Raw genomic sequence first — 131673 nt, 5'->3', positions numbered from 1 at the left:
TCTCCACGTGTCGGAGTCGATGACGGCATGTGGTAGGTCACCTCATCAGCAGTTATCCACTTGTGGGCAAAAAGTACATAAATCTGTTAAAAATTTATTTTGGTTGGATCTGAACTCCGAGTCTTAACCTATTGTGATTAATCTTCTTCCTTGTGAAAGAGTAAAACCGAAAACCCGTCAGAGAAGGAAAGCTCAAGTACTCTAAAACTAAATCGACTAAAACGAACGACAGGAAAGCAGTAAGACGGCGCCCTGTCAGAAGCGGAGAACTTTTGAGACCTGGAAAGACAAGGCAGTCCCGCTGAGCTCTGGCTCTCACAGATTTCACTCTACGTATATTTTTAACAGCCGACTTAATTTCTTAGAAGAGTTTTGTGCTTTCTTTTGTATAAATTTTCAGCCAGAAAGCTCACAGCTATTAAATGCTGAAATTTCCACGGAGCTTTTTGGGAGTGGCAATAACTTGGATGCTCAATCACTGTTTGAAAACACGTGGTCATCTATTCATAAAGCCAGCTGCTAAAGGGAGTTAACATTCAAAAAATTAATCCCTACTTTTATTAACCCTTTAACATTGCACTTTCCTTTTATGGGAAATGTTTTAATCTGTCCTCTTAACCAGCGTTTTCACTCTGATGTAACCACAAGTCTGGGGTGGGGGTGACACGTGCATGCACCATTTCAGCTTGTTTAAACCAGAGTTGCTGTGTATGTGTGCATGCGTGTGTGAGTGTGTGTGTGTGTGTGTAGAGAGAGACAAAGACAGAGAGAAAGAGACCTCGTGTTAGGAGAATTAGCTAGTCATTTGGGAAAAAAAATAAAGTTAGATCCCCAAGACAAATCCCAGATGGATTAATCATAAAAAAATCATTAAAAAACCCCATAAAGCTATTACAAATAGATAAAGGGGAGTATATTTATGATGTTAAACAGGAACAGCAAAAACAAATAATAAAAGCAAGAATAGATGTAAGCACTTGAAAATAGAAACATCCTAAACAAAGATATAAAGGACGATTGACAGCTTTGGAGAAAATGTTTGCCACAGATGGCAGAGGAGGGGTATCCAGGATCAGTCATGTCAAGAAGATAAGCTTGACATAGAGAAATACTGAGGATGTAAAAATGCAGTTTGCAGAAGATAAAACACAAACGGCTGGCAAACATGAAAAATGCTTAGCCTCACTTGTGATCAGAGAAATACAAATGAAAAATGATAAAGACTGAAAATGTGAAATGTGTCAAAGGGGCTGGGAAATGGCACTGTTGTACACTGCTGTTGAGAATGCAAATGAGTGCAACCTTTTTGGAGGGCAATCTGACAGTTCTGTTAACATGTGGAGCCCTGGTGGCGCAGTGGTTGAGAGCTAGGGCTGCTAACCAAAAGGTCAGCAGTTTGAATCCACTAGCCACTCCTTGGAAACCCTATGCGGCAGTTCTACTCTGTCCTATAGGGCTGCTATGCATTGGAATCAACGTGACGGTAATGGGTTTGTTTTTGTTTTTTTAACACTTAGCATTTTGAATGTGCAGACCCTATGGCCCAGTAGTTCTGAACCTTATAGTAGCATTTTCACTTAATACTGTTTATAATAGCAAAATATTGAGGAGAGTTTAAATGTCCATCAGTAGGGACATAGCTGATATATGGAAAACCATACAACAGGTTGAATAAGCTGGGACTTACAGACCCACTCCAGTCTTCCATGAAATGGAAATAAATACCTTCCATAGTTTAGACATAGGCATTCTCAAACATCGGAGTAACACAGGCAACAAGAAATAAAGATATTAGCCGGCATCCAATAGACCTTCTGCCTCCTTTTTTTCTAACCTGATGATAATTAATGAGTACTTTATGGGTCCTCTCTTATTGGACATCAGGTTTTCTCCTTTTTTTTTTTTTTGTGAAGGAGAGAAAAAAAAAAAAAAACCCATGAGAAAGATGTGAAGGAAAAGTAGGAGATGGGGTGTCCATCAGCTGGGTCCCTAAGTGCAAACATAAAAAGATGGCCAAGCCACAATGGTAGGTGAATATTGCACATTGCAAATGGATATGACCCGATGCAACTTTTGGAAAACAAAAAACAGCACAAAGCACAGCATTTTTTGTGTGTAAAGATTTAGAAAAAAAGAACTAGAAGGATATCCCTTAATTCATAATTGTGGTTATTCCTTTCCTGGGAGGAGGGGCAGCATGGTTATTGGGGGGTGGAGAACCAAGGGGTTCTTTACTTGATCTTCATTACTTGACTGTTAAAACAATGAGGATGTGTTCATGTGGAACTTGTATATGTCATTTATTAATTCATTCATTCAGCAGGCTTTATTGAGTACCTACTCTTTGTCGGAGTCCTGGTGGCACCGTGGTTAAAGAGCTTGGCTGCTAACCAAAAGACCAGTGGTCTGAATCCACCAGCTGCACCTTGGAAACCCGATAGGGCAGTTCTACTCTGTCCTGTAGGGTCACTATGAGTCAGAATTGACTCAATGACAACAGGTTTGGTTTTTTGATTTGGCTCTTTGTCAAGTACTGCGCTTGGCGCTGAGGATACAGAAGTGAACGAAACAAAAACCTTTGCCATCTGTAGAGGTTAAATGCTAATTTGTGGTGACAATCAACAAATACAAATAAATAAAATGCCTAGTATGTCAAGTAGAGCCCTGTTGGCGCAGTGGTTAAGAGCTCAGTTGCTACTCAAAAGGTCAGCAGTTTGAATCCACCGGCCGCTCCTTGGAAATCCTATGGGGCAGTTCTACTCTGTGCTGTAGGGTCACTATGAGTCAGAATTGACTCGACAGCAACAGGCTTGCTTTTGGTAGTATGTCAAATGATGGTAAATGCTACGGAAGAAAACTATATTGGGGAGGGGAGAGGTAGTACTAGGAGAGATTATTTTCGTTTTACTTTGAGTGGCCAAAGAAGCTTTCACAAAATAAATAAATAAACCACTTACCGCGGGGTAGATTCCAACTTATGGTAATGCCGTGTGTGTCAAGAGTAGAACGGTGCTCCACAGTGTTTTCAGTGGCTGATTTTTTGGAAGTACATTGCCAGCCCTTTCTTCCAAGGTGTCTCTGGGTGGACTGAAACCTCCAAGCTTTCGGTTAGCAGCAGAGCATGTTAACTGTTTGCACACACCACCTCTCCCCCGCCCCACGCACACAAAACAAAACCGGTTGCTGTTGAGTCAATTCCAACTCATGGCAACCCCATCTGTGTCAGTGTAGAATGGTGATTCATAGGGTTTTCAATGGCTGATTTTTTTAGAAGTAGATCTCCAGGCCTTTATTCCGAGGTGCCTCTGGGTGAACTTGAACCTCCAAACTTTTGGTTAGTAGCTGAGCACATTAACCCTTTGCAATACCCAGGGATTCCAGGCTTCGAAGAGAGTGTGACATTTGAGTCAAACTCAGAGGGAAGAGGGAAGCCGCGTAGACACCTGGAGGAAAGCCTCACAAGCAGAGGGGACAGCAAGTACACAAAAATTTCAAAACATATAAACCAAACCCAGTGCCGTCGAGTTGATTCCGACTCATAGTGACCCTGTAGGACAGAGTAGAACTGCCCCATAGAGTTTCCAAGAAGCGCCTGGTGGATTCGAATGACCGACCCTTTGGTGAGCAGCCGTAGCACTTAACCACTACACCACCAGGGTTTCCCAAAACATATAAGCAAGACTATATTCGAGTTTTTAAGCGTCCTTCTTCCAGCGGCGCCGGAACTGTTTCTCATCCACGCTCTCACGCTTCCCCACCTCTCAGGACTGGCCCCAGTTGGACACGTTATAGGTGGGTGAGTGAGTGGGCAGATGTTAAAGTTTTCACCAGGTGAGTGGTTAGCCTCAGCTGAAACGACATGTTTGGACCTGCTCCTTACCGAGGGAGCTTTTTTGGCTCCAAACGGCTTTGTATTCGGAAATGCAGTTCATTCTTCCTCAAGCTTTCTTCTTCGAAGTTAGATGATAATCCAGGATAGTATATAGTCACGTGACAAGAGGTTCCCAAAGTCTTACAGGGAACGAGGATGACGTGTTTCATGGGCCGCAGACCATGATTAACCCAACTTCCTGCCCCTGGGCTACAAGAGGAAATCAGAAGCCATCCCAAGGAGGCAGCAGACGGCAAAGGTCAGGGGGCTTTCCTTCTCAGAAGGGACAGCTCGTTATCAGAGACCAGGATTTTAGTGTCAAAAAAACCAGCAATATTTCCCATTGTGTGTTAAGCCATCCCTTTCCAGAACAATTGTTTGAGGAATATAAATAGTATTAAAGTATTATTTGCATCATCTCCCGCTTTTTCTTCATTTCTTTCTCATGCCATTTTTCTCCCTTGCAGAGCAAAAGAGAGAACATCTGCTGTCATGAGATGAAAGTGGAGCCAGAGAGTAAAGTAAAAAACACACTAGTTATTACCAGGTTAAAAAAAAAAAGAAGAAAAAAGGAAAGAATCAAAGTGTCTTTTGGGTGCCTCTGCCCATTTTAATGTTTAAGAATGCCTTTTTCCTCTAAGGTATGGAAATGATCTATTTCCATATTCATGATGGAATGCTGAATAGAATTCAGACTATAGGATACTGACCAGGGCTTTACTTAGATGAGAGAGCTCATACAAGGAAGGAAAAAGGTATCCAAACTTTCTCTTATCCTTATTCTGCTTGGTATATCCCTAAATCCACGGCTACCGTTGATTCCCTTGTTAAACCATGTTGGGTTTTTAAACTTCCCCAATCTTCGTGTGTTTTCCCCCTGTGTGGCCCATAGCATTCTGTTGAGCTTACTGGAGTCTTAAGTAACTAGGTTAAATAGCTCGTCAGAATGAAACTAGGTCTTTAAGCACACGACAAATGCCTGGGAATCCTTTTTAGTGGACAAATTACTTACCACTACATTCAACTACTTTGTCCCAGCTGATCCTTCCATATGATTCCCACGGTGCTCTACATGCTGCTGAAGGCAGCATGTCTTAGGCCGGGTTCTCTAGAAAAGCAAAACCAGTGAAATGTATAAAATCAAAACCAAACCCGTTGCTGTCAAGTTGATTCCAACTCATAGAGACCCTACAGGACAGAGTAGAACTGCCCCATAGGGTTTCCAAGGAACAGCCCGTGGATTTGAACTACTGGCTTTTTGGTTAACAGCCAAATGCTTAAACACTGTGCCACCAGGGCCCCAGTGAAGTGTATGGATATGCATATATAGAGAGAGAGATTTGTATCAAGGAAATGGCTCACGTGGTTGTAGAGGCTGGAAAGTTCCAAGCCCATGAGTCGGAATGGAGGCTTCTCCTGATTCGTGTAGCTACAGGCACTGGTGAACCCAAGAATGGCAGGTAAGACAGCAGGCCTCTGTCTCACAGACTGACAGACTGTGGAGGCTGACAGATCCCAAGATGGGCAGGTAAGCTACTGGCTCAAGTCCCAAGACCGGGAGGTCAGATGAACAAGGAATCAGCTGCAGGATCCAGAGGAAGCAAAAGCTGATGAGCTTTGCCAGAAAGTCCGCCTATATTGGATTCAGGCCACACCCCCAAAGAAACTTCCTGTCAACTGATTGGTTGCTCATAACAGATCTCATCATGGAGGTGATTACATTATATCAGGTCCCGTCATGGAGGCGATTACATCAACACATAGCTACCAAACTACATTATAACTGCCCAGGCAAATTGACACACAACCTCAACCATCAGAGAGCATAAGCCTAGCTAGGTAGATCAGGTGTTTCTTTGGCTGCTGTCACAAATGACCACAAACCTGGTGGCTTGCTTCAACAGAAATTTGTCATCTCACAGCTCTGGATGCTAGAAGTCTGAAGCCAAGGTGTCAGGAGGGCTGCGCTCTCGCCAAAGGTTCTAGGGGAAGATGCTTCGTTGCCTCTTCAGGCTTTGGTGGCTCCAGGTGTTCCTTGTCTTTCGGCTGCATCTCTTTAATCTCTGCTTCTATCTTCCCATGGACAACTCTTTCCCCTGTGTCTGTGTCTTCTCCTCTTCTATCTCTTATAAGGACACTTTTCATTGAAATTAGCCCACTTGAATAATCCAAGATGATCTCATCCTGAGATCCCTAACTGAAGTACCTCCTCAAGGCACTTTTTTCAAATGAGATCACATTCACAGGTTCTGGGGATTAGGGCATAGACAAATCTTTTGGGAGGCCATCATTCAATCCACTAATAGGACTTCTCCTCTCTGCATCGATCAATTGAAATGCATCAACGAGCACCCTCTCTCCTCCATGAAGGAACTTCTACCATTAAATTCTATCAAGAAACTGCATAATTGGCTTCCTTTCTTCTTCTACACAAGACTAACTATATGGCCAAGGAACACAAAGGGAAGGACCTTCCAGGACTGCCAACACTAGCTGTTGCTCATTTAGACTTCAGGGAAGTTCACCTGTTACTGGAAAAAACAGACCTGTGTTCGCGGGTCAAGTCCAGTGGGCAAATGCTTGTAAATGAACTTTCGGACTCTGCATGTTTCTCACATGGTATAAACACCCTCTTCTCCGCTAATGGAGGCCCCGGCCAGCTGGAAGGCCCTGTGGCTGGCTTCTCTAATTCCCCTGTGTTATCTTCACATCTGACCAATGAGAAACACTGTGAAATTGGAAACCATCAGCATGAAGCAAAGACTTCAGGGTTTCTAGGACAAATGAAAAAGAAACATACAGGTGTACATTGCCACAGGTGTTATCTGTGACTTGACATTGCATGTGTTTGGAACTTAATTCCCGAGGACAGGAGCAGCATTGCTACCCATGGCCATCTGTCCGGAGTGGATGGCCCGCTGTTTTTGGCATTGTCCTGGAATCCTGTGTTCAACTATGCCCAAGGCTGACTGAGGGATAAATGGAGCATTTAGTAATAGTTGTCCTTTCTGTTTAAGCGTTGTGCTACAGCCAAGAGTCGGGTGGTTGCCAGTGACTCTTCGCTTCAGAAACTTTAAAGGCTGGTGAAAAATCATGTCCTGGAGGGAAAAAGCTAGAGCAACACGGATAGAGGTTTTGACCTGCTGAACCATTGTGAAGAGCTAAGAAAATAAAACCCACTCTTTGGGTGAGAAAGGTAACGATCTTAGTTTCCTGGTCCTGCTATAACAGAAATTGCACAGTACTATAGTTTCTGGGGAAACCCTGGAGGCGTAGTGGTTAAGTGCTACGGCTGCTAACCAAAGGGTTGACAGTTCAAATCTGCTAGGTGCTCCTTGGAAACTCTATGGGGCAGTTCTACTCTGTCCTATAGGGTCGCTATGAGCTGGAATCGACTCGACGGCACTGGGTTTTTTTTCATATAGTTTCTGGGAGCCCTGGTGGTGCAGTGATTAAGAGCTCGGCTGCGAATCAAAAGGTCAGCAGTTGAAATCCACCAGCTGCTCCTTGGAAACCTTATGGGGCAGTTCTACTGTGTCCTATAGGGTCACTATGAGTCAGAATTGGCTTGATGGCAGAGGGCTTGATTTAGTTCTTGACAATGTAGCACAAAAAGAAGACATTACTGTTTCTACTTGGGGACTGAAGCACAGTGTACTTACAGTATTTCCCTAAGGACACACAGCTAACTCATGTTTTGTTCTTCCATTGTATAAAGGATTAGTAATTCATACCTCATACGATTGCTGTGAAGGAGCCCTGGTAGCACAATGGTTAAGTGCTCGGCAGCTAATCAAAAGGTTAGTGGTTAGAGCCCACGAGTCACTCCAAGGGTGAAAAGACCTGGCAGTCTTCTTCCTGTATAGATTACAGCCTAGGAAACACCTGTGAGTCAGTTCTGCTCTGTTATGAAGGGTCGCTAATAGAATCGATTTGATAGCACACAACAGCATGGTTTTTGTGAGGAGTGAATGAAGTTAAATCAACCCTGTATGCAAAATGCTGGGTGCAGTGGTTCTCAATACTGATGTCTTAGTTTCCAAGTGCTGCTGTAACACAAATACTACAGGTGGTGGCTTTGAAGAACAGAAATTTATTGTCTCGCAGTTCTGGAGGCTCAAAGTCTAAATCAGCATATCAGCCTTATTATTTCTTTCTTGTCAGTAGCCTTGGCTTTCCTAGGGTCATTGGTTTGTAGCTGATCCTCACATGACATCTAACTCCTTCCATGTGATGTGTCTCTGTGTCTAATGTGCTTTTTTTTATAACTAAGAAGTGATTAGATTTAGAGTCCACTGCCTTAGTCATCTAGTGCTGCTACAACAGAAATACCACAAGTGGATGGCTTTGACAAACAGAAATTTATTCTCTCACAGTCTAGGAGGCTAGAAGTCCAATTCAGGGCACCAGCTCCAGGGGAAGGTTTTCTGTCTGTCAGTTCTTGGGGAAGGTCCTTGTCATCATTCTTGCCCTGGTCTAGGAGCTTCTCAGCACAGGGCCCCAATGTCCAAAGGGTATTCTCCACTCCCACTTCTTTCTTGGTGGCATGAGATCCCTATTTCTCTTCTCACTTCTCTCTCCTTTTATTTCTTGTTAGATAAAAGGTGACAGATCATACCCAAGGAAAATTCATCTTACTTTGGATCAGGGCTATGGCCTGAGTAAACTTGTTGCATCGCACATAATCCTCTTTAACATAACCTAATCTTGCCTCATTACCCACAGGCAGAGATTAGGATTTACAACACATAGGAACTTTACATCAGGTCACAAAATGAAGGACAACCACCCAATACTGGGAATCATGGCTTAGCCAAGTTAACACACATTTTTGGGGGACACAATTCAATCCACAATACCCACCCTAATTAACATAACAAAGAAAACCCTGTTTCCAAACAGGGTTACTTCCATGGGTGTAGGGGTTAGGATTCCAACACATATTTGAAGGGGGACACAATTCAGTGTATAACAGTAACCTACTCAATTCTGAGTGGCTTTGGGAGGAAAGTGTTTTCTTGGTTAATCTGGGCATTGATGCATTCCTACACAACCACAGGCCTACTGGGTATCCCACATGACCCCAAGCACCAGCTGGAGGCAGTTCTGTGGCTAACTCCTCTGCCCCTTAGGTCCCTCGTGGGATGAGAGAGACACACTCACAAGCCTGTCCTCTGCTACTCCTTTGAGAATTCTGCAGGCTTTGATAAAAGGACCTCTTTTTCTGCTTCTTTCCCAATCTGAAGTTTTCAAAGCAGTTTTGCTGATTTCTGTTTACAATATGATAAGATTTACAATGTCATATTTTAAGAAGAGTATCGCTGGCTTTTTGGCTCATTCACTCTGTAGGTTCAACCCAGGTTGTTGTTAGCTGCCGCCAAGCTAGCCCCAACTCATGGTGACCCCATGCATGATGAAACAAAACACTACTGGGTCATGTACCATCTCCGTGACAGGTTATGGATCAGGCCATTGTGATCCATAAGGCTTTCATCGGTTGACTTTGGGAAGTAGATCACCAGCTCTTTCGTCCTAGTCCATAAGCTCCACTGAAACCTGTTCAGCGTCATAGCAACACATAAGCCCCCACGGACAGACAAGTGGTGGCCGCACATGAGGGACATTCACCTGGAATTGAACCTGGATCTCCTACATAGAAGGAAAGAATTCTATCACTAAACCGCCCCTGCCCTCAAAACTTTTCCTGAGGAATTCTAAAAAGTTAAAACTTTGTAATTTACCAAAATCACCATCCAGTTCTGTTAACCATGCTCACAATCCAATCCTAACGGGTAGCCAGGGTCTTGGATGTAAAAAAATACAACAAAAAAGTTTTGCGATTTTGTTATGAGGTTTAAATAGTTTGTGAGGTGAGATAAAATGCTGTAGTCCAAATGTCAAGTGTAGATAATTACAGATAAATTTTCACTGACAATCATGGACCCCCCACGTTGACATGACCTTAACCATCATGGGCAGCATTCCTTTCGTCTCCCACCTCAGTGTTCATTACTGCATACACGTCATTAATGTGCAAAACAGTCAGTTAAAAGAAAAGAAAAAAAAAAAAACAGTTACTAGGTTTTTTTACTATTCTAATAAATGTGAAATCATCAAGTAGATTCAGACTCATAGCGACCCTATAGGACAGAGCGACTGGTGGATTTGAACTGCCATCATTTTGGTTAGCAGCTGTATCACTTAACTACTGCACCACCAAAAAATACGGTAACAACTGTTCTGATGACTTTTGACAACTGTGTTAACCCTTTTAATGTACTGGCTTTCTTAAACATATACACATAAACTATGACAAAGACAAGGAAGAGAAACAGTTTTCTGAACAGAAGGCAATGATAGACAGCTGACAGTCGAGCTTGACCTTTGCCCTATCGCTTTCAAAGGAAAAGTGGCAGGGGGTCAAATATAGTTTAGTAGTCCTTTCTCAGCTATAAAACCAAAACAAACCAGGTGTTGTTGAGTCGATTCCAACTCATGGTGACCCTATGTGTTATGGAGTAGAACTACCCTACGGTTTTCTTGGCTGTAGTCTTTACAGGAGATTGCAAGGCCTTTCTTCCACAGCACCGCTGAGTGGGTTCCAACTGTGAGCCTTTAGGTTAGTAGCTGAGAGAACACTGTGTGCACCACCCCAGGACCTCTTACTGCACACTGTACACCAGTTCCTCTTTGTTCAGCTGCAGTCTCTGCTCAGCCCTGTTAATATTCCAGGTTTTGCTTCTTGTTTTAGAGGACTTCTTGTTCTTGTTGTTAGGTGCCATCGAGTCAGTTCTGACCCTACATACAACAGAACGAAACACTGCCCGATCCTGCACCATCCTCACAATCGTTATGTTTGAGTCCATTGTTGCAGCCACTGTGTCAATCCATCTCATAGAGAGGCTTCCTCTTTTCACTTTCCTAAGCATGATGGCCTTCTCCAGAGACCGAGCCATCCTGGTAACACGTCCAAAGTACGTGAGATGAAGTCTCGCCATCCTCGCTTCTAAGGAGCATTCTGGCTGTACTTCTTCCAAGACAGATTTGTTTGTTCTTCTGTCAGTCCGTGGTATATTTGGTATTCTTCACCAACACCCAAATTTGAAGGCGTCAATTCTTCTTCGGTCTTCCTTATTCATTGTTCAGCTTTTGCGTGTATATGAGATGACTGAAAATACCATGTCTTGGGTTAGTCCTCAAAGTGAGATCTTTGCTTTTTAACACTTGAAAGAGGTCTTTTGTACCAGATTTGCTCAATGCAATTCGTGGTTTGATTTCTTAACTGCTGCTTCCATAGATAGTGATTGTGGGTCCAAGTCAAATGAAACCCTTGGCAACTTCAATCCTTTCTTTGTTTATCATGATGTTGCTTATTGGGTAGAGAGACTTAGAGTATCTTGAAGATCAAAGAATTTTAGAATTACCGGCAAATTGGAGGTCCCCCAATTTACTTATCCTCTTGTGCAAAGCAGGGGTTCCCTCCATTATATCTACAAGCAAATTCTTACTTCTTAGTAGCTGGAGGAAACAAATGCCAATTAGGATAAATGCAAGCCACTTCCTATGATCATCCCCCCCTGACCTGCAGCAATAAACACCTCCGTTCACCAGAAGACAAACCATTCCCACCTAGATACTGAGTCTTCTTGTCTGGGTTCCTTCAAGTACCCTTTCTAAAATGGAGCTCCTAGGCCTGAACACAGAATTACAGACATGGTGCTGTGAACTAGGTATTAAATTCACTATCTCTTCCTTTGTGGAGCCCTTTATTGCAAACTTTTGTAGTGCTCTCAACATGCTGTTACTCATATTGAAATTATTTGTAACCAAACACCAAGATTTTCAAACACTATGCTATCCAACCATATCTCCTTCATCCTGTACTTTATACCCTCACTCAAAATGTATTGAGTAGACAAGACAAGAGCTTGCTGGGCCATCTTGATAGGTTAGAAAAACACAAACAGCAGACCATGTTCTAAGTGTGGCAGGAGTCCAAGGGGGTGAGGTGGGGATGATGGGGGGAGGGGGAAGGACAGGTGTGGAGGAGAGGGAGGGATAATGGAGCGGGAAAGATACATCAAGCAGAAAGTCCACCAACTTGTCAGCTGCTTAGGAAGCAGGGCTTGCTGGAAGGAACAAGAAAATTTCTAAATCACTGGGGTCTTGCTGTTAAAGAAGAAAGAGACTTTAAACAGGTTAGGAAGGTGGGCCTTCATCTGTCTTTCTTACTGACCTCTCTGATACATTGCTGTTCCCTTGCCATGGAGTAGATTCCAACTCATGGTGACCCCATGTGTTCAAGAGGAGAACTACTCTACAGGGTTTTCCTGGTTGTAATCTTCAGTAGCAGTTGCTAGGCCTTTCTTCCACAGAGATGCTGGGTGTGTTCCAACTGCCAACCTTCAGGTTAGCAGCCGATTGCAAACTGCTTGTGCCACCCAGGCTCCCTGTGATATAACCCAAAACAAACCCACTGCCATAGAGTCGATTCCGACTCATAGCGACCTTCTGATATACTAGGGAGAAAAAAATCAGGAAATGTGCACCAAAGCTTTTGGCTACAAAGCATGGACATTGAAGCTGAAAGACAGCACCGGGCAGAGCTCAGGACTGGAGGGAAGGTAGCTGCTTAACTAAGGCAGTTTTGATTGGCAGCAAGCCCTCACCTTCTCTGGACCCTGCTTCCTGATTTAGGGAATAGAGGCCACACTTGCCCACCTCCCAGGACAGTGGAGAGGACCAAGCACCTCCTTGCCCAGGTGGCTTTCTTTCTTCTGCCAGATTAGCACGTGTGAAATCCCAAAATTCATCTGAGGTGATGCACGCTCAGGGAAGCCATTCTGGACCCCCAGGGTAGGTCAAGTCCCCCCATTTTTGCCCTGATTGTCCCCTGTGCTCCCTCTCTAAAGCCCTCATCACGATTGCTCATAGATTTGTGTGATTGTTTGATTTGCTGTCTCCCCATGGGAATGTAAGCTCCACTAGGGAGGGACCACGACTATTTGTTTCACTCCCGTGTCCCCAGCACCCAGCATGGCGCTGCCATGTAGAAGATGCCTAATAAATAACTTGTTGGATGAATAAATATTAAAAGAAAAATAAGAACTTTCAATATATGAACGATGGCAGCTTTGAAATGGAGTACTGGAGAAAAGAGACCATGGAGCAGCAGTTGGTAATAGTTTTACTTATTAGCTTATTTAAAAATAGAAATGATCATGAACACTCACGAAATTCAGTGTTTAAAGTGAAGCAATTTAGGATATTTTCATGGATTGAACTGTGTTCCTGAAAAATATTTGTCACCTTGGCTAGGTCATGATTCCCAGTATTAGGTGATTGTCCACCATTTTGTCATCTGATGTGATTTTCCTATGTGTTGTAAATCCTATCTCTATGATCTTAATGAGATGGGATTAACAGCAGTTATGTAGACTCAATCTACAAGATTAATCTACAATTTAAGCCAATCTCTTTTGAGATAAAAAAGAGAGACAGCGGGACCTCATACCACCAGGAAGGCAGTGCCAGGAGAAGAGCTGTCTAGTGGACCAAGAGTCCCTGTGCTGAGGAATCTCCTAGACCAGTGGAAGATTGATGCTAAGAACCTTCTTCTAGAGCTGACAGAGAAAGAAAGCCTTCCCCTGGAGGTGACACCCTGGATTTGGACCTCTAGCCTACTAGACTGTGAGAGAATAAGATTCTGTTTGTTGAGGCCATCCACCTGTGGTATTTCTGTTATAGCTGCACTAGATAACTAAGACAGATATGTATATATATATATTCTAGTGCTTTTTTTTTTTTTTAGTGCTTAGCCTCAAACACTACTAATATTTCTTCATTTTACAATCCAAGAATTTTTTTCCTTTCTTTTTCAGACTTGTATATCAGTCAAAGGAGAAATGAGTTTCAAATGTTAAAAAACACAGCCAATTTGGAATTTTATAGGCAAAATGCACAAGTGTGTCTTATTAACATCAACTCTTTCTTTAACCATAAAATGTTGGCACAGACAGGGCCATACTTGCATTCATCGTTGTTGTTAGTTGCCATCAAGTTGGCTCTGACTCATGGCAACCTTATTATATATAACAGAATGAAATGTTGTCTGATCCTGTACCATGCATAAGATTTATAAATATAACATGTGATGGTTGTCTTTGTTATCTAATGCTGCTATAACAGAAATACCACCAGTGGATGGCACCCTACGTCCAAAGGACACGCTCTTCTCCTGGCATTACTTTCTTGCTGGTGACATGGACACCGGCCTTGGAGAAAGGGAAAGTAAGTTTATTGCAAGGCACAGAGCAAGAAACCAGGAGGAAGTTCCACAGATCCGACTTCTCGAGCTAGGGGGAAGCAGGGCTTATACGTGATTTGGGCAGCAAGGTGGTGGCCTCACAAGCTAACTGGGTAGGGAAAATTCTAGATGGCAACCAGGAAACAGGACGTGACGTGGTTCTTGTCCGACCTTTCACTTCAGAATAGGGTCTGGTTGATGATTTTCCTTCTGATTCGTTCCACCAATTAATGGTCACAGCTGGCCCTTCTGCGACTACAGTGTGGGCCAGATCTGCCATGGGCTAATTTAAGAACTAATGGAAATTGACCGGCCTTCATAGGTTCAGGTTACAATTTCCCCTTGAGATGTTACAATTCCTTAATCTTAAGGGATACGGGTCAGTGAACATATGACTGGAAGCATAATGGTTAATAGTTTTCAGAATCACCTATAGTGTCCTCAGATACCCGGAAACACTAAGTTCCTGGACTGCTTGAGGGTCATCTGAAGTACTACATCCCCAGGCTGCCTTAAGGAAAGGTCTCCCACATAGCATTTCATAGAGGCTCAATTGGAGCCTGCTTCTAGGGGCCACCTGGACTCTCAATAGGGCAATGTGTAGTAGTTTGATCCAGGGCAGCTTGGTCTCTTGGCAGAACTTAGCTAATGTCTTCTTTAAGGTGTGATTCATCTTCTCTATTTTTCCAGTTGACTGTGGCCTCCAGAAAGCATGTAATTTCTACCAGATTCCTAAATGCCCTGAAACTTCTTAGGTACCCTTGGATACAAAAGCTCCTCCATTATCACTTTGCATTGAATAAGGTAGGGCTAATCTAGGAATAATTTCATCAGGAAGAGATTTGCTTACCTCTGATACCTTTTCCATTTGGCAGGGGAAGCCTTCTACCCATCCGGTAAAATTGTCTACAAACACTTAAGAGATATTTGAAACCTCCTGTAGCTGTTGGCATAACAGTGAAGTCTACTTGCCGGTTCTGTACAGGTCGGTCCCATGGGCTTGTACCCCTGGCATAGGAGGTGGTGGGCCTGTTTTTGGATTGTTCTTCACACAGGTGACACATTGTTGTACTACTTTCTGAATAGTCTTTTGTAGATGAGGCCCTTTAATCAGTTTGGCTAGCTAGGGAAACACAGCATCCTGACCGTAATGTGTGCTCTCATGAGCTGCCTTTATTATGGGGTGCATCAGGTGTTCTGGTATTAACACCTGTCCTTAGAAATTGTACAACCACCTGTCTTCTGCTCTGTTATTAAGGTCAAAGCCCCTGTTCATAAGCTCTGTTTATATCACCTTCATTTTAAGGGCTCATGGAAATTTACTGGCATTTGTAGTGTCAGGTTGCACTGGGCATCATGGACTAGCCAAGTGTGATGCACATTTTTTGGGGGATGCAACTCAATCCATAACAATGATGACTGAAATATACATGCTGTTATAAATGGGGTTTCTGAGTCCCTGGGTGAAGCAAACAGGTAATACACTTGGCTGCTAACCAAAAGGTTGGAGGTTCAAGTCTGCCCAGAGGCACCTCAGAAAAAGGTTTGATGATCTACTTCTGAAAAATCACCCACTGAAAACGCTATGGAGCACAGTGAGTTGGAATTAACTCAATGGCAACTGGTGATTCCCTCCTCTAAGAAGATTCTCAAGGGTCATAGCTACACACTGCACAAATAAATCCCTCTCCCATACTTTGCTGGATCATTTGCTTCCTTTGCAATTTAACTAGGATGAGAAACTATGAAGATACCTGGGATAGAGGTGGGGCCAAGATGGCGGAGTAGTCAGATGCTTCCGGTGAACCCTTTTACAAAAAAGACCCCCCCAAAAAAGTGAAACAATTACATTTATGACAAGCTAGAAGCCCTGAACATCAAAGGCAAAGTTAGAAAATGGACTGAGTGGCAGGGGAAGGGAGAGACAGTTCAGAAGCAGAGTTGCCGGACCTGAATCACCAGGATCCCTCAGGCACCATTCCCAGGAGCGGTGCTCTCTGCAAAAGCTAAGTTACTTGCGTATATTGTACCACGCCCCCAGCCCCAAAGCTGGCTTCAGAGGCTGTAGATTTCCTTGGACCTGAGATAGGCCCTGTTGCGTGTCCTGAGCCATTCTTCCATCCTTGGAGAAGGAATAAATTCACAACTGGGGAAAAGATAATCTGCCAGATCCACTAACCTCGGGAGCGCAGGACAGAAGCAGTTCCTGTCCAGGCATAAATGGTCTGTGGACTTTAAATACCTTTCCCATCTACGTGGACATGTGTGGGCCTATTGCAGGAGAATAGGCCCTTGTTGGCAGACTACAACCATTTCAGCTGTGCGGTGGAGAGGTGGGTGCTTGATGTTTGACACCACTTTGCCTACTACAAGGGTCCTTACCTACCCACATCAGGGGCGTAAAGACTGGTGGCTCTACTCAGGTCACCCAGCCACCCATGACAGGGGTCCAAGGATAACTGGTACCTCCCTGTCCTTACAACTAAAAGCATTGAGTGCCCAAGGTCCGTCTTCAGAACCCACTCACCTGTACGCTCTATGGAACAGGGGCACAATTTCCTCACAGACACTTGGCGGGTGGTTGTCAGGTCCTGCCTTATTCAGAGCATGATCCCCTGCTGCAACCAGATACTGGTACCTACACCAATCCCCCCAGCCCCTTAAGACTGTAGGACATAGCCTGTATCGCACACTTGATGAGCAGCTACCTGGACACCTGAGCTGAATCCATATAAGAAACATGAATGGGCTCTTAGGCTCATATACCTGGTAACAGATCTAGCCATCTGGTGACAGGATGTTAGAGCTTCAAAAGTGAAAATAATCAAGCTAGCTCACCCAAGCAATCTATTTGGATGTGTCAAAACAAAACAAAGCAAGAAGCTAGGATATAGTAAGGAGACATAAAATAAACTAATGCAATAACTTATAGATGGCACAGAGACAGCAGTCAATATCAAATCACATAAAGAAGTAGACCATGATCACTTCAACAAGCTCTCAAAACAAAGAATCAAAGGATCTTCTGGATGAAGGTTCCTTCCTGAAACTAGCAGATGCAGAATACAAAAGATTAATATACAGAACTCTTCAAGATATCAGGAAGGAGATCAGGCAATACACAGAACAAGCCAAGGAATACACAGACAAAGCAGTTGAAGAAATTAAAAAGGTTATTCAAGAACATAATGAAAAATTTAATAAGAATCCATAGAGAGACAGCAATCACAAACTCAGAGGATTAATAAAGTTACAGAATTAGACAACTTGATAGAAAGTCAGAGGAGCAGAATGGAGCAAGTGGAAGGCAGAATTGTTGAGACTTAAGATAAAGCACTTGGTACCAATATATTTGAAGAAAAATCAGATAAAAGAATTAAAAAAAATGAAGACACCTTAAGAATCATGTGGGCCTCTATCAAGAGAAATAACCTTAGAGTGATTGGAGTACCAGAACAGGGAGGGAAAACAGAAAATACAGAGAGAATTGTTGAAGATTTGTTGGCAGAAAACTTCCCTGATATCATGAAAGATGAGAAGATATCTATCCCAGATGCTCATCAAACCCCACATAAGGTAGATGTTAAAAGAAAGTCACCAAGACATATTATAATCAAACTTGCCAAAACCAAAGATAAAGAGAGAATTTTAAGAGCAGCTAGGGATAAATGAAAAGTCACCTATAAAGGAGAGTCAAAAAGAATAAGCTCAGACTACTCGGCAGAAAGCACGCAGGCAAGAAGGTAGTGAGATGGCTTATATAAAGCATTGAAGGATAAAAATTGCCATCCAAGAATCTTATATCCAGCAAAACTGTCTCTCAGATATGAAGGTGAAATCAGGACATTTCCAGATAAACAGAAGTTTAGGGAGTTCATAAAAACCAAACCAAAACTATAAGAAATATTACAGGGAGTTCTTTAGTTAGAAAATCAATAATACCAGATATAAACCCAAGACTAGAACACTGGACAGAGCAATCAGATGTCAACCCAGGCAGGGAAATCTCAAAAATAAATTAGGATAAAAAACAAAACCTCTAAAAACAGGAAAATAGTGATATTATTATGTAAAAGAAGACATTAAAACAATAAAGAGGGACTAAGAAATGTAGTCATAGATCTTTCATATGGAGAGGAAGACAAGGTGACATAAAGAGAAAAAATTTAGGTGTAAACCTAGAAAAATGGGGTAAATCTAAGGTAACCACAAAGGAGACTAACAATCCTGCTCATCAAAATAAAATACAAGAAAAAAATAGAGACTCAGCAGAAACAAAATCAAATACAACAAATATAAGGAAAAGACAATAGAAAAAGATAAGCTACTCAGCACAAAAAATTAAGTGGGAAAAAGAAACTGTCAACAACACACACAAAAAGACATTAAAATGACAGCACTAAACTCATACCTATCCATAATTACGCTGAATGTAAATGGACTAAATGCACCAATAAAGAGAAAAAGAGTGGGACAATGGATTAAAAAACACGATCTGTCTATATGCTGCCTATAAGAGACACATCCTAGACTTAAAGACACAAGCAAACTAAAACTCAAAGGATGGAAAAAAATATATCAAGCAAACAACAATCAAAAAAGACCAAGAGTGGCAATATTAATTTCTGACACAAGAGACTTTTAAGTTAAATCCACCACAAAGGATAAGGAAGGACAAGGTATAATGATCAAAGGGACAATATACCAGGAGGATATAACCAGGTCAAATATTTATGCACCCATAAATATAAGATACATAAAAGAAACTCTAACAGCATTGAAAAGTGAGATAGACAGCTCCACAATTATAGTAGGAGACTTCAACACACCACTTTTGGTGAAGGACAGAATATCCGGAAAGAAGCTCAATAAAGACACGGAAGATCTAAATGCCACAATCAACCAACTTGACCTCATAGACATATACAGAACGCGCCACCCAACAGCAGCCAAGTATACTTTCTTTTCCAATGCACATGGAACATTCTCTAGAATAGATCACATATTAGGTCATAAAGCAAGCCTTAGCCGAATCCAAAACATCAAAATAGTACAAAACATCTTCTCTGACCATAAGGCCATAAAAGTAGAAATCAATAACAGAAAAGGCAGGGAAAAGAAATCAAACACTTGGAAACTGAACAATACCCTGCTCAAAAAAGACTGGGTTATAGAAGACATTAAGGAGGGAATAAAGAAATTCATAGAATCCAATGAGAATGAAAGCACTTGCTATCAGAACCTTTGGGACACAGCGAAGCAGTGCTCAGAGATCAATTTATGTCAATAAATGCACACATCCAAAACGAAGAAAGGGCCAAAATCAAAGAACTGTCCCTACAACTTGAATACATAGAAAGGGAGCAACAAAAGAAACCCTCAGGCACCAGAAGAAAGCAAATAATAAAAATTAGAGCAGAATTAAATGAATTAGAGAACAGAAAAACAATTGATAGAGTTAACAAGACCAAAAGCTGGTTCTTTGAAAAAATTAACAAAATTGATAAACCATTGGCCAAACTGACAAAAGAAAAACAGGAGAGGAAGCAAATAATGCAAATAAGAAATGAGATGGGCAATATCACAACAAATCCAACTGAAATTAAAAGAATCATATCAGATTACTATGAAAAATTGTACTCTAATGAATTTGAAAACCTGGAAGAAATGGATGAATTTCTAGAAACACACTACCTACCTAAACTAACACAAACAGAGGTAGAACAACTAAATAAACCCACAACAAAAGATGAGATTGAAAAGGTAATTCAAAAACTCCCAACAAAAAAAAAGCCCTGGCCGTAATGGCTTCACTGCAGAGTTCTACCAAACTTTCAGAGAAGAGTTAACACCACTACTACTAAAGGTATTTTAGAGGATAGAAAAGGATGGAATACTCCCAAACTCATTCTATGAAGCCAGCATATCCCTGATACCAGAAGCAGGTAAAAACACCACAAAAAAAGAAAATTACACACCTATATTCCTCATGAGGAATCCCTGGTGGAGTAGTGGTTAAGTGCTACAGCTGCTAACCAAATGGTCGGCAGTTCAAATCCACCAGGCGCTCCTTGGAAACTCTATGGGGCAGTTCTACTCTGTCCTACAGGGTCCTATGAGTTGGAATCGACTTGAAGGCAATGGATTTGGTTTTGGTTTTGGTTATCCCTCATGAACTTAGATGCAAAAATCCTCAACAAAATTCTAGCCAATAGAATTCAACAGCATATAAAAACTCGCCATGACCGAGTGAGATTCATACCAGGTATGCAAGGATGGTTCAACATCAGAAAAACAAATAATATAATCCATCGTATAAATAAAACAAAAGACAAGAAACTCATGATCTTATCAATTGATGCAGAAAAGGCATTTCACAAAGTTCAACACCCATTCATGATAAAAACTCTCAGCAAAATAGGAGTAGAAGGAAAATTCCACAGCGTAATAAAGGGCATTTATACAAAGCCAACAGACATCATCCTAAATGGAGAAAGTCTAAAAGCATTCCCCTTGAGATCCGGAACCAGACAATGATACCCTTTATCACCCCTCTTATTCAACATTGTGCTGGAGGTCCTAGCCAGAGCAATTAGGCTAGATAAAGAAATAAAGGGCATCCAGATTGGTAAGGAAGAAGTAGAAGTATCTCTATTTGCAGATGACATGATCTTATACACAGAAAACCCTAAGGAGTCCTCAAGAAAACTACTGAAACTGATAGAAAAGTTCAGCAGAGTATCAGGATACAAGATAAACATAAAAAATCACTTGGATTCCTCTACACCAACAAAAAGAACATCGAAGAGGAAATCATCGAATCGATACCATTCACAGTAGCCCCCAAGAAGATAAAACACTTAGGAATAAATCTTACCAGACATATACAAAGAAAACTACAAGACACTACTGCAAGAAACCAAAGGAGACCTACATAAGAGGAAAAATACACCTTGCTCATGGATAGGAAGGCTTAACATTGTAAAAATGTCTATTCTACCAAAAGCCATATATAGATACAATGCAATTCTGATCCAAATTCCAAATCACCAACTTCATATGGAAGGGAAAGAGGCCCCGGATAAGTAAAGCACTACTGAAAAAGAAGAACAGAGTGCGAGGCCTCACTCTACCTGATTTTAGAACCTATTATACCACCACAGTAGTCAAAATAGCCTGGTACTGATACAAAAACAGATACACAGACCAATGGAACAAAATTGAGAATCTAGGCATAAATCCATCCACATATGAGCCGGTGGTATTTGACAAAGGCCCAAAGTCAGTTAAATGGGGAAATAGACAGTCTCTTTAACAAATGGTGCTGGAATAACTGGATATCCATCTGCAAAAAAAATGAAACAAGACCCATACCTCCCACCATGCACAAAAACTAACTCAAAATGGATCAAAGACCTAAATATAAAAACTAAAACGATAAAGATCATGGAAGAAAAATAGGGACAATGCTAGGAGCCCTAATACATGGCATAAACAGTATACAAAACAGTACTCACAATGCAGAAGAAAAACTAGATAACTGGGAGCTTCTAAAAATCGAATACTTATACTCATCCAAAGACTACAAAAAAAGAATAAAAAGGTTACCCACAGACTGGGAAAAAGTTCTTAGCTATGACATTTCCAATCAGCGTCTGATCTCTAAAATCTACATGATACTGCAAAATCTCAACAACCAAAAGACAACCCAATTAAAAACCAGGCAAAGGATATGAACAGGCACTTCACTAAAGAAGAAATTCGGGTAGCTAACAGATAGATGAGGAAATGCTCACAATCATTAGCCATTAGAGAAATCCAAATCAAAACTACAGTGAGATTCCATCTCACTCCAACAAAACGCAAAACCCAAACCCACTGCCATCGAGTCGATTCTGACTCATAGTGACTCTACAGGACAGAGTAAAACTGCCCCATAGAGTTTCCAAGGAGCGCCTGGCGGATCTGAACTGCTGACCTCTTGATTAGCAGCCATAGCACTAGACCACTAGTCTCCAGGGTTTCCCACTCCAACAAGGCTGACATTAAACCAAAAAACACAAAATAACCAATGTTGGAGAGGTTGTGGAGAGACTGGAACACTTCTACGCTGCTGGTGGGAATGTAAAATGGTACACTTTGGAAATCAATTTGGCGCTTCCTTAAAAAGCTAGAAATAGAACTACCATACGATCCAGCAGTCCCACTCTTGGAATATATCCTAGAGAAATAAGAGCCTTTACACAAACAGGTATATGCACATCCATGTTCATTGCAGCACTGTTTACAATAGCAAAAAGATGGAAGCAACCAAGGTACCCTTCGATGGATGAATGGATAAATAAATTATGGTATATTCACACAATGGAACACTACATATCAGTAAAGAACAATGATGAATCTGTGAAACATTTCATAACATGGAGGAATCTGAAGGCATTATGCTGAGTGAAATTAGTGAATTTCAAAAGGACAAATACTGTATTAGAGCACTATTTTAAGAACTCGAGAAATAGTTTAAACAAAGAAGAAAATATTCTTTGATGGTTAAGAGAGTGGGGAGGGAGGGAGAGGGCTTTTCACTAATTAGATAGTAGATAAGAACAATTTTAGGTGAAGGGAAAGACACCACACAGTACAGGCGAGCTCAGCACAGCTGGACTAAACCAAAAGCAAAGAAGTTTCCTGAGTAAACTGAATGCTTCGAAGTCCAGTGTAGCAGGGGCGGGGGTTTGGGGACCATGGTTTCAGGGGACATCTAAGTCAATTGGCATAATAAAATCTGTAAAGAAAGCATTCTGCATCCCACCTTGGAGAGTGGCGTCTGAGGTCTTAAACGATGGTGAACGGCCATCTAAGATGCATCGATGGGTCTCAACCCACCTGGAGTAAAGGAGAATGAAGAACACCAAAGACACAAGGAAATTATGAGCCCAAGAGACCGAAAGGGCCACATAAACCAGAGACTACATCAGTCTGAGACCAGAAGAACTACATGGTGCCTGACTACAACTGATGACTGCCCTGACAGGGCCACAAAAGAGAACCCCTGAGAGAGCAGGAGAGCAGTGGGATGCAGACCTCGAATTCTCATAAAAAGCCAGACTTAATGGTCTGACTGAGACTAGAGGGACCCTGGAGGTCAGGGTCCTCAGGCCTTCTGTTGGCCCAAGACAAGGACCATTCCCAAAGCCAACTCTTCAGATAGGGATTTGACTAGACTATGGGATAGAAGGAAGCTCTGGTGGCGTTGGCAGTTTGAATCCACTAGGTGGTCCTTGGAAACTCTATGGGGCAGTTCTACTCCGTCCTGTAGGGTCGCTATGAGTCGGAATAGACTTGACGGCAGTGGGTTTTTTTTTTTTTTTTTTGGATGAGATAGAAAATGATACTGGTGAAGAGTGAGCATCTTTCATCAAGTAGACACATGAGACTATGTGGGCAGCTCCTGTCTGGAAGAGAGATGAGAGGGCAGAGAGGGTCAGAAGCTGGCCGAATGGACAGGAAAACAGAGAGTGGAGGGAAGGAGTGTGCTGTCTCATTAAAAAAGAGAGAGAGAAACTAAGAGTACATAAAAAACCAAAAACCAAACCCTCTGCAGCTGAGTCGATTCCGACTCAAAGTGACCCTATAGGGCAGAGAAGAACTGCCCCATAGTTTCCGAGAAACACCTACTGGATTTGAACTGCTGACCTTTTGGTTAGCAGCCACAGCACTTAACCACTACGCCACCAGGGTTTCCAAGGAGCATATAGCAAGGTGTATATAAGTTTCTGTATGAAAGACTGACTTGGTTTGTAAACTTTCACTTAAAGCACAATTAAAAAAAAGATGCCTGGGACAGAGGAGATGATGCTTCAGATGAGATATTTCTGCTAATTTTTTTCAGCACTATTTATTTCATGTTTATTTAGCTATTTCTTTAAAAAAGCTTTTAGAGAAGAGATGCAGTTTGTAACATTTACAAGTTAAATAAATGTCTTTGAAAGTTACACGAATCTCAAATGTCTGTATAATAGTTTAGACGTCTGAGGGGTCTTGACAGTTTCGTTCAATTCAGCACCTACAAGTTTCCTTGGAGTCTCGGGCTGCAGTTCCAGGATTCTGTGGACAGCACTCTGAGCTGCCCTGCTGTGGCGAAGAAAGATGTGTCACAAAGGAGTTCCTTCTTGGATAAAGTTCCAAGTCTGAATGTGGCCGATTTTATCTTCTGAAGATGGCCACGATGGTATCTTCCATCCCACGTGTTGTTCTACAATGTGGCCTTGCCACTCCCCAATCAAGAGGGAGTCTAAGTCCCTCCCCTTAAACTTGACTATCCTTGGTGACTTGCCTGCCCAATAGAACTCAGCAGCAGACGTTTCATTTTTGGACTAAACCTAAACAGAAAAAAAAAAAAACACATACCCATTGCCCTTGAGTCAATTCCTGGTCCTAATGATCCTACAGGACAAAGAACTGCCCCATGGAGTTTCCAAGGCTGTAATCTTTACAGAAGTTGACTATCACATCTTTCTCCCTAGGAGTCTCTGGTGGGTTTGAACTGCCAAAATTTGGTTAGCAGCCCAGTGCTTCAACCAGTGCGCCTCCTAAGGTTAGATCATAAAAGGTCCTGCAGTTGTCCCTGAGGCCTCTTAGTACTTTTCTTATGCTGGATTTGTTCCCTTTTGGAACCCAGCTTTTACGCCGAGAGAAGACCATGCCATTTAAGGCCACATGTTGGTGACCTGGTCGACCACCTGAGCTGAACTTGTAACCAACACCAACATCTACGACCAGTCATGTGCAAAGCTCTTGGATGTCCAGCTGAAGTCAAGAAATGTGAGAGATAATGTTTTTTTTTTGGGAACTGCTCAATTTTAGGGTAGTGTATTTTACACAACAGATAACCAGGACGGTCATTCCCCCTGCCATCCTCAATGTTCTCCCTGTGTCCTAAAAGCCCATCTCTGGATCCAGCCCCATCTAAATCTCAACTCGTTACTTGTACAGTTTCTCCAAACACAAAGTCTCATCCCTGCTCCGACTTGCCAGTCTCTACTAAGACGTCCCTTTATCCTTATGGACTGGCTCCTTCTCTGGCAACACCATTGATGTCAGAGTAGAAATGTGTTCTGCAGTTTTTAAGGCCGACCTTTGAGAAGCAGATCACCAGGTTCTTTCTTCCAAGATGCCTCTGGGTAGGTTCAGTAGTTGACGGACTTTTAAGGATTAAGTAGCAAGGTCTAATTTAGTTTCTGACTTTCATTCTTGTCCTTCTCACCTTCTTCCACCTTTAGCCAGAGTAGTTTTTGAATCCCAGCCCACATGTGGGAGCTTATCTTCTTCCCTTATAAACCTTAAACCTACTTCTCCAGCCATTACCAGCAATGACCAAATGGCCCTAGCAACCCACTGGTGTCTGCTCCTTACTCAACTGCAATGTAACCGCATGGTCTTTACCAGCAATTCGGAAGATGCTCCAGAAACCGACTGTGACTTTGGTCGTGTAACCTGACTGGGTTATGATTATCCTGGGCCAGATGAAGACGATCTCTAAGGCTGTTTTCTAGTCTCTGAATCACAGATATGTCCATTCCAACTAAATTTTTAATTTCCAATTAATTTTCTATTTTCTTTTTCTTTGGTCCTTCAATTTAGCTTGGTCCTTCTAGATCATTTATGAAAATTTTTTCCACTCAAGAGTTAGATCAGACAGAGCAAATAAGGAGCTAAAAAAGTCTGCCTATTCATAACTAGAAATGAGCCCACCCAGCGTCTTCCTCCCTGTGTGCCATTGGCACACTCAGTTACGTCTTCATAGCCCAGTGACATTTCCCCTACATGAAAAGTTAAGGCATAAAAACAAAGAAACACACCTCTACACGTGAAATGTAAGTTTTATTTAAAAAGGTAAGACTTTATATACATTTTTTTAATGAAAATTCAAAAGTCTTTAAGCAACCAGTCAATATTACAAAACTGTTTACAGCAGTAATTACAGTAGTGGTAATATTTTACCAGTGTAAAAATGTCACAGAATTCATATCACAACTTGGATCCTCAAGGATTCAAGTGTTTTATCCCAGACAATAAGGGCTGGTCAGTTTTAAGACGAAAATCCATTATTTGGAAAGGCCGTCCTGGATCCTTCATTGTCCAGGCGCATCAGGTCACACCGTGGGGTAGCTGGCTGCCGTGGCGATTCCACAGTGGTTGTTCCGGTCTTTTGCCATCTTTATATACCCATCTGTGCCCCAACCTGTGCCCCAGCTGAAAGAACAGTAGGACTTCCTTGTTTATACAAAGAATCAAGTACATTTTGGTTTTATTAACAATAACACCTAATATTTAGTATGTCAGAAGCCACTGGTTTCCTGGGATGTTCTGGAAAATCTTTCTGATTTAGAGAATCAGGAGGCAGGTGTCCATTCTGTATAAGTTCTTGGGTCCTAAACCTGCACTGGAGTCCCCGGACATCACAAACAGTTAAGTGCTCAGCAGCCAACGAAAAGGATGGTCGTTCAAACCTGCCCAGGGTAATCACTTCCAGAAAATCAGCCTTTGAAAGCCCTATGAAGCAGTTCTACTATGACACAGGTGGGGTCACTATGAGTCGGAATCGACTCAATGGCAACTGTGTTTATTTTTTTGGTTTCAAACCTGCATGTAATTTCTATATCCCAACCTCAAATACTGACCTTTCACAGAACTGCAACTTAGAGACAAAGCGAAAACCCTTAGGGCAGGTGCTTTTCAGGATTAGTTTTTCAGAATTCAGAAATGTAATGTTATATTAATACTGTCATAAGCTAGGGACAGGATCTCATAATCAGACACTAATATGTCTCTGCTCACCCTAAGTGGAAGGAAGAGTCCTAGATTTTGGAATTGTGCTTAATGGCTTGTGGACTTGTATCCCAATACTGGTTCCAAACAAGAATTCCCTTTTCAATTTCAAATGTAAGCATTATAATATCTGGCATTTGTTACCTGTTCTTGACAAGCCAATATCTATTGTTAGCCGAGTCTGTTCCTTCAAAGCCATAGCCAACCACCAGAACACCGTGGTCCAGATCCTTGCTGCTGCAGTTTGAATCGTAATAAATTCCTGGAAGAGAAATCAGCGCTGGGGTAGGAAGCTCCAAGTGATCATGGCAGTAACCCACCCTATCAACTCATTAAGGGAGGCATCTCAAAGTTCGGGGAAATGTCAGAATTCCACATGAGGCATAATGAGATTTATTTTTATTAAGGTTATGTGGATTCAGGCCCTTGTCTACTATAGCACAAATACTAATTAGCATAATCCTTTCTGCAAATATCTAAAAAAACTAATCTTTAAACCTTGTCATTCTACATCTAGAATGCCATTCTAATGAAACTGCACAAAAAAACAAAAACACCCCGTTGTCCTCTAGTTGATTCTGACTCACGACAAATTTATATATTACCAGTAAAACTGCTCCATTGTGGTTTTTTGGCTGGAATCTTTACAGAAGCAGATTACCAGACCTTTTTTCCACAACCACTGGGTGGGTTCCAACCATCAACCTTTAAGGTTAGCAGTCCAGCACAATCCATTTGCACCACCCAGACCAAAAACCAAAACCCACTGCCATCAAGTTGATTCTGACTCATAGCGACCCTATAAGACAGAGTAGAACTGCCCCACAGGGTTTCCAAGGCTGTAAATCTTTACAGAAGCAGACTGCAAAATCTTTCTCCCATGGAATGCCTGGTGGGTTTGAACTGCTGACCTTCCGGCTAGCAGCCGAGCATTTCACCACTGTGCCACCAGGGCTCCTTGTACCACCCAGGGAACTTGAAAAAACAGAGAACACAAAAATACTTGAGCCAAAGGGTTTTCAGTTTTAATCACAGAAGTAAAAATCTTAGGAAAAACCTTAAAGGTCCAAAAACTGGAGAAAAAGTAAATGAAGCTATACCTATAAAATTATTTGGCCATTAAAAAAATATTTATGAACTGCTAATTATTACGGAACTATGCTTAAGATAATTTCGAGTGGAAACATCAGATGCAAAAATAGCCCATACCGAATATTAAATACACACCCAAAATTATACATTGAATTTTATATACCAAAGAGTCACACTGGTACAAGATGATGGTTCTCCAAATGCTCTGCCTAATTTCTAGAATAAAAAGAAAGCTGCCTACCTGATTTGTAGAACTGGAAGGACTCATGGCCTGCGTCAATAGCAACAGAGATGGGGCCCACTGTTGCCACTGCCTTCATCAGTGCCTTCTCCTGTGGAGGGATGTCCACGAAGCCAGTGTCATTGGCAGCCGAATACTTGGGATTGTAGCGACAGTCCTGCTTGTCCTTTTATAGGTAAAGGGGAGAGAGAGGCAATTACTACCACCCATCTCTGGGTGAGGATGAGCTGTAGGACCTGAAAACTCAGCAGTCTGCAGCTTAATGATTTCCAAGTCAAACTTGTTATAAAGTAGCCTCTGCAGCTTAATGATTTCCAAGTCAATTTTGTTATAAAATAGCCATTGGCTGGTTTGAAACCGAAAATTCACCTGGTGTCTCCTCAATGACATCCCTTTAGAAAGGAATTAGTGAAAGGGGAGGTGTGCATTACCCTAAGTCCAACCTGGCCCCCAAATATTGCTGTTGTTCTCCCTATGGAGAAATTTATTTTCCATGGTGGCGCAGTGGCTAAAAGCTCAGCTGCTAATCAAAAGGTTGGCAGTTTGGATCCACCAGCTGGTCCTTGGAAACCTATGAGGAAGTTCTACTTTTCCTCATAAGTCAGAATCAACTCAACGCAATGGATTTGGTTTGCCCTTTCTCTTTTTTTTGTTTATGTTACACAGAAGAACTGCTAGCTATAGGTTAACTGTCTCATCAGAGAACTATGCAAAGGCTAATAATTTATGGTGACAGTCCTGACAGCTGCAGATACAGATTCTACCATCTAAAATGTGAATGCTGAATACGGCGTCTTATCCTTGAAAGTGTTCAACTTTCCAAAGAGCTGGGATGACAAACAGACAAGGAGTTTCATGTACCATTGCAGTATATGGATAGGATTCCTCTGAATCAAGGCCTCCGTTGTCTTTAATGTACTGGAAAGCATTATCCATCAGGCCACCATTGCAGCCTTCATTGCCTTCACGTCGAGAGCAGTCCACCAGGTTCTGCTCACTGAGTGAGACAAGTCTGCCAGTTTTCCGGAACATCTGTCCTTCCAAGGCACCAGTTGCACTAAAAGCCCAACAAGAACCACACTGACCCTGAAAAGGTAATTTTAAAAGTTGTCAGTTTGTGAGACAAACAGAAAGACTGACAACATCCCATACATTTGAACACTCTCTCAAGAAAAAAAAGTGAACTGTATGTCTCTCCGCTGAGTAGCAAAGAGGTCATTTCCTTTTTGGCTTTTCTATTCGAGATAGATCTGAGTCTGAATCATGACATACCTGATCCTTCACAGGAGTCACATAGCCTTTCTGAGTCCAATCCACAGATTTGGGGATATGACCAAAGACAGGTTCATATAACAGCTTCCCCTGGATACGTTTCTGGTTTTGAAAGCCATTCATCACCTGCCTGAATTCTTCATTGGTCTTCAAAGAAAAGTAAATGAAATGTTGAAAAAGAAAGAGAGTTATTTTGCTAAAGTGCTGAGGAGATAAAGTGCAGAATTAAAAAAAAAAAGCAGAATTAAGCAATCAATAAATGCCACACTCACCATGTCCCCAAAGGCATTCATGGTCATGGTGAAGCCATGTTTTCCTTGGCTGTACTCCTGATTGTGCTGTTCAATCATCTTCATATTCTTCTCCCATACTGCTCTCCTCCAGTCTTCTTCATTCTAGAGGCAAACATAACAGATTGTCTTTAATTCCCCTTAAAACCCAACCCTCCTCACCAAGTGGATCAGCAGATGGAAGAGAAACCACGGCCAAAGACAGATCTGTGCCTCTGAGTGCTGTCCTCCCTGCTGGGACACAGCAGGGACCTGTCCATGCCGCGCTACACTCAGGAATGGGCACATGAAGTTCAGCCTTGGAAGAGCTGGCCCCTAGAAGCTCCCATCTGGCTCCCAACTCCCAACAAGCAGGGACCATTGTCTCTGGGGTTCCTTTGGACAGTTTCAGATGATACCAACCGCAGCATATGGTTTCTTGTACATTGACTTCCACTGGTACCATTGCTCATCTAAACTTTCATCATGTTTTTGAGCAGCTGAGGCAATTCCCAAGCAAAGGGTAGTGAGAAAGAGTGAAGGATTCATGTTTCAGAAACCTAAGAAGGGAAAAGAAATGAGTATCTGATTAACCAACAATTTTTAAAAGCCATCTTATTCCCTCCCGAGAAGTTACAGCCACCATGAAGGAGTGAAAACGTTTAAATTATCTTCCCAAGTATTTATGAAAAGGTTGTGGAAGAAGGGTAAGGACCTGGGTGGAGAAAAATACATGCCAAGGACTTAACAGTGGAAGTGTCTGATTCAGCCCCCAAATGAACAGGAGACAGATAACTCAAACAGACTGAACTGTGACAGCTGCAGCCTCCCTTCTCAAACAAACCTTTCTGTAGTGCTTTCCCAAAAAGTGGGGAAAGGGTGCCCCCACTGCTCCCGCCATTCCCACACTGGGGTCTGTGCCGCCCAAGCGCCCGGCCAAGCGGGGGGAGTCCGGGCTCAGAGCCCAAGCCCCGGGCCGGGCCCCACACCACGCGTCGCGGGCTGGGGAGGGGCCGTGCCAGGCCTGCCCCCGCCCCTCCGCTTCTTCCCAGAAGATGTCGACGGCGCCGCAGGAAGCGCCGGCCCCTCACCCGGAGCGCGGGGTCAAGCGGCTCAGTCCTGCCCGGCCCGGGCACAGCGCGGCCCGGCTGCGGGACCCTGCTCGCTCTGGGACCCGCCCAGGTGGTCTTGGCCGCCCCGGGCCCCCGAGCCAGGGCCGGCAGCGCTGGCGGGCAGTCCGAACCCGACCTCGCCAGCGCCGGGCGGACGCTCTCGTCCCGGGGTCCCGCCGGCCGCCTCGCCGGAGTCCCCGCAGGGGCCCCTCCTCCAGGCCGAGCCACGACCCCGCCGGGGCGCTCACCTGTAGAGGCCGCGGCTGGCGCAGGCGCAGTCAGCACCAGCAGGTATGGGAATCGCTGATAACCGCGGCTGTTGTCGGGGGCAGTGGGCTCAGCCTTTAAAGCTCGGGGTTATGGCCCGGGCGGCCCCGCCCACACCGCCTTCGCGCCCCGCGACTGGCTGCACCGGCCTCTGGGCGGGGCCGCCGGGCTCCGTGACTCCCTGGCGCGTGACTCTGCTCAGTCCCGGCTTTGGAGCTGGAAGTCCGCTCACCAGGGAGGTGGGGTCGGGCGCCTTCTCGGTGGGCTCAGGTGAACTAATGACCAATAAATGCGCTCGGCGAGTTATTGAAAGAAATGTCAGCAACACATCCGTGTCTTTTTGCTCTAGAGTGTGATTTATATGTTTTTACCACGATAAAACAAACAATTCTAGAGGGCTGAGAAAGAGTAAACTCTGTTCATTCTTGTTTGATTCAAAGCAAAGATGAATCCGGATGGAAGTATGCAGAGCCCGCGGGCAGTCGCCTTTCCTCGCAATTTCAGGGTGGGATGCAGCTGGGCTTTAGAAAAATCTGGGCAGAAGGTCAAGTCAGTCTCCTAAACGTGATCAGTTGTCAAGACCCAAATCCCGGGAAGAAAATGGGACTGGACTGGGTGGGTGCCGACTGGTTGGCATTTTGTGATGCGTCTTTTCCTGTCTTCTCTAGTTCAGGGGTTCTGTTTCTTCACCAGCCTTTGTCAAAACCACCAGAAACGAGTTATTTACAGGGGATAAAAAAGGTTTAATAAAATGGAGAAAAACGTGTGAGAACGGTGGAAACTGCTATTCTCCATTCCGCTTCTGGGTTATTGTCTTCCTCCGTATACAAAGGGTGCATGTTTTGAGATTTAATTTAAGAAATTTTCTTTAATGACATTTAATGCCTGGATTTAAGTTCCAGAGTTTGGGAAAATGTTGTAGGTAGAGAAAATATATACAAAATTAAGGATTTCAGAAACAACGCGAAAACGTTCTAAAAGTTTGTCTTTTGTTTATTACATAAGAAACATAGTGGCAGAAAATACATTTTAGGAAAAAAAAGCATCAATACCTTATAACTGCTCACCATTAATCCTTTTCTATGCATACGTTGACTTTTGTTTTTTACAAAAATTGAGTCATAATGTATGTCCCTTTGTAAACTATTTTTTTTTACTTAAGGTTAAATTGATATACCTTCTAGAAGCTCAGTCAGACCAATAAATATTTTAAAAGTCTGTTTATTGAAATTTTCATTTTATGATCTTTGAAGTAGAAAGTCCTTCTCAAACACTGCTAAAGGCTGAAGCTCTCAGGTGGTTACAAAGCATATTGTACTGAAATGCCTACTTTTCAACAATGGGTTCTTAGACATGACTCCATAAGCAGGAATAACAAATGACAAAGTAGATAAATTGGATTTTATCAAGAATAAAAACTTTTATGCCACAGAGTATTTTATCAGTGAAGAGACAACGTAAAGAATGGGAGAAAATATTTGCGAACCATTTAAATGATAAGATTTTAATATCCAGAATATGAGGAGCCTGGATGGCAAAAGCAGTTTGCAATCAACTGCTAACCTGACGTTTGGTGATTTGAACCCACCCAGCCACTCAAGGAAGAAGGGCCTGGCAAACTGCTTCCTTGAACCTTAAGACAACAACAGAAAAACTGTATGGAGCAATTCTGCTCTGTAAGACATGGGGTCACCATGAGTCAGGGGTTGACTTGATGGCAGCTAACAACAACAATATCCAGAGTATATAAAGAAGTTCTACGAATTAATAACAGAACATAAACTGGCCAATCAAAAATGAGCAAAGGACTTGAATAGGCATTTCACCAAAGAGGATATACAAATGGCCAACAAGCACTTGAAAAGATCCTCAACTTATTAGTCATTAAAAAAAAAAAAAAAAAATTTTTTTTTTTTTGTATAAAGACCACAATGACTAATTGTGGTCTTTATACAAATAAAGACCACAATGAGATAGTACTTCACCCCTACTAGGATGACTTTAGAAGTCCCTGGGTGGCTCTGGACTACTTGTCAAGAGGTTGGCAGTTCAAACCCACTCAGAGGCACCTTGGAAGAACAGCCTGGTGATGTGCTTCCGGAAGGTCACAGCCTTGAAAACCTTATGGGGCAGTTCTACTCTGCGTGCATGGGGTTGCAACAACTCGGAATCTACTCAAAACGAATGAACAGCAACAAAAGGATGGCTATGATTTTACAACAAACAAGATTTTAAAACAAACAAACGAAAACAGAAAACAACAGATAGTAGCCAAGATATGGAGGAATTGGAATCCTTACTCGTTGCTGGTGGAAATGCAAAATGGTACAGCCTCTGTGAAAAACAGTTTGACAGTTTCTCACGAGATAAAATATAGAATTACTATAAAAAACCAAAAACCTAACCCATTGCTGTGATTCAATTCTGACTCATAGTGACCCTATAGGACAGAGTAGAATTGCCCCATAGGGTTTCCAAGGAGCGACTGGTGGATTCAAACTGCCAACCTTTTGGTTAGCAGCTGAGCTCTTAACCACTGTACCACCAGGGCTCCAGAAGTACTATATGAGCCAGCAATTCCACTCCTAGGTCTACACCCAAAAGAACTGAAAGCAGGGACTCAAACAGTTACTTGTACACCAATGTTAATGGCATAATAATTATTATAAAATGATTGTTATTTTTTATTGTGGTAAAAATATATATAACAAAACATTTGCCGTTTCAATATTTTTAGAAAATGACTAATTCAGTGACATTAATCATATTCATCATGTTGTACAACCATTGCCACTATCTGTTTTCAAATTTTTCTATCACTCTTAACAAAAACTCAGTGCCTCCTAGGCAATGACTCCCCCCTTTCCTTCTCTTTCCTGTCCCTGGTAACTATTAATGAAATCTGATCTCTATATATTTGCCTACTTTAAATATTTTACGTAAATGGAATCATACAATATTTGTCCTTTTGTGACTGACTTACTTCACTCAGTATAATGTTTTCAGGGTTCATCCATGTGGTACCATGTGTCAGGACTTCATTTTTCTTTATGGCAGAGTGATACTCACTTCTCTGGTTAAATTTATTCCTAGGTATTTTATTCTTTTAAATGCTATTACAAATAGATTTATTTCCTTAATTTACAATTACATTGTTAGAAACCCAACTGATTTTTGTGTGTTGATCTTATACCCTACTACTTTGCTGGATTCATTTATTAGCTCTTGTTGTTTTCTTGTGGAATTTTTGGGGTTTTCTATATATAGGATCATGTCATCTGAAAAAACAGTTTATTTCTTCCTTCCCCATTTGAATACCTTTTATTTGTTTTTCTTGCATAATTACGCTGGCTAGGACTTCCAGTACAATATTGAACAGCAGTGGTGACAGCGGGCATCCTTGTCTTGTTTCCAGGGATGGATTACTCAATAAACAAGGTAAGCATGGCTTAGGGCGTCAACAAAACAGGAGCACCAGTTGTCCAAAGCAAAGACCCATGGATGCCAAATAAATAGGACTCAAGGAAAAGTGAGCATCGCAGTGGAAGGGAACTGGCAGGGCACTAAGTGAAACCAACACCAGCTCCGGTGCGCGAGAATGTGCCGGCGGAAAGAAAGTTCATGCAGGGTCACAAGGGTGCCAAACGCACAAGGTCGTTTAAGCTATGAGGCACCTACCACTTCAATACCTTCACTGACATCTGTCTCCTATGGTCCCCTCCCATGTAATTGGAACTCCTTATCTTAGAGGGTCTCTTGGGAGTATACTTTTTCTTTCTAATAAACAAGAGGTGGGGGCGAGCTGTGGAGTCTAACTCTTGCTGTATTTACCCAACATACAACTGGATCCAGCATGAATGGTCACTGGGCAAGGACGGATTATATTAATAGATAACAGGCCTCTCCGTCAGTTGGTTCTGTATATCTATTCAGTCCCAAATCATATAATTCTCGATTTGCTACAGGGGAATTTAGCGATTGGCACAATTCAAATATGATTAATAAACATGAAAACAGTTCAATTCACAGAGATCGTATGTTGTCATATATAAACCAAAGAATGGTCTGCATAGGACAAATCTGCTGCAAAAGACCTCTTTAAAGTGCTAAAAAGCAAACATGTCTTCTTGAAGGCTAAGGTGCACCTGACCAAAGCCACGGTGTTTTCAATCATCTCATATGCATGCGAAAGCTGGACAATGAATAAGGAAGACCAAAGAAGAACTGACAACTTTGAGTTATGGTATTGGTGAAGAATATCAAATGTACCAGGGACTGCTAAAAGAATGAACAAATCTGTCTTGGAGGAAGTACAGCCAGAATGCTCCTTAGAAGTGAGGATAGCAAGACTATGTCTCACATACTTTGGACACGTTATCAGGAGGGACCAGTTCCTGGAGAAGGACATGCTGCTTGGTAAAGTAGTGGGTCATTGAAAAAGAGGAATACCCTCAACAAGATGGATTGACACAGTGACTGCAACAATGGACTCAAGCATAACAACGATTGTGAGGATGGCGCATGTCCAGCCAGTGTTTCGTTCTGTTGTACGTGGGTTCTCTATGAGTTAGAACTGACTTGATGTCACCTAACAACATCAATCACAGCATTGTGTGTGGAAGTAGATATTGTTCAGCAGCTTAATTGTGATGAAATCATTGAAGAATTTGTAAGAGCAAAGACTAGAAAGAAGTATTTTTAATTGTAACATAGAAATGAAAGATCTATCTAAAAATAAAATACAGTGATTTTTTTTGTAATTTTGTTTTTTGATCATTAAATTTTCCTTTATGACAGATTTTCATTTGTTCATTTATAATTGTAGGATTTATTACAAAACAAGCATCGACACTGAAGTATAAGCTGTTTGAAGCAAAATGGTGAAAGTCCATTTTTCGTTGTGGAAGATCAGCAGAACTTTACATTATTGTTGAAGCAACTAAGTTCACTGACTCATTTTCTTTGTCGTAGACTACGTGGAATATTATTTTTTTTTGGAAAATGCGGTGTATAGTAAAAATCTTAGTACCCTGAACCCACTAAAAATTTTGTAAGCCAGTTCATCTCATTCTACTAAAACTGCATATACCACTTTTGGGCTCAATTGTTAATATAGTGGTATTTAAAAAGAAATTACATCACGGCTAGGTAAAACACACACAATATATATATATACTTCTATGTATATAACTCACATATCTGGTTTGAATGCATGTGTAAGCAAAGGAGAGGGCACCACAGATTCAGTGCTTAGGGCCTTCACATGCCTTAATCCAGCCTTGTTTGTCCCTGATGTTAAGGGGAAAGCTCTCTGTCGTTTTCCATTGAGTATGATATTAGCTGTGGGTTTACCACAAATCCTCTTTATCATATTGAGGATTTCTCCACTTTTTCCTTGCTTGTTGAGTGTTTTTGTCATGAAAGGGTGTTGAATTTTATCAAATGCCTTTTTCTGCATTGATTGAGACGATCATGTGGCTTTTTTCCTTTATCCTATTAATGTATAATATGGTGTATTAATTACATTGATTGATTTTCTAATGTTGAACCACCCTTGCATTCCTGGAACAAGTTCCACCTGACCATAGTGTATAATCCTTTTAATATATTTTTGGGTTTGGTTTGCCAGGACTTTGTCAAGGATTTTTTGCATCTATATGTATAAGGGATATTGGTCTGCAGATTTTTTTTTTTTTTTCTTGTAATGTCTTTGCCTGGCTTTGGTATCAAGGTAGTGCTAGCTTCATAGAATGAATGTGGAAATGTTCCCTTCTTTTCTTTTAGTGGGTAAGTTTAAGAAAGTTTAGAGTTATTTCTATAAACGGGAGAGTGAGGTTATCTGGTCTAAGAATTTTGTTTGTTGGAATGTTTATGATTTCTGATTCAGTCTCTTCACTTGTTATGGGTCTATTGAGATCTTCTATTTCTTCTTGAGTCAATGTAGAGAGTTCAGTGTTTCTAGGAATTTGTCCGTTTCATCTAGATGATCTAATTTGTCGGCACACAATTGTTCATAATATTTTCTTATGATCCTTTTTATTTCTATAAAGTCAGATGTAATGCCCCCACAATCATTTCAGATTTTAGAAATTTGCATCTTTTTTTCTTTGTCAGCCTAGCTAAATTGTTGTTGATTTTATTGATCTTTCCAAAAAGCCGACTTCCGGTTTTATCAATTCTCAATATTGCTTTTGCAGTCTTCATTTATTTCTGTTCTGATCTTTGTTATTTCCTCCCTTCTGGTAGATTTGAGCTTGGTTTGCTTTTCTAGTTCCTCAAGTTGTAATTAGGTTATTGATTTGAGATCTTTCTTCTTTTTTCACGTACACATTTACATTGCCCTCTGAGCATTGCCTTCACTGCATCCCATAAATTTTGGTATTTTGTGCTTTCATTTTCATTCATCTCTAAGTATTTTCTGATTTTTCTTTGATTTCTTCCTTGACCCATTGCTTGTTTAATAGTGCATTATTTAATTTCCACACGTTTGTGTATTTTCCAGTTTCCCTTCTGTTATGAACTTCTGGTTTTTAAATGTATTAAGTCTTTTTAAATGTAGTAAGATTTGCTTTGTGACCTAGCACGTGGTCTATCCTGGAGAATGATCCATGTGACTAGAGAAGATTTATACTGTGCTGCGGTTGGGTTGAATGTTCTGTATATGTCTGTTAGAGTGTTATATATGTCTGTGGGAGAAATATGGAGAAATGCAGGGAGAAAACCATTTAAGTGAGAGAGTGGAAGACATTATTGCTCCAAGTCATAGAAATGTCCATCTATAATCTGTTAAATAATGCATTACAGAATGGTGGTAATGCTTACCATTTGGTTTCTTTATCTACTCTTCTGTCTCTATGTCTTTGCAAAAAAGTTGCTGAGTACTAATTATTAAAATGTTCACATTTTGGTCAAGTAACTAAACTTTAGCTCTGCCATTGGTGAATTATAGCTGGCAGAACTTCCGAATTTCTATTTAAAGTACACCATCTCTGAAAGTATATTATTGGGTACATCTGCATAGATTTTTTTTTTTCTCTGTAGTAGAACAAAATATTATTCTTTAGCAACTCTCTGGAAGTTTTAAACTGTAGGGGAACTAACAAATTAGTGTGGTGGTATATAAGACATTGAGGTCATTTAATACTCTTCCCAATATAATATAAAAAAAGCCAAACCCTTTGCCATCGAGTCAATTCTGACTCATAGTGACCCTATAGGACAGAATAGAACTACTCCCATAGAATTTCCAAGGAACAGCTGGTGTGTTCAAACTGCCGACCTTTTGGTTAGCAGCCGAGCTCTTATACACTGTGCCATCAGGGCTCCCCCCAATATAATAACTTCCTCCAATTTGTTTAAATTCACAGCCCAGAATTACTCTTCAAAAACATTATCCAATGAACCATCCATTTGCAAAGTGGTTTATTAGTATTTATAATCATATTGAAATAGCTTGTTGATGATTTCATGTTCATATGAGACTACTTACTAAATAACTTAATTTTCTGGGTTACGGTACTCTTGCTTTTTCCCGTAGGGTTAAACAGTCAGGCAATTCATCAAGTAAATCAATTAATCACCATGAATTAACTAAGCTCTTGGTTCGTGCTTATTGTCCTCTGCTTGGTGTAGTTAAAGCATTTACGCAGAAACTGTCTAAGCTAGGAATAGAGGGGGCTTTCTCAACCTGATAAAGGACATCTATGAGAAAACCCACAACTAACATCATACTTAATGGTGAAAGACTGAAAGCTTTCCCCTAAGTTTAGGAACAAGACAAGGATGTCTCTTCTTGCACTTCTGTTCAACATCGTACTGGAGGTTGTAGTTAGCGTAATTAGACAAGAAGAAGTAATAAAAGGAATTCAGATTAGAAAGGAAAAAGTGAAACATCTCCATTGGCAGATGACATGATTTTTTATGTATAAAGAACTCTGAAGAATCTAAAACAAAACAAAACAAAAAAAAACCCTACAACTATTAGAGCTAATGAACAAGTTTAGCAAAGTTGCAGGATACAGGATCAATACAGAAAAATTAGTTGCATTTTTATACACTAGCAAGGGGCAGTTTAAAAATGAAATTAGGTAAACAATTCCATTTATAATAGCATCAAAAATAATAAAATACTTAGGAATGAATTTAATTAAAGACTTCTAAGATTTGTATGCTGAAAACTACCAAACATTGCTGAAAAAATTAAAGACAATCTAAATGAATGGAAAGACATCCCATCTGCATGGATCTTAAAAATAATATTTTTAAGATGGCAGTGTTCCTCAAATTGTTCTAAAGATTCAATGCAATCCCTATCAAAATTCCAACTCCTTCTTTTTCAAAAATAGAGAAGATGATCCTAAAATTCATACAGAATTGTAAGGGGCCCAGAATAGCCAAAACAATCTTGAAAAGGAAGAACTAGAGTGGAGGAATCAGCTACAGCAATCAAGACAGTGTGGTCCTGGCATAAGGGTAGACATATAGATAAATGGAATAGAATTGAGAGTCCAGAAATAAACCCTTACATTTATGGTCAATTGATTTTCAACAGAGTGCTAAGACAATTCAATGGGGGAAAGAATAGTCTTTTCAACAAATGGTGCAGGGACAACTGGATATCCTCGTGCAAAGGAATGAAGTCAGACCCCTACTTCATGTCATATATAAAAATTAACTCAGAATGGACAAAAGATTTAAGTGTGAGTGCTGAAACTAGAAAACTCTTAGAAGGAAATGTAGGTGAATATCTGCATAACTTTGGATTAGGCAACTTTTTAAAGATATGACACCAAAAGCACAAAGAAAAAAAATAAATAGGACTTTATCAAAAGTAAAGTCTTTTGTGCTTCAAAGGACCCTACTAAGAAAGTGAAAAGAATCCCATAGAATGGGAGAAAATATTTGCAAATCCTATATAAGGGACTAGTACCCAAAATATATAAAGAACATTTGCAACTCAACAATAAAAAAACAAATGAACCCATTTAAAAATGGGCAACGGACTTGAATAGACAATTGTCCAGAGATAGACCATTGCGTATAAGCACATGAAAAGAGGCTCACTATCATAAGGGAAATCCAGATCAAAAGCACAATGAGATACCACAGTCTGACAGTTCCTTGAAAAGTTAACATAGAATTACCTATGACCCAGCAATCCCAATCCTTACCCAAAAGAATTGGCAAGTCCATAGAGAAAGAACGTAGATTAACATGAGGTTTCTTTTTTAGGGTGAGGGAAATATTCTGGAGTTAGATAGTGATGACATCTGCATAACTTTATGAATATCCTACAAACTAAAAAGTATACTTTAAAATGGGGAATATTGTGTGAAGCATTGTCTTAGTTATCTAGTGCTGCTATAACAGAAATACCACAAGTGGGTGGCTTTAGCAAACAGAAACTTATTTTCTCACAGCCTAGGAGGCTAGAAGTCCAAATTCAGAGCACTGACTCTAGGTGAAGGCTTTCTCTCTCTGTTGGTTCTGGAGGAACCATGCGGCTTGGCATCTATCTTACCGCATCTGTGCTGCTTAGTTTGCTTCTTTAATCTCTTTTATATCTCAGAAGAGATTGACTCAAAATACACCCTACACTAATCCTACCTCATTAACAAACCAAAGACAACTATTCCCAAATGGGATTATAACCACAGGCGTAGAAGTTAGGATTTACAACACATATTTTTGGGAGACACGATTATATCCGTAACAAGTATATTTCAATTTTAAAATTTTATGTATATTAAAAAATATGGCATAAGTAAAAGTCAGTCTTTGTGTCGTTATGGCAAATGGTAAAGACAGAGAAGACCTTTCTGCTGTGAAGAGATTCAGCTTCCACATTTATGTACTTTGGGGGTTGTTCCTGAGGAAGGACATCTCAGTGTATGATTGCTTCGTACTCTTGAAATTAAAACATTATCAGAAAAGACTCCTATGATTATGGTGGTACTAGTAGCCCTAGAATCGACTCGATGACAGTGGGCTTGAATAGCCCTGGTGTCTCAGTGGTTAAGAATTCAGCTGCTGACCAAAAGGTGGGCAGTTTGAATCCACAGCTGCCCCTTAGAAACCCTATGGGGCAGATCTGCTATGTCCTATAGGGTCACTACAAGTCAGAATCGACTCAATGGCAATGGGTTTGGTTTGGATTTTTTTAGTAGCTAAATTCAGCATCTGTCAGTGATGGCTTGCATGTTGCTGTGGTGCTGGAAGCTATGCCATAGGTATTGCAAATACCAGCAAGGTACCCATGATGGACAGGTCTCAGCTGAGCTTCCAGACTAAGACAGACTAGGAAGAAAGGCCTGGTGATCTACTTCTGAAAATCAACCAATGAAAACCCTATGGATCACAATAGAACATTGTTCAGTATAGTCCTGGAAGATGAGCCTAGGTGGGAAGGCACTGAGAATACACGGTGGCCACAATAATGGACTCAAACGCATCCACAATCTTGAAGATGATGCAGAACCGAGCAAGTTTTCCTTCTGTTGTACCTGGGGTCACTATGAGTTGGAGTTGACTCAGTGGTAATTATTATGGGTTGAATTATGTCCCCCCCAAAAATTGTGTTGTAAATCCTGACCTCTGTGTTATAATCCCACTTGGGAGTGGGTTGTCTTTGTTATATTAATGAGACAGGATTAGTGTAGGGGGTAACTTGACTCAATTTCTTTTGAAATACAAAAGAGATTAAATAATTAAGGAGCAAGCAGAGATGCGGGAAGAGAGCTGTCAAGCCATATAATGATTGACCAGAAGCAGAGGCACAAAGAGACAAGGACCTTCCTCCAGAGCCGACAGAGAGAGGGACCCTTCCTCTGGAGACCGCACCCTGAATTCAGAATTCTAGCCTTCTAAACTGTGAGAAAATACATTTCTGTTTGTTAAAGTCACCCACTTGTGGTATTTCTGTTATAGTAGCACTAGATAACTGTGATGGTTAGTTAAGGTTGTGTGTCAACTTGGCTGGGCCATGATTCTCAGTGTTTTGGCAGTTGTTTAATATAATCACTTTCCTGTTGAAATTTGATGTGTGATCACCCCCATGATGGAACCTGCGGAGTGGTACTGACAGGGGTGGGGCTTGTGGTGGCTCACCGCCCCCTCAGCCTTCATCTCTCTGCCTCCTACTGCCTACTTCCTTCCTGCTCACCTTGCAAATGTTGTTGGCTTGTTCGGGATCCAGCAGCTGTCTCTTGTCTGACCTCTGGTTCTTGGGACTTGAGCTAGGAGCTTACCTGTCCATCTTGGGATTCGCCAATCTTCATGGCCTGCGAGCAAAAATCCTGCTCCCCGACCTGCCTATCTTGGGTTCACCAGCTCCTGCAGCTATGTGACTCAGAAGAAACCTTGCAGTCTTGCCTGCCGACCTTGGGGAGTCCTCGACTGTCACAACCTGTGAGCAGGATCCCTGCTCTCCAACCTGCTCATCTTGGGTTCACCAGCTTCTGTGGCTCTGTGAATTGGGAATGGACTCTATCCTGATCCAAAGACTTGGGACACTCCAACCCCTACAATCGCATGAGCTGTTTCCTTAATATAAATCTTTCCATATATATTTATACGCATTACTGGTTTTGCTTCTTTAGAGAACCCAGCCTAAGACAATAACTAACACAGTAACTAACAACAATAGCTAAATATGACTCAGATGCCAGGTAATGTTCTGAGCATCTTCTACATGTTCCTTTGTTTAATCTTCACAACAACCCCACGACAGTGGCTTTCAAACTTGAGCATGCATCAGAATCACCTGGAGTTGTGGAAACTCAGATTGCTGCTCCCTGCCCCTCCCCCCTCAAAGTGTACGATTCCAGAGGTCTGGGGTGAGGTTTCAGAATTTGCTTTTCTAACAGGCTCCCAAGTGATGCTGTTGGTCCCAGGACCCCATTTTGAGAACCACTGCTCTAGGAAATGGGTGCTACTATGTTACAACTGAGGATGAAGTGTTAAGTTCCTCTGTAAAGTGAAGAAATAACTTAAATGCACGTAGGGCCAGCAGGGCTTAGAAAAGGAGGCTGAGCTCCGGGGACATTGCCACATCCCTCAGCCCAGCCCCTCTCACTGTAATTCACAAACTCCACTCTGGTCTCGAGGTACTAGGTGTGGTAAGACAGGAGCACCGAGGCCACGGTGAGAAAAAGCACCAACACTCCCAGTGCCAGGCTCTCAGCTGGGACTGCGGGTTCTGCCTGCCCTGGAGTCAGGATGCTGAAAGGAAGAAAAGACAGGTGAGCCACACAGAAGGTATGCTGCTGGGAAGGGTGGGGCCCCCATCTTCCTACCCCACCAGGTTCAGGAGGGCGTTTTGCCCTGTGCCTCCTGGGAGCACCTTACCTAGTATCAGTTAAATGTCAGACTTTTAAGCCTATTTCAGATGACAGTGCTTCCGTGACTCATGGTTTTTGGAACGCTGGACGTTAAAAAAAGTGAATTTCGTTCATTTGTTAACCAATTTAAAAACAGACACACACAAAACATTCCTTTAAAAAATAGGAGACCACAAAAAGTAAAAGTAGAGACATATAAGCAAGCTTCCTCAGTTCCCTAGTATGATGCCCCTCAAAAAGCAAAACCAGGAAGATCTTTTCAATACAAGCTTTGGAAGTGTTGCTGAGTCACTGGCTCCATGCTGCCGGTTGCTGTTTGTTGTTTCTCGTGTGTTCCTTTAGGGCTGCTGCCTCCTGGTTTTGGTTTTACTGTCCTCAAGTCAGACCTTTAGCCGTGGTCTCAAGCACATCTAGCCTTTATCCTCAGATCTCCTCTAGATCCTTAGGGTCCACGTAGTAACCCAGCTTCTACTTTGAGCACTAGCCCACCCTCTGAATAAGAAATCTGATCTTTCTTCAGGACCCTTATTGAGACAGCCAGAGGCAATACCATGGAAGCGTTAAGTAGAGAACACAAGTTCTGATCTGAGGGAGCAATGACTGCTTCTTTTAAGTGCATTTGATTACTCCTGTGAGTCAGAATCAACTTGACGGAATCAACTCAAGGGTGAAGGGTTTAGTGTCCTATTACCCATGTAGTGTTCTCCCACATCAGGGAGGAACAATCAGGCAATTGACAGAAGGCACAGGTCCTCCTGCTCTCACAGCCCCACTGCATGAAGTAACAAGGCTTGGAGTCTACTGGCTCTGCCTGAGTGTGTCCCTGGCCAATACCATGTTTGCTGTCCAGGGAGCAAGGACCACACAAGGTGGCCATTCCAAGGCTAATTAGCATCTGCACTTTGGATGTAGCACATGTGTTGTCCACACCCACCCACATCTCATTACCCCAAGCAGCCCCTCACAGTCTCCCCAGCATCTGAATTTCCATGTGCTGCGAGTGGAAGTTACTGACATGCAGCACCCAGTGGTGTGGCTCCCTGGAGAAAGTGAGTGGAATTCTGACCAGGAAAATTTGGGAAGAGGGTAAAGGAAGAGTTTTTCTCTGGGTGTAAAGAGGGAAATGGAACTAAATCATCATGTGCATGATATAAGAAAAGAATTTTAGTCAGTCAGGAGGACAAACAAGACTAGGTTACAACGCTGTCCCCCAAAGCATCTTGAGGACAAAGCCTTGTTTTATAGTGCTGGGATCCGCAGCGTATGTTGTTGTTAGTTACTGTGGATTTGGCTGTCTCCTGGTGACCTTAGGCATAACAAAACGAAGCATTGGCTGGTCCTACACCATCTTCATGACCATTGGTATGTTTGAGTCCATTATTGCAACTATTTGGTCAATCTACCTCATTGAGAGTTTCCCTCCTTTTTGTTGGCCCTCTATTTTTCAAACAGGATGCTCTTTTCTAGTGATTGGACTTTATTGATGACGTGTCCAAAGTAAGTGAGTTGAAGTCTCACTCACTATCTTCCCTTCTAAGGAGTATTTTGTTTGTTTTTCTTCTAGGACTGAGTTGTTTGTTCTTTTGGCAGTATATGGTAGACACCCAGTAAATATCATTGCAGAATGATGATTATTGGCTGAACAGAGGAATTGTTGTCAGCTTCCCTGACACTTGCTCCAGTGCTCAGTGGGGTCTCAGGTAGACCCCTGACCTGTTGCCATTGAAGCAATCGCACCTCGTAGCAACCCTATAGAACAGAGTAGAACTGCACCATGAGTTTTCCAGGGCTGTAATTATAGAAGCAGAATGCCACATCTTTCCCCTGCATAGTACCTGGTTGGTTCAAAGCACTGATCTTTTGGTTAGCAGCAGAGTGCTTTACCACCACACCGCTAGGGCTTCTGCTCCTTCTTCCAGGACACAGAAATCCTAGACTTTTCTTGTTCTTCTTGGGTTAGTTAGACATGTCACTGTGAGCTTAGAAATGCTTCATTCCTTAAAGTCCCCAAGACCAGGAACTAGCCAGCCCGTGCTTAGCAAGTGTCCCCTATGACCCCTTCCTCAGGGTCCTGGTGGATTCTAGGACTCCTGGAGCCCATCAGGGCACTGCAAGAGGTCCCTGTGGGTGGCCTCCTGGAACAGCAAGCCTAGTGGCTACCACTGCCTGCCTGATCCCAGCAATTTTCACTGAACCTGAGCTTGGGCCCAAAGAGGTCAGACCCTCTTCTATGAACCTTTGCTGTGCACATATAGGAAAGTGTATATCTGTCTATATATTTTTAATTGCAACAAATTATATTTGTTGTTGTTGTTAGTTGCTGTCAAATCGGTTCAGACTCATAGCGACCCTACGTACAATAGAACGAAACACTGCCTGGTCCTATGCCATCCTCACAATCATTATTACGCTTGAGCCTATTGTTGCAGCCACAGTGTCAATCCATCTCATTGAGGGTCTTCCCCATTTTTGCTGAACCTCTCCTTTACCAGCATGGTGTCCTTCTCCAGGGACTGATCCCCCTGGTAACATGTCCAAAGTATGTGAGACATAATCTCGCCATCGTTGCATCTAAGGAACATTCTGGTTATACTGCTCTACAACTTGCCTTTTATAACTCAAAAATTATATTTTCTGACTGAATATTTCTTCTGTCACAATAAAATTAATTGACCTTGAGAAAATGTCTCAGACAACTCCCTCGGGTCTCTCTTATTCATTTATTTTTTAAGGATTTGTTTATTTATTTTTCACAGTCATACCAATGTTCTCTACTAGTTCCCCACTAAAACTTTGGTTATAAAATGATGGTGTTGGCCAAAAAAAAGCAACTTGTGGGCTCACAGTTTTCCATCCAGTGAGCACTGATCACTTTTGAGGAGATAGCCTCCTCCCCCTAGTCCCCTTTGAAAGACAGCTATAACAACCTGCTCTAGGAATCTTAGTGAGTTGTTTCTTCGGTGGAAGACAGGTGGAAAAAGAATTAAGTCACACAAAAATCAAGAAATAGGAATTCTGGACTCTCTTATCATATCAGAAGTGGCAGATTCTAACTCGTAGTAACAAAATAGACCCTAGTCATGAGGGTGTTTTGTATCAAATGAAATTGTGTACTGTGAAGCACTTTGTCAACCTCAAAGCACATAGTTGGTGTGGTGATCAGATTTATGTGCCATCTTGGCTGATCTGTTGTTGTTGTTAGCTGCCTTAGGGTCAGTCCCCAGTTGCTCAAATACTAATCTAGGTGTTCCTGTGCAGGTATTTTGTAGATGTGATTAAAGCCCATAATCAGTAGACTTTAAGTAAGAAGATTATCTTAGATAATCTGAGTGTACCTCATTCAATCAGTTGAAAGGCCTAAGAGCAGAACTGAGGCTTCCCTGGTTGTTGCTGTTATGGATTGAATTGTGTCCCTCCAAAATATCTGTCAACTTGGCTAGGCCGTGATTCCCAGTATTGTGTGATTGTCCACCATTTTGTCATCTGATGTGATTTCCCTATCTGTTGTAAATTCTGCCTCTATGATGTTAATGAGGCAGGATTAGAGACAATTATGTTAATGAGGCAGGACTCAATCTACAAGGTTAGTTTGTATCTTAAATCATCTCTTTTGAGATATAAAAGGGAGAAGCAAGCAGAGAGACGGGGACTTCATACCACCAAGCAAGTGGTGTCAGGAGCAAAGTGGATCCTTTGAATCTGGGGTCCCTGCACTGAGAAGCTCCTAGACCAGGGGAAGGTTGATGACAAGAACCTTCCTCCAGAGCCAACAGAGAAAGAAAATCTTCCCCTGGAGCTGACACCCTGAATTTGGACTTCTAGCCTACTATACTTTGAAAGAGTAAACTTCTGTTAATCAAAGCCATCCACTTGTGGTATTTCTGTTATAGCAGTACTGGATAACTAAGACAGTTGCCCTCAAGACAGCTCCGACCCCATGTATGTCAGAATAGAACTGCTCCATAGGGTATTCAATTCTGTGACCTTTCAGAAGCAGATTACCAAGCCTGTCTTCCCAGGAGCCTCAGGGTGAGTTTGAACCCCCAACCTTATAGCTAGTAGTAGAGCTCTTAACTGTTTGTACCCTGCAGGGCCTCCCAGGCTTCCCTGAGAAAAAAGAAACTCCACCTCCAGACAGATGCTTCAGCTCGTGCCTGAGGGTTCCAGCTACCCTTTTGATGACCTGCCCTATGCATCTCAGACTTGCCTAGCCAGTCCTGATGATCCCATAAGTCAGTTCCTTACACTGAACCTTCTCATCTATGTCTCCACTGGTTAGTTTCTCTGTTTGAATCCTGACTGAGACATTAGGGCCTCTACGAATGCAAGGGGTTATTAATTTGGGAAGCAGTTGTAGATTAAAGAAATGTTCTGTGTGTTTCTATGATGCTCTCAAACCCCATGAGCTATAAGTCACTATTATGCTTTCAAATTGTATATGTATAATTACTCATTATGTGAACTTAGAAATAGGTCTACCGTTGTGAGGCTCTCTAATGTTAATTATAGGTGTCATTAGACACCTGGAAGTCATAAGAAAGTTATTTAGAAAATTTCTGAACTTAGACATCCAAACTTAGAAGCATGTGAAGTATGTGAGGAACATAAACAACCTTAAAGTACACTTTGATGTGGCATGCTGTGACACAAGAAAACATAGCAGAAATCTAAACAACCTTCCTAATCTCTAACCTTGAAGAAAAAATGCATCATTCAGCTACTCCCGACCCTGCAGAACAGATGTAATATCTTTGACATCACACTGGCTCTTGTCCTGTGGCGCCAAGGTGACAAATTCTCGTATAAACACTAAATTTCCCCTGACTCACTAAAAGGAGGCAAAGATGGAACTGAGATTCTGTCCACCACCCCCAGCCTTGGACCCTAGCTATGAGGCAGCCATGGAGAAGCCTTCCTCCTGATATTCTCATTAAAGGAAAAACCTGAAGTCTAAAGATTTGGACTCTAACTGCTGAACTAACATTGTAATCTTAATTGTCAATTCTGATTATTTGGTTCTAAATGAAAGGTCTTACTTGCGTGCCTTGCCATGACTACCTTGCAAGAAATGAAATGAATTTATGCATGACAAGCCTGAGTATCTTTCATTAATTTTCTTAGATTTCTAACGTCCTACACGACATGAAATAAACTCTAGATTGTGGAATGTTAGATGACAAGGTGGCCTTAGACCTGAAGTTCTATCCTGAAGACTGTGGAGATCACAGGATAAGGAACTGTAGTCCATGAGAAGCGCTGAAGGAAACACCCTTACCCAAAATGAATTGATTAGACAATACAAGAGCTTGCTGAAGCTATCTTGACAGCTTAGAAAAACAAAAAGAGTAAGTATATTTTACATGTGGGTGTGTTTTGAGGGGGGTGGGGTTGATGGTGTGGGAAGCACAGGTGGGAAGGCAAGGAAGCGATAGGGAGGGGGAAGGAATGCTTCAAGCAGAAGGTCCTCTAACTTGTCAGCTGCTTAGGAAGCAGGGCTTTCCTGGAAGCGACAAGAAAAGCACTAAATCCCTGGCATCTTTTTGCTAATGAAGAGGCGTTAAACAGGGTGAGCCTTCACCCTGTCTTCCCTACTGAAGTCTCTGCTATATTAGGGAGAAAGAAAAAATCAGGAAATGTACACCAAAGCTTTTGGTTGCAAAGCATGGACATTGAAGCGGAAAGACAGCATGGGGCGGAACTCAGGACGGGAGAGAAGGCAGCTGTTTAACTAGGGCAGTTCTGGTTGGCAACAAGCACTCACGTTCTCTGGGCCCTGCTTACTGATTTAGGGAGCAGAGGCCACACCTGCCCACCTCCCAGGACAGTGGAGAGGACCAAGCACCTCCTTGCCCAGGTGGCTTTCCTTCTTCTGCCAGGTTAAAAATGTGAAATCCAAAAATTCGGGTAAGGCAGCACATGCTCAGGGAAACCATCTGGGATCCCCAGGGTAGGTCCGGTCCCCAGTTTTTGCCCTGATTGTCCCTGTGCTCCCACTTTAAAGCCCTTGTCACAATTGCTCATGGATTTGTGTGATTGTTTGATTTGCTGTCTCCCACTGAGAATGTGAGCTTCACTAGGGAGAGACCTGGACTATTAGCTTCACTCATGTGTACCCAGCACCCAGCATGCTGCCATGTAGAAATTTCCCAATAAAGGCATACCTTGTTTTATCGAGCTTCGCAGATAGTGCGTTTTTTACAGATCGAAGGTTTGTGGCAACCGTGTATCGAGTAAGTCTATCGGTGCCATTTTTCCAACATCATGTGCTCACTTCGTGTCTCTGTGTCACATTTTGGTAATTCTCACGATATTTCAAACTTTTTCATTATTATATCTATTGGGTGACCTGTGATCAGTGATCTTTGATGTTATTATTGTAATTGTTTGGGGGCACCACAGATCACGCCCATATAAAGCAATGAACTTAGTCAATAAATGTTGTGTGTTCTGGCTGCTCCACTGACCAGCCTTTCCCTGTCTCTCTCCCTCTCCTCCAGCCTCCCTATTCCCTGAGACATGGCAATATTAAAAAAAAAAAAAAATTTTTTTTTTTTTTTTTTTTTTTTAATATTAGGCCAATTAATTACCCTACAGTGGCCTGTCAGTGTTCAAGTGAAACAAAGAGTTGCATGTCTCTCGCTTTAAATCAAAACTAGGCATGATTAAGCTTAGTGGGGAAGGCATGCTAAAAGCTGAGATAGGCCAAAAGCTAGGCCTCTTACACCAAACAGTTTGCCAAATTGCAAATGCAAAGGAAAAATCCTTGAAGGAAATTAAAAGTACTACCCCAGTGAACACACAAAAGATAAGAATGTGAGACAGCCTTATTGCTGATATGGAGAAAATTTTAGTGGTCTGGATAGAAAATTAAACCAGCCATAACATTCTCTTAAGCCAAAGCCTAATCCAGAGCAAGGGCATTTTTTTTTCTAGTGCCATCGCATAGCTCTCTTCAATTCTTTGAAAGCTGAGAGAGGTGAAGAAGCTGCAGAAGAAAACTTTGAAGCTAGCAGAGGTTGGTTCATGAGGTTTAAAGAAAGAAGTCCTCTCTGTAACATAACAAAAATTGTCAACAAAGAATAATACATCATGTAAAACTCATTCAATATGATGGAGAAATTAGGACATTTCCAGATAAGCAGAAATTAAAGGAATATATAAAAACCAAGCCAAACTTAAAAGAATTATTAAAGTGAGTCCTTCAGTTTGAGAACAAACATCAGACTTCAGCCTAAATCTAGGAAGCAAGATCACACAAGCCAGATACGAACCTAGGAAATGAAGTCTCAAGGATTAATCAAAACTAAAAAGACTTACAGTAGGGAACCAGGGAGGTTAATCTGTAAATGACAAAGTCAGAACAATAAAAGAGGGAATAAACTGTGTAGGTATAGAACTTCCTAATGGAGAGGGAGGCAAGGTGATACCAAGTAATAACAGACTGGTTCAAACTTGGGAAGATAAGGGTAAATTTCAAGGTAACCGCAAAGAAAATTAACAAACCTACTGATCAAAATAAAGAAGAAAAACATAGTTAAGATAAACACAAAAATCTACAGAAACAAAAGAAATGAAAAAAAAATCCACAAACAAAAGCAATTCAGCACCCTAGAGTAAGAGAACAAAGAAAATGTCAGCACAACCAAAAAGAAAGTGCTACAAAATGATAGCGATAAACTCACACCTATCAATAATCACACTGGATGTAAATGGCCTAAATGTACCCATAAAGGGACGAAGAGTGACAGAAAAAAATAGGATCCATAAATATCTTCCCTACAAGAGACACATCTTAGAAACAAAGATATAAATTTATTAAAAATCAAAGGGTAGAAAAAAATAAACCAAGCAAAGAGCTACCAAAAAAGAACAGGAATGGCAATACTAATCTCAGATAAAATTGACTTTAAAACAAAATCTACCATAAAAGACAAAGAAGGACATTATATAATGATTAAAGGGATGACCCATCATGGAGACATAACCATAATAAATATCTATGTACCCAATGACAGGGCTACAAAATACATAAAACAAACTCTAACACCACTGAAAAGAGAAATTGACAGTTCCCCAGTAATGGGATGAGATTTCAACACACCACTCTTGGTAAAGGACCGAACATCTAGAAAGAAACTCAGGAAAGATACAGAAGATTTAAAGGTCACAATCAGCCAACTTGAACTCATAGATATATATAGAACACTGCACCCAATAGCTGAAAAGTACACATTTCTTTCCAACGCACAGGAAATGTTCTCAGAATAGACCACATCTTAGATCACAAAATAACCCTCAACAAAATTCATACTCTGAGATAATATAAAGTATCTTCTCTGATCACAACGTCATCAAAGTAGAAATTAACAATAGTAAGAGCAAGGCAAAAAAATCAATTACATGGAAACTGAATAACACCCTGCTTAAAAACTGCTGGGTAATAGAAGAAATCAAAGGTGCAATCAAAAAATTCCTGGAATCAAATGAGAATGAAAACACATTATACCCAAAACTTTGAGAAACAGCAAAGGCAGTGCTCAGAGGTCAATTTATAGCAATAGATGCACATATCAAAAAAGAAGAAAGGGACAAAATCAAAACATTAGTTCAACTCAAACAAATAGAGAACGGCAAAAGAAGCCCACAGCCACCAGAAGACAGGAAATAATAAAGATCGGAGCAGATATAAATGAGGTAGAGAATAGAAAAACAATAGAATCAACAAAACCAAAAGTTTGTTCTTTGAGAGGATTAACAAAATCAACAAACCACTGGCCAAACTGACAAAACAAAAGCAGTAGAGGACACAAATGACCCACATAAGAAGTGAAATGGGGGACATTACAACACATCCAACTGAAATAAAAAGGATCATAACAGAGTACTACGAAAACTACACTCTGACAGATTTGAAAACCTAGAAGAATTCGGCAAATTTCTAGAAACATTACCTACCCAAACTAACCCAAAATGATGCTGAAAATCTGAACAGACCCATAACAAGTGAAGAGGTTAGGTTGAAAAGGCAATTTAAAAAACTCCCAACAGACTAGAGGAATCCCGGCGATCATGGTCCCCAAACCTTCTGTTGGCCCAGGACAGGAACCATTCCTGGAGACAACTCATCAGACATGGAAGAGACTGGACAATGGGTTGGAGAGAGATGCTGACGAAGAGTGAGCTACTTGTATCAGGTGGACACTTGAGACTGTGTTGGCATCTCCTGTCTGGAGGGGAGATAGGAGGGTAGAGAGGGATAGAAACTGGCAAAATTGTCATGAAAGGAGAGACTGGAAGGAGGGAGCGGACTGACTCATTAGGGGGAGAGTAAGTGGGAGTATGTAGTAAGGTGTATATAAGCTTATATGTGACAGACTGACTTGATTTGTAAACTTTCACTTAAAGCACAATAAAAATTATTAAAAAAAAAAAAACTCCCAACAAAAAAAAAGCCCTGACTGTGGGGACCATGGTCTCGGGGAACATCTAGCTTGATTGACATAACATAGTTTATAAAGAAAATGTTCTACGTTCTACTTTGGTGAGTAGCATCTGGGATCTTAAAAGCCTGTGAGCAGCCATCTAAGGTACTCCACTGGTCTCACCCCTTCAGAAGCAAGGGAGAATGCAGAAAACTAAAGATACAAAGGAAAGACTAGTCCAAAGGACTAATGGACCACAACTACCACGGCCTCCACCAGACCAAGTCCAGAACAATTAGATGGTGCCTGGTTACCATCACTGAGTGCTCTGACAGGGATCACAATAGAGGGTCCCAGACAGAGTTGGAAAAAAACCTAGAACAAAATTCTGACTAACAAAAAAAGACCAGACTTACTGGCCTGACAGAGACTGGAGAAACCCTAAGAGCATGGCCCCTGGACACTCTTTTAGCCCAGTAATGAAGCCACTTCCGAGATTCACTCTTCATCCAAAGATTAGACGGGCCCATAAAACAAAACAAGACTAAAGGGGCACGCCAGCCCAGGAGCAAGGACTAGAAGGCAGGAGGGCATAGGAAAGCTGGTAATAGAGTACCCATGTTTGAGAAGGGAGAGTGTTGATGTGTCGTGGTGTTGTTAACCAATGTCGTAGAACAATATGTGTACTAACTGTTTAATGAGAAGCTAGTTTGTTCTCTAAACCTTTGTATAAAGTACAGTTAAAAAAAAAAAAAAAAAAACCCTGGCTCAGATAGCTTCAGTGGAGAATTCCACCAAATATTCAGAGAAGAGCTTACACCAGTACTACTCAGACTATTTCAGAACATAGAAAAGGAAGGGATACTTCCAGATTCATTCTTTGAAGCCAGCATGACACTGATACCAAAAACAGGCAAAGACACCACAAAAAGAGAAAATTACAGACCAATATCTCTTATGAATATTGATGCAAAAATTCCCAACAAAATTTTAGCCAACAGAATTCAGCATCATATCAAGTAATAATAATAATATACCACCAACAACTGCAATTCATACCAGGTATACAAGGTTGGGAAACCCTGGTGATATAGTGGATAAAAGCTATGGCTGCTAGCCAAAGGGTCAGCAGTTTGAATCCACCAGGTGCTCCTTGGAAACCCTATGGGGCAGTTCTACTCTGTCCTATAGGGTCACTGTGAGTCAAAATGGACTTGACAGCAACGGATTTGGTTTTTTTTTTTAATGCAAGTATGGTTAACATTAGAAAATCAATCAGTGTAATCCACCACATAAATAAAAGGAAAGAAAAGAATCACATGATCATCTCAATTGATGCAGAAAAAGCATTTGGCAAAGTCCAACACCCACTGCTGATAAAAACTCTCAATAAAATAGGTACAGAAGGGAAATTCCTCAATGTGATAAAGGGCATCTATCCAAACCAACAGCCAACATCATTCTTAATGGAGAGAGGCTGAAAGCATTCCCCTTCAGAACAGGAACAAGACTAGGATGCCCTTTATTACCACTCCTGTTTAACATTCTGCTAGAACTTTTAGCTAGAGAAATAGGCAAGAAAAAGAAATAAAGAGTAACCATATTGGTAATGAAGAAGTAAAACTGTCCCTATATGTGGATGATATGATAATATACATAGAAAACCCAAAAGACTCCACAAGAAAACTACTGGAACTAATAGAAAGATTCAGCAAAGTAGCCAGATACAAGATAAACATATAAAAATCTGTTGGATTCCTATACACCAATAAAGAGAATGATGAAAAGGAAATCAGGAAAACAATACCATTTATAATAGCCCCTAAAAAAAAACACACACACACTTTGGAATAAATCTAACCAGGGATGTAAAAGACCTATACAAAGAAAACTACAAAACACTACTGCAAGAAACCAAAAGATATCTACATAAATGGAAGAACATACTATGGTCTTGGATAGGTAGGCTCAACATTGTGAAAATGACAATTCTACCCAAAGCAATCTACTAATACATTGCAATCCTGATCCAAATACCAACAAATTCTTTAAAGAGATGGAAAAACTAATCATTAATTTATATCGAAAAGGAAGAGGCCCTGGATTAGTAAAGCACTGTTGAAGAATAAAGTAGGAGGACTCGCACTGCATGACTTCAGAACCTACTGTACAGATACAGTAGTCAAAACAGCCTGGTACTGGTACAATGACAGATACATTGACCAATAGAGCAGAATTGAGAACCCAGATGTAAATCCTTCTACCTATGGTCACTTGATTTTCGACAAGGCTCCAAAGTCCATCAAAGGGGGAAAAGAAAGTCTTTTTAACAAATGGTGCTGGCAAAACTGGGTGTCTGTCTGCAAAAAAATGAAACAGGATCCATACCTCACACCATACAGAAAAACTAATTCAAAATGGATCAAAGACGTAAATATAAAACCGAAAACTATAAAGATCATAGAAGAAAAAATAGGATCAATGCTAAAGGCCCTAATACATGGCATTAACAGGATACAAACCACAACCAACAACACACAAATTCCAGAAGATAAGCTAGATAACTGGGATCTTCTAAAAATTAAACACTTGCTCATCAAACGACTTCACCAAAAGACCAAAAAGAGAAATTACAAACTGGGAAAAAATTTCTGGCTATGACAAATCTGACAAAGGTCTAATCTCTAAAATCTACAGGAAAATAATAATTAAAAAAAAGACAAATAATCCAATTAAAAAGTAGGCAAAGGAAATGGACACTTCAGCAAAGAAGACATCCAAGCAGGAAATGCTTGAGATTACTAGCCATTAGAGAAATGCAAATCAAAACCACAATGAGATACCATCTCACCCCAGCATTATTGGCATGAATCAAAAAAACATAAAATAAGAAATGTTGGAGAGGCTGTGGGGAGATTGGAACTCTTATGCACTGCTGGTGGGAATGCAAAATGGTACAACCATTTTGGAAAACAATGTGGTGCTTCCTTAGAAAGGTAGGAATAGAAATACCATATGATCCAGCAATCCCAATCCTAGGAATATATTGTAGAGAAATAAGAGTTTTCACGTGAGTAGACATATGCACACCAATGTTCATTGCAGCATTGTTCACAATAGCAAAAAGATGAAAACAACCTAGATGCCTGTCTTGGTCATCTAGTGCTCCTATAACAAAAATACTGCAAGTGGATGGCTTTAACAAAGAGAAATTTATTCTTATTGTCTAGTAGGCTAGAACTCCAAAGTCAGGGCGTCAGCTCCAGGGGAAGGCTTTTCTCTCTGTCGGCTCTGAAGGAAGGCCTTTGTCATCAATCTTCCTTTGGTCTGGGAGCATCTCAGCTCAGGAACCTCATATCCAAAGGACACGCTGTGGTCCTGGCACTGCTTTCTTGGTGGTATGATGTCCCCGTGTCTCTCTCTGCTCCCTTCTCTCTTTTATATCTCAAAAGATATTGTCTGAAGAAACACTATCTAATCTTGTAGATCTCATCAATATAACTGCACTAATCATCTCATTACATCATAGTGATAGAATTTACAACACATATGAAATCACATCAGATGACAAAATGGTAGACAATCATACAATACTGGGAAACATGACATAGCCAAGTTGACAGGTAATTTGGGGGGACACAATTCTATTCATAATAGTGCCCATCAGCAGATGGTTGGATAAACAAACTAAGGTACATACACACACTGGAGTACTACACAAAGATAATAGTGATGAATCTGTGAAGCCTGTCACAACATGGATGAATCTGGAGGGCATTATGCTGAGTGAAATAAGTCAACCCCAAAAGGACATATATTGTATGAGACCACTGCTATAAAAACTCGTGAAAAAGTTTACACACAAAAAGAAACAAGCTTTGATGGTTATGAGGGAGGGGAGAGGTAGAGATGGAAAAACACTAAGTAGACAATAGATAAGTGGTAACTTTGGTGAAGGGTAAGACAGTACACAATGCTGGGGAGGCCAGCACAACTTGTACAGGGCAAGGTCATAGAAGGTCCATAGACACATCCAGACTCCCTGAGGAACCAAATAGCTGGGTTGAGGGCTGTGGGGACAATGGTCTCAGGGAATATCTAGCTCAATTGGCAAAACATAGTTTGTAAAGAAAATGTTCTACATTCTAAAAAAAAAATAAAAATTTGTTTTCAGCTCTATTTATGTCTATTCTTTTAAAAAATGTTTTAGACAAGAGATGCAGTTTGGAACATTTACAAGTTTAAATAAATGTTAATGTCTTTGCAAGTTACATGAGCTTCACATGTCTGTATAATAGTTTAGACATCTGAGGGGTCTTCACACTTTTCATTCAATTTAGCACCTACAAGTTTCCTTAGAGTCTTGGGCTGTAGGTCGAGGATTCTGTGGACAGCACTCTGAGCTGGCCTGTTGTGGTGAAGAAAGGTATATCACAAAGGAGTTCTTTCTTGGAGAAAGTTCCAAGTCTGAATGTGGCCAATTTTATCTTCTGAAGATGGCCATGATAGTATCTTCCATCCTACATGTTCTTCTACAATGTAGCCTTGCCACTCCCCGGTCAAGAGGGAATCTAAGTCCCTCCTCTTAATCTGGGCTGTCCGTGATGACTTCCTACCCAGTTGAACTCATTGGCAGAGGTTTCATTTTGGGACTAAACCAAAAAAAAAAAAACTATTGTCTTGGAGTCGATTCCTACTCATAACGATCTTACAAGACAAAGAAGAACTGCCCCGTGGAGTTTCCAAGGCTGTAATCTTTACGGAAGCTGACTGCCACATGTTTCATCCTAAGAGTCACTGGTGGGTTCACACAGCTGACCCGTTGGTTAGCAGCCCAGTGCTTCAATCAGTGTACCACCTAAGGTTAGATCATAAAAGGCAGTTGTCCCTGAGGCCTGTTAGCATTTTTCTTAGGCTGGATTTGTTCCATTTTGGAACCCAGCCTTCACGCTGAGAGAAGACCATGCCATTGAAGGGTCACATGTTGGTGACCTGGTCATCTACCTGAGCTGAACTGGTGACCAGCACCAACATCTATGACCGGTCATGTGAAAAGCTCTTCGATGTCCAGCTCAAGTCAAGAAATGTGAAAGATAATGTTTTTTGGTGAGCTGTTCATTTTTGGGGTGGTTATGTTTTACACTATAGATAACCAGGACGGTCATTTCCCCTGCCCTCCGCAGTGGTCTCCCTGTGTCCCAAAAGCCCATCTCTGAATCTGGCCCCATCTGAACTTCAACTCATTACTTGTGCAGTTTCTCCAAGCACAAAGTCTCATCCCAGCTCCGACTTGACAGTCTCAACTAAGATGCCCCTTTATCCTTATGGACTGGCTCGTCTGTGCTCTTGTCAGATTTCCCTTCCTTCTGGGAGTATGCTCTGATCACCTTGCTTCACGAACAGCACCCAGCTCCTTGAGGTTGGGGACTGTCTCCTGCAGTGTGATGACTGGCACATAGTGGGTGCTATGTAAATTTTGGTTGTATCAAGTCTCCATGAGATGGATTGACACAGTGGCTGCAACAATGAGTTCAAACATAGCAATGACTGTGAGGATGTCAAAGTTTTTTATTCTGTCGTACATAGAGTCACTATGAGTCAGAGCAGACTTGACAGCACTTAACAACATCAAATCTAGGTCCGAACCAGGATAGAATTTGTCTTGGAAGCCTCTTAAGTTTTCCTGCTACCACACTTGCTAGCATTGTTACAAAACTCCAACGAATTTCCCTGCAGATGTGACATTTGTCAGCTTAGGTCCAAAGATTAAAATCTGAGCACTTATCAGAGAAGGCCACATTGAGGGGCCAACATGGCACATGGCCCAACACCAGTGGAATTGAACAGACAGAGGCTACTAGAGGCTTTGTGGGCTGAGGTCCCAGTTGTGAATTCTGCACCCTGTTCTTTGTATTTTCTTCTTGAGTGGAAACATGAGACTTCAAAAGCCTGCAGAATGTAGGTAGTTTTTCCTCCTTTCTTTTCTTTGAAGTTTAGGGATTAGGTAACTAGTTGCCATTGAGTTGATTCAGACTCATGGGCACCCTGTGTGTGCAGAGTAGAACTGCATTTCACAGGGTTTTCAAGACTGTGACCTTTTAGAATTAGATCACCAGGCCTTTCTTCTGTGTATCTCTGGGTGGTTTCAAACCCACAGCATTCTGTGGTTAGTAGTTGAGTGCTTAGCCATATACCCCAATCAAGGACTCTTAAGGATTAAGCAGTTAGTTCTAAATTTGGCCTCTGATTTTCACCCTCATTCCTCTCACCTTCTTCCACCTTCATCCAGAGTACTGTTTTTGAATCCCAACCCCAAACGTGAGAGCTTATCCTTCCTCCCCTTATGGACCTTAAATCTATTTCTCCAGCTATTACCAGCAAAGACCAAACAGCCCTGGCAACCCACCAGTCTGGTCCTTAGTTGACTGCAAGGTGACCATGTGGTCTTCACCAGCAATTCGGGAAGATGCTCCAGAAACTGGCTGTGACTTTGGTCGTGTAACCTGACTGGGTTATGACTATCCTGGGCCAGATGAAGACGATCTCTAAGGCTGTTTTCTAGGACCTAAACCACATATACATTCACTTTTATAAATTCTAATTTTCTATTTTCTTTATTAAAACAATTTAGCTTGGTCCTTCTGGATCATTTATGAAAATTTGCTCCCTCAAGAGATGGGTCAGGCAGAGCCAATAAGGAGCTAAAAACGTCCACCAATTCGTAACCAGAAATCCAGAGCCCACCCAGCGTCTTCCTCCCTGTGCGCCATTGGCACATGCGGTTACGTCTTCATAGCCCAGTGACATTTCCCCTACATGAAAAATTATGGCATAAAAACAAAGAAACCCACCTCTGCATGTGAAATATAAGTTTTATTTAAAAAGATAAGACTTTATATACATTTTTTAAATGAAAATTCAAAAGTCTTTAAGCAATGAGACAATATTACAAAACTGTAATTAAAGTAGTGGTAATATTGTACCAGTGTGAAAATGTCACAGAATTCAAATCACAACTTGGATCCTCAAGGATTCAAGTGTTTTATCCCAGACAATAAGAGTTGGTCAGTTTTAAGACAAAAATCCATTATTTGGAAAGGCCGTCCTGGATCCTTTATCATCCAGGCCCATCAGGTCACACCGTGGGGTAGCTGGCTGCCCTGGCGATTCCACAGTGGTTGTTCCGGTCTTTGGCCATCTTTATATATCCATCTGCGCCCCAACTTTTACCCCAGCTGAAAGAACAGTAGAACTTCCTTGTTATACAAAGAACCGAGTATATTTTAGTTTCCTGAACAATACCAGCTAATACGTAGAGTGTGTCAGAGGCCACTGATCTCCTGGGCGGCTCTGGACAATCTGTCAGGCTTCAGAGAATCAGTAGGCAGGTGCTTATTGTGTATAAGCTGTTGAGTCCTAAACCTGCACATAGCTTGGATATCCTGACCTCCAATAAGACCTGATTTCACAGAACTGTGAAAGAGAAGACCCTTACGGCCAGGTGTATTTCAGAATTTAGAAATGTAACATTAAAAATACCATATTAATACTGTAGCAAGTCTGGGACAGAATCTTATAATCAAATATTGATAATTTCTGTGTTCACCTAAGTGGGAGAAAGACTTTCAGGATTTTAGAATTGCGCTGAAGGGCTTGTGGACCTGTATGCAGGTCCTGATTCGTCAATTTCAGTTATAAGTATTAGAATTATTTAGCATTTTTTACCTGTTCTTGACAAGCCAATATTTATTTTTATCTGGGTCTGTTCCTTCAAAGCCATAGCCAACCGCTAGAACGCCATGGTTCACAGTGAGGCGGCATGCGGGATCGAAATAAATGCCTGGAAGAGAAATCAGTGCCAGGGTGAGAAGCCCTAGGTGAACCATGGCACTAACCCATCCTATCAGCCACGTTAAGGGAGACATCTTTAAGTGCAGGGAAACATCAGAATTCCAGGTGGGATTGATTCTTATCAAGGTTCTGGGCATTTATGCACTCAGCTAAGACTAGCAAAAATACAAATTAGTGCAATCCCTTCTTTAAACAACTTGCTAAGAGGTAGAAAAGAGTTCTCCTAGAAACGTTGCCATTTGACTGCTAGTATGCCACTCTAAGGGAACAGCACACACACACACACACACACACACACACACACACAAACCAAACCCACTGCTGTCGACTTGATTCTGACTTATAGCGACCCTATAGGATAGAGTAGAACTGCCCCATAGTGTTTCCAAGGCTGTGTAGCCTTTAGGGAAGCAGACTGCCACATCTTTCTCCGGTGGAGCAGCTGCTGGGTTTGAATTGCACACCTTTCGGTTAGCAGCTGAGCACTTAACCACTGTGCCACCAGGATCCCTTAAGGAAACAGCACAGAACACAAAAATACTTTAGCCAAAAGGTTTTAATTACAGGAGTAAAACCCTTTGGGAAAATTCTATAGATCTAACAACTATAAAATGGTAGCTTTCCGATTTTTCTGCCTAATGTCTACAACAAGAAAGATGCTTACCAGAACTGTAGAACTGGAAGGAAACCTGGCCTGCGTCAATAGCAACAGAGATAGGACCCACGGTTGCCACTGCTTTCATCAGTGCCTTCTCCTGTGGAGGGATGTCCACGAAGCCAGTGTCGTTGGCAGCTGAATACTTGGGATTGTAGCGACAGTCCTGCGTGTCCTTTTATAAGTAAAGAGGAAAGAGATGCGAGCAATAACTGCCACCCACCTTTTGATGAAGATGAGTTCTAGGACCCCAGGACTCAGCAGTCTGCAGCTTAATGATTTCCAAGTCAACCTTGTTATAAAGTAGCCCAGGTAGTAAAATATAATTGGTTGGTTTGAAATTGCAAATTCACCTGGTGTCTCCTCAGTGACATGGTCCAGAAAGAATTTAGTGAAGGGGGAGGTATGTGTTACCCTAAGACCAACCTGGACTCCAAGTATGGCTATGGCTTTTGTTTCTCCCTGTGGAGAAATTCATTCTCCATGTAACATGAAAGAACTGCTAGCTATAGGTTAACTGTCTAATCAGAGAACTGTGCAAAGGCTAGTAATTTATGGTGACAGTTCGCAGCTGCAGATATAAAGTCTACTATCTGAAATGTGAATGCTGAATAAGGCATCTTATCCTAGAAATTGTTCAGCTTTCCAAAGAGCTGGGATGACAACCAGATAAGGAGCTTCACGTACTGTTGCAGTATATGGATAGGACTCCTCTGAATCAAGGCCTCCGTTGTCCTTAACATACTGGAAAGCATTATCCATCAGGCCACCATTGCAGCCTTCATTGCCTTCACGCCAAGAGCAGTCCACCAGGTTCTGCTCACTGAGTGAGACAAGTTTGCCAGTTTTCCGGAACATCTGTCCTTCCAGGGCACCAGTTGCACTAAAAGCCCAACAAGAACCACACTGACCCTGAAAAGGTAATTTTAAAAGTTGTCAGTTTACAAGACAAACAGAAAGACTCACCCAAACCCATTGTCATCGAGTCAATTCCTAATCTTAGGGACCCAATAGAACAGAGCAGAACTGCCCCATAGGGTTTCCAAGGCTGTAATCCTTACGAAAGCAGACTGCCACATCTTTCTCCTCTGGAGCAGCTGGTGGGTTTGAACCACTGACCTTTCATTTAGCAGTCGAGCGCTTAACCACTGTGCCACTAGGGCTCCTTCAAAGACTGACAACAGCCCATAAATCTGAACGCTCTCAAGAAAAAAAAAAAAGTGAACTGCATGTCTCTCCGCTGAGTAGCAAAGAGGTCAATTCCTTTTTGGCTTTTCTATTTTTTACTCGAGATAGATCTGAGTCTGAATCATGACATACCTGATCCTTCACAGGAGTCACATAGCCTTTCTGAGTCCAATCCACAGATGTGGGGATATGACCAAAGACAGGTTCATAGAACAGCTTCCCCTTCTTGTGTTTCTGGCTTTGAAAGCCGTTCATCAGCTGCCTGAATTCTTCATTGGTCTTCAAAGAAAAGTAAGTAAAATGTTGAAAAAGCAAGAGAGTATTTTGTTAAAATACTGAGGAGATGAAGTACAGAATTAAGCCATCAATAAATGCCACACTCACCTTGTCCCCAAAGGCATTCATGGCCATGGTGAAGCCATGTTTTCCTTGGCTGTACTCCTGATTGTGCCGTTCAATCATCTTCATATTCTTCTCCCATACTGGTCTCCTCCAGTCTTCTTCATTCTAGAGGCAAACATAACAGATTGTCTTTAATTCCCCTTAAAACCCAACCCTCCTCACCAAGTGGATCAGCAGATGGAAGAGAAACCACAGCCAAAGACAGATCTGTGCCTCTGAGTGCTGGACCTGTCCACGCCCGCACTGCACTCAGGAACCGGCACCATGAAGTTCAGCCTTGGAAGAGCTGGCCCCTAGAAGCTCCCATCTGGCTCCGAACTCCCAACAAGCAGGGACCATTGTCTCTGGGACCCCTCCGGACAGTTTCAGATGATACCAACCACAGCATATACTTTCTTGTACGTTGACCTCCACTGGTTCCATTGCGCATCTAAACTTTGATCAAATTTTGGGGCAGCTGAGGCTATACCCAAGCAAAGGGCAGCCAGAAAGAGTGAAAGGTTCATGTTTCAAAAACCTAGGAAGGGAAAAGAAATGAGCATCTGAGTAACTATTTGTTTTCAAAACCCATCTTACTCCCTCCTGAAAAGTTACAGCCACCAAGGTGAAGTGAAAACGTTTAAATTATCTTCCCAAGTGTTATGGATTGAGCTGTGTCCCCCCAAAATATGTGTTGTAAATTCTAAGCTCTATGCCTGTGGTTATAACCCCATTTGGGAATGGGTTGTCTTTGTTATGTTAATGAGGCAGGATTAGTGTAGGGTGTATGATAAAGGACATGAAAGGAGCAAGCAGAAGAGAGATTGGGTAAGGTAGATGCCAAGACATGTGGAAATCTCCAAGAAATCAGGACGCAGAAGCTGAAGGAACATGGACCTTTCTCCAGACCTTTCAGAGACAGAAAGCCTTCTCCTCAAAGTAAGCGCTCTGAATTTAGACCTCTAGCCCCCTAAAATAAATTTGTTTATTAAAGCCATCCACTTGTGGTATTTCTGTTATAGCAGCACTAGATAACTAAGACACCAAATATTTATGCAAAGAAGTAGCCCTGATGGCACAGTGGTTAATACTTGGCTGCTAACTGAAAGGTCAGCAGTTTCAACCCACCAAGCGGCTCAGTAGGAGAAAGATGTGCAGCCTGCTTCTGTAAAGATTTACAGCTTTGGAAACCCTGTAGGAGCCGTTTACTGTGTCCCATAGGGTTATTGGAGTCTGAATCGCCTCTTGGGAACAGGTTTGGTTTTGGAATGACGTGGCAATCTGCTTCTGATTGACAGCCTTGGAAATCCTATGGGGTCAGCTCTACCTATCCTACAGAGTCGCTATGAATTGGAATTGACTTAACCACAGTGGGTTATTTATGCAAAGACTGTGAAAGAAGGCTAAGGGCCTGCATGGAGAAAAAACAGCTCAAGCCCAGTGCCCTGGAGTCGATTCCGACTCATAGGAAACCCTGGTGGCTTAATGGTTAAGTGCTACGGCTGCTAACCAAAGGGTCAGCAGTTCGAATCCGCCAGGTGCTCCTTGGAAACTCTATGGGGCAGTGCTACTCTGTCCTATAGGGTCGCTATGAGTTACCTATTACAGGGTGGAGGTATTTGATTCAGCCACCAAATGACTAGCAGACCGACAAGTGCTGTAGGAATGGAAAGAGACTTATTTGTGACAGTTCAGTGATAGTTTCTTCCAATGTCCACTTCTGGAATTGAAACCTTTCTGAAGTCCTTTCCCAGGAAAGCGGGGAAGGGTGCCCGCACCGCTTCCGCTGTCCCCACACTTGGGTTTGTGCCACCAGCATCCCCACTCAGTCTCTCAAACCTTAGCCCACGAGGTCAAGCTGCTCGGTCCAGCAGAGGCACGGCGAAGCCTAGGGGCACCCTGGCTTTGGGACCCTGCTCGCTTTAGGACTCGCCCAGGTGGGCTCAGCCATCCCAGGCCCCCGAACCGCCTCCCCTTCAAACCCGGCAGGGCCAGCAGGGCTCAGTCTGAACCCGACCTCGCCAGCCCCGGGCAGACGCTCCATCCTGGTGTCGCGCCGGCGGCCTAGCCGGGGTCTCTACGGCGGTCCCTCCTCGCCCTGCGCTCGCGGGGCCCGGCCCCAGCCAGGGCGCTCACCTGCACAGGTTGCAGCTGGCTCAGGCGCAGGTGCAGTCAGCACAAGCAGGTATCCGGGTCACTGAGACAAGCGGTTGTGGTCTCGGACTACCTGCTCAGCGTTTAAAACGCCGGGTTGCAGCCAGGCCCAACCGGCTCCTACCGCCTTCGTGCCCCGCTATTGGCTGCACCGGCCTCTGAACAGGGCCTTGGGGCATGGCGACTCCTGTCCCAGGCGCCTGACTCTGCTGTGCCCCAACTTGTCCTGGGCGGGCGTGTTTGCCTCAGTGGACTCTGGAGGTTAATAGGGAAAGCGAGCAGGGAGTCGAAGCTTGCCTCGCGGGCTCAGAGAAAGTAATTTGAATTAATGTTCTCGGCAGATGGTTTATTAAAAGATGGTTGCAGTGAACCTAAATGGAATTTCAGACTAACTTCCAGTGTCCTTTTTCCTAGAGTTTTTGGTTAAAAACTCCTGGAGGGCGAGAACCAAAAGTCCAGTCTAGTTTACAAGCAAAGCAAAAGTGGGTCCTGGTTGAAGAATGCAGAGCCGGAGGGCAGGTCGCCATTGTCTCTCAGTTTCAGGATGGATTTGCAGCTATGACTCAGAATCAACTCGATGGCAAAGGGTTTGGTGTTTTTGTTTCTGTGATTTGCAGCTCTGTTTTAGGAAAATCTGGCCAGGAAAGCCAATCTCCAAAATGTGATGTGATTAAGATGTAAATCCCAGGAGAAAAATGGGACTGGACTGGGGGTTCCAGCCTGGGTGGCATTGTGTGATGCATCTTTTCCTGTCTTCTCCAGTTTAAAACCACTAGAAATTAGTTATTTACAAAGAAAGAAATTGTTTTAATAAGAAGGTAAGAGCGGTGGAGCCAGTGGGAACTAATTTTACTTCTCCACTCTGCATTATGGGTTATGTCTTCCTCAGTATGCAAAGGGTACATGCCTTAAGATTGAATGCTGATACCTGGATTTAAATTCCAGAGTTTGGAGAAATGTTTTAGAGGGAGGAAATATATACAAAATTAAGGATTTCAACAACTTAATCCAAAAAAGTTTCTAGAAATTTGTCTGTTGTTTATTAAATAAGAAACTTAGTCACCTAGAAATATATTTTAGAAAAAAAGCAATTAATCCTTTTCTACGCATATCTTGACATTCCTTTTTCTATAAAAATGAAGTCAAAATGTATATTGATTTGTAAATTTGGTTAAATCGATAACCCTTCTGATTTAGGAAATAATATTGGTGCCATTATTCCCTGTCCTTGAGCATAGAGAATGTGAACCAGCTGTAGCTGGGCTCACAAGGACTGACAAGGATACATCAACCAGGCCCTGAGATATAAAGAATAGATAGGATAATCTTGGAAAATATCTTTTAGGGAAAATTTCACACAAGACAGAACACAAGACTTTCCACTATTATCTTTTTCTATTGGCATTTAGTGAATATAAAATTTGACTGTCTTTATTGAAACCTGTACCAATGCTAATTAAGTAAGGCAAGTCAAAAGGTAGGATCAGTTTCTAGCCAATCTGTGAAAAGGGGACGCTTTCAAAGGTTTTGCCTATTTGTAATGTTAATATATACTGATGATTCTGTAGTTTCCTTGGACTCTGGCAGACATGGCTGGGGCAACATGCTTGTCCGTTTTCCCACTTTTGCCTTTTCGAATATACACTGAATAAAAATTTCTTTTTGCTTTACTAAACTTTGTGATTTTTTTTCCGTATAACACTTCTAAAAGCACATTAAGACCAATAAACATATTTTTAAATCCTTTTATTAAAATTTTTATTTTATGGTCTGAGGAATGAAGTTTTTAAATCTCATGGAATCCAAATTTCTGAATTCCACAGAAATTAAAAATTACTGACCCAAACTATCGACCTGAGATAATCTTTGAACCTTAAACTCCAAGCCGAAAAGTTTCCTTTTCGGTTTCTTTTTTTAAAAAAACCCGAATTGTTACTGGAATAAGATTCTTGCCTCTCACTGGTCAAGAATGAGCAGGTAAGGCATGTGGTTTTCCAAAGGAGCAAAGCTTTATTGAAGAGGCTTGCAAGCGGAGATGAGGAAGGCCTAGAGCGACGCATACCTTCCTCTCACAGAACCAAAGACAGGCCGGAGTTTTTAAAAGTTCTTGGGTGGGGAAAAGATTCATGTTTATTCACAGACGAAGGTGCAAATGCAGCAGCTTTCCAAGATGACTCCTGTCCCGGTGGCCTCTGGGATTCGTAGCAGGACTAATTATGGGGTGTCGTGCCTGTGCAGCCTCCCACTCCCTGGGTTCGATTCCCTGGCTGGGGCTGCGGCCTCTCACTGCGCCTGGTGAAAGGTCACACAGCAGTCACAGGTGGATGTTCTGTGTATGTCCCTGGGCCTGGTTTTCTCCAGCTGGTCTCAAAGGCAACTTTAAAGAAGTTTGCGGACTATTTTTAGATAGCCTGCCCCATTGTTCTGGGGAATGGCTTTGTTTCTGTGCCCTGACCCATTTCTTGTTACTTTGTTTGCATTTGGGGGCCCCTCTGTTCTCTGTTTTACTAAGTCTCTAGGGGTTCCACACTCAAACCCCATCACCTCCCTGACAGTACAGTCTATTTTTCTTTTACTTGTTTCTCCTCTAACCACAGCAGTCTCTTTGCTATTTCTCAAACAGGCACCTTCCGATCTCAGAGCCTTTGCTCCCTGTCTTAAAACCCATTGCATCGAGTCAGTTTTGACTCATAGAGACCCTGTGGGACAGGATAGAACTTCCCCATAGGATTTCCAAGGAGCAGCTGATGAATTTGAACTGCCAACGTTTTGGTTAGCAGCTGAGCTCTTAACCACTACACTACCAGGGCTCTGGTCTCTTAAAAGTCACCTTTAAGTCAAATTAAAAAAAAAAAAAAAAAACCCAAACCTGTTGCCATCATATCAATCATGACTTACAGTGATCCTATAGGATAGGGTATAACTGCCCCACAGAGTTTCCAAGGCTGTAAATCTTTACAGAAGCAGACTGCCACATCTTTCTCCCCTGGCACAGATAATGAGTTCAAACTGCTGATCTTTCAGTTAGCAGCCAAATAGTTAACTACCACGCCACCAGATTGGCTTAATTAGTAAAGAACATTTTGCCTTGGGAATTGTGCTCTTTTATAGAATTACCTGTGTGCAATCAGTTTCCACAGATAGCAGTTCTAAATGTTAGGACTGTTGCTGTTGTTAGGTGCCCGTGGAGTCGGTTCTGACTTATAGCAACCCGATGGACAACGGAAGAAAACACTGCCCAGTCCTGTACCATCCTCACAGCCGCTGTTATGCTTGAGCCCATTGTTGCAGCCACTGTGTCAATCCATCTTGTTGAGGATCTTCCTCTTTTTCGCTGACCCTCTACTTTACCAAGCATGGTGTCCTTCTCCAAGGACTGGTCCCTCCTAATGAGATGAGGTCTCGCCACCCTAGCTTCTGAGGAGAATTCTGGCTGTACTTCTTCCTTGTTCCAAGACAGGTTTGTTAGTTCTTCTGGCAGTCCATGGTATATTCTTCACCAACACCATAATTCAAAGGCATCAATTCTTTGGTCTTCCGTATTCATTGTCCAGCTTTTGCATGCATATAAGGCGACTGAAAACACCATGGCTTGGGTCAGGTGCACCTTAGTCCTCAAAAGTGACATCTTTGCTTTTTAACACTTTAAAGAGGTCTTTTGCAGCAGTTTTGTGCACTACAATGCATCATGTGATTTCTTGACTGCTGCTTCCATGGGCATTGATTGTGACTCCAAGTAAAATGAAATCCTTGACAGCTTCAATTTTTTCTCTGTTTATCATGATGTTGCTTATTGGTCCAGTTGGGAGGATTTTTGTTTTCTTTCTTTCCACATGCTCTTTTGAAGCTTTTATCGACAATTTGAGGACAAACTCAGATACAGTTTCAGGTATTTCTTTTCAGGTATCTCAGAGAAAAATAAAGATCCTTCTGCAAAGACTGTTTCTATCCTTTTGATATATTTTGTCACACTGTTCATGCTCAAATAATACTGCTTGTCCATTTAAAGTGGTTGTTTTTTTCTTTTTAACTTATTTTAAGAATTACCATTCTATTCTACAAAATAAAAACAACCACCAGGAAAGAAAAAGAGACCGTCCTGTAACGCTAAACAGCTCTAGAAACTACACCAAAACATGGGGCAAGGCTTGCTTGTGTCCTGCAAACCCAACAAACCACACAAATGTGGAAGGAGGCAATAGTTAAAACAACATTTTCAAGCTAAGTTGTGTAAAAAAAATTTTTTTTTTGATGATATAAAATGTTGCATACTCCATGTGACAGGCGGGAGCCATCTGAGTTGACACATCAGGAGCTGCTATTTACTGGGATTGTCAGTGACTTTAAGTCAGGTCTTACTTGGATTCAAGACTCAGCACCTGACACTTTCTGCTGGGATTGTGCCTGGTCACTGTTCTTTATCTCATGTCACACAGGCATGGAGCCCTCCATTCTTTCTCTAGGATCTTCAGCCCCCCCGACGTAGATATAGGCGCCTGGGGTCATGTTGGCGTAGTGGGGTTTTCTGAGCAGTGAAGTCCCGTGAAGCTGTGGATGCAGATGTAGCTGCTGCCAACACCCCACCTTGCCCAGGTACAGTGTCTCTGGAGGGAAAAGGGAGAGCAGGAAAGGCTGGCCCTGAGAGGCTGAAAGAACAAGGTGAACTGAGGCATTAGGGAAAGAGGATGGACGCCCTAGGGATGTGACCCTGGAAAATTTTCTGAGGTCACCCCTTCAGTCCCCCAACCAAGGACTTCTGGTGCTGTGTGTAAAAACAGAAGCCCTGCTACAGATCTTGTAATTTGCAGAGTCCCCGAATCCAAACAGGACTCCATGTGCTAGTGCGACTCATCATAAAAAAGTTATACAGGTGATGGAACAACACACAACAGCTGTGCTTTTTCACCTGCGCACCGCGTGTTAGAAAATGCAGTTTGCTGTATCTAGTGAGTATTTTTTTAATATATTGCTAATGCTTAAAAAAAAAAGTGGGAAACTTGACCAACACTTCAACCCATGTTAACCAAGGAAATAACCTAGTGTTGAGCTTGCCACTAGACGTAAGGCAGCCCCCTGGGCGTTGCAGATTGGGGGAGCAGTACGGGGGTGCAGAAGAAGCATAAACCCTTCTGGTAAACAGAATCAGGCTGGGAATGCTACTTCTTTAAAGATGCTGATTTAATAATCTACACTTTTGTTAACATTCAGGGTCACTAGGTAACCATTTCTCCTTCATAGGCTTCCTTACCCATTAAATTCCCAATGAAGCCAGATGTATTAGTTAATCCCCCAAGCTGCAAAATGAATGCTTAAAATCAAATTGTATATTTTGTAATATTTTTAGACAAACAATTTCTTTCTAAGATTGTATATAATTAAACAGAATACAAGTACATAATGTTTCGATTTCTTCCCTGTAATTTACACGTTCAACATTCAATTTACCTTTCATAGCTTCTCACTTAGTTGACAAGCTGACTTAGGCATACTTGGTATTTCATGAGAAAAAAAAAAAATGAGTGCAACTTATAAACACCAAATTCTTAGGGATAAGCAAATATTTTTGACTATTGCATACGGTTCTTTGAGAATCGACATGCTCTGAAAATTTAAATAAGAAAAGAGCATTTCTTTTAAAGATATGCATATAGTTTTGAGAATCCATTGCAAACAATCTTACATAGAACCACTGACAAGAAATGTACCCGCACCCCCAAAAACCCTAAAAACAACGACAGCAAAAAAAACTAGTTCCCATCAATAACTTCTCCACACAATATTTACTGTGGGTAAAATGCCGGAAATTGAATCCAATTTCTGCCTGTCCTTTTCCAGCCTGGCTGAAATTTACTCAAGAATGGCAATCCACGCAAAGCACACGAACTGCACTATGATGCACGCTGTAACATCTGTGTATCGCTGAGGTCTGAACACGCCTCTGACTGGCCCCACCATTGGCTCTGCTGTTTCTCATGCACAGGATAAAAGGGATGCTGGGAGGTGCTTCTGTAATTTTGTTTTTGTGATTTTGGAAAGACCTTGAGATGTGTGTGTGCGTCAGTGTGTGCGTGCGTGCGTGCCTGCGGCTAAAGGAAGAGCAGCGGATAAGGGTTGCACTCTGTACGTTTCAAACGAGGATTGCTGGCGGCCCTGCCGCTCGGAGCTACGCATGGAACCAGTCGGCCACGCATGTGGGGTTCATTCCAAGCTAGGGTTCCAACACCCCTCACACTTGCACTGGGGCTGCAGGCACTTCATGTCCAGGTCTCCGCCATTTTCTTCAACCGACACATGGCAGCAAGGACAAGGTTTGGTGGGTTTTTTATGCTTTTTTTGCTTCCCATGGAGCTTGGTCATCTGCCTTTTCATCAGCTCTGTAGCCCTGGACACTGCATTTACTTTCCTGGTAGGCCTCTTTACGGTGCCAGCAGAACACAAGCTTTTGAGACTGAGAGAGCTCGGGTTCTTGTGTTCCTTGTCTCTTCGGCTTCTGCTTCCTGGTTTCTTGGCCTCTCGGCTCCTCTGGCCTCACACCTGCATCTCCCCTGCTGGGGCAAGTGTTCCAAACCTCTCTCGCTCCACCACTAAGTGCCTGGAGGCACCCCACTCCTCCAGGAAGCCTCCTGCATGCAGGCACTCAGCTCTCTTGCTCCATGCCTTGTCGGCTGGTCTCCAGGTTCTGCTGCTGCCAGCTCTCTGCTGTTGCCACTTCTCTGCCGCTGTCGCCCCTCTATCCATTCACAGTTTCAAAACCGCTTCCACATTTTAGGTATCTGTTAGAGCAGCACCTCACTATCTTGGTACCAAATTCTGTCTTAGTCATATAAACCCAGTGCCCTCAAGTCGATTCCGACTCATAGCGACCCTAGTGCTGCTATAACAGAAATACCACAAGTGGATAGCTTTAACAAAGAGAAATTTATTCTCTCAGAGTCTAGTAGGCTACAAGTCCAAATTCAGGTCATCAGCTCCAGGGGAAGGTTTTCTCTGTCTGTGAGCTCTGGAGGAAGATCCTTGTCATCAATCTTCCCCTGGGCTAGGAGCTTCTCGGAGCACAAACCCCGGGTCCAAAGGAAATACTCTGTTCCCGTGCTGCTTTCTTGCTGGTATGACGTTCCCCCCTTGATTTTTGTTTTCTTTATGTTTAGGTGCAACCCATACTGAAGGCTGTAGTCTTTGATCTTCATCAGTAAGTGCTTTATGTCCTCTTCCCTTTCAGCAAGCAAACTAAGACCAAGGTCAGACTAGAAGTTATGATTTAAAATCAATCAGTAATTAATTGCTCATCGTAACAGTGTTGTATGGGATCCTGTGCATGACCACAAATTGTTTTATTAATTCTATTCTGGCCCTGTATCCATGGCAATGTATAATTACTAGTGATAAGATGGAATATAAAAGTCTGTGAAAGATCTTTTGAACATTTTTGACTCTCTGGTCGGAAATGTTGCCCCAATTTGCAAATCATATATTAAATAAACTTCAATCAATTTTTATTAATTGCTTAATTTGTATTATTTTTATCTTAACAGAAACATGGTGTGAGAATTGGTACCTAGAAGACATCTTCCCACGTCGCAGAATCATCAGAGGGAATCAGGTACTGGGCCTATAGAGCATTTCCTTTTTGCTCTCTGCTTCTCTCCAGTCTCTTTGGGCCATGATAAGAACTCTTGGGTCTTTGAGCTCCTCATCTTGTGTTGGAGCTCAGCGCCGTAATTGAAATAGATTTGAATTTTAGGAGACTAGGTCGGTAGCTAGAATGAACTACGGTCATAAAAAATTAACATTTCATATGGTTGTTACAGGGGAATGCCAGAGCCTTTTTAAGCCGCAAAATCAGTGGGCATGAGTTGAACAGGTAAAAGCCTTTAAGGTGCTTGCCACTATAACAGAAAGACACTCATGGGAGGATAAGCTGGGCATGAGATGGGCACAGTGACATTAGGCTGCCTGCCAGGCAAAGAAAATCCTTGAACGAAACCCCACGGCAGACTCCCTGTTGGGAACTGTATTTGGCTTTGGGAAGCTGAAGTTTCAACCTAGTGAATAGTATCCTTGACATCTAAGGGGTGTGAACTTGGAGCTCCCTCATAGATGCTGGCTTGGGGTTTGTGTTCAAAATGGGATGAGCTGCATAGTTCTTTGTTTTTGAAAAAATGGACTGTATATAGGAGGTAATTTGAAATTTCAGTGGTCATTTTGGAGAACTGGGTTCCCATCTGCTTTGTGGTTTTTCTTCCACTTTGGGAAAATGAGTTCCAATTTGCCTTGCCTCATTTCCTCTTTGAGGAACTTCTATTTAGTGCTTGAATTTCGTTATTGGTTTCCCTGTGTGGTTTTTGGACTCTGTCCTTGGACAGGGTGTATGTAATAAGGAAAGCTGGGCTGGTTCTGACAGGGGCCTCAGGCAGCTCTTTAATGGGTTCAGCCAAGTCAGAAGGGCCCGGGATTCCTCCATCTGAGACTGGCAGGTTACTAAGTTATAAAATTATGGACCTAGAACCTGTTATTTTTGCTTTTCAAAAACAGCAGCTTGGAGTTGCAGCCGTTTTAGGAAACTGTGTTCCCTATTTGCTTTGTTTTGTATTGTCCTGTTTAAGAGTGTGTTGCTGTTGTCATAAAAAGGAAAATCACAGGGTAGAAAAAAGACACACAGGCTGTATAAGCCTGATCGTTTGAGCCGGCTTAGCAGACTGGTGAGTTTGTGGTTCTCCTTCTGTCTTGTTTTTGTCCCGAGAACTTGGCTTTGATCCAGAGAGTACATTCTACCTGTCTTTTCCTGCCTGCTGTCAGGTTGGGGGCTGAGGCTGACAATTGCCAGCTGTCATAGGCAAACCATCAGACTTACACTCTGTTAAAAGTGAAAATAAAGAGTTTTATTGTGGAATAGATTCGCGAATTGGGATACACTTATTACAGTCAGCCTATTACACTAATAGTCCTAATAGTGTTCTGAAGTGCAGGAGGGGAGTGGGGTTTTTATAGGGCAGGATAAACAAAGGGCTCTGTGCTCCTAGGCATGAGGGAGGTGCAAGGTGAAAACCACAAAGGGGTCCTCAGAACACAGTCTCTCTTAACGTCTTTCTTTAGGTCAGCAATTCTATCTGTTAACATCGTAGAACACACTGAATGAAGTATTCTAGGAATATTTCTGTCAAACTTTCTGTAACAACTGCATATCTGGTCCTTTTCTCTTAAAATAAAGAGCTGTGCCTCAACCCTAAGTCATGGATTTACCAAGAGTCATTTGGAAAAGTACAAGTGGGGCTAAGGTCTTAGGGAGTGAATTAAAATGGAGTCATATATATATATATTTTTTTTTTCATATTTAGGTGTGGGTCGCCATTCTAGTTGTGCTAAGAGCCTCCAGTTTAGGGTCTGCCAACACACCGCTTTCATAAGGCTATCTTTAAATCTCAGTTCTTTTCTCTCCCAAGAAGAACTTCTTCTTGTGCCTGTCTTATGATTTGGGCCTTCAGTAGCTATTTTGAATTTTTTTTTTTGTATAAATTGGCTTATTTGGAAAATGTGCAGAAAAGGATGGATGTTGTTAAAGGCCTCAAAAAAACTAAAATTATTCTAACTATATTCCTTCTCTAAAAAGATTCCTTGAAGCCTGCAGAAGGTAGGGTTATGAAAATGTAATACTTTCCTATCTCTGGGTATAAAGAGCTTTATTCTGATGCTTGGAGATAAATAAGTACTTATATAAATTGAATAGTCCTAATATTATGAAATATGAATTCATTCTGACAAAAGTTTTTATACCTTGTAATATGTCGACTTAAAGACAGTTTCCAAGATCTTGACATAACTTAAAACCTACTTTCTGTAGCTTAAAAATACAGAAGCTTAAATTATAAAGAATATCAATTAACTCAATTTAATCTCAGTACAAGGTTTTAAGTTATGTCATGTGTGAATATACCATAATTTGTTTATCCCTTCATCTGTTGATGGGCACCTAGGTTGTTTCCATCTTTTTGCTATTGTTAATAGTGCTGTAGTGAACATGAGTGTGCATATATCTATTCATGTAAGGGCACTTATTTCTCTATGACGTATTCCAAGGAGTGGGATTGCTGGATCATATGGTACTTCTATTTCTAGCTTTTTAAGGAAGTGCCAAATCTTTTTTCAAAGTGGTTGTATCATTTTACATTCCCACCAGCAATGCATAAGTGTTCCGTCTGTCCAGCATATATTATTTTGTGTTTTTTGGATTAAAAAATATATTTTTTTAAATATTTTTTATTTTTATTTTGTTGGGGGGAGATGGTATCTCATTGTACTTTTGATTTGCATTTCTCTAATGGCTAATGATCGTGAGCATTTCTTCATGTATCTGTTAGCCACCTGAATGTCTTACTTTGGTGGAGTGCCTGTTCAAAACCTTTGCCCATATTTTAATCGCATTATTTGTCTTTTTGTTGTTGAGGTTTTGCAGTATCTCGTAGATATTAGAGATTAGACGCGGATCGATTTGTTGTAGCCAAAAATTCTTTCCCAGTCCATAGGTTGTCTTTTTTTTTTTGTCTTTTGGTGAAGTCTTTGAATGAGCATAAGAGTTTGATTTTTAGGAGCCCCAGTTATCTAGTTTCTCTTCTGGTGTTTGTTTGCATTGTTAGTAATGTTTTGTGTAGTGTTTATGCCATGTATTAGGAATCCTAGCTTCGTCCCTATTTTTCTTCCATGATCTTTATCCTTTTCAATTTTATATTTAGGTCTTTGATCCATGTTGAGTTAGTTTTTGTGAATGGTGTGAACTATGGGTCTTGTTTCATTTTTTTGCAGATGGTTATCCAGTTATGTCAACACCATTTGTTAAAGAGACTGTCTTTTCCCCAATTAATGGACTTTGGACCTTTGTCAAGTATCTGCTGCTCATAAGTGGATGAACTTACCTCTGTATTCTCAATTCTGTTCCATTGGTCTAGGTATCTGTTGTACTATTGCCAGGCTATTTTGACTACTGTGGCAGTAAAATAGACTCTAAAATCAGGTAGTACGAGGCCTCCCCCTTCATTCTTCTTTCTCAGTAATGGTTTACTTATCTGGAGCCTCTTCTCCTTCCATGTGAAGTTGGCGATTTGTTTCTCCATCTCATTAAAAAATGCCATTGGAATTGCACTGTATCTTATCTATAGATTGCTTTGGATAGAATAGACATTTTCACAATGTAGAGTCTTCCAATCCATGAGCAAGGATGTTTTTCTACTTACGTAGGTCTCTTTTGGTTTCTTGCAGTAGTGTCTTGTAGTTTTCTTTGTGTAGGTCTTTTCTGTCTCTGGTTAGATTTATTCCTAAGTATTTTATTTTCTTGGGGGCTATTGTGAATGGTATTGATTTGGTGATTTCCTCTTCAACATTCCCTTTGTTGGTGTAGAGGAATCCAACTGATTTTTGGATGTTTATCTTGTATCCTGTTACTTTGCTGAAATCTTCTATTAGTTCCAGTAATTTTCTTGAGGATTCCTTAGGGTAGTCTGTGTATAAGATCATGTCATCTGCGAATAGAAATACTTTTACTTCTTCCTTACCAATTTGGATGCCCTTTATTTCTTTTTCTAGCCTAATTGCTCTGGCTAGGACCTCCAGCACAATGTTGAATAAGAGTGGTGATAAAGGGCATCCTTGTCTGGTTCCCGATCTCAAGGGGAATGCTTTCAGGCTCTTTCCATTTAGGATAATGTTGTCTGTTGGCTTTGTATAGATGCCCTTTATTATGTCAAGGAATTTTCCTTGTATTCCTATTTTGCTGAGAGTTTTTATCATGAATGGGTTTTGGACTTTGTCAAATGCCTTTTCTGTATCGATTAATAAGATCATGTGGTTCTTATCTTTCATTTATGTGATGGATTATGTTGATTGTTTTTCTAATGTTGAACCATCCTTACCTACCTACCTGGTACAAATCCCACTTGGTCATGGTGAAAAAAAAAAAATTTTTTTTATGTTAAATTCTATCGGCTAGAATTTTGTTGAGGGTTTTTGCGTCTAAGTTCATGAGGGATATTGGGCTGTAATTTTCTTTTTTTGTGGTGTCTTCACCTGGTTTTTGTATAAGGTTGTGCTGACTTCATAGAATAAGTTTGGGAGTATTCCATCCTTTTATATGCTCTGAAATACCTGTAGTAGTAGTGTTGTCAACTCTCCTCTGAATGTTTGGTAGAAATCTCCAGTGAAGCCGTCAGGGCTAGGGCTTTTTTTGTTGGGAGTTTTTTGGTTACCTTTTCAATCTCTTCTTTTGTTATGGGTCTATTTAGTTGTTCTACCTCTGTTTGTGTTAGTTTAGGTAGGTACTGTGTTTCTAGGAATTCAGCGATTGCTTCTAGGTTTTCAAATTTGTTAGAGGACAATTTTTCGTAGTAATCCGATATGATTCTTTTAATTTCTCTTGGTTCTGTTGTGATATTGCCCATCTCATTTCTTATTTGGGTTATTTGCTTCGTCTCCTATTTTCCTTTTGTCAGTCTGGCCAGTGGTTTATCGATTTTGTTAATCTTTTCAGAGAAACAGTTTTTGCTCTTGTTAACCATTTCAATTGTTTTTCTGTTCTCTATTTCATTTAATTCTGCTCCAATTTTTATTATTTTCTTTCTTCCAGTGCCCTGGGGTTTCTCTTGTTGCTCTCTTTCTATTTGTCCAAGCCTTAGGGATGATTCTTTGATTTTGGCCCTTTATTCTTTTTGGATGTGTGCATTTATTGCTATAAATGGACCTCTGAGGACTGCATTAGCTGTGTTCCAAAGGTTCTGATAGGAAGTGTTTTCATTTTTATTTGATTCTGTGAATTTCTTTATTCTGTCCTTAATTTCTTCTATAACCCAGTAGTTTTTGAGCAGGTGTTGTTCAGTTTACATATGTTTGATTCATCTTCCCTGCTTTTTCTGTTATTGATTTATACTTTTATGGCTTTATGGTCAGAGAAGTTGCTTTGTAATATTTCAGATTCTATGAAGGCTTACTTTATGACCTAATATGTGATCTATTCTAGAGAATGTTCTATGTGCATTGAAAAAGAAAGTTTACCTGGCTGCTGTTGGGTTGAGTGTTCTGCATATGTCTATGAGGCCAAGTTGGTTGGTTGTGGCATTTAGATCTTTCGTGTCTTTATTGAGCCTCTTTCTGGTTGTTCTGTCCTTCACCGAAAGTGGTGTGTTGAAGTCTCCTACTATTATTGTGGAGCTGTCTATTTCTCTTTTCAGTGCTGTTGGGTTTGTTTTATGTATCTTGAAGCCCTGTTGTTGGCTGTGTAAATATTTAATATGGTTATATTCTCCTGGCAGATTTTCCCTTTAATCATTATATAGTGTCCTTCCTTATCCTTTGTGGTGGATTTCACTTAAAAGTCTATTTTGTCAGAAATTAATATTGCCACTTGTGTTCTTTTTTTGGTTGTTGTTTGCTTGATATTTTTATATTCTCCTGGCAGATTTTTCCTTTAATCATTATATAGTGTCCTTCCTTACCCTTTGTGGTGGATTTCACTTAAAAGTCTTATTTTGCCACTTGTGTTCTTTTTTTGGTTGTTGTTTGCTTGATATTTTTATATTCTCCTGGCAGATTTTCCCTTTAATCATTATATAGTGTCCTTCCTTATCCTTTGTGGTGGATTTCACTTCAAAGTCTATTTTGTCAGAAATTAATATTGCCACTTGTGTTCTTTTTTTGGTTGTTGTTTGCTTGATATGTATTTTTTCCATCCTTTGAGTTTTAGCTTGTGTCTTAAGTCTTGAGTTTGTGTCTCTTGTAGGCAGCATATAGATGGATCATGTTTTTTTTTAATCCATTCTGCCACTTCCTGTCTCTTTATTGGTGCACTTAGTCCATTTACGTTCACTGTAGTTATTGTTAGGCGTGAGTTTCGTGCTGTCATTTTGATGTCTTTTTTTGTTTGTTTGTCACTGACAGTTTTTTTTCCACTTAATATTTTGTGCTGAGTGGTTTACATATTGTCTTTTCCTGTTTTTCGTTGTTGTTGATTTTGTTTTTGCTAAGTCTTTATGCTTTTCTTGTATTTTATTTTGATGTGTAGGATTGTTAGTCTCATTTGCGGCTACCTTGTTATTTACCCCTATTTTTCTAAGTTTAAACCAAACTTTATTTCTCTATATTGCCTTGAGTTCCTACCCATATGAAAGATCTATGACTACATTATTTAGTCCCTCTTTATTGATTTTATTGATTTAATGTTATCTTTTACATAATGACATCAGTGTTTCCCTGTTTTGAGTATTTTTTAATCTTGATTTATTTTTATGATTTCCTTATCTGGGTTGATATCTGGTTGCTTTGTCCTGTATTCTAATCTTGGGTTTTTATCTGATGTTATTGATTTTCTATGCAGAGGGCTCCCTGTAGTATTTCTTATACTTTTGGTTTGGTTTTTGCAAATTCCCTAAACTTCTGTTTATCTGGGAATATCCTAATTTCACCTTTGTATTTGAGAGACAGTTTTGCTAGATATGTGATTCTTGGCTGACAATTTTTTCCTTCGATGCTTTATATATGTTACCCCATTGCCTTCTTGCCTGCATGGTTTCGACTGAGTAGTCCGAGCTTATTCTTATTGACTTTCCTTTGTAGGTGACTTTTCATTTATCCCTAGCCACCCTTAAAATTCTTTCTTTATCTTTGGTTTTGATGAGTTTGACTATAATATGTCTTGGTGACTTTCTTTTGTGATCTACCTTGTGTGGGGTTCAATGAGCATCTTGGGAAGATATCTTTTTGTCTTTCATGATATCAGGGAAGTTTTCTGCCAACAAATCTTCTACAATTCTGTCTGTATTTTCTGTATCCCCTCCCTGTTCTGGTACTCCAATCACTTATAGGTTCATTCTCTTGATAGCATCCCACATGATTCTTAGGGTTTCTTCATTTTTTAAAAATTCTCTTATCTGATTTTTCTTCAAATATGTTGGTGCCAAATGTTTTATCTTCAGTCTCGCCAATTCTAACTTCCATTTCCTCAGTTCTGCTCTTCTGACTTTCTCTTGAATTGTCTAATTCTGAAATTTTGTTGTTTATCTTCTGAGTTTCTGATTGCTGTCTCTCTATGGATTCTTGCAGCCTATTAAATTTTTCATTATGTTCTTGAATAACCTTCTTAATTTCAATGACTGCTCTATCTCTGTGTCCCTTGGGTCATTCTGCATTTTGCCTGATCTCCTTCCTGATCTTTTGAAAAGTTATGTATATTAATCTTTTGTGTTCTACCTCTGGTAATTGCAGGATTATCTCTTCCTCCAGATGATTCCTTGATTCTTTATTTAGGGAGCTTGTTGAAGCAATCATGGTCTGCTTCTTTGTGTGATTTGATATTGACTGTTGCCTCCTAGACATCTATAAGTTATTGTATTAATTTATTTTATGTTTGTTTACTGTGTTCTAGCTTCATTTTGTTTTGGTGTGCCCAAATTGTCTACTCAAGTGGGGTAGCTTGATTATTGGCACCCTTGAAGCTCTAATGTCCTCTCACTAGATGGCTAGGGCTGTTACCAGGTGTATGAGCCTAGGAGTCCATTCCCTTTTCTTGTATGGATTCAGCTCAGGTGTCCAGGTAGTCAGCTCTCACCTATGATCTCAGAGGAGCTGTGGTGATTGGCGTATGCACAGGTGTCTGGTTGCAGGAGGGGGTAAATCTCTGAGCAAGGCAGGAGGCTGACAACCATCCCCTGAGTGTCTCTGAGAAAATTGTGTCTCCGTTCCCTAGAGTGCACAGGTGGGTGAGCTCTGCAGCTGAGCCATGGGCACTCAGTGCTTTTAGCTGTAAGGTCTGGGAGGCGCCACTTATCCTTGGACCCCATTGTGGGTGGCTAGGTGGCATGGGTGGAGCCAGCAGTCCTCAGGCCTGTGATGTGAGTAGGTGAGGACCCTGCTTAATAAGTAGACCAGTGTCAAATGTCAAAAACCCACCTCTCCACTGTACAGCTGAAACAGTTAAAGTCAGACCTCAGGTACAGACACCCTTGCACTGAGCCAACAAGGGCCTAAGCTGCTGAAATGGGCCCATACGAGTCCAAGAAGAGGTAAAAGGCATTTAAAGTCTGTGGACTGCTTGTGTCTGGACAGAAGCCACTTCTGCCCTGAGTTCCTAGCTTAGGGGAGCTGTCAGGTTATTTTTTCCCTGTTTGTTAATTTGTTCCTTCTCTGAGGCTGGGAGAATGGCTCAGGGTGTGCAGCATGACCTATCTAAGGCCCATGGAAATCGACTGTAACTGAAGCCAGCTTGGGGCCTGGGGCAGAGGGAGGAGGGATCAGATAAATGGGAGAGAGTTCTTTCCAAAGGGGAGCTTTTTGATCCGCTCTTTCTCTTTCACTGAGGAAACTGTGTTCCAAATGCTACTGCCAGCCCTGCTGCGGTCGAGCCAGGGGGTTGGGGCCAAGGGGTGCTGATTCCCACCGAATCAGCAACTCCACACTGCTTCTGAGCTTTCTCTCCCTCCCCTGCTGCTCGCTCAGTCCAATTTCTTAACTTTGCCTTGGATGTTCAGGGCTCCTAGATTGTCATATATATAATTGATTTAGTTTGTTTGTTTTTTTCCCCAGGTCTTTGTTTTAAGAGGGACCACTAGAAGCATTTGAGTACTCTGCCATCTTGGCGCCACCTCCCAGATTAGATTTTTGTGGCAATCAAAATTTGCTATCAGGGAAGCAAAGCGAACGTGGCACTATAAAGAGAAGCACCATGCTGTCCCTCCATAGCAAAGACCTGAAGAACTAAGTAAAACAGACAAACATCAATCCTGGAACCCTAGGCATCAAATGAAGAGATAAAGAACTCAACGAAGCATCAGATGGAATAAGAAACTGATAGAGAACAGAGAGCAAGCAGAGATACAGAATGGAGGTCCCCTATCAGCTAACACAGCGTGGATTTGCCATCTTGGACTCCTCTTGGAGATCAGTGGTTAGGGAATACAAGAAAACAGCTTCATGGAGCTCCAAGCAGGAGACAGAGAATGCACCAGACCTACCCTGCTGCACCATAACCGAGTGACTGGCCCTGCCCATTGGACAAGGTGGTGAGAAGTATCATGCCCACAGATGAGCAAACAACAAAAAATGCACAGCCCACCTCCTCAGACATAACCAAATAAAAGAAAAAAGCAGATGAAACAAATTTACAATCAGTACATGAAGAATATAACTACTGAATGTCCTGAAGACAGCAGAGAATATCAAAACATATAAAAAATCAGGAGAGTATGGTTCCAGTAGGTGTCCAAAATAAACTACCAGATGACTTTCCAGTAGAAGAAAAGGCACTGGAACTACCTGATAGGGAGTTCAAATCTCTAATATTCAGAGCTATCCCAGAGTTGAAGGAATAAGCAGATAAAAATAAGGAGAAAATAGTCAAAATCATGGAAAAAGCAGACAGTATCATGGAAAATATGGAGAAAACAATGGAAGAATTCAGGAAAATAAATACAGGAATAAAATATCAAAATAAATTCACAACTAGAAATCATACAAAATCAGCATTTAGGAATCCAAAAGATAAACAACAAGATTTCAGAAACGGACAGTGTCATACAAGGTCTGAGGAGCAGGTGTGAAACAATGGAAGACAGGATCAGTAAGATTGAAGACAAATACTTGGACACTACTTTGTTTGAGGAAAAATCAGAAAAAAGATTGAAGAAAAAGAAGAAACCCTGAGAGTGATGTGGGACACAATCAAAAGCAAAAATTTGTGAGTGGTCAGAGTCTCAGAACAGAGGGAGAAAACAGAAAACACGGAGAGGATCACTGAAGAATTGCTGACAGAAAACTTCCCTAATATCATGAAAGATGAAAAGCCGACCATCCCAGAAGCTCAATGAATCCATACAGGATAGACCCCAAAAGAAAATCACCAAGGCATATCATAATCACACTTGCTAAAACCAAAGACAAAAAAAAATCCTGAGAACACCTCAAGAAAAACAAAAAGTCACATACAGAGGGGAAACAATAAGACCAAGTTCTGATTACTTAGCAGAAACCATGCAAGCAAGAAGGGAGTGAGATTACATATATAAAACCTTGAAAGAAAAAAATTGCCAACCAAGAATAATGTATCCTGTAAAACTCTTGTTCAAATATGATGGTGAAATTAAGACATTTCCAGATAAACAGAAATTAAGGGAATATGTAAACACCAAACCAAAGTTAAAAGAATTATTAAAGTGAGTCCTTTGGTTTGAGAACAAACATGAGATGACAGCCTGAATCTATGACGCAAAACAGAATGAGCCAGATACCCATCCTGGGAAAAGAACTCTCAAGGTTAATGAAAACTAAAGGATTTACAACAGGGAACTAGAGAGGTTAATCTGTAATTGACAACTATGTTGGAACAATAAAAGAGAGAATAAATGGTGTAGGTATAGAACTTCCTAATGGCAAGGACAGCAAGGTGGTATCAAGTAATAAAAGACTGATTCAAACTGAGGAAGATAAGGGTAAATTTCAAGGTAACCACAAAGAAGGTTAACAAACCTACTTATCAAAATAAAGAAGAAAAATATAAAGTCTCAGTAAATACAAAACTTAGGAAAACAAAACTAATGAAAAAAATCCACAAACAAATGAAATTCAGCACAAGAGAGTAAGAGGAACAAAGAAAACATCAGCACACACACACACACACAAAGCACTACAAAACGACAGCAGTAAACTCACACCTATCAGTAATCACACTGAATGCAAATGGCCTAAATGCACCCATAAAGAGACAGAGAGTGACAGAGTGGTTAATAAAAAACAGGAGTCATCAATATGCTGTCTACAAGAGACACACTTTAGAAACAAAGACGTAAATTTATTAAAAAGCAAAGGATAGGAAAAAAAATACATCAGGCAAGCAGCTATCAAAAAAAGAGCAGGAGTGGCAATACTAATCTTGAATAAAATCGGCTTTAAAACAAAATCCACTGTAAAAGACAAAGAAGGGCATTATATAATGATTAAAGGGAAGATCTATCATGAAGGCATAACCATAATATCTACACACCCAGTGACAGGGCTACAAAATACATAAAACAAACTCTAACAGTGCTAAAAAGAGAAATCAACAGTTCCACAATAATAGACGTCCACACACCACTCTCAGTAAAGGACAGAACATCTAGGAAGAAATTCAGGAAAGATAACAGAAGGTCTAAAGACCACAACCAGTCAACTTGATCTCAGAGACATATGAACAGTCCACCCAATGACTGCAAAGCACACATTATTTTCCAATGTACATGGAACATTCACCAGAATAGACCATATCTTAGGCCATAAAGCAACCCTCAACAAAACCCAAAGCATTGAGATAGTATCTGCTCTGATAACGTCTCATCAAAGTAGAAGTTAACAACAGGAAGAGCAAGGGAAAAAAATCAATTACGTGGATAGTGAATAACACCTTGCTTAAAAACACAGGGTAAGAAGAGCCTTTCCTGGACACAGGGGAAAAAGAAAGGAGAAGAAAACAAATACCAAAAGTATCAATAATAAACATGCCTGAAATCGGATTCTAAGGAACAAAGTAAAGGGGAACAGATGCGATAGAACCTCAGACTTCACAACGACTTTTGCACCTTCTCAAAATCATTTTACAGTAACAGATTTACAACATTTTAGGGCGTGATGCCTGGGAAATGAAGGTCCCTAGGTGGCACAAACGGTTTGTGCTCAACCATTTACCTCAAGGTGGGTATTTCGAACCCATCCAGTGGCACTGCAAAACAGAGTCCTGGCAATCTGCTTCCATAAAGACTACAGCCAAGAAAACCCTATGGAGCAGTTCTACTCGGTCACACACAGGGTCGCTCTGAGTCCAAATAACTACTGGGTAATAGATTCAAAGATGGAATAAAAAAATTCCTAGAATCAAACGAGAACGAAAACATATCATACCAAAACATTTGGCACATAGCAAAGGCAGTGCTCAGAGGTCAATTTATAGCAACACTCATCAAAAAAGAAGAAAGGGTCAAAATCAAGACATTAGCAGCACAACTCAAATATATGGAAAAAGAACAACAAAAGGGGAGCGCATAGCCACCAGAAGAGGTGAAATAATAAAGATCAGAGCAGAAGTAAATGAAACAGTGAATAGAAAAACAGTAGAATCAACAAACCCAAAAGTTCATTCTTTGAAAGGATCAACAAAATCAACAAACCACCGGCCAAAATGACAAAAGAAAGACGGGAGAGAACACAAATGATCCAAATAAGAAATGAAATGGGGGACATTAAAAGAGACCCAATGGAAATAAAAAGTATTGTAACAGAGTATTATGGAAAACTATACAATGAATTTGAAAACCTAGAGGAAATGGACAAATTCAATTTTTAGAAACACACTACCTACCCAAACTAACACAAAATGATGTTGAAAATCTGAACAGGTCCATAACAAGAGAAGAAATTGAAAAGCTAATTAAAAAAACTTTCAACAAAAAAAGCCCTAGCCCAGATAGCTTCACTGGAGGATTTTACCAAACATTCAGAGAAGATCTTACACCAGTACTACTATTTCAGAACATAGAAAAGGAAGGAATACTTGCAAGTGTATTCTATGAAGCCAGCATAACCCTGATACCAGACCAGGCAAAGAGACCACAAAAAATGAAAATTACTGGCCAATTATCTCTCATGAATATAGATGCAGAAATTCTCAATGAAGTTCTAGCCAATAGAATTCAGCAGCATATCAAAAAAAAAAAATAATAATAATACACCACTACCACCACCAATTCATACCATGGTTCAACATTAAAAAATCAATCATTGTAATCCACCACATAAATAAAAGGAATGAAAAGAATCACATGATCCTCTCAGTCGATGCAAAATAGGCATTCGACAATGTCCGACACTCATTCCTGATTAAAAAACTCTCAGTAAAACAGTTAAAGAAGGAAAATTCCTCAACACAATAATGGGCACCTATCCGAAACCAACAGCTAACACCGTTCTTAAAGGAGAGAGGCTGAAAATATTCCTCTTGAGAACAGGAACAAGACAAGTATACCCTTTATCACCACTCCTATTTAACATTGTGCTGGAGGTCTTAGCTAGAGCAATAAGGCAAGAAAAAGAAATAAAGGTTCACCAAATTGGTAATGAAGAAGGAAAACTGTCTCTATTTATGGATGAGGTGACATTATATGTAGAAAACCCCGAAGACTCCACAAGAAAACTACTGGAACTAATAGAAAGATTCAGCGAGTAGCTTGATACAAGATAAACATACAAAAAATCAGTTGGATTTCTATATACCAATAAAGAGAACGACAAAAAGGAATCCAGGAAAACAATACCTTTTATAATAGCCCCTAAAAAAAAATAAAATACTTTGGAATAAATCTAACCAGGGATATAAAAGACCTATACAAAGAAAACTACAAAACACTACTGCAAGAAACCAAAAGAGATCTATGTAACGGAAAAACATACCATGCTCATGGATAGGTAGAATCAACATTGTGAAAATCACAGTTCTACTCAAAGCAATCTACAAGATACAATGCAATCCCGATCCAAATACCAACAATTTTTTTGAAGAGATGGGAAACCTAATCATTAACTTTATATGGAAAGGGAAGAGGCCCCAGATGAGTAAAGAACTATTGAAGAAGAAGAATAAAGTCAGAGTACTTGCACTACATGACCTCAGAACCAACTATACTGCTACGGTAGTCAAAACAGCCTGGTACTGGTACAACGACAGATACATTGACCAATGGGACAGAATTGAGAACCCAGATGTAAATCCATCCATCTGTGGTCACCTGATCTTCAGTAAGGACCCAAAGTCCATTAAAGGGGGAAAAGTAAGCCTTTTTAACAAATGACACGGGCAAAACGGGATGTCCAGCTGCAAAAAAATGTAATGGGACTGATACCTCACACCATACACAAAAACGAATTCAAAATTAATCAAAGACCTAAATATAAAGCCACAAACTGTAGATATCATAGAAGAAAAAACAATGCTAGAAGCCCTAATACACAGCATTAACAGGAGGATACAAACTATAACAACACAAACTCCAGAAGATAAGCTAGATACCTGGAATCTTCTAAAAATTAAGACTTACGCTCATCAAAAGACTTCACCAAAAGAGTGAAAGGGAACCTGCAGACTGGGAAAAAATTTCTGGCTATGACAAACCTGACAAAGGTCTAATCTCTAAAATCTACAGGAAATTCCAACACCTCTACAACAAGAAGACAAATAATCCAATTAAAAAATGGGCAAAGGAAATGAACAGCCACTTCACCGAAGAAGACATCCGAGTGGCTAACAGACACATGAGGAAGCGCTGGAAATCACTAGCCATTAGAGAAATGCAAATCAAAACCACAAGGAGACACCATTTCACCCCAGCATTACTGGCACGAATCAAAAAAATAATAAATGTTGGGCAGGCTGCAGGGAGAATGGAGCTCTTATGCGCTGGTGAGGGGAATGTAAAATGGTACAACCATTGTGGAAAATGATATGATGCTTCCTTAGAAAGCTAGAAATACCATATGATCCAGTAATCCCACTCCTAGGAATATATCCTAGAGAAATAAGAGCTGTCACATGAATAGAAATATGCACACCCATATTCACTGCAGCGTTGTTCACAAATAGCAAGAAGATAGAAACAACCTACGTGCCCATGAACAGATGAATGGATAAACAAACTGTGGTACATATACACAATGGAGTACTACACAACGATAAAGAACGAGGATGAATCTACAAAGCCTCTCACAACATGGATGAACCTGGAGGGCATTATGCTGAGTGAAATAAGTCAATCACAAAAGGACAAATATTAGACCGCTACTACAAAAAATCATGAAATGGTTTACACACAAAAAGAAGCAAGCTTTGATGGTTATTAGGGAGGTGAGGGGTGGGTATGGAAAAACACTGAGAACACAATAGGTAAGTGGTAACTTTAGTGAAGGGTAAGACAGTACACAATACTGGGGAACCCAGCACAACTTGTCAAGGAAGGGCCATGGGAGCTCCATAGATACATCTAAACTCTCTGAGAGAGGGAATAGCTGGGCTGAGGGCTGTGGGGACCATGGTCTCAGGGAGTATCAAGTTCAATTGGCATAACATAGTTTATAAAAAAAAATGTTCTGCATTCTTAAAAAAATTTTTTTTTCTTTCGGGTCTGTTTATTTCATGTCTATTGTGTTCTTTTTCAAAAAAGTTTTAGACAAGAGATGCAGTTTGGAACATTTACAAGTTTAAATAAACGTTAATGTCTTTGCAAGTTACATGAACTTCACGTGTCTGTAATTTCAGACATCTGAGGGGTCTTCACGCTTTCGTTCAATTCAGCACCTACAAGTTTCCTTGGAGTCTCGGGCTGCAGTTCCAGGATTCTGTGGACAGCACTCTGAGCTGCCCTGTTGTGGTGAAGAAAGGTATATCACAAAGGAGTTCTTTCTTGGAAAAAGTTCCAAGTCTGAATGTGGCCGATTTTATCTTCTGAAGATGGCCACAGTGGTGTCTTCCATCCCACGTGTTGTTCTACAATGTGGCCTTGCCACTCCCCAATCAAGAGGGAGTCTAAGTCCCTCCTCTTAATCTGGGCTGTCCTTGGTGACTTGCCTGGCCAATAGAATTCAGTGGCAGACGTTTCATTGTGGGACTAAACAAAACAAAACAAAAACAAACCCATTGCCTTGGTGTCGATTCCTACTCAACGATCCCACAGGACAAAAAACTGCCCCATAGAGCTTCTAAGGCTGTAATCTTTACGGAAGCTGACAGCCACATCTTTCTCCCTAAGAATCTCTGGTGGGTTTGAACTGCCAACCTTTTGGTTAGCATCCCAGTGCTTCAACCAATGTGCCATGAGATCATAAAAGGCCTTGCAGTTTTCCCTAAGGCCTCTTAGCACTTTTCTTAGGCTAGATTTTTTCCCTTTTAGAACCCAGCCTTCACGCTGAGAGAAGACCATGCCATTGAAGGGCCACATGTTGGTGACCTGGTCAACCACCTGAGCTGAACTTGTAACCAACACCAACATGTATGACTAGTCATGTGAAAAGCTCTTAGACGTCCAACAGAAGTCAAGAAATGTGTTTTTTTGTGAGCCGCGCATTTTTGGGGTGGTATGTTTTACACAATAGATAACCAAGACAGTCCTTCCCCCTGCCCTCCCCAGTGGTCTCCCTGTGTCCTAAAAGCCCATCTCTGGATCCAGCCCCATCTGAACCTGAACTCCTTACTTGTGCAGTTTCTCCAAACACAAAGTCTCATCCCGGCTCCAACTTGCCAGTCTCTGCTAAGATGCCCCTTTATCCTTATGGACTGGCTCCTTCTCTGGGCTCTTGTCAGATTTCCCTTCCTCCCGGGAGTCTGCTCGATCACCTTGCTCCCACTAACAGCACCCAGCTTCTTAGGGTCGGGGACTGTCTCCTCCAGTGTGATGACTGGCACATAGTGAGTGCTAAGTAAATTTTGGTTGTATCAAGATGGATTGACACAGTGGCTGCAACAATAGGTTCAAACATAGCAATGACTGTGAGGATGTCGCAGGACTGGGCAGTTTTTCATTCTGTTGTACATAGGGTCGCTGTGAGGAACGGAGTCGACAGCACCTAACAACAATATCAAACCTAGGTCCGAACCAGGACAGAATTCGTCTTGGAAGCCTCTCAAGTCTTCCTGCTACCACACTTGCTAGCATTGTTACAAAACTCCAGTGAATTTCCCTGCAGATGTGACATTTGTCAGCTTAGGTCCAAAGATTAAATTTGAGCACTTATCAGAGAAAGCCACATTGAGGGGCCAACATGGCACATGGCCCAACACCAGTGGAATTGAACAGACAGAGGCTACTAGAGGCTTTGTGGGCTGAGGTCCCAGTTTTGAATTCTGCACCCTGTTCTTTGTATTTTCTTCTTGAGTGGAAACATGAGACTTCAAAAGCCTGCAGAATGTAGGTAGTTTTTCCTCCTTTCTTTTCTTTGAAGTTTAGGAGTTAGGTAACTAGTTGCCGTTGAGTTGATTCAGACTCTTGGCCACCCTGTGTATGCAGAGTAGAACTGCATTCCACAGGGTTTTCAAGACTGTGACCTTTTAGAATTAGATCACCAGGCCTTTCTTCTGTGTATCTCTGGGTGGGTTCAAACCCCCAGCATTCTGTGGTTAGTAGTTGAGTGCTTAGCCATATACCCCAATCAAGGACTCTTAAGGATTAAGCAGTTAGGTCTAATTTGGCCTCTGACTTTCACTCTTGTCCCTCTCACCTTCTTCTACCTTCAGCCAAAGTGCTCTTTTTGAATCCCAGCCCCAAACATGGGAGCTTAGCCTTCTTCCCTTATAAACCTTAAGCCCATTTCTCAGCTATTATCAGCAAAGACCAAACAGCACTGGCAACCCACCAGTGTCTGCTCCTTACTCAACTGCAACATAACCACATGGTCTTCACCAGCAATTCGGGAAGATGCTCCAGAAACTGGCTGTGACTTTGGTCGTGTAACCTGACTGGGTTATGACTACCCTGGGCCAGATGAAGACGATCTCTAAGGCTGTTTTCTAGGACCTAAACCACATATATGTTCACTTTTATAAATTCTAGTTTTCTATTTTTTTTTATTAAAACAATTTAGCTTGGTCCTTCAAGATCATTTATGAAAATTTGCTCCCTCAAGAGATGGGTCAGGCAGAGCCAATAAGGAGCTAAAAACGTCCACCAATTCATAACCAGAAATCCAGAGCCCACCCAGCGTCTTCCTCCCTGTGCGCCATTGGCACATGCGGTTACGTCTTCATAGCCCAGTGACATATCCCCTACGTGAAAAGTTCTGGCATAAAAACAAAGAAACCCATCTCTACATGTGAAATTTAAGTTTTATTTAAAAAGGCAGAATTTTATATACACTTAAAAAATGACAATTCACAGCCTTAGCAGTAAAAGTCAATAGTCAATTATAAAACTGTTTACAGCAGTAATTACAGTAGTGGGAATATTTTACAAACTGTAGAAATGTCACAGAATTGAAATCACAGATTGGATCCTCAAGGATTCAAGTGTTTTATCCCAGACAATAAGCGTTGGTCATTTTTAAGATGAAAATCCATTATTCGGAAAGGCCATCCTGGATTCTTCATCATCCAGGCCCATCAGGTCACACTGTGGGGTAGCTGGCTGCCCTGGCGATTCCACAGTGGTTGTTCCGGTCTTTGGCTATCTTTATGTACCCATCTGCGCCCCAACTTTTACCCCAGCTGAAAGAACAGTAGAACTTCCTTGTTATACAAAGAATCGAGTATATTTTAGTTTCCTGAACAATTCCAGCTAATACGTAGCGTGTCAGGGGCCACTGGTCTTCTGGGCAGCTCTGGACAATCTGTCAGACTTCAGAGAATCAGGAGGCAGGTGCTCATTGTGTATAAGCTGTTGAGTCCTAAACCTGCACATAACTTGGATATCCTGACCTCCAATAAGACCTGATTTCACAGAACTGTGAAAGGGAAGACCGTTATGGCCAAGTGTATTTCAGAATTTAGAAATGTAACACTAAAAATACCATATTAATACCATAGCAAGCTTGGGACAGAATCTTGTAATCAAATACTGATATTTCTGTGTTCAGCTAAGTGGGAGAAAGACTTTCAGGATTTTAGAATTGGGCTGAAGGGCTTGTGGACCTGTATGCAGGTCCTAATTGCAAACTAGAATTCCCTCTTCAATTTCAATTATAAATATTATAATGTTTGGCATTTTTTACCTGTTCTTGACAAGCCAATATTTATTTTTGTCTGGGTCTGTTCCTTCAAAGCCATAGCCAACCACCAGAACACCATGGTTCACAGCGAGGCGGCATGCGGGATCGAAATAAATGCCTGGAAGAGAAATCAGCGCTGGGGTGAGAAGCCCTAGGTGAACCACGGCACTAACCCACCCTATCAGCCACGTTAAGGGAGACATCTTAAAGTGCAGGGAAACGTCAGAATTCCAGGTGGGATTGATTTTTATCAAGGTTCTGGGCATTTATGCCCTCACCTAAGACTAGCAGAAATACAAATTAGCACAATCCCTTTTATAAACAACTTTTTTTTTAAGAGGTAGAAAAGACTTCTCTTAGAAATGTTGCCATTCGACTGCTAGTATGCCACTCTTAAGGGAACAGCACCAAAAAAAAAAAAAAACAACCCACTGCTGTAGACTGGATTCCGACTCATACTAACACTACAGGACAGAGTAGAACTGCCCCAGAGGGTTTCCAAGACTAATCTTTATGGAACCAGACTGCCACACCTTTCTCCGGTGGAGCAGCTGGTGAGTTTGAACTGCACAACTTTCGGTTAGGAGCCGAGCACTTAATCGCTGCACCATTAGGGCTCCTTAAGGAAACAGCACAGAACACAAAGATACTTTAGCCAAGGGGTTTTCAGTTTTAATTACAGAAGTATAACCCTTTGGGAAAATTCTATAGGTCCAAAAACTGTAGGAAAAGTAAAATAAGCTAAAAAAAAAAAATATTGCCTTTGAGTCTATTCCAACTCATAGCTACCCTGCAGGACAGAGTAGAATTTCCCCAAAGGGTTTCCAAGGAGCGGTTGGTGGGTTTGAACTGCTGACCTTAACCACTGCATCATCAGGGCTCCAAAATAGGCTATAGATCTATAGAATTAATTGGAGTCCCTGGGTGGTGCAAAGGGTTTAAGCAACTCAGGCTGCTAACCACCCAGAGGCAGCTCGGAAGGCAAGCCTGGTGATCTAAAAAATTTTTTTAAAAAGCCTGGTGATCTACTTTTGAAAAATCAGCCATTGAAAATTGAGCACAGTGCTCCTCGGACACGCTTGGGGTCGCCATGAGTTTGAGTTGACTAGACGGCAATAGATTTATCGAATTAATTATGTAGCCATGTCAGAAGTGCTTATTATCAGGGAAATGTCCTTAAAGTAATGCCAAAAGGAAGCTTCAGGTACATACCTAGCATGTACGGAATGTTCGATGCACACATCTGAAATTCTACATCGAATTCTAATTACAAAGAATCCATCACACTGGTATGTAATGGTAGCGTTCCGATTTTTCTGCCTACTTTGTACAATAAAAAGAAGATGCGTACCAGATTTGTAGAACCGGAAGGATTTCAGGCTTGCATCAACAGCAACAGAGATAGGACCCACGGATGCCACCGCATTCATGAGTGCCTTCTCCTGTGGAGGAATGTTCACGAAGCCAGTGTTGTTGGCAGCCGAAAACTCAGGCTTGTAGAGACAGTTTCGTGATTCCTTTTATAGGTAAACAGGAAAGAGATGTAATTAATGCCACCCACCTCTGGATGAAGATGAGTTCTAGGACCCCAAGACTCAGCAGTCTGCAGCTTAATGATTTCCAAGTCAACCTTGTTATAAAGTAGCCCAAGAAGTAAAATCTAATTGGTTCCTTTGAAATTGAAAATTCATGTGGTGTCTCCTCAGTGACATCTGTCTAGAAAGAATTTAGTGAAGGGGGTCGCCTGTGTTATCCTAAGTCCAGCCTGGACTCCAAATATTGCTTTTGTTTCTCCCTGTGGAGAAATTTATTCTCTATGTTACATTGAAGAACTGCTAGCTATAGGTTAACTGTCTAATCAGAGAACTGTGCAAAGGCTAATAATTTATGGTGACAGTTCTAACAGCTGCAGATATAGATTCTACCATCTGAAATGTGAATGCTGAATAAGGCGTCTTATCTTTGAAAGTGTTCAACTTTCCAAAGATCTGGGATGACAACCAGATAAGGAGCTTCACGTACCTTTGCAGTATATGGATAGGACTCCTCTGAATCAAGGCCTCCGTTGTTCTTAACATACTGGAAAGCCTTATCCATCAGGCCACCATTGCAGCCATTATTGCCTTCAGGCCGAGAGCAGTCCACCAGGTTCTGCTCACTGAGTGAGACAAGTTTGCCAGTTTTCCGGAACATCTGTCCTTCCAGGGCACCAGTTGCACTAAAAGCCCAACAAGAATGACACGAACCCTGAAAAGGTAATTTTAAAAGTTGTCAGTTTACGAGACAAATAGAAAGACTGACCCAAACCCACCGTTATCAAGTCAATTCCTACTCGTAGCGACCCTGGCGGACAGAGTAGACTGCCCCACAGGGTTTCTTAACGAAAGCAGACTGCCACATCTTTCTCCTGTGGAGCAGCTGGTGGGTATGAACTGCTGATCTTTCGTTTAGCAGCCAAGCACTTAACCACTGCACCAGCAGGGGTCCTTGAAAGACTGAAAAAAAGCAGCCCATAAATCTGAACACTCTCAAGAAAAAAAAAAAAAGTGAACTGCATATCTCTCCGCTGAGTAGCAAAGAGGTCAATTCCTTTTGGCTTTTCTATTCGAGATAGATCTGAGTCTGAATCATGACATACCTGATCCTTCACAGGAGTCACATAGCCTTTCTGAGTCCAATTCACAGATGTGGGGATATGACCAAAGACAGGTTCATGGAAATGGAACAGCTTCCCCTTCTTGTGTTTCTGGCTTTGAAAGCCGTTCATCAGCTGCCTGAATTCTTCATTGGTCTTTAAAGAAAAGTAAGTAAAATGTTGAAAAAGCAAGAAAGTATTTTGCTAAAATACTGAGGAGATGAAGTGCAAAATTAAGCCATCAATAAATGCCACACTCACCTTGTCACCAAAGGCATTCATGGCCATGGTGAAGCCATGTTTCCCTTTGCTGTGTTCCTGATTGTGCCGTTCAATCATCTTCATATTCTTCTCCCACACTGCTCTCATCGAACCTTCTTCATTCTAGAGGCAAACGTAACTGATTGTCTTTATTTCCCCATAAAACCCAACACTCCTCACCAAGTGGATCAGCAGATGGAAGAGAAACCACGGCCAAAGACTGCTCTGTGCCTCTGAGTGCTGACCTCCCAGCCGGGACACAGCAGGGACATGTGCATGCCCGCATTGCATTCAGGAACGGGCACTGTGAAGTTCAGCCTTGGCAAGAGCTGGCCCCTAGAAGCTCCCATCTGGCTCCCAACTCCCAATAAGCAGGGCCGTGTGCACACCCGCACTGCACTCAGGAACCGGCACTATGAAGTTCAGCCTTGGAAGAGCTGGCCCCTAGAAGCTCCCATCTGGCTCCCGACTCCCAATAAGCAGGGACCATTGTCTCTGGGGTTCCTTTGGACAGTTTCAGATGATACCAACCGCGGCATACACTTTCTTGTACGTTGACTTCCACTGGTTCCATTGCACATCTAAGGTTTGATCAAGTTTTGGAGCAGCTGAGGCTATACCCAAGCAAAGGGCAGCCAAAAAGACTGAAGGAGTCATGTTTCAAAAACCTAGGAAGGGAAAAGAAATGAGCATCATCGGAGTAACGATTCGTTTTTAAAACTCATCTTACTCCCTCCTGAAAAGTTACAACCACCAAGATGGAGTGAAAACATTTAAATTATTTTCCCAAGTGTTATGGATTGAATTGTGTCCCTGAAAAATATGCGTTGTAAATTTTAACCTCTATGCCTGTGGTTATAATCCCATTTGGGAGTGGGTTGTCTTTGTTATGTTAATGAGGCAGGATTAGTGTAGGAAATCTTGAGTCAATCTCTTTTGAGAGAGAGAAGAGATTAAACAAGCAAGCAGAAGAGAGATAGGGTAGGATAGATGCCAGGACACATAGAGATCTCCAAGGAACCAGGAAGCAGAAGCTGAAGAGACAAGGTACTTTCTCCACAGCTCTCAGAGAGAGAAAGCCTTCCCCTAAAGTCTGCACTCTAAGTTCAGTCCTGTAGCCTCCTAAACTGTGAGAAAATAAATTTGTTAAAGCCATCCACTTGTGGTGTTTCTGTTATAGTAGCACTAGATAACTAAGACACCAAGTATTTATGCAAAGTAGTAGTTCTGGTGGTACAGTGGTTAATACTTGGCTGCTAACTGAAAGGTTGGCAGTTCCAACTCCCAAGCCACTCAGTAGGAAAAAGATGTGGCAGTCTGCTTCTGTAAAGATTTACAGCCTTGAAAACCCATTGGGGGCAGTTCTACTCTGTCCTATAAGGGTCACTATTAGTCCCAATGGACTCATTGACAGCAGGTCTGGTTTTGGAATGATCGATGAAAGGTTTGAACCCATCAGGAGAGAAAGATGTGGCAGTCTGCTTCCATAAAGATTTACAGCCTCGGAAATCCTATGGGGTCAGCTCTACCTGTCCTATAGAGTTGCCGTGAGTTGGAATTGACTTAACCACAATGGGTCGTTTATGCAAAGACTGTGAAAGAAGGCTAAGGACCTCTATGGAGAAAATAATAGCTTGAGGACTTACTTACCAAAGGGTAGAGGTATTTGATTCAGCCACCAAATGACTAGCAGACGACAAGTGCTATAGGAATTGAATGAGACTTATTTGTGTCAGTTCAATGATAGTTTCTTCCAACCTCCATTTCTGGAATCGAAACCTTTCTGAAGTGCTTTCCCAGGAAAGTAGGGAAGGGGTCCCCGCACCCCTCCCACTATCCCACACTTAGGTATGTGCCACCAGCATCCCTACTCAGTTTCTCCAACCTTGGTGCTCGGGGTGAAGCTGCTCGGTCTGGCCCCGCACAGTGCAGCCCAGGGGCACCCCAGCTTCAGGACTCTGCTCGCTCTGGGACTCTCCCAGGTGGTCTCAGCTGTCCCAGGCCCCTGAACCGCCTTCTCTTCAATCCCAGCAGGCCTGGGGGGCAGTCTGAACCCGATCTCACCACCCCAGGGCAGACACTGCACCCTGGGGTCACACCAGGCGCCTCGCCAGAGTCCCTAGAGGGGTCCCTCCTCCAAGCCCTGCTCTGCTGTACCTGGCCCCAGCCAGGGCGCTCACCTGCAGAAGCCACAGCTGTTGCAGGTGCAATCAGCACAGGCAGGTATCGCGCTCACGGAGGTAAGCAGTCATGATCCAGGACCACCTGCTCAGCATTTAAAGCTCACGGGTGCAGCCAGGCCTGCCCCGCTCCCACCACCTTCGTGCCCTGTGATTGGCTGCAGAGGCCTCTGAATGGGGCCTTGGGGCATGGTGACTCCAGTCCTGGGCGCCTGACTGCTGTGCCCCAACTTGTCCTGGGTGGGCGTGTCTGCCTCAGTGGACTCTGGGACTCTGGAGGTTATGGGGAAAGCGAGCAGGGAGTCGAAGCCTGCCTAGCGGGCTCAGAGAAAGTAATTACTCTGAATTAATGTTCTTAGTAGATGGTTTATTAAAAGATGGTTGCAATGAACTTAAATGGAATTTCAGACTAACGTCCACTGTCTTTTTTCATACAGTTTTTTGTTAAAAACTCCTGGAGGGTGAGAACCAAAAAGCGTCAGTCTAGTCGTTCTTGTTTAATGCCAAGCAAAGGTGGGTCCTGGTGGAAGAATGCAGAGCCGGAGGGCAGGCCATTATCGCTCAATTTCAGGATGGGATGCAGCTATGAGTCAGAATCCACTCGATGGCAGCAGGTTTGTTTGTTTTTGGTTTGCAGCTGGGTTTTAGAAAAATCTGGCCAGGAAAGCCAATCTCCAAAACATGACATGATTGTTAAGATATAAATCCCAGGAGGAAAATGGGTCTGGACTGTGGGTTCCAGACTGGTTGGCATTTTCTGTTGCGTCTTTTCCTGTCTTCTCCAGTTTAAAGCCACTAGAAATTAGTTTTTTACCAAAAAAAAAAAAAAAAATGTTTTAATAAGAAGGATAAACGTGGTGGAGAACAGTGAAAACTAATTTTACTTCTCCACCCTGCATTAGGATTATGTCTTCCTCAGTATGCAAAGGGTAAATGCCTTGAGATTTATTTAATGCTTTAATGGGATTTAATACCTGGATTTAAGTTCCAGAGTTTGGAGAAATGTTTTAGATGGAGTAAATATATACAAAATTAAGGATTTCAAGAAATTAATCCAAAAAGTTTCTAAAAGCTTGTCTTTTGTTTATAACATAAGAAACATAGTCATCATAGAAACTATATTTTAGGAAAAAAAAAAAACTCACATCCCTTCACCTTTAATGGTATGCATATCTTGACATTTTTTTAAATAAAACTGAAGTCAAAATGTATGTTGATTTGTAAAGTACTTTTTTAAAATTGTGATTAAATCGATAACCCTTCTACAAGCATATTAAGACCGGTAAATATGTTTTTAAATCTGTTTATTAAAATTTTTATTTTATGGTCTGAAGAACAGAGTTTTTAATTCTCATGGAATCCAGATTTCTGAATTCATGGAGATTAAAAATTACTGACCCAAACTATTGACCTGAGATAATCTTTGAACCTTAAAGTTTGAGATGAAAAGTTTCCTTTTTGGTATCTTTAAAAAGAAACAACAAAAAAACCAAACCCAAGGCGGGGCCAAGATGGCAGTGTAGTCAGATGCTTTCTTACAACAAAGACCCAAAAAACAAATGAATCGATTATATATGACAATCTAGGAGCCCTGAATATCAAAGGCAAAGTTGAGGAATCAGACTGAGCAGCAGGGGAAGGGAGATACGGTTCAGAAGCAGCGAGGAGTTGCCAGACCTGATGTGGTGGGAAACTGCACCCCAAAGGCCGTATATGCTGGTGCAAGCACGGTGAGGCAAGCAGGGGCATTCGGGATGTGTTTTTCGCATCGGGAAAGACCAAGCAGCAGAGAGTCTACTCATGCCTCAGACTCAGGGAAAAGCTGTGCTCAATCAGCAAAATATAAGTACATGCATGTAACCTGCTGCATGAATTTAAAAGAAAAAAAAAAAACCCTTTGAGGAAAAACTCTTTTCCACTTACCTGCCCCCTTCCCACCCTGCACCAACTCCAAGCCAGCTTCAGAGATTGGCGCATCCCCTGGGCCAGAAGTAGGACCCATCATTTGCCCTGAGCCATTCTCCCAGCATTGGAGAGGGAAAAATTTAACAAACAGGGGGAAAAAAAATCTACCAGCTCCCCTAAGCCAGGAATGCAGGGCAGAAACAGCTCCTTTGCCTAGGCACAGGCATAAGAGGTCCATGGACTTCGAATGCCTTTCACTCCTGCATAGACCTGTGTGGGCCTGTTTCAACAGCATAGGCCTTCATTAGCACAGTACAACAGGGTATATACCTGAAGTCTAACTTCAGCTGTATCAGCTATATGGTGGAGAGGCAGGTTCATGACTTTTGACACTGCTACTACTAAGCAGGACCCTCACCTACCCACATCAGGGGCCCGAGGACTGGTGGCTCTACCTACACTACCTAGCCACCTACAACAGGGGTCCAAGAATTAGTGGTTTCCCCCAGCCCTTACAGCCAGCAGGATTGGGTGCCCATAGTTGGGCTGCAAAACCCACCCATCTACGTGTCTAGGGAACAGGGACATGCTTTCCTCACAGACACTCAGGAGCAGCTGTCAGCCCCCTGCCTTGCTCAGCACATGACCTCCTACTGCACCCAGATACCTGTGCTACACCAATCACCCCTGCCCATCTAGGACTGTAAGTGAGAGCCTGCACCACACACTTGATGACCAACTACCTGGACACCTGAGCTGGACCCATACAAGAAAAGTAAATGGACTCCTGGGCTCACATACCTAGTAGCAGCTCTAACCACCTGGTGACAGGACGTTAGAACTTCAAATGCGCCAATAACCAAACTAGCTCATGTTAGCAGCCTATTTGGGCATATCAAAACAAGAAGCTAGGACACAGTAAGCAAACATAAAATAAATACAATAACTTCTTGATGGCTTGGAGACAGCAGTCAAATCAAATAACATAAAGAGGCAGAACATGATGGCTTCAGAAAGCTCCCAAAACAAAGAATCAAGAAATCTTCCAGATGAAGAGAACTTCCTGGAATTACCAGAGGTAGAATACAAAAGATTAATATACAGAGCTCTTCAAGAGATCAGGAAGGAGATCAGGCAAAATGCAGAACAAGCCAAGGAGCACACAGACAAAGCAATAGAGGAATTTAAGAAGATGAGAGAAGAGCATAATGACAAATTTAATAGGCTGCAAGAATCCATAGAGAGACAGCAAACAGAAATCCAGAAGATTAGCAATAAAATTTTAGAATTAGACAACTAAACAGAAAGTCATAGAAGCAGCATGGAGGCAATGGAAGTCAGAATTAGTGAGACTGAAGATAAAGCCCTTGACACCAGCATATTTGAAGAATAATCAGATAAGAGAATTTAAAAACATGAAGAAACCCTAAGAATTATGTGGGACTCTATCAAGAGGAACAACCCATGACTGATTGTAGTACCAGAACAGGAGGGATAACAGCAAATACGGAGAGAATTTTTGAAGATTTGTTGACAGAAAACTTCTCTGATATCATGAAACATGAGAAGATATCTATCCAAGGTAGATCCCGAAAGAAAGTCACCAAGACATATTATAATCGAACTTGCTAAAACCAAAGATAAAGAGAGAATTTTAAGAGCAGTTAGGGATAAATGAAAAGTGACCTTCAAAGGAGAGGTGGTAAGACTAATCTTGGACTACTCAGTAGGAACCATGTAGGCAAGAAGGCAATGGGATGACATATATAAAGTCTTGAAGGAAAAAAATTGCCAGCCAAGAATTATATATCCAGTAAAACTGTCTCTCAAATATGATGGTGAAATTAGGACATTTCCAGGTAAACAGAAGTTTAGGACATTTGTAAAACCAAACCAAAGTTACAAGAAGTAGTAAAGAGACTCCTCTGGTTGGAAAATTAGTAACATCAGACCACAACCCAAGACTACAACACAGGACAGAGCAACCAGATATCAATCCAGATCCGGAAGTCACGAAAATAAATCAAAGCCACGACACTCAAAATAGGAAAATGGACATCATTATGTAAAAGGTGACAACATTAAAACAAAAAAGAGGGACTCAAAAAATGTAGTCATAGATATTTCACATGGAGAGGAAGTCAAGGTGATATAAAGAAATAAAAGATTAGTTTAAACTTAGAAAAATAGGAGTAAATATTAAGGTAACCACAAAGGAAACTAACTATTCTACACATTGAAATAAAAAAACAAGAAAAGTATAAAGACTGAGCAAGTACAGAATTAACAAGAGTGAAAAAGATGAAAATACTTAAAGAAAAATGAATCAGCATGGAAAATTAAGTGGAACAAAGAAATGTCAGCAACATACACAAAAAAAGACATCAAAATGACAGCACTAAACTCATACCTGTCAATAATTACGCTGAATGTAAATGGACTAAATGCACCAATACAGAGATAGAATGTGGCAGAATGGATTAAAAAAAAAAAAAAGAATGACCCATCTATATGCTGACTACAAGAGACACGTTAGACTTAAAGACACAAACTAAAACTCAAAAGATGGAAAAAATATATCAAGCAAATGGCAATCAAAAAAGAGCAGGAATGGCAATATTAATTTCTGACAAAATAGACTTTAAAGTAAAAGCCACCACAAAGGATAAGGAAGGACACTATATAATGATTAAAAGGTCAATACACCAAGAATACATAACAATAATAAATATTTACCCACCCAATAGCAGTGCTCCAACATACATAAAACTCTAACAGTATTGAAAAGAGAGATAGCTCTACAATAACATTAGGAGACTTCAACACACCATTTTCAGTGAAGGACAGAACATTCAGAAAGAAGCTCAATAAAGACACAGAAGATCTAAAGGCCACAATCAACCAACTCGACCTCATAGACATATACAGAACACTCCTCCCAACAACAGGAAGTATACTTTCTTTTCCAATGCACATGGAAAATTCTCTAGAATAGAACACATATTAGGCCGTAAAGCAAGCCTTAACAGAATCCAAAGCATGGAAATATTACATGGCACCTTTTCTGACCATAAAGCCATAAATGTAGAAATCGAAAATAGAGAAAGCAAAGAAAAAAAATGAAACACATGGAAACTGAATGACACCTTGCTCAAAAACTACTGGGTTATAGAAGAAATTAAGGATGGAATAAAGAAATTCACAAAATCAAATGAGAATGAAAACACGTTCTACCAGAATCTTTGTGACACAGCAAAAGCAGTGCTCAGAGGTCAATTTATAGCAATAAATGCATACATCCAAAAAGAAAAAAGGGCCAAAATCAATACATTAACCATATAACTCAAACAGATAGTAAGAGAGCAGGAAAAAAAAAGCCCTTGGGCACCAGAAGAAAGGAAATAATAAAACTTAGAGCAGAATTAAATGAAATAGAGAATAGAAAAACAGTTGAAAGAGTTAATAAGACCAAAAGCTAGTTCTTTGAAAAGATCAACAAAATGGGTAAACCAATGGCCAAACTGACAAAAGAAAAACAAGAGAGGAGGCAAGTAACCCAAATAAGAAATGAGGTGGGTGATATCACAACAGAACCAACTGAAAATAAAGGAATCATGACAGAATACTATGAAAAATTTTATTCTAACAAATTTGAAAACCTAGAGAAAGTGCACAAATTTCTAGAAACGCCCTACCTACCTAAACTAACACAAACAGAGGTAGAACAAATAAATAAACCCGAAACAAAAGAAGAGACTGAAAGGGTAATTTAAAAACTCCCAACAACAACAAAAAATCCCTGGCCATGACAGCTTCACTGGAGATTTCTACCAAACTTTCAGAGAACAGTTAACACCACTACTTCTAAAGGTATTTCAGAGCATAGAAAAGGATGGAATACCCCCAGAGTCATTCTTTGATGCTGGCATAACTCTGATACCGAAACCAGGTAAAGACACCACAAAAAAAAAAAAAAAAAGAAAGAAAGAAAATTACAGCCCAATATCCCTCATGAACTTAGACACAAAAATCCTCAACAAAATCCTAGTCAATAGAATTCAACAACATATAAAAAAAAATTTTTTTTCACTATGACCAAGTGGGATTCATACCAGATTTGCAGGGTGATTCAACATTAGAAAAACGATCAATGTAACCCATCACACAAATAAAACAAAAGACAAGACCACATGATCTTATCATTCGGTACAGAAAAGGCATTTGACAAAGTTCAACACCCATTCATGATAAAAACTCTCAGCAAAATAGGAATAGAAGGGAAATTGCTCAACATAATTAAGGACATTTATACAAAGCCAACAGACAACATCAAGCTAAATGGAGAGAGTCTGAAAGCATTCCTCTTGAGAATGGGAACCAGACTTGGATGCCCTTTATCACCACTCTTATTCAACATTGTGCTGGAGGTCCTAGCCAGAGCAATTAGGCTAGAAAAAGAAATAAAGGGCATCCAAATTGGTAAGGAAGAAGTAAAAGTATCTCTATTTTCAGATGATATGATCTTATAAACAGAAAATCCTGAAGAATCAAGAAAACTACTGGAACTAATAGAAGAGTTCAGCAAAGTATCAGGATACAAGAAAAATATCCAAAAATCAGTTGGATTCCTCTACACTAATAAAGAAAACATTGAAGAAGAAATCACCAAATCAATACCATTTACAATAGCCCCCAAGAAGATAAAATACTTAGGAATAAATTCATCCAGAGACGGAAAAGACCTGTGCAAAGAAAACTACAAGACACTACTGCAAGAAACCAAAAGAAACCTACATAAGTGGAAAAACATACATTGCTCATGGGTAGGAGTACTTAACATTGTGAAAATGTCAGTTCTACCCAAAGGGATCTACACATACAATGCAATCCCAATCCAAATTCCAATGACATTTTTTAATGAGATGGAGAAACAAATCACCAACTGCATATGAAAAGGGAAGGGGCCCCGGGTAAGTAAAGCATTACTGAAAAAGATGAACAAAGTGGGAGGCCTCATACTACCTGATTTTAGAACCTATTTTACCACCACAGTAGTCAAAACAGCCTGGTACTGGTACAACAATAGATACATAGACCAATGGAACAGAATTGAGAATCCAGACGTAAATTCATCCACTTATGAGCAGCTGATATTTGACTAAGGCCCTAAGTCTGTTAATTGGGGAAAAGACGGTCTCTTTAACAAATGGTGCTGGCATAAGTGGATATCAATCTGCAAACAAAAAAAGAAATGAAACAAGACCCATACTTCACTCCATGCACAAAAACTAACTCAGCACGGACTAAATACCTAAATATAAAATCTGAAACAAGATCATGGGAGAAAAAATAGGGACAATGCTAGGAGCCCTATTACATGGCATAAACAGTATATAAAACATTACTAACAATGTGCAAACACCAGAAGAGACACTAGATTACTGGAAACTCCTAAAAATCCAACGCTTACACTCATCCAAAGACTTCACCAACAGAGTAAAAAGACAACCTACACACTGGGAAAAAAAATTTGGCTACAACAAATCCGATCAGCATCTAATCTCTAAAATCTATAAGATACTGCAAAACCTCAACAACAAGAAGACAAATAACTCAACTTAAAAATGGGCAAATGATAGGAATAGGCACTTCACCAAAGAAGACATTCAGGCGGCCAACAGATACATGAAGAAATGCTCACGATCATTAGCCATTAAAGAAATGCAAATCAAAACTACAATGAGATACCATCTCACCCCAAGAAGAAACACAAAATAATATATGTTGGAGAGGTAGTGGAGAGACTAGAACACTTACACACTGATGGCGAGAATGTAAAATGATATAACCACTTTGGAAAACGATTTGGCACTTCCTTAAAAAGCTAGAAATAGAAGTACCATAGGCTCCAGCAATCCCACTCCTTGGACTATATCCTAGAGAAATAAGAACCCTCACACAAATCCATTCCCCCTCTGTGTTCACTGCAGCACTGCTCACAATAGCAAAATTAATGGAAACAACCTAGGTGCCCATCAACAAATGAATGGATAAACAAATTACGGTATATTCACACAATGGAATGCTTCCTAATGATAAAGAATGACAATGAATCCATGAAACATCTCACAACATAGATGAATCTGGAATGCATTATACTGAGTGAAATTAGTCAATTGCAAAAGGACAAATACTGTATGAGACCACTAATATAAGATCTCAAGAAAAGGTTTAAACACAGAAGAAAACATTCTTTCATGGTTAGGAGGGTTGGGAGGGAGGGAGAAGGGTGTTCACTAACTACATATTAGACAAGAATCATTTTAGGTAAAGGGAAGGACAACACACAATACAGGAAATGTCAGTGGACTAAACCAAAAGCTAAGAAGTTTCCTGAATATAACCAAACACTTTGAGGGACAGAGTAGCAGGGGCAGGAGTCTAGGAAGCATGGTTTCAGGGGACATCTAGGTCAATTGGCATTACAAAGTTTATTAATAAAATGTTCTGCATTCCATGTTGGTGAGTGTCATATGGGTGTTAAAAGCTAGCGAGTGGCCATCTAAGATGTATCAATTGGTCTCAAGCCACATGGAGCAAAGGAGAATGAAGAACACCAAAGACACAAGGAAAAGATAAGCCCAAGAGACAGGAAAGACCACATAAGCCAGAGACTCCATCAGCCTGAGACCAGAAGAACTAGATGGAGCACAGCTACCACCAATGACCACCCTGACAGGGATCACAACAGAGAGTCCCTGACGGAGTAGGAGAAAAGTGGGGTGCAGAACTCAAATTCTAGTAAAAAAAAAAAAAAAACAGACTTAATGGTCTGACCTGAGACTGGAAGGACCCCAGAAGACACAGCCCCTGGACTCTCTGTTAGCCCAAAATTAAAGCCATCCCCAAAGCCAACTCTTCAAAGATTAGAATGGATTATAAGACATAAAATGATAGTGGTGAGGAGTGTGCTTCTTAGCTCAAGTAGACACATGAGTCTATGTGGGCAATTCCTATCCAGAGGCGAGATGAGAAGGCAGAGGGGGACAGGAGTTGGTTGAATGGAAATATAGGGTGGAGATGAGGAGTGTGGTGTCACATTATAGCAAGAGCAACTGGGGTCACATAACAAAGTGTACATAAGTTTTTGTTTGAGAAACTGACTTCAATTGTAAACTTAAAGCACAATTAAAAAAAACTGAACTTATTGAATGAAAAAAATTAAAAAAAGGATTACAGTGATATTGTAATACCCCTACAAAGGTCACATCTCTGAGCCAATGTAAAGGGAGTTTCCCTGGTGTGTGACCTGCACCATCTTTTATCTTACAAAAGATGAAAGGGAAGCAAGCAGAGAGTGGGGGACCTCATACCACCAAGAAAGCAGTGCCGGGAGCAGAGTGTGTCTTTTGGACCCAGGGTTCCTGCGCAGAGAAGCTCCTAGTCCAGGGGAAGATTGATGACAAGGACCTTCCTCCAGGGCCAACAGAGAGAGAAAGCCTTCCCCTGGGGCTGACGCCTGAAATTTGGACTTCTAGCCTACTAGACTAAGAAAATAAATTTCTCTTTGTTAAAGGCAAAACCCCCCCCAAAAACAAACCAATTTCATCCCGTCGATTTCAACTCATAGAGACCCAATAGGACAGAGTAGAACTGCCTCTTAGGGTTTCCAAGGCACAGCTCTTGAATTCGAACTGCTGAGCTTTAGGATAGCAGCTGAGCTCTTAACCACTACGCTACCAGGGCTCCGGCCTCTAAAAAGTCACCTTTAAGTCAAACAATTAAAAAAAAAAAAAACCTGTTGCCATTGAATCAATTCCAACTCATAGCGATTGTATCGTAGTGATAGTATAGGATAGGGTATAACTGCCCCACAGGTTTTCTAAGACTGTAAATCTTTGCAGAAGCGGATTGCCACATCTTTCTCCCCTGGGACAGACGGTGAGTTCAAACTGCTGATCTTTCAGTTAGCAGCCAAACATTTAACTGCTGCGCCACCAGTTTAGCTTAATTAGTAAAGAACATCTGCCCTTGAGCATTGTGCTGTTTTATAGAATTGCCTATGCGCAGTTTCCATAAATAGCAGTTCTAAAGGTCAGACTGTTGCTGTTGTTAGGTGCTGGTGGAAGTCGGTTCTGATGGACAACAGAAGAAAACACTGCCCAGTCCTGTGCCATCCTCACAGCCGCTGTCATGCTTGAGCCCATTGTTGCAGCCACTGTGTCAATCCATCTCGTTGAGGATCTTCCTCTTTTTCGCTGACCCTCTACTTTACCAAGCATGGTGTCCTTCTCCAAGGACTGGTCCCTCCTAATGAGATGAGGTCTCGCCACCCTAGCTTCTGTGGAGGATTTTGGCTGTACTTCTTCCTTGTTCCAAGATAGGTTTGTTAGTTCTTCTGGCAGTCCATGGTATATTCAATATTCTTCCCCAACACCATAACTGAAAGACTTCAGTTCTTCAAACTTCCTTATTCATTGTCCAGCTTTTGCATGCGTATAAGGCTATTGAAAACACCATGGCTTGGGTCACGTGCACCTTAGCCTTCAAGATGACATCTTTACTTTTTAAAACTTTAAAGAGGTCTTTTGCAGCAGATTTGTCCAATGCAATGCATCTTTTTTTTTTTTTCTTGACTGCTGCTTCCATGGGCGTTGATTGTGGATCCAAGTAAAATGAAATCCTTGACAGCTTCAATTTTTTCTGTCAATCAGGATGTTGCCTATTGGTCCAGCGCGGGGATTTTTGTTTTCTTTATGTTGAGATGCAATCCATACTGAGCGCTGTAGTCTTTGATCTTCATCAATAAGTGCTTCATGTCCTCTTCCCTTTCAGCAAGCAAACTAAGACTAAGACCATGATTTAAGATCAATCGGTAATTAGTTCTTCGTAACAGTGTTGTATGGGATCCTGTGCATGACCACAAATTGCTTTATTAATTCTATTCTGGCCCTGTTTCCATGGCAATGTATAATTAATTACTAGCCATAAGATGGATGATAAGGTCTTTCTTCTTTTGAACATTTTTGACTCTCTGGTCGGAAATGTTGCCCTAATTTGCAAATCATATATTAAATAAACTTCAATCAATTTTTATTATTTGCTTAATATATACTATTTTTATTTTAACAGAACTGTGGTATGAGAAATGGTACCTAGAAGACATCTTCCCACGTCCCCGAATCATCAGAGGGAATCAGGAACTGGGCCTTTTTGCTCTCTGCATCCCTCCAGTGTCTTTGGGCCATGGTAAGAAGTCTTGGGCCTTTGAGCTCCTCATCTTATGTTGCAGCTCAGCTCCTTAATTGAAATTGCTTTGAAATTGTAAGAGACTAGCCCCAGAATGAAATGAACTAGGTTTGTAAAAAATTAAGATTCTGTATGGTCATTGCAGAGGAATCTCAGAGTCTTCTTAAGCTGCAAAATCAGCGGGCATGAGCTAAACAGGCTAAAGTCCTTAGGTCGCTTACCACTATAACAGAAAGACACTCATGGGAGGGTAAGCTGGGCCTGAGATGGGCACAGTGAGTGGCATTAGGTTGCCCACCAGCGAAAGAAAATCCTTACGCAATGGAGGAGCACTGTAAAAGGAAACACTGAACGAAACCCCACGGCAGACTCCCTACTGGGAATTTTATTTGGCTTTGGGAAACTGAAATTTCAACCTAATGAATAGTATCATCGACATCTAAGAAAAGTGAGTTTGGAGCTCCTCTCCAGGATGCTGGCTTGTGGTTCGTGTTCAAAATGCTATAAGCTGCATAGTTGTTTTGTTTTTGAAAAAATGGACTGAATATACTGAAGGTAATTTGGAATGTCAGTGGGTCTCTTTTGATATTGCCCATCTTATTTCTTATTCAAGTTATTTGTTTCCTCTTCTGTTTTTTCTTTTGTCAGTTTGGCCAATGGTTTATCAGTTTTGTTGATCTTTTCAAAGTACCAGCTTTGGGTCACGTTAACTCTTTTGATTGTTTTTCTATTCTTTATTTCATTTAATTCTGCTCTAGTTTTTCTTATTTTCTTTCTTCTGGTGCCTGAGGGCTTCTTTTACTGCTCTCTTTCTACTTGTTCAAGTTGTAGGGTTAATGTATTGATTTTTGGCCCTTTCTCCTCTTTGGATGTGTGTTGGCCATTTGTATATCGTCTTTGGCAAAAAAAAAAAAAAAAAATTTTTTTTTTTTTTTTTTGGCAAGGTGTCCGTTCAAGTTTGCCTTAGTTTTCTAGTGCTTCTGTAGCAGAAATACCAAAATAAATAAATTTATATTCTCAGTTAAGGATGCTAGAAGTGCAAATTCAGGGCATCAACTCTAAGGGAAGGCTCTCTCTGTTTGCTCTGGGGGAAAATCCTTGTCTCAGCTTCTCTAGTGTCTTCTCGGCATTCCTTGAAGATCTCCATGTGGCAACTTTCTTTTTCCCATATGTGCTTGCTCCTTTCTGTGTCTAATCTGCTGTTTTTATATCTCAGAAGTGCATAGGTTGAAGACATGCCCCACACTGATGTGGACTTAATATAACAAAGACAACTCTATTCCCATATGGGATTACTCCACAGAATTCCAACACATGTTTTGGGGGATAGAGATCAATCCATACAAAGGTCTTTGCCCATTTTTTGACTGGGCTGTTTGTGTTTTTGTTACTAAGTTGTAAGAGTTGTTTATATATTCTGGATATGAAAACTATCTGATATATGGTTCTCAAATGTTCTCTCCCAATCTGTAGGTTGTCTCTTCACTTTGTTGATAAAGTCCTTTGTTGCACAAAAGTTATTAATTCTTATGAAGCCCCTTTTGTCTATTTTTCTTTTGTTGCTCATGATTTCGATGTCATATCTAAGAATCCATTGTCAAAAACGAGATCCTAAAGTACTACCCCTATGTTTTCTTTCAAAAGTTTTGTGGTTTTAGTTCTTACATTTGGGTTCTTGATTCATTTTGAGTTAATTTTCATACAAGGTTGGAAGTAAAAGTTCAACTTCATTCTCCTAAATATGAAAATGGAACTGTCTCAGCATCATTTATTAAAGACACTATTTTTTCCCGTTGAATAGAGTTAACACCTTCATCGAAAATCAGTGACCATAAATTAATGGGTTATTTCTGGGCCCTCAATTCTATTCCACTGGTCTACATGTCTATCATTTTACCAGTACCAAGCTATTTTGATTACTATAGCTTTATAATATGTTTTGAAATTGGGAAGCATAAATCTTCTTACTTTGTTCATCTTTTTTCAAGATTGCTTTGATTATCTGGGATTCCTTGCCATTCCATATAATTTCGAAGATTGGTTTTTCCATTTCTGCAAAGAAGATTGTTGGAATTTTGATAGAATTGTGTTGAATGTATAGATTGCTTTGGGTAATATTGACATCTTTTAAGTTTTTCGATCCGTGAGCCTGGAATGCCCTTCCATTTATTTAGGTCTTCTTTAATTTCTTCCAGTGATGTTTTATACTTTTCAGTATACAGATCTTTCACTTCCCTGGTTAAATTTATTTCTAGATATTTTATTCTTTTAGATGCTAATGTAAATGGAATTATTTCCTTAATTTTCTTTCAAGAAAATTCATTGCTGATGTATAAAACCCCAAATGATTTTTGTGTGTTCATCTCATGCCCTGCCACTTTGCTGAATTCGTTTATTAGCTATAGTAGCTTTCTTGTGGAACCTTTGGGGCTTTCTATATATAGGATCATGTCATCTGCAAAAAGGGATAGTTTTACTTCTTCCTTCCTGATTTGGATACGTTTTATTTCTTTTTCTTGCCTAATTCTCTGGCTAGGACTCCTAGTACAATATTGATTAGCAGTGGTAAGAGCAGGCATCCTTGTCTTAATTGTGATATTAAGGGAAAAGCTCTTGGTCTTTCTCCATTCAGTAAAATGTTAGCTGTGGGTTTTTCACATATCATATAGAGAATTTTCCCTCTATTCCTAGTTTGTTGAGTGTTTTATCATAAAAGTGTGTTGGATTTTATCAAATCCCTTTTCTGCATTGGTTGAGATGGTCATGTGGCTCTTTTCCTTTGTTCTGTTCGTGTGGTATATTATATGGGTTGATTTTCGAACGTTGAACTATGCTTGCATTCCCAGAACAGTCCCATTTGATCATGGTGTATCATCCTTTCAATATGCTTTTGGATTTGGTTTGGTACTTTTTTGTTGAGAGTCTTTGTATCTCTATTCATAAGAGATATTAGTCAGTAGATTTTTTTTCTCATGGTGTCTTTGTCTGGCTTTGGTATCCAGGCAATGCCAACTTCATAGAATGAATTAAGAACTGTTCCCTCCCTTTTATTTTTAGGAAAATTTTATTAAGGTTTGGAGTCACTTCTATAAATGTTTGGTAGAACTCCCCAGTGAAGTCATCTGGTCCAGGACTTTTGTTTGTTGGGAGGTTGATTACTGATTGAATCTCTTCATTTGTTATAGGTCTGTTGAAATCTTCTGTTTCGTTTTGATCCAATGTGGGAAGTTTATGCGTTCCTAGGTATTTTTCCATTTCATCTAATCACCTAATTTGTTGGCATACAATTGTTTGTAGTAGTCTCTTATGATCCTTTTTATTTCTATCAGGTTGACTATGATGTCCCGCTTTCATTATTAACTTTAGATATTTGCATCTACTTTCTCTTTTTCTTTGTCTGTCTAGCTAAACTGTTGTCGATTTTATTGATCCTTTCAAAAAGCCAACTTCTGGTTTCCTTGATTCTCAATATTGCTTTTCTATTCACTATTTCATTTATCTCTATTTTGATCTTTGTTAGTTCCTTCTTTCTGGCACCTTTGGGCTTGGTTTGCTCTTCTTTTTCTAGTTCCCCAAGTTGGAAAGTTAGGTTATTGATTTGAGATCTTTCTTCTTCTTTTTTTTTTTTTTTATTAACTTTTATTGAGCTTCAAGTGAACGTTTACAAATCAAGTCAGTCTGTCACATATAAGTTTATATATACGTCTTACTCCTTACTCCCACTTGCTCTCCCCCTAATGAGTCAGCCCTTCCAGTCTCTCCTTTCGTGACAATTTTGCCAGCTTCCAACTCTCTCTATCCTCCCATCTTTCTTCTTTTTTAATGTAGACATTTACATTCTCTCCTGAGTGCTGCCTTCACTGCATCCTATAAGTTTTGGTATTTTGTGCTTTCATTTTCGTTCATCTCTAAGTATTTTCTGATTTCTCATTTGATTTCTTTCTCATCCCAGCGCCTTTTTAACGATGTGTTATTTAATTTCCACATATTTGTGTATTTTCCAGTTTCCATTTTTTGTTAATTTCTAGTCTCATTCCACTGTGGTTGAAGAAGATGTTTTGTGTAATTTCAGTCTTTTTAAATATATTATGACTTATTTTGTGATCTACCATATGGTCTATCCTGAAGAATGATCCATGTGCACTGGAGAAGATGTATAGTGTGCTTTTGTTGGGTTGAGTGTTCTGCATGTGTCTGTTATACATATCTGTGGGAGAAATAAGGGGAAATGCAGCGAGAAGGCCATTTAACTGCAAGAGTGGAAGACATTATTGCTTCATGTCATGGCAATGCCTATCTATACTTAATGTGTTAAATATTGCATTGCAGAAAGGTAGTAATGCTAACCATTTTGTTCCTATTCTTACTGTTCTATCCCCATTTCTTTGCAAAAAAAGAAAAAAAACTTCAATGACGACAGATTATTAAAATGTTCATATTTTAGTCAAGCAACCAAACTTTAGCTCTGCCATTGATAAAATGCAGTTGACATAACTTCCCAAAGTATATTATCAGGTATAAAATCTGTATAGATTTTAGTATTATTTTATTATTGCTTTTGCTCTGTAGTAAAACAAAATATTATTCTTTACCAACTCTCTGGAAGTTTTAAACTATAGGAAAACAAAATATTATTCTTTACCAACTCTCTGGAAGTTTTAAACTATAGGGGAACTAACAAATTACCATGGTGGTATCCAAGACATTGAGGTCATTTAATACTGTTATGGATTGAATTGTGTCCCCCCAAAATATACGTTGTAAATCCCAACTTCTATGCCTGTGGTTATAATCCCATTTGGGAATGGGTTGTCTTTGTCATATTACTCAGACAGGATTAGTGTAGGGTGTGTCTTGAACCAATCTTTTTTGAGATATAAAAGAGATTAAACAAGCAAGTGAGTAAACAGAGACGGGAAGAAAGATGCCAAGACACATGAAGATTGCCCAGGAGCAGAAGCTTAGAAGAGACAAGGACCTTCTCTCGAGCTGACAGAGAGAGAAAGCTTTCCTCTAGAGCTGGTACCCTGAATTTGGACTTCTGGCCTCCTAAACTGTGAGAAAATAAACTTCTGTTTGTTCAAGGCATCCACTTGTGGTATTTCTGTTATACCCAAAAACCCAGTGCCATCGAGTCGATTCCGACTCATAGATTTCTGTTATAGCCAAACCCAAAACCAAATCCAGTGCCATCGAGTCGGTTCCGACTCATAGCGACCCTATAGGACAGAATAGAACTGCCCTATAGAGTTTCCAAGGAGCAGCTGGCGGATTAGAAATGCCGACCCTTTGGTTAGCAGCCATAGCACTTAACCACTACGCCACCAGGGTTTCTGTTATAGCAGCACTAGATAACTAAGACAGAATTTGGTACCAAGAAGTGGGGTGCTGCTGTAACAGATACCTAAAATGTGGAAGTGGTTTTGGAATTGGGTAATGGGTGGAGGCTCAAAGAATTTTTGATGTGCTTCAGAGTAAAAACCTAGATTGCCTTGAAGAGATGTTGGTGGAATTATGAACGTCAAAGGCAATTCTGGTGGATGCTCACAAGGAAGTGAGGAGAGCTATAGAGAAAGTCTTTATCATCTTGGAGACTATATACAGTTCCAGCAACAGAATGTTGCTAGAAATATGATGTTAAATGTGCCTCTGGTGAGACTTCAAAAGAAAATTATGAACATGTGAGTGGGCAGTGGAGGAAGGGTGATGCTTTTTATGCAGTGGCAAAGAACTTGTCTGAATTATGTTGAAATATTTGGTAGAAGTTAGAACTTATAAGAGATGAGCTAGGATATCTGGCTGAGATTTCTAAGCAAGATCTTAAAGAGGCCATGTGGTTCCTCCTTGCCACTTATAGTAAAATGTGAGAGGTAAGAGAGGGACTTAAAAATGACCTCTGCAAAATGAAAAAAAAACCTAAAGATTTGGAAAATTCTGCTGTACAAACTAAGGACACGTGCCTTAGAATTTTTGCCAAGGATGTGGCTACACAATCTTTTGTTAGAGTTAAGCCTGTGACTGGTGGATTTAACCAACTAGCACAGCAGAAAACCCATCAGCTTAGACTGAAGGGCACAAAGGAAGAACGAAAGGAGAGAATACTGTCTGCCTCCTGGAATTTCACAGGCAGGGAACAGACCAAAGAAGCTACATCTGTAGTCTTCCAAGAAAAGAAAAGGGCCATCCCTGGAGCAGCTCATAGATCAGCAGAACTGCTGGAAGGAACGTGGGAAGCAGAGCTGCCTCGGTGGGGCCATGGACTCTGGGGCCTCAAGGGGTGGTGCCGCAGCTTCTGGGGTGTCAAAGGGTAGAGCCACGGCCTCCTAGGTTTCAAAAAGTCAGATCTTCACCAACTCAGTTCCATAATGTAGGGCTGCCATTTCGTTTGGCCAAGAGGATGGGGCAGCTGCCCAAAGCTGAGGGGGTGGGGGTGCCATACCTGAGGAGCAGAAGAATGGCGCCTGCCAGGGCTGGTGGGATGGGTTCACCACGCAGATGGAGTAGGAGAATGGGACCACCCAAAGCTGAAGAAGCAGAGTTGCCATCCCAGTGGGGCTGGAAGGCAGAGCTGAAGCCCAGGGCCCAGGGGCCTCCACCTAGAATCCAAAGTGCAGCTAACACCCAGAGACTAAAGAGCAGGGCCATTGCCCAGATGATCTCAAACAACAGAGGATTATTTTCAAACCTTGAGAACTGATGTAATTTGTTTTGCTGGGTTTTGGACTTGCTTGGACCTGTTATCCCATCTTTCTCTCCACTTTCTCCCATTTGTAATGAAAATGTCCAACTTGTGCCTGTTCCACCATTGTACCTTGGAAACAAATAACTTGTACTCTGGATTTCACCAGTTCACAAATGAAAAGAAGTGTTGCCCTAGAATGGAGTACGCTTAAAGTTTAACGCATATTCAATTTAGATGGTTTGGAAGATGAGATTTTGGACGTGGAATTGATTTAAGAATTTGGGGAGAATGTGATGCGGCGAAAATATTTTGTATATGGCAAGAACATGAATTTGGGGGGCAAATACCCTTCCCGACATAATAACCCCCTGTAATATTTTTAAATTAGGAGCCAAGAATTACTCTTCAAAAACATTATCCAACAAACTGTCCAATTACAAAGGGTTTATTAGTATTCATAATCATATGAAAATAGTCTATGATTTCATGTTCATATGAAACAACTTATTAAATAACTTAATTTTCTGAGTTACTATACACTTGCCTTTTCCCTTAGAGTTAAACCATCAGGCAATTCATCAAGTAAATCAATTAATCACCATGAATTAACTAAACTCTTGGTTGGTGTTCATTGTTCTCTGCTGGATGTATTTAAAGCATTTACTTAGAAACAGTCTAAGCTAGGAGTAGAGGGGGCTTTCTCAACCTGATAAAGGACATCTATGAGAAAACTCACAACTAACATCGTACTTAATGGTGAAAGAATGAAAGCTTTGCTCCTAAGATCATGAACAAGTCAAGGATGTCTGTCCTCACTTCTATTCAGCAAGAGGAGGTAATAATAGGAATCCGGATTGGAAAGGAAGAAGTAAAACTACCTCCATTTGCCAAAATATGACCTTGAGTATATCCCACCTGAATTTAGAGACCATCTGAAGAATAGATTTGACGCATTGAACACTAGTGACCGAAGACCAGAGGAGTTGTAGAATGACATCAAGGACATCATCCATGAAGAAAGCAAGAGGTCACTAAAAAGACAGGAAAGAAAGAAAAGACCAAGACGGATGTCAGAGGAGACTCTGAAACTTGCTCTCGAGCTTCGAGCAGCTAAAGCAAAAGGAAGAATTGATGAAGTAGAAGAACTGAACAGATGATTTCAAAGGGCCTCTCGAGAAGACAAAGTAAAGTATTATAATAACATGAGCAAAGAGCTGGAGATGGAAAACCAAAAGGGAAGAACATGCTCGGCGTTTCTCAAGCTGAAAGAACTGAAGAAAAAATTCAAGTCTCGAGTTGCAATAGTGAAGGATTCCATGGGGAAAACATTAAATGATGCAGGAAGCATCAAAAGAAGACGGAAGGAATACACAGAGTCACTGCCGAAAAGAATTAGTTGATATTCAACCATTTCAAGAGGTGGCATATGATCAGGAACCGATGGTATTGAAGGAAGAAGTCCAAGCTGCTCTGAAGGCATTGGCAAAAAACAAGGCTCCAGGAAGTGATGGAATATCAATTGAGATGTTGCAACAAACAGATGCAGCACTGGAGGTGCTCACTCATCTATGCCAAGAAATATGGAGGACAGCTTCCCTGCCAACTGACTGGAAGAGATCCATATTTATGCCTATTCCCAAGAAAGGTGATCCAACCAAATGTGGAAATCATAGAACAATATCATTAATATCACAGGCAAGAATAATTTTTCTGAAGATCATCCAAAAATGGCTGCAGCAGTATATCGACAGGGAACTGCCCGAAATTCAGGCCGGCTTCAGAAGAGGACGTGGAACCAGCGATATCATTGCTGATGTCAGATGGATCCTGGGTGAAAGCAGAGAATTCTAGAAGGATGTTTACCTGTGTTTTGTTGACTATGCAAAGGCATTCAACTGTGTGGATCATAAGAAACTATGGATAATACTGCGAAGAATGGGAATTCCGGAACACTTAATTGTGCTTATGAGGAACTTTTACATAGATCAAGAGGCAGTTGTTCAGACAGAACAAGGGGATACTGATTGGTTTAAAGTCAGGAAAGGTGTGCATCAGGGTTGTATTCTTTCACCATACCTATTTAATCTGTATGCTGAGCAAATTATCCAAGAAGCTAGACTATATGAAGAAGAACGTGGCATCAGGATTGGAGGAAGACTCATAAACAACCTGCATTATGCAGATGACACAACCTTGCTTGCTGAAAGTGAAGAGGACTTGAAGCACTTACTAATGAAGATCAAAGACCACAGCCTTCAGTATGGATTACACCTCAACATAAAGAAAACAAAAATCCTCACAACTGGACCAATGAGCAACATCGTGATAAATGGAGAAAAGATTGAAGTTGTCAAGGATTTCATTTTACTTGGATCCACAATCAACAGCCATGGAAGCAGCAGTCAAGAAATCAAAAGACGCATTGCATTGGACAAATCTGCTGCAAAGGATCTTTTTAAAGTGTTGAAGAGCAAAGATGTCACCCTGAAGACTAAGGTGCGCCTGACCCAAGGCATGGTATTTTCAATCACATCATATGCATGTGAAAGCTGGACAATGATTAAGGAAGACCGAAGAAGAGTTGACACCTTTGAATTGTGGTATTGGCGAAGAATATTGAATATACCATGGACTGCCAAAAGAACGAACAAATCTGTCTTGGAAGAGGTGTGCCCAGAATGCTCCTTAGAGGCAAAGATGGCAAGACTACATCTTACATACTTTGTACATGTTGTCAGGAGGGATCAGTCCCTGGAGAAGGACATCATGCTTAGGTCAGTGGAAAAGGGGAAAGCCCTCAACGAGTTGGATTGACACAGTGGCTGCAACAATGAGCTCAAGCATAACAATGATTGTAAGGATGGCTCAGGACCAGGTAGTGTTTTGTTTTGTTGTGCATGGGGTCACTATGAGTCAGAACCAACTCGATGGCACCTAACAACAACAACAGCATTTGCAGATAACGTGATTTTTCATATATAAAGTACTCTAAAGAATCTAAAACAAAAACCCTAAAACTGTTCGTCATGGATTTAATTGTGTCTCCCCAAAATATGTGTCAACTTGGTTAGGCCATGATTCCCAGTATTGTGTGGGATTGTAACACCACCCTTACTCAGGTCACCTCCCTGATCCAGTGTAAAAGGAATTTCCCTGGGGTGTGGCCTGCACCACCTTTTATGTCTCAAAGGATAAAAGGAAAGGGAAGCAAGCAGAGAGTTAGGGACCTCATACCACCAAGAAAGCACCAGGAGCAGAGCACGTCCTTTGGACCCAGGGTACCTACGCCTGAAAAGCTCCTTGACCAGGGGAAGATTGAGGACAAAGACCTTCCTCCAGAACCAACAGAGAGAGAAAGGCTTCCCCTGGAGCTGACACCCTGAATTTGGACTTGTAACCTATTAGACTGTGAGAAAATAAATTTCTCTTTGTTAAAGCCATCCACTTGTGGTATTTCTGTCATGGCAGCGCTAGATGACTAAGACACGGTTAGAGCTAATAAATGAGTTTAGCAAAAACAAGATCGATATAGAAAAATTAGTTACACTTTAATACACTAGCAACGGACAGTTTAAAAATGAAATTAGATAAACCATTCCATTTAGAATAGCATCAAAAATAATAAAATACTTGGGAATGAATTTAACCAAAGATTTCTAAGACTTGTATGCTGAAAACTACCAAACATTGCTGAAAAAATTAAAGACAATTAAGTAAATGGAAAAACATTCCGTCTTCATGGATCTTAAAAATAATTAATAGTTTTAAGATGGCAGTACTCCTCAACTTGTTCTACGGATTTAATGTAATCCCTATTAAAATTCCAACTCCTTCTTTTTCAGAAATAGACAAGCTGATCCTAAAATTCATATGGAATAGTAAGGGACCCAGAATAACCAAAACAGTCTTGAAAAGGAAGAACCAAGGTAGAGGATTCAGCTACAGCAATCAAGACAGTGTGGTCCTGGCATAAGGATAGACATGTAGATCAATGAAATAGAATCAAGAGCCCAGAAATAAACCCTTATATTTATGGTCATGTGATTTTCAACAAAGTGCTAAGATGATTCAGCAGGATATCCTCATGCAAAAGAATGAAATTGGACCCCTACTTCATGCCATATACAAAAATTAACTCAGGATATACAGAAGACTTAAGTGTGAGTACTGAAACTATAAAACTCTTAGAAGGAAACATAGGTGAAAATCTGCATGCCTTTGGATTAGGCAACTTTTTAAAGATATGACAACAAAAGCACAATCAAAGAAAAAAGTAGATAAATTGGACTTCGTCAAAAGTAAAACCTATTGTGCTTTAAAGGGCACTATCAAGAACCTGAAAAGAAGCACACTTAGAATGTGAGAAAATATTTGCAAATCATATATAAGAGACTAGTATCCAGAATATATAAGGAACTCTTATAACTCAACAATGAAAAACAAATAAACCAATTTAAAAATAGGCAAAAAACTTGAATAGACAATTCTTCAAGCATATGCAAATTGCCAATAAACACATGAAAAGAGGCTCACCATCATTGGAGAAAAACAAATCAAAAGCACTATGAGATACCACTCTGTCACCACTAGGATGGCCGTTATTAAACAATCGGAATATAACGAGTGTTGTAGAGAATCTGGAGAAATGGAACCTGCACCCATTGCTGGTAGGATTGTAAACGGTGCTGTCTCTGTGGAAAACAGTCTGACAGTTCCTCCAGAAGTTAACATAGACTTACCTATGACCCATCAATTCCAATCTGTACTCAAAGGAATTGGGAAGTCCATGGAGAAAGAAAGTAGAGTAGTATGGGATTTCTTTTTGGGTGAAGGAGTTATATAGTGATGGAAGGCTGCATAACTTTGTGAATATCTTACAGACCACTAAAGTGTACATGTTAAAATGGTGAATATCATGTGAAGTACATATCAATTTTAAGATTTTATATATATTACAAAATACGGCATACATAACAGTCAGTCTTTGTATCCTTATGGTAAATGGTAAAGACAGAGAAAACCTTTGTGCTGCTAAGAGATTCAGCTTCCACATATAAGTACCTTGGGGGTTGTTCCACAGGAAGGGTGTTTCAATGTGTGAGTGCTTCATACTCTTGAAATTAAAACATTATTATCAGAAAAGACTCCTACAGTGTTGAATATGGTGATGATGAATATGATGGTTGTTGTTGTTAGGTGCCATTGATTCGGTTTCGACTCATAGCGACCCGACCCTATGTACAACAAAACGAAATATTGCCCAGTCCTGCATCATCCTCTCAGTTGTTGTTATGCTTAAGCCCATGGCTGCAGTCACTGTGTCAGTCCGTCTTGTTGAGGGCCTTCCTCTTTTTCTCTGACCCTCTACTTTATCAAGCATGATGTTATTCTCCAGGGACTGGTCCCTCCTGATAACATGTTCGAAGCATGGAAGGCGAAGTCTCGCCATCCCAGCTTCTGAGGAATATTCTGGCTGTACTTCTTCCAAGACAGATTTGTTCATTCCTTTGGCAGTCCATTATATATTCAGTATTCTTCGCCAACACCATAATTCAAAGGCGTCAATTGTTCTTTAATCTTCCTTGTTCATTGTCCAGCTTTCCCATGCATATGAGGTGACTGAAAACACCATGGCTTGGGTCAGGTGCACCTTAGTTCCTAAAGTGACATCTTTGCCTTTTAACACTTTAAAGAGATCTTTTGCAGCAGATTTGCCAAATGCAATGAGTTGTTTGATTTCTTGACTGTTGCTTCCATGAGTGTTGATTGTGGATCCAAGTAAAATGAAATCCTTAAAACTTCAATATTTTCTCTGTCTATCACGAGGTTGTATTATGATGGTACTAACAGCTAATTTCAGAGCCTTAGTGGTGCAGTAGTTAAGAGCTTGGCTGCTAACCAAAAGGTCAGCAGTAAGAATCCACCAGCTGCTCCTTCGAAACTCTACTCTGCCCTATAGGGTCACTATGGGTCAGAGTTGAATCCATGTGTGATGCTGGAAGCTGTGCCACTGGCATTTCAAACACCAGCAAGGTCATCCGTGATAAACGGGTTGCAGCAGAGCTTCTGGACTAAGACAGACTAGGAAAAAAAAGGCCTGGCGATCTTCTTCTTAAAATTAGCCTATGAAAGCCCTGTGAATCACAGCAGAACACTGTTTCATATAGTTCTGGAAGATGAGCCCCCTAGGTTGGAAGGCACTCAAAATACACAGTAGCTGCAATAAAGGACTTGAGTATACTTGCAAATTTGGTACAGCACTGGGCAACATTTCTTTCTGTTGAACTTGGGGTCACTATGAGTCAGAGTTGACTCAATGATGACTGACATCAACAATGATAGCTAAATAGGACTTAGATGCCAGGCACTGTTCTGAGCATTTTCTACATGTTCCTTCATTTAATCTTCACAACAACCCCACAACAGTGGATCTCAAACTTGAGCATGCATCAGAATCACCTGGAGTTGTGAAAACTCATGTTGCTGGCCCCCGTCCCCCTCCCTGCTGAGTGTATAACTCTGGAGGTCTGGGATGGGGTTCCAGAATTTGCTTTTCTAACAAGCTCCCAAGTGATGCTGATGGTCCCGGGACCCCACTTTGAGAACCACTGCCCTGGAAGATGGGTGCTACCATGTGCTCCATTTTATATCCAAGGACAGTCGTCAGCAGTGAGATCTATAAAATTAACAGCAGTAAGTGTAAAGTTCTTTTTTAAAGCGAAGAAATAACTTAAATGCACATCAGGCCAGCAGGGCTTAGAAAAGGAGGCTGAGCTCCGGGGACATTGCCACATCCCTCAGCCCAGCCCCTCTCGCTGTAATTCACAAATTCCACTCTGGTCCCAAGGTACCAGGTGCGGTAAGACAGGAGCACCGAGGCCACAGTGAGAAAAATCACCAACACTCCCAGCGCCAGGCTCTCAACTGGGACTGTGGGTTCTGCCTGCCCTGGAGTCAGGATGCTGAAAGGAAGAAAAGACAGGTGAGCCACACAGAAGGTATGCTGCTGGGAAAGGTGGAGCCCCCACCTTCCTACCCCACCAGGTTCAGGAGGGCGTTTTGCCTTGTGCTTCCTGGGTGCACCTTACCTAGTATCAGTTAAATGTCAGACTTTTAAGCCTATTTCAGATGACAGTGCTTCCGTGACTCATGGTTTTTGGAACACTGAACGTTAAAAAAGTGAATTTCGTTCATTTGTTAACCAATTTAAAAACAGACACACACAAAACATTCCTTTAAAAAATAGGAGACCACAAAAAGTAAAAGTAGAGACGTACAATCAAGCTTCCTCAGTTCCCTAGTATGATCCCCCTCAAAAAGCAAAACCAGGAAGATCTTTTCAATACAAGCTTTGGAAGTGTTGCTGAGTCACTGGCTCCATGCTGCCGGTTGCTGTTTGTTGTTTCTCATGTGTTCCTTTACGGCTGCTGCCTCCTGGTCTTAGTTTTACTGTCCTCAAGTCAGACCTTTAGCCATGGTCTCGAGCACATCTAGCCTTTATCCTCAGATCTCCTCTAGATCCTTAGGGTCCACATAGTAACCCAGCTTCTACTTTGAGCACTAGCCCACGCTCTGAATAAGAAATGTGATCTTTCTTCAGAACCCTTGTTGAGACAGCCAGAGGCAATACCATGGAAGCGTTAAATAGAGAACACAAGTTCTGATCTGAGGGAGCAATGACTGCTTCTTTTGAGCGCATTTGATTACTCCTGTGAGTCGGAATCAACTTGACGGAATCAATGACGAAGAGTTTAGTGTCCTATACCCAGGTGGTGTTCTACTGTGTCAGGGAAGAGGAATCAGGATGTTGACAGAAGGCGCAGGTCCCCCTGCTCTTGCAGCCTCACTGGCTCTGCCTAAGTGTGTCCCTGGCCTGCACCACGCTTGCTGTGCAGGGAGCAGGGACCACACAAGGTGGCTATTCCAAGGCTAATTGGTGTCTGCATGTTGGATGTGGCATGTGTGTCCTATGTACTCACTCACACCCCATGCTGCCCCTCGCACAGTCTCCCCAGCATCTGAATTTCCATGTGCTGCAAGTGGAAGTTACTGACACACAGCACTCAGTGGTGTGGCTCCCTGGAGAAAGTGAGTGGAACTCTGACCAGTGAAATTTGGGAAGTGGATAAAGGAAGAGTTTTTCTCCAAGTATAAAGAGGGAAATGGAACTAAATGATCACTTGAATAATATAAGAGTTTAGTTAATCAGGAGGACAAGGGAGACTAGGTTACGCACCCTGTCCTCAAGGGATCTTGAGGACAAAACCTTCTTCTACAGTGCTGGGATCCCCAGTGTATGATGTTGTTGGTTGTTGTGGATTCGGCTAACTCCTGGTGACCTTATATATAACAGAACAAAACATTGCCTCGTCCTGCACCATCTTCATGACCGTTGTTGCAACTATTTTGTCAATCTGCCTCATTGAGGGTTTCCCTCCTTTTCGCTGGCCCTCTGTTTTTCAAACAAGATGCTCTTTTCTAGTGATTGGCCTTTATTGATGACCTGTCCTAAGTAAGTGAGTTGACGTCTCACTATCCTCGCTTCTAAGGGGTATTTTGGTTGTATATCTTCTAAGACTGAGTTATTTGTTCTTTTGGCAGTGTATGGTAGTCACCCAGTAAATATCATCAACAATGATGATTATTTGTTGAAGAGAGGAATTGTCGCTCATTTGTCCACAATCCGCGGGGTACCCTGATACTTGTCCATAGCTCAGTGGGGTCTCAGGTGGACTTGGGGACTTCGGCTCCCAGTACACAGAAATTCTAGACCCTTCTTGTTCTTCCCAAGTTATTTAGAAATGTCACAAGGAGCTTAGAGCTGTTTCATCCTTAAAGTCCCCAAGACCAGAAACTAGCCAGCCCATGCTCAGCAGGAGTCCTCTATGACTCCTGCCTCAGGGTCCTGGTGGATTCTAGGATTCTGCTGGAGTCTATAAAGACACTGCTAGAGATCCCTGTGGGTGTCTTCCCTGGTACAGCAAGCCAAGTGGCTTCCACTGCCTGCCTGACCCCAGCAATTTTCACTGAATGTGTGCTTGGGCCCAAGGAGGTAAGATCCTCTTCTATTGCCCCTCTCCCAAGTAATCCCTAGGAGGACATTGAGAAGAAAGAGAAAACAGTTTGGGGTGAGTGGTAGAAATGGTAAATATGAGCATTGAAACTATTCTGGGTAAGACTTGTCTTAACCCAGTGGCCAATCTAGTGATTTCTAAGAATACCCTCCTGTAACAAAATCATTTGAGGTGATGCAGTTGCATTTCCCCCTTAATTTAGTTACCCTAAAGGTCTATACTTTGCACCCAGTGGGCAACAAACCTTTCTGTAAGTGCAATGGAGAATTTTCACCTCGAAGCAGGTAATTTCATCAGTTTGTCCACCTGATGAAAGAGGATAACATTGGGACTTTTCTGAACTGTTTTTTCTGTTTCATCTTACTCTGGTTTTTTTGGGGGGTGGGGAGGCGGGTAGTGGAGCAGGGTTGAAGAAGCCATGAAAATCATTTATTGGTTCTCCTCTTCCTGTTTATTAATTTTGTTCAAGGTGGAGGAGGAAGTTGGTTCTGTGTCAGGCCCAGTGCTGAGGAATCAGTGATGATTGAACACCGACCCATCTGCAGCTCTGGGGGTGTGTGCAGTCAATAGGGTGGTGGGCATGAGTCAGATATCCCTTCTGAATGATATGGAGACTTTGTGCTTCCTTTCTTCTTCATAAACCTGATGATTGTGGCAGTTTTCTCATTTTATAGATCCCTGGATGGCGAGTTTTCCAGGTAATATTTCCAGGTAGCTGTCCATCCCCTAATAAAGAGAATCCCAGATAGTGCAGCAGCCTCCTTTCTCCACATTTCATCAGGGAATGAAGAATTTCTGAACAACAGTAAATAAAAGTTCACTTTCTTACTCATAATCTGGAAAGACATCCCAGCCAAGGCTAGCTGGTGCCCTTCATCATAGGTTTGATTTGTCTGGGTAGATTCAGATGTTTCTGCCCAAATCACAAGGGCCCATCCTTTAGCACTTGGCTTTGCTATAGGGTTACCCTGTTTGTGACCTGCTATCTGGTCTGGATTTTCAGAGAGTTGTATCGCTGCACTATTGACCATCAGGGGCCCATGTGTTAACAGAGAAAACAAGGCTAATGCCCTGAATCAGAGAGGGCAGACAACACTGGTGATGGTGCAGATATTGGAGGCTTGCCGCCTCTTAACCAAAACACCATCACCACCCTAAAATTCTTTCTTAAGGGGCAAAATGTTCATTTTAACAGAATTATACAGAATGCATTCTATGCCCACTACCCAAGATCTTAGCAAAATATCTTGGATCATAAATGGTATTAAATAAGACAAACACTACTTTTTCAGATCCAATACTGTATTATGGCATCTTTCCTCATCAATACATATAGCATTTTATTGTTCAAATATGTCATAAACCATTTTAACTGTCTCCTTTTTTCCTATTGACACATTTAGATGACTGTTTTTTTTATCATTTCCTCACATTGTAATGAACATCTTTGCACATGTAGATGTGTGGAAATATTGTTTTGAAATTAATTCCTGGAAAGGGATTAGTTGCTGGAAAAAAAGTTATTTCAATATATGCTCCCACCTGTAGTACATAACCAAAAAAAAAAAAAAAAAAAAACCCAAACCTGTTGCTGTCGAGTCAATTCCAACTCATAGTGACCCTATAGGACAGAGTAGAACTGTCTCGTAGAGTTTCCAAGGAGTGGTTGGTGGATTTGAGCTGCTGACCTTTTGGTTAGCAGCCAAGCTCTTAATGACAATGTCCATTTCCTTACAATTCATAAATCCAGCTCATTTTATAGGAAAAACATGATCTAATTGCTATTTTAATCTACATATCTTTTTGGAGGGGGCTGTCCTAATTTTAGCTTCATTGTTATCATTAAGAATTCAAAGTGTTATTATTATCATCGTCATGTTCATCATCTTCATGATCATTGCTACAAGCAATTGATGATAGCTAACACTAGTTACCACTTATTATGGATTGAATTGTGTCCCCTCAAAATTATGTGTTGGAATCCTAACCCCTGTACCTGTGGTTGTAATCCTGTTTGGACTCCTAACCCCTATACTTGTGGATGTAATCCTGTTTTTCTTTTTCATGCTCATTAGATAATACCTGAGTAGGGTGGGTTCTAAACCTAATCACTTCTGAGTTATAAAAAACCAGATTAGACACAAAGACACACACACAGGAGAAGACATACACCATGTAAGAATTGGCTAAAAACCAAGGAACCAAGGAATGCCTGGGACTACCTACAAGAAAGGAATCAACACAACCAAGACCCTGATTTAGACTTTTAACCTCCAGAACTGTGAGACAATAAATTTATGACTTTTAAAGCCACCCAATTGTGATATTTGTGTTACAGCAAAACTAGGACACTAAGATGTCACTATTGAGAATCCATGTGTCAGGCACTTCACATGCAGAGTTGATGGAATTTAATTCAGTTCTCACAAAAACCATATGAGGTATGAATTACTAACCTATTATACAACTGAAAAAAAAAAAGTGAGTTAACTGTGTGTCCTTAGGCAAATAATGTAAGCACTGTGCTTCCCATTCCCTAATAGAAAAATAGGAATAGTAATATCTTCCTCATGTGCTACATGGGGATGTGTCAAAAATTAAAGTATGAGATGACAGCTTAGTCAGACATACCACGCAGTCCCTCTACAGCAAAGACCTGAGAAACCAACTGAAACAGATGCAGATGGCAGTCCTGGAACCCTGAACGTCAAAAGGAAGGATAAAGAATCAAATCAAACACTGATTAGAAGAAGAAATGGAACGAATGCAGCGAAGAAGGAGTGATAGAGGATGTAGGTGCCCTGCCAGCCACCCTGGCACAGCATGGCCATCTTGAGACAAAGCCAGTAGTGACCCCAGCTGAGGAGCACAGGAAGGCAAGTTTACAGAATCTTCAATAAGAGACAGAGAAACTGTATGGACATACCTGGAGTGAAGCAAGGTGAACAGAACAGACCCTAGACGTAAAGAGGGAAAGTACACGAAGGGAGGAGAGAACTCTAGGGATCCCAGCATCCACAGAGTAGAGAAGTAGACAGGATCCAGAGGCAGGTATACTCACCAGCGGTGGTCCCTGACAACTAGGGTGGGTAGTGCACATAAAGTAATAGATCCATCGAGTGTCAGAGGGAGGTCCCCACCCAACCAGAATCCAGGCAGTGCCCACTCCTTGAACTTGGTCGGGGCCAGGTCCCAACTGCTGGTTACAGCCAATGGGAGGTGCCTAGGAACACACATCTGGTGACCAGAGGAGCACGCTACCCCTCTTCTCACCCTCCTGATCATCAGTGGCCGAAAACCTCATACCCTTGCCACCCCCTCCCACCTGGGAACCATAATATGAGCCCTTACCTTGCCCGCCCCACCCACCCACCTGATGAGTGGCAGTAAGCATGCTCCTGTGTTCCCAGTCGTCCGCCACACACTTGTGCTTGCCAACCCAGCCAGTGGCAGAGAGAGTGCTCCTGCGGTACCCCCAGTGGCCCTCACTCATTGACCCAGAGAGTGACAGAGAGTCCTCCCGTGGCCCCACTTGCCTTCACCCACCTACTAAGACATTGAAGTCTAAGACATTGACCAGGTGAGCAGAGGAGAGCAAGCTCCACATGCTCCCACTCGGCCACCACACACATCCCCCTCCCCACTCGGCTAATGCCATTGCCCATCCTATGCTGCTGGACCAATGACAGACCACAGCCAACATCCACTCTGCCCACCCTCTAGCACCCCACACAACCAGCAAACAGAGATCTGCACTTACAGTGCTAGCCACTGCCACGCCCACCTAGAGACAGGAGTGAGCACTCTTATGCCACCAGACCAGTGACCAGTGGACATTCCTGTCCTGCCTGCCTGGATATACCAAAACAAAACATAACAAAAAATCAGGATGAAGCAAACATACAATCGATCAATAAATAAAATAGCACCTTAATGCCTCAGAGACAATACAGAATATCAAATCACATTAAGAAGCAGGACAAAATGGCTCAAGCAAGTGACCAAAATAAACAGGCAGAAAACCTTCCTGAGGAAAAAATGGTAATGGAACTACCTGATAAGGAATCCAAAAGATTTATATATAGGATTCTCCAAGAGATCGAGGAAAACACAGACAACTCTTGAAGAGTTCAGGAAAACAATACAAGAATGAAGTGATAAAATGACAACTAGAAACCATACGAAAGCAGCAACTAGAAATCCAGAAGATTAACAATAAAATATCAGAAATAGATAATTCAATGGAAGGACACAGAAGTAGAATTGAATCAATGGAAGAAAGAATCAGTGAAGTAGAAGACAAATCCCTGGATAATAATTTGAGGAAGAATCAGAAAAAAAGAATGGAGAAAAATGAAGAAAGCCTAAGAGTTATGTGGGACACTATCAAGAGGAATAATTTACATGTGATTGGAATTCCAGAATAAGAGGAGACCAAAAAAAAAAAAAAAATAGACTTTTAGAAGATTTGCTGACAGAAAACTTCCCTAACATCATGCAAGATGAGAAGGTTTCCATCCAAGAAGCTCAACAAACCCCATACAGGATAGACCCCAAAAGATAGTCACCCAAATATATCGTAATCAAACTTTCCAAAATCAAAGACAAAGGAAGAACCCTGAGAGCAGCTCAGGAAAAACGAACTCCCACCTACAAAGGGGAACCGATAAGACTAAGCTCTGATTTCTCAGCAGAAACCATGTAGGCAAGAAGGCAATGGAATGACATATATAAAACTCTGAAAGAAAAGAATTGCCAACCAAGAATCATATATCCAGCAAAAATGTCTCTCAGATACAATGGTGAAACCAGGACATTCCCAGATAACCAGAAATTAAGGGAATTTGTAAAAAACAAACCAACCTCACAAGAAATATTAAAGGGAATTCTTCAGACAGAGAACCAATAATATCTGACAACAATCTGAGATTAAGACACACGACAGTGTCACCCAGATACCAACCCACACAAAGAATTCTCAAAAGTAAAATAAAGCTACAAAACTGAAAACAGGAAACTAAAGACGTCGATTTGTAAATTATGACAACTTCAAAATAGAAAGGGGGAATAAATGGTGTAGTTATAGAGCTTCCATATGGAGTGGAAGTCAAGGTAGTATCAAGAAATAGCAGACTGTTTTAAACTTAAGAAGATAAAGGTAAATTTCAGAGTAACCACAAAGAAAATTAATAAACTTACTCATCAAAATAAAGAATAAAATCATAAAAACTCAGTAAACACAAACTCAACAACAGAAACGAAATGAAAAAAAAAATCCATAAACAAAAAGAACTCAGCACAGAAAATTAAGAACAAAGAAACCATCACTACCACACACACAAAAAAATCATGATAAAATGACAGCAGTAAATTCATACCTGTCGATAATGACACTGAATGTAAATGGTTTAAATGCACCTGTCAAGAGACAGAGAGTGGCAGAATGGATAAACAACCCATCAATATGCTGCCTACAAGAGACACACTTAAGACACAAACATATATATAGGCTAACAAACGAAGGAATCAAAAAAAATTTATCAAGCAAACAGTAACCAAAAAAGAGTAGGAGTGGCAATACGAATCTCTGATAAATTAGAATTTAAAGCAAAATCCATCATAAGAGACAAGGAGAGGTATTATATAATGATTGAAGGGTCAATCCACCAAGAGGACATAACCATAATAAATATTTTTACACTCAATGACAGAGCTCCAAAATACATAAAATAAACTCTAACAGTATTGAAAAGAGAAATAGACAGTTCCGCAATAATAGTAGACTTTAACACACCACTTTCAATGAAGGTCAAAATAACTAAAAGAAATTCAACAAAGAACATCTAAACAGCACAGTCTACCAACTCGACCTCATAGACATATACAGAACACTCCACCCAACAGCAGCACAGTACACATTCTTCTCCAATGCACTTTGATTATTCTCTAGAATAGACCACAATTTTGGCCACAGAACAAGCCTCAATAAATTTTAAAAAATCATGAAAACAAACATAGCATCTTCTCTGATCACAATGCTATAAAACTAGAAATCAATAACAGAAAGAACAAGTAAAAATATCAAATACATGGAAACTGAATAACACCTTGCTTAAAAACCACTAGGTAATAGAAGAAATTAAAAATGAAAGAAAAAATTCCTAGACTCAAACGATAATGAAAACACAGCATACCAAAAACTTTGGGACATAGCAAAAGTACTCAGAGGACAATTTTTAGCAATAAATGCACACATCAAAAAAGAAGAAAGAGCCAAAATCAAGAGCTTAACCCTACAACTCAAACAAATAGAAAAAGAGCAGCAAAAGAAACCCACAGGGACCAGAAGAAAGGAAATAAGAAAGATTAGAGTAGAAATAAATGAAACAGAAAAACAATAGAAAGAATCAACAAGACCAGAAGTTGATACTTTGAGAGGATCAATAAAATTGACAAACCACTATCCAAACTGACAAAGGAAAAGAACGAGAAGATGCAAATAACCAAAGTAAGAAATGAGATGGGTGACTACAAGAGAACCAATTGAAATAAAAAGGATCATAACAGAATATTATGAAAAATTGCACTCCAACAAATTTGAAAATCTAGAAGAAATGGACAAATATCTAAAAACACACTACCTACCTAAACCAACACAAATAAAACCCAAATCTGTTGCCGTCAGGTTGATACCCACTTGTAGTGACCCTATAGGACAGAATTAAAGTATCCCATAGGGTTTCCAAGGTGTGGCTGGTGGATTCAAACTTCTGACCTTTTGGTTAGCAGCCAAGCTCTTAACCACTGCACCACCAGAAACAAACAAACAAAAAAACCCATTGCTGTCAAGTCAATTCTGACTCATAGCAACCCTAAAGGACAGAGTAGAACTGCCCCCATAGGGCTTCCAAGGAGCGCCTAGTGGATTTGAATTGCCAACCTTTTGGTTAGCAGCCATAGCTCTTAACCCATATGCCACCAGGGTTTCCACTGTGCTACCAGAGCTCCCTAAACTAACACAAATAGAGGTAGAAAATTTGAACAGAGTCAAAACGAAAGAAGAAATTAAAGAGATCATAAAAAAACTCCGAACAACAGCAACAAAAAACCCTGAACTACATGGCTTCACTAGAGAATTTTACCAAACGTTTGAAGAAAAGTTGACACCAGTTCTACTCAAACTATTTCAGAACATAGAGAAGGAAGGAATACGCCCGAATTCATTCTGTGAAGCCAATATAACCTTAATACTAAAGCCAGGCAAATACACCACTGAAAAAGGTAATTACAGGCCAATATCCGTCATGAATATAAACTCCCCCCAAAATATATATATATATAGATGCAAAAATTCTCAACAAAATTCTAGCCAACAGAATTCAACAGCATATCAAAAAAATACATCATGATTAAGTGAGATTCATAACAGGGATGCAAGAATGGTACAACATTAGAAAATCAATCAATGTAATTCACCACATAAATAAAACAAAGGAAAAGAATCACATGATCATCTCAGTAGATGCAGAAAAGGCATTCGATAAAATTCAACACGTTTTCTTTACAAAAACTGTCAGCAAAATAGGACTAGGAGGAAGACTCCTCAGCATAGTTAAGGGTGTGTATACAAAACCAACAGCAAACATTACTGTCAATGGAGAGAGATTGAAAGCATTCCCCTTGAGGATGGGAACCAGA

The 131673-nt window shown here is 41.0% G+C and overlaps 1 protein-coding gene and 1 long non-coding RNA gene across 5 annotated transcripts; one reads left to right on the top strand and one right to left on the bottom strand.

The window, feature by feature from the left end:
* Positions 1-26038: 26038 nt before the first annotated feature.
* CTSL (cathepsin L) lies at positions 26039-95542 on the bottom strand. Of its 4 annotated transcripts, XM_049895911.1 has the most exons (8): positions 31240-31345; positions 30303-30439; positions 29883-30005; positions 29611-29757; positions 29200-29424; positions 28339-28504; positions 27150-27267; positions 26039-26429 (listed from the first exon to the last, which is right to left on the bottom strand). In XM_049895911.1, the coding sequence occupies exons 2-8, from the start codon at positions 30426-30428 to the stop codon at positions 26330-26332; spliced, it is 1005 nt and encodes a 334-aa protein (XP_049751868.1). In that variant the 5' UTR covers positions 30429-30439; positions 31240-31345; the 3' UTR covers positions 26039-26329. The 4 variants fall into 4 exon arrangements, with proteins under 4 accessions (XP_049751868.1, XP_049751872.1, XP_049751871.1 ...); XM_049895912.1 differs by lacking the exons at positions 26039-26429; positions 27150-27267; positions 28339-28504; ... (3 more) ...; positions 30303-30439; positions 31240-31345 and adding exons at positions 91390-91489; positions 91993-92107; positions 93341-93506; ... (2 more) ...; positions 94886-95008; positions 95417-95542; XM_049895915.1 differs by lacking the exons at positions 29611-29757; positions 29883-30005; positions 30303-30439; positions 31240-31345 and adding exons at positions 62338-62436; positions 94628-94662 and having other exon boundaries at positions 29200-29325.
* Positions 72360-88411, top strand: LOC126082850 (uncharacterized). The gene is made up of 3 exons (XR_007518666.1): positions 72360-72436; positions 72780-72847; positions 81805-88411. It is a non-coding gene; the product is annotated as an uncharacterized LOC126082850 (long non-coding RNA).
* Positions 95543-131673: the final 36131 nt, after the last annotated feature.

The sequence above is a fragment of the Elephas maximus genome, chromosome 9, assembly GCF_024166365.1.
Source record: "Elephas maximus indicus isolate mEleMax1 chromosome 9, mEleMax1 primary haplotype, whole genome shotgun sequence".
Lineage (NCBI taxonomy): Eukaryota > Metazoa > Chordata > Mammalia > Proboscidea > Elephantidae > Elephas > Elephas maximus.
Note: the sequence above shows the minus strand (reverse complement) of the source record. Positions and strands in the feature narration are given on the sequence as shown.

Bases quoted from the DNA above. Each gene is read 5' to 3' on its own strand.
- CTSL (XM_049895912.1), bottom strand. From the start codon at position 95,542: ATGACTCCTTCAGTCTTTTTGGCTGCCCTTTGCTTGGGTATAGCCTCA. The intron at 95,009-95,416 runs GTTGGTATCATC...GTTTGCCTCTAG, and splicing joins ACAAGAAAGTGTATGCCGCG to AATGAAGAAGGTTCGATGAG. The intron at 92,108-93,340 runs GTACGCATCTTC...TTTCTCTTCCAG, and splicing joins CTTCCGGTTCTACAAATCTG to GCATTTATTTCGATCCCGCA.